At 33.3% G+C, this 144,179-nt stretch overlaps 2 protein-coding genes and 2 pseudogenes across 2 annotated transcripts; 2 read left to right on the plus strand and 2 right to left on the minus strand.

Moving 5' to 3' along the window:
* Positions 1 to 76, minus strand: part of LOC145286373 (flavin-containing monooxygenase 5 pseudogene) — a 381-nt pseudogene extending 305 nt beyond the window's left edge.
* A 6,750-nt stretch (positions 77 to 6,826) lies between these two features.
* LOC145286375 (flavin-containing monooxygenase 5 pseudogene) lies at positions 6,827 to 7,207 on the minus strand (annotated as a pseudogene).
* A 61,098-nt stretch (positions 7,208 to 68,305) lies between these two features.
* LOC145286376 (flavin-containing monooxygenase 5-like) lies at positions 68,306 to 92,808 on the plus strand. The gene is made up of 4 exons (XM_080135306.1): positions 68,306 to 68,956; positions 88,468 to 88,767; positions 90,922 to 91,473; positions 92,758 to 92,808. Exons 1-4 carry the CDS (start codon positions 68,615 to 68,617, stop codon positions 92,806 to 92,808), a joined length of 1,245 nt encoding a protein of 414 aa, XP_079991432.1. The 5' UTR covers positions 68,306 to 68,614.
* Positions 92,809 to 93,081: 273 nt separating this feature from the next.
* On the plus strand, positions 93,082 to 97,759 carry LOC145286404 (flavin-containing monooxygenase 5-like). Its single transcript, XM_080135328.1, has 2 exons — positions 93,082 to 93,241; positions 97,357 to 97,759. The coding sequence occupies exons 1-2, from the start codon at positions 93,124 to 93,126 to the stop codon at positions 97,605 to 97,607; spliced, it is 369 nt and encodes a 122-aa protein (XP_079991454.1). The 5' UTR covers positions 93,082 to 93,123; the 3' UTR covers positions 97,608 to 97,759.
* Positions 97,760 to 144,179: the final 46,420 nt, after the last annotated feature.

Genomic DNA, 144,179 nt, shown 5'->3' on the forward strand with positions numbered 1-144,179 from the left:
CGAGACAACATTTAATACCAGGGAGGCCACTAGCACCAGCTCCGATCACAGCAATACTTTTAGAGACAGACGACATGATGTTTGCCACTAAGATGGTTAATCTTGTAAAATTTTTCCACCCCTTTATATATAAAGGGGAGATTACTCTAAGAGTAATCTCCCCTTTATATATAAGATTACTCTAAGCTGAAGAAAATACCTTGGCCCTCCACCCTCCACTCCAAAAAAACTTTTCAGCCAGGCTAAGGTGCGGAAATAATCAGAAATAGAATTTATTTATCATATATTATGCAATTCTTAAGTTTTTAATTAAAAAAAAATATTTTCTAAAATATTACAAACTCTTAAAAAAAAAAATAATAATTAGTCATTGAAGAATTTTTTTGCCGATATTTATTGAAAACTCTAAACCCTGTATTTTTTGTAGTTTTTAATATTTTAAATCATTTGATGACACTCTAAAAAGAAAATAGATGAAACAATAAATTAACAAGAAACCAATGTTATCAGAGGCAAGTCTCTATTTACAATACCTTCACACGAGGGCAGAGTTAGACACCAGGGTCGTTTTTTAACGAGGAGAAAAGGAACAAAAATAAAAAAATTGTCTCGGTCGTGAAGGATTTCTCCTCCACTGACAGAGAACAAGAAATCGAAGTGTAGTATCTGAAGAACAGATACTACACTTTGAGGTATTTATTTGCTCCCCCACTGAGCAAATTAGGCACAAGGCCGATTTTTAAAGTGAGGAGTGAAGGGGAAATGGGGACCAACTCCCCGGGGAGTAGGGGAGCTGGATAGTGACAATTAGTATGAAGGGTTGCCCCTACATTGACCAAGGTCTTATATGTGAGGTTGCCCCCACATATGGTCTTTGCTTGCAGTATCTGCCGGAACAGATACTACACTTGATCTTGTCATGAAGACCAGAGGCAAGTTAAGTTACTTTTTTTTTTACCTAACTAGATAAGTTTTTGTGTTTTAATTTATTTATTTACATTTTTCACACTACTTTTATTTTCATTATTAACATATTCATTACAAGTACAGAGTAGTTAAAAATAACACACTTATTAGTTATTGTTCTTATCAGCAGTCGAATTTTTTTTTTTTTTTTTTTTTTTTTTTTGCAAGGCTGTATAGTCGACACGCTAACTCTGTTTTTCTTAAGTTTACGTTCCGTTCCACTTTTTATATCCGTTTGCGGCCACCATCTTCCGTACGACTTTTGGGATGAAGTAAAGAATAGATACCCTTTAGCAGACGACGCCTGGCGACGACCGGCGCACATTTCAAGTGACACCGGTGATTCAATCTTGACATTGGCACAAGAACATGGCGTTGGTTGTTTGTAAACTCGTCAAATAGCAAACATGCTCGAATATTCACAAGCAATTTTTTGTTTTTTTAAATATATTTACAAAACTTTTGAAGATTTAAAAGAAAAAATATATATTTACAAAACATTTAGTACTTGAGTTAGAAATTAATGTGAAAAAAAAAAAAAAAAAAAAAAAACGGGCGACGTTACCCATTAGGCCACAGTGACATACACAGATTTGAATTTATTTAACTATAAAAACAGGCGTGTACAATAAAAGTTAACTCTGCTGCTTCCATTTGACCTAATTAAGAAGGTCAAATAGAAGTCACGCAGTTGTTTACCCAAATTTGACTGTTTTTTTGCCCAACAGATGTTGGGGAGAGGGAAACCAGCTCCCAATTGTCCAGATTGAATAACAATTGTCTGATGTACAACATTGATCAAAGCTGATTGCTTCTGGACATTTCCCAGAGCAATGCCAAGGAATTGTTAACTTTGAATTAGTTTTGCTTTTTATACGAAAAAGCCTCATCAACACGCGAGGAGCCAAAATAGCAATAATTTTGTAAAAGTCGACGTACCCATATAAACAGTTGTAAGCGATCGTAACGATATATATATATATATATATATATATATATGTGAATTTAGGTAAAAATGGCACCGGTAAAAATGGCACAAGTGAATAAATAGGTAAAAATGGCACCGGTAAAAATGGCACAAGTGAATAAATAGGTAAAAATGGCACCGGTAAAAATGGCACAAGTGAATAAATAGGTAAAAATGGCACCGGTAAAAATGGCACGTAATGGATTAATGAGAAAAATGACAAAACGAGAACATGCATGAATATCTCACAGTATATTAAAATGGGAAAACGTGCGAAATTTGTCGAATTAAAAAGGGTGCTAGACGACCGATCTGGTCCCAAATTTTACCCTCGTTTTGAGTTTTCCAAAAGTTAGGTCATGTACTGCGACGTCACCGGTGTTACAGAAAATAATGAGAAGTTTGTCAAATTTAAATAGATCCTAAATGCGAATCTCGTTTTTGAGATTTCCCAAAGTGCTATTACGTCACAGGTGTCAGAAATAACTTTTTTCATCTGTGTGGTAATTCATTCACCTCTTCTCCCCTATTATAAGTTGAACACTGGGCAGAAATAAATTTAAAAAATCTCCCTTATTTACAAACAAGTTCCTTTTATTTTAATTAGTTACTTCTATTTATTTGTTTCTTTATCATATATTCGATTCGATGTCTATACTAATAAATGCCTTAAAAATAAGAATTATCGAACATTTATTACTATAGACAACAAAATGAAAAAGTAAAATATACAACAAATAAATGCTACCAAACGCAAGATATGCTAAAAGTAAAAATAAAATAAAAATAAGCAGTTTATATATTTTTCAAAAATACAAACAAAATAACTTAGGCATAAACAATTATAGCGAGGAACAGTCCATTTGATGACGGCTTCTGATATTGAAATCAGAAATCAACATTATGTTATTCGTTCCTCGTAATTTATGTACACTTAGTGTTGTTTCTTTTTTATGGAACTCCTGCATTGCAACATGTCGGCAATGGAGACGAGTTCCACCCCTTTATGAAACTCAAATATAAAGAAGTTTCTTCATAAATATTTCATGTTTTTTAAATTACTACATTGATGAATTAAAATTATATTTTGATACATTTTATACAACCTTAATGTAAAAAAAAAAAAAAAAAAAATACTAAAAACCATCTATAAATGTTTTTAGCATATTTTTTTTCCAATTATGAATCACTCATTAAAAAGAAATATTAAAACTTTAAAATTATAGTTCGATACATTTTTATACTTTAAAATTAAGTACTCCTTGTGCGTTGAGTCTTATAGCTCACAGCCTAAATATTCAATGACCTCTCCCCTTGGTACGGAAATAAACTTTTTTTATTTTGTAAACAAACGAACGTATTGTACTTATGGATGTTTGATACCGAAAGAAATATGAACTTAAAAAAAATAATGTTACTTTTATTTCATTAAATTGTTAGGTGAAAGTGCAAAATAGTTCACCCCACCTCCATGTTAAGAATGGCTTTCTAAATAGTTATTATTTCAACGTTGTTTGTACTCTCGGGGTGTCAAACATGTATAAGTACCTATTTTAATTCTAATTTATTTAATCATTTAAAAATGTTGAATGGTGCGAAAAAATGTTTGTAATAAACCAGCGTAAATAAATAAGTAAATAAATTAAAAAAATGTTTGTAAAATTGGGAAACAAATTCATTACAAAAACCTTTTATTTCCACACAAAGGGGGCGGTTATTAAATATTTATGCTGGGAGCTATGGAACTCAACACGCTAGGAGTACCGGAAATTATATTTTTTACGTTTTTATACAATACATGTTTTGCTTTTCATCTTTTTGTGTTATTTACTTTGTTATTGTATATTTTTGTGTTATCAGAAAAACTTGAACTGTGAGTCAAAACTGAACTCTGTCATATTTGGTCAGTAAGCTGTTATTTATATTGGAATCAGTTTATAATTCTATGTCAGAAATATACTCAGTGACCGATTGACCCCAGAAATATCCCCAGAATAGTTTCATACTCAACTGTGAGCATGAAACTGTGAGATGAATTGGTCATAAAACCTTTTCGCACGTATACGCGACAACACATGTTATCTTTCACTTTAGTTTATGTGTCTGTTGAATTTGTTAATAAGGCAATAAAACTATTTTTGGTAATTAACAACATTGATACAGTTTGAGAATTTGTGTTACTGTTCCCATTCCAGCTTTGGACTACTATTCTCATCTTGAGTATTCCTATTTACTTGCTTCCCTAAGAGGGCAAAGTTAGACACAATGTTGTTTTTTTTATGTGGGCAATATCCAGCTCTCCTACAAGAGGAACTCTGGATCAGAACAAAAATTAAAATTGTCTCAGTCTGAAAGGATTTATTAATTCTTCATTGAACGGGGAGATAATAGGTGGAGTGTAGCATCAGAAGTGATACTACACTTTGTTAACGTATCAGACGATGCAACCTCCGACAGAAATTCTGTGCAGATTCTCGAGTTCAACAGAAACATTCCAGAGTTCAATATTTATTCAATAATAGCAGTTTTGGATAAATAAGAAAAAATGGCAAAGCCCAACTTATCAACGATAAAATACATTCAATGATAAAATAAATTTAGAGTGCACCAAAATTAGTTTTTTCTTTTATCAAAGATAAAAGCCAGTCGAGGATAAGTGTCAACCAGGGAGCTTTTAATTACACTAAACAAAGTGCACCTTTTCTGGATCATTTTTATTTTGTTTTGTCTTAGGGAAAAAAAACTTATCCCCGTGTGGGTTTTATCCTTGATAACTAGCGATTCATTATGAAAAAAGAACCCAAAAATACAACTACAACTTGTCCAGAAAAGATGCATTTTGTTTAGTGTAATTGAAAACTTCCACATTAACCCTTATCCTCGAGTGTGTTTTATCCTAGATAAGTTGCGATTCATTAGTCCTAAGTACCCCATTTTGGGGAGCTAGATAGTCACCAGATTAAAAACCGACATTGTGTCTAACTTTGCCCTAGCGGGGTGCAATTAAATAAGAACCTTTAGATAAACAATTCTTCTAAACTGAGGTAATTGTAATCTTTTGTTCCAATGAAAACTGCCCCTCTTTTTTTTGGGGGGGGGGCTGGATATTAAAAATCGACCTTGTGTCTTACTCTGCCCTCGTTGACGGCAAGAAAATAGGAACTTTTACAAAACCCAAAATGAGGTTAGAATTTGGGACCCCATAACTTCAGTAGCACCTTTTGGTGCCATTTTTACCTAGTTATTCACTTGTGCTATTTTTACCGGTGCCATTTTTACCGAGCACCATATATATATATATATATATAATTATATATATATATATATATATATATATATATATCGAAGAAAAAGATAATAGATAATATATTTTTTTCATAATTTTTGGTTTCAGTTCAAGCAGATGCACCAAAATCATCTGGATATATTTTTTTTATTTTTGAAATCACAACTTGTGCCTAAATTTGTTTTGTCTTTGGGAAATTTTACTTTTTTAAATGTTTTAATTTTATGTTGGAATTTTTTAAATTGTAATTTTTTCTTTAAACGAAATAAATTAAATATAAAGATCAAAGTGTAGTATCTATTCTTCAGATGCTGCACTTCTATTTCTTGTTCTCTTTCGGTGGAGGAGAAATCCTTCACGACTGAGGCAATTTTTATTTTTGTACCTTTTCTCCACGTTAAAAAACGACCCTGGTGTCTAACTCTGTCCCTTGAGGAGGCATAGTAAATAGGTACAATAATATAACAGAGCATCTCCATTTACACTGAACATCTACAGAATACCAGCATTAATACATTGCATATGAAGGAGTCCCCTGTGGAATTTTCACAGGTCCCACTAGTATAGCATTTATAAAGAAAATTTCTATTTGGCCCTTTTTGTTTCTACAAGTGTGGCTTCAGGTTTCAATTTGGCCTTTTGAATTACATTGGAAACATAAAATAACGATAAATTTAATTAATTTTTTTTTTTTGTGGGAGGGGCGGATTAATTTTTTTTTTGAGACCATTCTGTACTTTCACCTAATAATTTCATAAACAAAACGAACCCCAAAATGACAAATTCAATTTTTGTGGAGCGCAGGGGAAGATTACATTTGAAACATAAAATAACGAAAAATCTCATTAAAATTTTTTTTGTATTAATTTTTGGTAAATGTGGTCTGGTAGACGAACACACAACCTACCTTTAAAAACTTGGTTTCTAGAGTATTCAGATATACTGAAAACGAATATCGCATTTAAAATTAAGGTTGACAGCTAAGTTTCACGATATTGCAGACGGTACCAATAAAACTTGTACAGCATTTAATAGGTGCTTGCTTCTGCAGTTTAATTTGGCGGTGAGTTGGCACAAAATAGTGCGAGGGTTCAGGAGTTAATACCATGCAAACTGAAAATTTGCGACGGGTTTGAATATCAGATTCATTTTCAGCGACCTCGAAAACCTATACAAAAACAAATTTTATTGGTCGGTGTTCTGTTGTAGTTAAAGTAAACATTTACCAAAAAATTTCTAATGTACACTCTTTAACCCTTATCCTTGAGTGGCCTCTTGGCCTTGATAATGTGGTGATGCCTATGTAAAAAAAAAAAAAACCCTAAAAATTTATCGTTATTTTATGTTTCAAATGTAATACCCCCCCCCCCTTGAAAAAAAAGTGGGTGCTCATTTTACGCTACATTTATATAGGAAAGTGATCCCCACCTTTCAAATTATTTATAAAGGCTGTTTAAACGTATTGGGGGTGGGGGAGATAGATCTCTTTTTTTTCTAAGCGTTAAACGATGCTGGGTAGTGGCAGTGGGTCCACTGGGTCAGTGGGGTCATTGGCACGTCGTAAAAAATTACCCAAAATAGATTATTGTCGTATGTTTTAGCTTGAGTTAATTCAAGACACCAGGATAAATATGAATATTTTTGTTTACCTCAGTGGAGAATCGAATGTGCTTCAATAAATCAAATTTTTCCGCATAAAGCTCAAAATATTTCATGACGTGTGTATTGTGCATATAAACAGCGAAATCGCCAGGAGGTGGGAAATCGCTGTAGGCCATCGTCTCTTTGCTGGTGTTGATAATGGTCGAACGCATCACAGTAGATCGTCCCACTTCATTCTCGTCTTCTGAATATCGCCACAAACCACCGACATAACGACTCTTCTCTAGACAGACAACTCTCAAACCTTCATCGAGACAACATTTAATACCAGGGAGGCCACTAGCACCAGCTCCGATCACAGCAATACTTTTAGAGACAGACGACATGATGTTTGCCACTAAGATGGTTAATCTTGTAAAATTTTTCCACCCCTTTATATATAAAGGGGAGATTACTCTAAGAGTAATCTCCCCTTTATATATAAGATTACCCTAAGCTGAAGAAAATACCTTGGCCCTCCACCCTCCACTCCAAAAAAACTTTTCAGCCAGGCTAAGGTGCGGAAATAATCAGAAATAGAATTTATTTATCATATATTATGCAATTTTTAAGTTTTTAATTAAAAAAAATATTTTCTAAAATATTACAAACTCTTAAAAAAAAAAAATAATAATTAGTCATTGAAGAATTTTTTTGCCGATATTTATTGAAAACTCTAAACCCTGTATTTTTTGTAGTTTTTAATATTTTAAATCATTTGATGACACTCTAAAAAGAAAATAGATGAAACAATAAATTAACAAGAAACCAATGTTATCAGAGGCAAGTCTCTATTTACAATACCTTCACACGAGGGCAGAGTTAGACACCAGGGTCGTTTTTTAACGAGGAGAAAAGGAACAAAAATAAAAAAAATTGTCTCGGTCGTGAAGGATTTCTCCTCCACTGACAGAGAACAAGAAATCGAAGTGTAGTATCTGAAGAACAGATACTACACTTTGAGGTATTTATTTGTTCCCCCACTGAGCAAATTAGGCACAAGGCCGATTTTTAAAGTGAGGAGTGAAGGGGAAATGGGGACCAACTCCCCGGGGAGTAGGGGAGCTGGATAGTGACAATTAGTATGAAGGGTTGCCCCTACATTGACCAAGGTCTTATATGTGAGGTTGCCCCCACATATGGTCTTTGCTTGCAGTATCTGTCGGAACAGATACTACACTTGATCTTGTCATGAAGACCAGAGGCAAGTTAAGTTACTTTTTTTTTTTACCTAACTAGATAAGTTTTTGTGTTTTAATTTATTTATTTACATTTTTTACACTACTTTTATTTTCATTATTAACATATTCATAACAAGTACAGAGTAGTTAAAAATAACACACTTATTAGTTATTGTTCTTATCAGCAGTCGAATATTTTTTTTTTTTTTTTTTTTTTTGCAAAGCTGTATAGTCGACACGCTAACTCTGTTTTTCTTAAGTTTACGTTCCGTTCCACTTTTTATATCCGTTTGCGGCCACCATCTTCCGTACGACTTTTGGGATGAAGTAAAGAATAGATACCCTTTAGCAGACGACGCCTGGCGACGACCGGCGCACATTTCAAGTGACACCGGTGATTCGATCTTGACATTGGCACAAGCACATGGCGTTGGTTGTTTGTAAACTCGTCAAATAGCAAACATGCTCGAATATTCACAAGCAATTTTTTGTTTTTTTAAATATATTTACAAAACTTTTGAAGATTTAAAAGAAAATATATATATTTACAAAACATTTAGTACTTGAGTTAGAAATAATTGTGAAAAAAAAAAAAAAAAACGGGCGACGTTACCCATTAGGCCACCGCGACATACACAGATTTGAATTTATTCATTGAACTATAAAAACAGGCGTGTACAATAAAAGTTAACTCTGCTGCTTCCATTTGACCTAATTAAGAAGGTCAAATAGAAGTCACGCAGTTGTTTACCCAAATTTGACTTTTTTTACCCAACAGATGTTGGGGAGAGGGAAACCAGCTCCCAATTGTCCAGATTGAATAACAATTGTCTGATGTACAACATTGATCAAAGCTGATTGCTTCTGGACATTTCCCAGCGCAATGCCAAGGAATTGTTAACTTTGAATTAGTTTTGCTTTTTATACGAAAAAGCCTCATCAACACGCGAGGAGCCAAAATAGCAATAATTTTGTAAAAGTCGACGTACCCATATAAACAGTTGTAAGCGATCGTAACGATATATATATATATATATATATATATATATATATATATATATATGAATTTAGGTAAAAATGGCACCGGTAAAAATGGCACAAGTGAATAAATAGGTAAAAATGGCACCGGTAAAAATGGCACAAGTGAATAAATAGGTAAAAATGGCACCGGTAAAAATGGCACAAGTGAATAAATAGGTAAAAATGGCACCGGTAAAAATGGCACGTAATGGATTAATGAGAAAAATGACAAAACGAGAACATGCATGAATATCTCACAGTATATTAAAATGGGAAAACGTGCGAAATTTGTCGAATTAAAAAGGGTGCTAGACGACCGATCTGGTCCCAAATTTTACCCTCGTTTTGAGTTTTCCAAAAGTTAGGTCATGTACTGCGACGTCACCGGTGTTACAGAAAATAATGAGAAGTTTGTCAAATTTAAATAGATCCTAAATGCGAATCTCGTTTTTGAGATTTCCCAAAGTGCTATTACGTCACAGGTGTCAGAAATAACTTTTTTCATCTGTGTGGTAATTCATTCACCTCTTCTCCCCTATTATAAGTTGAACACTGGGCAGAAATAAATTAAAAAAATCTCCCTTATTTACAAACAAGTTCCTTTTATTTTAATTAGTTACTTCTATTTATTTGTTTCTTTACCATATATTCGATTCGATGTCTATACTAATAAATGCCTTAAAAATAAGAATTATCGAACATTTATTACTATAGACAACAAAATGAAAAAGTAAAATATACAACAAATAAATGCTACCAAACGCAAGATATGCTAAAAGTAAATATAAAATAAAAATAAGCAGTTTATATATTTTTCAAAAATACAAACAAAATAACTTAGGCATAAACAGTTATAGCGAGGAACAGTCCATTTGATGACGGCTTCTGATATTGAAATCAGAAATCACCATTATGTTATTCGTTCCTCGTAATTTATGTACACTTAGTGTTGTTTCTTTTTTATGGAACTCCTGCATTGCAACATGTCGGCAATGGAGACGAGTTATCCACCCCTTTATGAAACTCAAATATAAAGAAGTTTCTTCATAAATATTTCATGTTTTTTAAATTACTACATTGATGAATTAAAATTATATTTTGATACATTTTATACAACCTTAATGTAAAAAAAAAAAAAAAAAAAAATACTAAAAACCATCTATAAATGTTTTTAGCATATTTTTTTTCCAATTATGAATCACTCATTAAAAAGAAATATTAAAACTTTAAAATTATAGTTCGATACATTTTTATACTTTAAAATTAAGTACTCCTTGTGCGTTGAGTCTTATAGCTCACAGCCTAAATATTCAATGACCTCTCCCCTTGGTACGGAAATAAACTTTTTTTATTTTGTAAACAAACGAACGTATTGTACTTATGGATGTTTGATACCGAAAGAAATATGAACTTAAAAAAAATAATGTTACTTTTATTTCATTAAATTGTTAGGTGAAAGTGCAAAATAGTTCACCCCACCTCCATGTTAAGAATGGCTTTCTAAATAGTTATTATTTCAACGTTGTTTGTACTCTCGGGGTGTCAAACATGTATAAGTACCTATTTTAATTCTAATTTATTTAATCATTTAAAAATGTTGAATGGTGCGAAAAAATGTTTGTAATAAACCAGCGTAAATAAATAAGTAAATAAATTTAAAAAATGTTTGTAAAATTGGGAAACAAATTCATTACAAAAACTTTTTATTTCCACACAAAGGGGGCGGTTATTAAATATTTATGCTGGGAGCTATGGAACTCAACACTCTAGGAGTACCGGAAATTATATTTTTTACGTTTTTATACAATACATGTTTTGCTTTTCATCTTTTTGTGTTATTTACTTTGTTATTGTATATTTTTGTGTTATCAGAAAAACTTGAACTGTGAGTCAAAACTGAACTCTGTCATATTTGGTCAGTAAGCTGTTATTTATATTGGAATCAGTTTATAATTCTATGTCAGAAATATACTCAGTGACCGGCTGACCGGTTGACCCCAGAAATATCCCCAAAATGGTTTCATACTCAACTGTGAGCATGAAACTGTGAGATGAATTGGTCATAAAACCTTTTCGCACGTATACGCGACAACACGTGTTATCTTTCATTTTAGTTTATGTGTCTGTTGAATTTGTTAATAAGGCAATAAAACTATTTTTGGTAATTAACAACATTGATACAGTTTGAGAATTTTGTGTTACTGTTCCCATTCCAGCTTTGGACTACTATTCTCATCTTGAGTATTCCTATTTACTTGCTTCCCCAAGAGGGCAAAGTTAGACACAAGGTCGTTTTTTTATGTGGGCAATATCCAGCTCTCCTACAAGAGGAACTCTGGATCAGAACAAAAATTAAAATTGTCTCAGTCTGAAAGGATTTATTAATTCTTCATTGAACGGGGAGATAATAGGTGGAGTGTAGCATCAGAAGTGATACTACACTTTGTTAACGTATCAGTCGATGCAACCTCCGACAGAAATTCTGTGCAGATTCTCGAGTTCAACAGAAACATTCCAGAGTTCAATATTTATTCAATAATAGCAGTTTTGGATAAATAAGAAAAAATGGCAAAGCCCAACTTATCAACGATAAAATACATTCAATGATAAAATAAATTTAGAGTGCACCAAAATTAGTTTTTTCTTTTATCAAAGATAAAAGCCATCGAGGATAAGTGTCAACCAGAGAGCTTTTAATTACACTAAACAAAGTGCATCTTTTCTGGATCATTTTTATTTTGTTTTGTCTTGGGGAAAAAAAAAACTTATCCCCGTGTGGGTTTTATCCTTGATAACTAGCGATTCATTATGAAAAAAGAACCCAAAAATACAACTACAACTTGTCCAGAAAAGATGCATTTTGTTTAGTGTAATTGAAAACTTCCACATTAACCCTTATCCTCGAGTGTGTTTTATCCTTGATAAGTTGCGATTCATTAGTCCTAAGTACCCCATTTTGGGGAGCTAGATAGTCACCAGATTAAAAACCGACATTGTGTCTAACTTTGCCCTCGCGGGGTGCAATTAAATAAGAACCTTTAGATAAACAATGCTTCTAAACTGAGGTAATTGTAATTTTTTGTTCCGATCGAAAATGCCCCTTTTGGGGGAGCTGGATATTCCCCAGATTTAAAACCAACCTTGTGTCTAACTTTGCCCTAGCGGGGTGCAATTAAATAAGAACCTTTAGATAAACAATTCTTCTAAACTGAGGTAATTGTAATCTTTTGTTCCGATGAAAACTGCCCCTCTTTTTTTTTTGGGGGGGGGGGCTGGATATTAAAAATCGACCTTGTGTCTTACTCTGCCCTCGTTGACGGCAAGAAAATAGGAACTTTTACAAAACCCAAAATGAGGTTAGAATTTGGGACCCCATCACTTCAGTAGCACCTTTTGGTGCCATTTTTACCTAGTTATTCACTTGTGCCATTTTTACCGGTGCCATTTTTATCAGTGCTATTTTTACCGGTGATATTTTTACCGAGCACCATATATATATATATATATACTAGCATTTCAGCCCGGCGTTGCCCGGGTGTTTGGAGGTATATGCTGAGCAAAAAAAAAAAAAAAAGAGTACATTTTTTTTTAATTTGACCCCTATTATGACCCCTTAAAATTTATAGTTTCGGGCTCAAATCACTTTATTAAATTAGATCCAGGTTCAAGGAACCTATATCTAAAATTTCAAGTGTCTAGACCCAAAATTGTCGGAGGAGTTTGGTAGAGTTCTTAAAGGTCAAATCGTTGAAATTTGACCCCTTAACAGCCAAATTTCTGTCTGACACCCGTCACATCGATTTTCCCAAATCTCAGTACCCGCTATTTCAAATTTCGAGTCTATAGACTAAAAATTGACAGAGTTATTGCGTAGGGAAATGTACACAGACAGACAGACAGACAGACAGACAGGCAGACACGTTCACTTTTATAGATATATAGACAGATAGATGAAACAAAAATATATACGTATACATAAATATATATGGAAACGATTTTGTGTTCATTGTAAGCTTTTTTACGCAAATATTTCGCAAGTATAAATCATGTAGAATATCTACATGAATATAATTACCCGTAATAGTTAACTAAAGGTGATTACCCTATAAGAAAACTGAAAAAACTAACAGGGAATTAATTAAAATTGAATGTTTAAAAGAATATGCAAATTAGTTAGATCTTTTGCTAATGAATGCAATTCGATAACTCATATATAACAAAATTGTAGTTTCTTTTAAAATAAATAGAAAAATAGGGTTTTTAATATGAATATCACTACACACCAAAGGAATAGAGAATTATAGGTATATACATATTCGAATATTCACAAGCAATTTTTTAAAAAAAATATATTTACAAAACGACTTTTGGGATGAAGTAAAGAATAGATACCCTGTAGCAGACGACGTACTTTTTGGAATGTACAGTTTAGTCAAGACATTAAAAAAATGAAAATATCGAAAAAAGGTTATATTGCACGTATCCATTATGGAACGAAGTTCTCCGAGAAAAAAGAATTTCACTTAATTTCATCAAGTAGGTTTTTTTTTTTTTACAGCGAAAAAAAAATTTGTTATGATACCGAGCAAAGGTTCGATTATTAGGAAGAACAGCTAGAATTAAAGATGGAGAGGGAGTGTCGGCGCTTTAACTGGAGTTATCTCCCGTGGCGTTTATAAATTCAAACAAAAATTTAAACAAGATCCAAGATATCTGCCCTCAACGCGCTCTCATAAAAACGTGTTTTTCCGCTGTAAAAAACAAAACAAAAAAAAAAAAACAACCAAAAAAAAAAAAAAAACCCTACTAGATCAAATTAAATTAAATTTTTTTTCAGAGATCTTCAGTCCATAACGGATACATGCAATATAACCTTTTTTCCATATTTTCATTTTTTAATGTCTTGACTAAACTGTACAAGTATCAAACATTTTTTAAAAGTAAGTAACAAAACGAACGTATTTAAATAAAAGATATTTAAATAAATTGGTGTCTTTCTGTTTCGGATTTTAGCGACCAAGATTGAATGTTTGGAAATGGCAAAATAAAATGTGTCAAAAATATAAAAACAGAATATCTATACGATACAAGTCATTTTTTTTTTTTTTTTGTATCTAAGTTATCCTTACAGACATGGTATGGAGATGCAAATATTTTCATTTATCTGTTTTTATTTTTACTTTATTTTACAAATTTTGCTTCCGGTTTCAGATACATATTTTTATGTATACATTAAAATATCATACTTCAGCGAATTTAAAGACTGCCCTCCTCCCCCCAGCCGCAGTCACAATTTTTTTCACAACCGTCCACTTAAATTCCAGTGAGATACTTTCCAGAAAACTCTCTGTTGAAACGTAATCTCTTGTCATATCGTCCAACTTTGTGATTTACTTACGTATGAATAAAGTACACACTATTCTTCTTTTTTTTTTTTTTACATAGGCATAACCACTTATTAAGCCTCAGAGACCACTCGAGGATAAAGGTTAAGAGTGTACAGTAGTCAGCAAAAAAAAAAAAAAATGCCATGATGATGCAACTGAATATTTCGAAACCAACGGCCAATGACATATATGCTGCATTTCGAGCAATATGTGTGAACTATTTTATTGATAATCCCATATAGTGAGGTGGCTTATGATAATGATTGTTACCTGCTGGCCCAAAACACCAAATTCGGCACACATATACTTTGGTACAAAGTCAAACTTTTTGGAGGGGGGTACCCGATTTTAAAGGTCAAGGTCAGGGCAAGGTCAAAGGTCAAAGGTCAAACATCGCTATTTGTCTTTTTTCAACTTTCTTATTAATTTCCAATACAAAATGTGCTGCCATTACATAAATTACTGTTAATGCTCTTAAGGGAATTATATATGTAATTCAAGCTACATTTCTTTTAAGTGTATATTGAATTGTAGAACAAGATCATAGGTCACCACTTGTAATTTCAATGTATATAACAATGAATTATTGGCATCAGTATTTATATATGAATTCTATTGGACAAGTAGGGCATTATTTATAAAGACATTAGTGCAATAAACAAACAAGTTGCATGCATGTTTCAGATACAATACAATAAGTCAAGCATAACACCATTCACTTCTATAATAATATGTACTGTAGAACTTAACCGGATGCAAATATTGTAGTGGTAATCAGACTACTTCCTATTTAATGCAACATTCTTGCACTATTGTTGCAAGAATTGCTTACATGGACTACCTCTATAAAACTCTGCATGCATATCTTCTTGGAAGGAGTACAAGAATATGGAAGGGTCATCATGTTTCACAATCACCTCGGCACTGACATAGTGTTGTACATGTCGGGCCAGCTTTCTCGCATTTACAGTTCTTAACACACATAGGAACTGCTTTGCAACCACACTTTATGAGTTCTTTGCATGCAGCAGCAGCTGGAATTGTGGTCCAGATGGGATGCCACCCTGTGTCTGATTTGGACCATCCAAAACCAGCTGGGCTCGGGGCAGCAACGACTGGTTTCAGACTCTCTGTCCAGATACTGGCCTGGTACACACATCGGTTGACATGTTGGAGCAGAGCATTTTGTGTTGGTGGTAGCCTTTCCATTAGTTTCACTCTGTTCGGAAAGAGGTCTTGCCGAAGGTAATTAACTTTGCTATGGTGAGTTGTGTTGTCGTACATGGCACAGGTGAACTGCTCAATTAGCCTGAATACTGGAGATGATGTTTCTAGAGGAACAAATGGTGAGGACGATGCTGTAGTAAACCCTTCTGTCGAAATTGGGAGTGATTTCCAGGTCTTCCATGCTGATTTCTTTCCTTTACCGTTAAATTGGGATGTTACATCACATCCAGTGAAAGCATGGAAGAAGGGTAGTGCTTGACATTTATCTTCACCAAGTTCCAGGCAAACAGAGTTGATATGGTAGTATCGAAAGTGCCTTCCTGCACCAAATCCAACCCACAGATCTAAGTCAGGATACCAACTGACAAAACGGTGATAAACTCCTACAAGGACCACAACCACGTCTGTATCAACAGTTCTGACAAGAACTGATGTTGCACCTTTCCTCAGGGCATTGTACACATGCAAAGAAATCCTGCTGTCTGTGTCCTCGTGGTCACACTTGTCCATTGTACATCCAGGCTGATTGGACAGAACTCTTTCTCCGGAGGTAATGTATACCCATTTTTCAGGTGGGTAGACATGGTTGGCTACTTCTCCTGAGAGCAAAGCAAAAAGCTCTTCTTTGTTTCTGTCATTCTGCAGAAACCCAGCAAAGGACGCGGGAAGTTTGGCATTGCGAGACACCTTCCTGCGTACCCCCTTCCCTCGTTTCTCACGTGTAGTTGCCTTCAAGCTGTCTGGATGATATCTGTCCCAAACAATGTCAATTCGAGTGCTGCTTTGCAGTTGCCTCTCTGTCCAAGGAATGAAGATTTTGTCACTGTACTCCCCAAATGTACATTTGTGTTCATGCGGCAGGATGTGTACCATGACAGCCCCATCGAAAATCTTTGCATCGAAGTGTGATGGTGGTCCTGGCTGAATACTTGGGTCAATGCAAGCCAACAGTTCTAATTTATTTCCTGGTAGACGAAGTTTCCCATTCAGTGACAATGCTGGTGGCCATGAGTGATTTTCATGCGAGAAAAACTCCTCGAGGTTTGTGTTACGGACCTGAGTAGCAATGAAGAGTTGGCTGAATAGGTTATAATCGCTCTTTATTTCCTGCAACTGAGTCACGTTTCTGCTGGGAGTACTGGTGTGTGGTCGCTTGAAAAGTGGAAGTTTATTTTTCTTGATTATGCTGTGGATGGATTTCTCTCGTTTCACCAGCACATCACTAACATACCTTGAGTACTGCTCTTTGCCCAGTTGCTCCATTCCGTATAGTGCTTCCACAACCTGTTCATCCATACAGTCATGGGTGTCAAGAACAATGAGTTCCTTTGTTGTGTTCAAGAATGGATTCCCCATTGATTTGATAACATCACACATATTGTTGACTTGTTTGTGGAATGTTTCTTGAATGGCATGTCCTTGCTCATGACTCTGGAAAGAAGGTTCCTCAGACAGGTTATTCATCTCTTCAAATTCATCGAGAATCCTTGCCTGCTCTGGACCGGCAATCATCCATCGTTTCAAGGCAGCAGGATTCGTGGTCAGGCCAATTGCACCACCAGAATGTTTCACTTTTTCATTGTTCTGCTCGTGTGCTTGGTCTAGAGGCATGGCTGAGAATGGTCGCCTACCCTTCAGGAACACCCAGTTTTTCTTGAATTCAGCTCTGATTGATGGCGGAAGAGTCTTCATGTCTTTTATGTGTACTGGCAGCCAGCGAGAGTAGTTCATGCGATCAAGCACAAAGAACCATGGTGCCAATGCTTCCAACACTTCTACATAAAGAGCAAAATTCTTCTCCCTGTGTGACCTCACAAAGATAAGGACTAGCAGCTCCAGCTGAAGAATCCTGTCCCAGAATGCGAAGGTTGGACTGTTTTGTGTCATGTCAGTTCTCCAGTCTTCGAAGTGTATGCTGCGTTCTGGACACATTTCATGAAAGGAATCACGCTGCAACTTTGCAAGAGTCATTGCTGTCACCTGATGTGCATGTCATGTTCTGGTTAAGTGGGCAGCCTTCAGGAAGGAGTCAGCAGTTCCAGCTGTAGCAACACCACTCTCAGTCAGTGCAATACACCAACCAGATTCTTCCAAGAGATCCCCAACCATTCTCCACAATGCCATCTCAGTATGTAAGCCTCCCAGGACAACAACATATTCAGACTCGCCAAGGGTTTCAGACCAATTCCACTGTGCATATTTGGCCAAAGCAAAGAGAGGTTGATCCACTGCAATAACAGGTATTTGCCCAGGGTTTCACAATGTTGTTATTTTTTTCAGTACTTCCATACCATGCTTGACCATAGCCATCGATGCAGCCCTTTCGTAAAAGAGTGGCAGTAGAACACTTGTCCCGGGAATATCAGTAACTTCGCCTTCGCGTGCAGAATGATGCGAGGCCCAGGCCATGATATCACCTTTTTCTAATTTGTTCTTTTGGGCTACAGGTATCCTTTCCTCTAACCACTGATTTTCTTTGTATATTGCTTCACATAGAACAGGTTCAGGATCAGGGTCTTCCATAGCTGCAGCTTCTGTGACATTAACAGTGTCGGTGTTGCAAGCAATAGCTGGAACTATTCGATAACTATCTGGAAGGGATGGATTTCTAATGTGTGCCTGTGGTGGTATTTTGATGGGCTCTCTACTTGTCTCTTGCTTATTCTCTGCAGGAAACTGGAACACACTGATACTTGTGCCATGGAATGATCCTTCAGCTGTTTGTGATGTTGGATTGTGATCCAGATTGTCTAGTGCCCCTGCTGTGAACACACCATCAATAAGTTGCACAGGACACACCACACCTTCCTCTTGATATCGTTCACATACTGCATTTGTCAGCCAGTCTTCGACTTCTAACACTCTTTCATAGCTGACACTGATTCCGAGTTTATGGAGATGTGTCAACATTTTCTTGCTCCGGGTTTGCGTGTGAACACTCAAGCCTACATATAAGGGAAGCGGTGGTTCTTTGAATCTATGGTGGCGTGGGTTCTCTGCTACTTTGGGCTGATCTTTACAATTGAATCTAATCAGCTGGCATATGGTCAGACATTCTTGTGAATTTGTTGCGGTCTGGTCCTTGATGTTTGAACCATATAACAACATGGAGATCAAGACTTTGAGTGAATTTGGCACTGAGTCATCTTGACAGTATGTGGTGAAACTTCCACTGAATGTACAGAATTTTGTCTTTGAAATTTCTTGCCGTATTAACTTTGCTATGTGTACCATTGAGAGAGCGTCCTTCTCAAAATCACGAGACTTCAACTCCTCCTTTATGAGCTTCTGAAGGCCTTCATTAAAGACAAGAACTGTTTGTTTGCCAACTGATTGTTCCTGACACTGATCCTTGTAATGATTCAAAAGTTTGTTTTTCAGCCGTGTCTTGTTCACCTGTTTTTCATATCCCAAGGCTGCAAAGCGAGCTACACACATTTTGTGCAGATCTACTAATGGAAATATGTACTCCCCGTCTTCAACATTCGCTTCAATATAAGATATCATTTCTACAAATACCCTTGAGTCTGTCATTGATTGATCAGTTGTATCCGATAATGTAGCCATGGATCGCTTGTAACTTCTGTATCGAACACGGAATGCATCCATACATTGTTTGTGATATTTTGCTTCAATAGCAACAAGATCCCCATCTGCAATAGTAGCTAACAAGTCAGTATCTTGTAGTTCTGTTGCTTGCTCACGCAGTGTTTTGTCTAGTTCTAAAGTTTCACATTTGTGAAGTATACCATCTGACTTCTTGCAAAATATACACATGTTGCAACCCATTACTTCATCACTTCGAGATACACGTTTGGATTTTCTTTGTCCAGTACTAACATCATCGCCAGAGTGGTCAACAATTCTCTTTCTAGCATTTCTCTCTTGTGCCCTTAACAATTTTGATTTGGCAAATAATAAATGACAGTTTTTATGCCACTTAGCACAATTCACATTGAGGTCATTGGTTGTCACATCATCACCAAAGCAAATTCTTGCAGGTAATGATTTCAGTTCTTTAAAACGATGTACATTTTTCATAAATTCTTCATATGCTTGTGAACCTTTGCCATCCTGCTGTGTTGCAGGACACTTTAATGCCCCATCTCCTGTACCGCATATGATGCACTTTAACCAATCCATGTTGCATTGAAGATTGAAATGCAAGCTCTCCACTACTGACTTGCCTTGCTGACTTCAGTTCTCAACCAGGAAGCACTCTGAAACATAAAAATACATATTATTACAAATCCTGTTACCAACTATACTACTTGAAGCAAGATAAAACTAAAATGACACCTGAAATTACAGTACTACCACATTTTGACCTTTAACCTTCGCCTGGCCTTGACCTTGACCTTTAAAATCGGGTACCCCCTTCAAAAATGTTTGTATTAACCCAAAGTATAGATGTACCAACTTTGGTGCTTTGGGCCAGCATGTAACGATTTGGTCATATTTTGGCCATAAGCCACCCCACTAATAAGAGTTGGTGGGCTTGGAACAATCATCCAGATAGATGAATCGTGTTTTTCCCACAGACCAAAGCATCATCGTGGAAGAGCCACCCACAAGCCATTATAGGTGTTTGGCTTGGTTGATACAATCATTAAGCCTGCAGTAGGATACATGGAGATAGTCGAAAAAAGGAACAAAGAAACTTTATTACCCATAATAAAAAACATTGTTTTACCAGAAACGTCCATTCATAGCGATGAATGAAAAGCATATAACGCGATAGAGACTGATGTGAGATTTCCCCATTACACTATAAACAATTCATAATATTTTGTGAACCCAAACAACCATGTCCATATGCAGACAATAGAAAGCTAATGGAATCACCATAAAAGATTTATTAAATCAATGTTCGGCTGTAGAAGATCTCACTTAGATTCCTATCTGAAGGAATTCCTGTGGCATGAAAAAAATTCAGAAAATATATTTTTCACATTGTCTGACACTATTTCTGCACAACATCAATTTATTTAAATGTATTTTGTTTAAATGTTGTGTTTCGTTACATTAAAAACTTGTATTTAATTTGCCCTTGTGGAGAAGTAAGCAAATAACAATTTATTTTTAATAAAAATAAAAATTATAAAAAAGATTTGCATCTTGTGATATTATATTTCATCTTTATAAAATAAAAGTTATAAAAAGATATGTGAATAAAATTATATATATTTTTTTAAATCTCGATTGTTTATACTTGTGATTTTATTATGCATATACATTTTATAACATGTCATTATTTGAATAAACACACACTGATATGGTGTATATATACCGTTTATAACACGTCACGCTATATAAATGCGTGTTACACCGTATCAATACGTTTTTATTAAAATAATGACATGATATAGACAGTATATATACACTGTATAAATACGTGTTCATTCAATCAATAACACGTTATAAACGGTATGTATAGACTGTATCAATGCGTGTTGGGTCAAATAATTACATGTTATAAACGGTATATATACGCCGTATCAGAGTGCGGGTTTATTAAAACATTGACATGTTATAACGGTATATATACACCGTAGCAATACGTTTTTATCCAAATATTGACATTTTATAAACGGCATATACACTATATAAATACGTGTTCATTCAAATAATGACATGTTATAAACGGTATATATGCACTGTATAAAGGCGTGTTCATTCAAATAATTACATAATATAAACGGTATATATACACCGTGTCAGTGCGTGTTTTTATCAAATAATGACATATTATAAACGGTATATATACACTGTATAAATGGTTGTTCATTCAAATAATGACATGTTCTAAACGGTATATGTACACCGTATAAGTGCGTGTTTATTCAAATAATGACATGTTATAAATAGTATATATACACAGTATGAATGCGTGTGCATTTAAACATTAAACTGTTATAAACTATATATATACACTGTATAAATGCGTGTTCATTCAAATAACGACATGTTATGACCGATATATACATACCGTATAATTGCGTGTTTATTCAAATAATGACATGTTATAAACAGTATATATCAACTGTATCAATGCGGACTCATTCAAATAATGACATGTTATAAACAATATATATAAACTGTATCAGTGAGTGTTTATTCAAATAATGACCTCTTATAAACGGTATATATACACCGTATCAATACGTTTTCTATTAAAATAAGTACATATTATTAACAGTTTATGTACACTGTATTAATTAGTGTTCAATAAAAAGAATTACATGGTATAAACGGTACATACACAACGTATCAGTGCATGTTTATTCAAATAATTACATGTTATAAATGCTATATATAAACCGTATCATTGCATAATTATTGAAATAATGACATGTTATAAACGGTATATATACACCGTATGAATACGTTTTTATTAAAAAAAATGACATGTTATAAACGGTATATATACACCATATCAATGCGGGGTCATTCAATTAATGACATGTTATAAAGAGTATATATCAACAGTATGAATACGTGGTCATTCAATAAGGATATGTTTTAAACAGTATATATATACACTTTATAAATATATATACTTTATAAAATGCATGTTCACTCCAATGATAAAATGTTATAAACGGTATTAATACACTGTATAAATGCGTCTTAATTCAAACAATGACGTGTTATACTGTCTCAATGTGTGTTGGTTCAAATAATGACATGTTATAAACGGTATATACACACCGTATTAGTGCGTGTTTATTACAATAAAATTACATGATATAAATGGTATATATATACTTTAAAAATGCGTGTTAATTAAAATCGCGCATGTTATAACAGGTATATATACACCGTATCACTGCGTGTTTAATCAAATAATTACATGTTATAAACAGTATGTATACACTTTATAAATGCGTCTTCATTCAAATAATGACATGTTATAAACAGTATATACAAACATTATATATGCGTCTTCATTGAGATAATTACATGTTATAAACAGTATATATACACTTTATAAATGTGCCTTCATTCAAATAATGACATGTTATAAACAGTATATATATAGACTGTATAAATGCGTCTTCATTCAAATAATGACATGTTATAAACAGTATATATATAGACTGTATAAATGCGTCTTAATTCAAATAATTACATGTTATAAACAGTTTATATAGACTGTATAAATGCGTCTTAATTCAAATAATGACATATTATAAACAGTATATACAGGCTTTATATATACGTCTTCATTCAAATAATGACATGTTATAAACAGTATATATAGACTGTATAAATGCGTCTTCATTCAAATAATTACATGTTATAAACAGTTTATATAGACTGTATAAATGCGTCTTCATTCAAATAATTACATATTATAAACAGTATATATACGCTGTATAAATGCGTCTTCATTCAAATAATGACATGTTATAATCAGTATATATATAGACTGTATAAATTTGTATTTATTCAAATAATGACATGTTATAAACAGTCTATATATAGACTGTATAAATGCGTCTTCATTCAAATAATGACATATTATTAACAGTATATACAGACTTTATATATACGTCTTCATTCAAAAGATGACATGTTATAAACAGTATATATAGACTGTATAAATGCGTCTTCATTCAAATAATTTCATGTTATAAACATTATATATACACTGTATACATGCGTCTTCATTCAAATAATGACATGTTATAAACAGTATATATACACTTTATAAATGCGTCTTCAGTCAAATAATGGCATGTTATAAACAGTATATGCATACATTATAAACGGTATATATATACCCCTATCAGTGGGTATTTATTAAAATTAGTCCATGTTATAAATTGTATATTTATATATATGTATATATATATATATATATATATATATATATATATATATATATATAGTCATCCACATACAGTACTGTTTCGCTGTTTCACAGCTCATCAGTGCGGCTAGACAGGCAACTACCTCAAGCCAGGATTGAAACCCGACCGTTTATACGGCGGTCAAGGCTTCTAACCCTGTATATATATATATATATATATATATATATATATATATATATATATATATATATATATATATATATATACACTGTATAAATGCGTGTTCATTCAAATAATGACATGATATAAACGGTATATATACACTGTATCAATGCGTGTTGTTTCAAATAATGACATGTTATAAACGGTATATATACACCGTATCAGTACGTGTTTATTACAAAAAATTACATGTTATAAATGGTATGTCTATACTGTATAAATGCGTCTTCATTCAAATATCACATGTAATAAGCAGTATATATACACCATGTCACTGTATGTTTATTCAAATAATGACATGTTATAAACGGTATATACACTGTATAAATGCATTTTCATTCAAATAATCAGGTATAAAAAACGGGATATATACACCGTATCAATGCATATTGATTCAAATAATGACCTGTTATAAACGGTATGTATACACCATATAAATATATGTTCATTGAAATAATGATATTTTATAAACGGTATATATATATATATACACTGTATCAGTTCGTGTTCATTCAAATAATGACATGTTATAAACAGTATATATACACTGAATAAATGCGTGTTCATTCAAGTAATGACATGTTATAAATGGTATATATACACCGTGTCAATGCGTGTTTATTCAAATAATGACATGTTATAAACAGTATATATACAGCGTCATTGCGTGTTTATTCAAATAATGGCATGTTATAAACGATATATATACACCGTATCAATACGTGTTCATTCAAATAATGACATGTTATGAACGATATATATACACCATATCATTGCGCGTTTATTCAAATAATGACATGTTATAAACGATATATATACACCATATCATTACGTGTTCATTCAAATAATGACATGTTATAAACGATATATATACACCGTATCATTGCGTGTTTATTCAAATAATAACATGTTATAAACGATATATATACACCATATCATTGCGTGTTTATTCAAATAATGACATGTTATAAAAGATATATATACACCGTATCATACGTGTGTATTCAAATAATGACATGTTATAAACGATATATATACACCGTATCATTGCGTGTTTATTCAAATAATGACATGTTATAAACGATATATATACACCATATCATTGCGTGTTTATTCAAATAATGACATGTTATAGACGATATATATACACCGTATCATTGCGTGTTCATTCAAATAATGGCATGTTATAAACGATATATATACACCATATCATTGCGTGTTCATTCAAATAAGGACATGTTATAGATGATATATATATACACCATATCATTGCGTGTTTATTCAAATAATGACATGTTATAAACGATATATATACACCATATCATTGTGTGTTTATTCAAATAATAACATGTTATAAACGATATATATACACCATATCATTGCGCGTTTATTCAAATAATAACATGTTATAAACGATATATATACACCATATCATTGCGCGTTTATTCAAATAATAACATGTTATAAACGATATATATACACCATATCATTGCGTGTTTATTCAAATAATAACATATTATAAACGATATATATACACCATATCATTGCGCGTTTATTCAAATAATAACATGTTATAAACGATATATATACACCATATCATTGCGTGTTTATTCAAATAATGACATGTTATAAACGATATATATACACCATATCATTGCGTGTTTATTAAAATAATGACATGTTATAGAGGATATATATACACCATATCATTGCGTGTTCATTCAAATAATGGCATGTTATAAACGATATATATACACCATATCATCGCGTGTTCATTCAAATAATGACATGTTATACACGATATATATACAGCGTATCATTGCGTGTTTATTCAAATAATAACATGTTATAAATGATATATATACACCATATCATTGCGTGTTCATTCAAATAATAACATGTTATAAACGATATATATACACCGTATCATGCGTGTGTATTCAAATAATGACATGTTATAAACGATATATATATACCATATCATTGCGTGTTTATTCAAATAATGACATGTTATAAACGATATATATACACCATATCATTGCGTGTTCATTCAAATAATGACATGTTATAAACGATATATATACACCATATCATTGCGTGTTTATTCAAATAATGACATGTTATAAACGATATATATACACCATATCATTGCGTGTTCATTCAAATAATGGCATGTTATAAACGATATATATACACCATATCATTGTGTGTTTATTCAAATAATGACATGTTATAAACGATATATATACACCATATCATTGCGTGTTTATTCAAATAATGACATGTTATAGACGATATATATACACCATATCATTGCGTGTTCATTCAAATAATGGCATGTTATAAACGATATATATACACCATATCATTGCGTGTTTATTCAAATAAGGACATGTTATAAACGATATATATACACCATATCATTGCGTGTTCATTCAAATAATGACATGTTATAAACGATATATATACACCATATCATTGCGCGTTCATTCAAATAATAACATGTTATAAACGATATATATACACCATATCATCGCGTGTTTATTCAAATAATGACATGTTATAAACGATATATATACACCATATCATTGCGCGTTCATACAAATAATAACATGTTATAAACGATATATATACACCATATCATTGCGTGTTTATTCAAATAATAACATGTTATAAACGATATATATACACCATATCATTGCGTGTTCATTCAAATAATAACATGTTATAAACGATATATATACACCATATCATTGCGTGTTTATTCAAATAATAACATGTTATAAACGATATATATACACCATATCATTGCGTGTTTATTCAAATAATGACATGTTATAAACGATATATATACACCATATCATTGCGTGTTCATTCAAATAATGACATGTTATAGACGATATATATACACCATATCATTGCGTGTTCATTCAAATAATGGCATGTTATAAACGATATATATACACCATATCATTGCGTGTTTATTCAAATAATGACATGTTATAGACGATATATATACACCATATCATTGCGTGTTCATTCAAATAATGGCATGTTATAAACGATATATATACACCATATCATTGCGTGTTTATTCAAATAATGACATGTTATAAACGATATATATACACCATATCATTGCGTGTTCATTCAAATAATGGCATGTTATAAACGATATATATACACCATATCATTGCGTGTTTATTCAAATAATAACATGTTATAAACGATATATATACACCATATCATTGCGTGTTCATTCAAATAATGACATGTTATAGACGATATATATACACCATATCATTGCGTGTTCATTCAAATAATGACATGTTATAAACGATATATATACACCATATCATTGCGTGTTTATTCAAATAATGGCATATTATAAACGATATATATACACCATATCATTGCGCGTTTATTCAAATAATGGCATGTTATAAACGATATATATACACCATGTCACTGTATGTTTATTCAAATAATGACATGTTATAAACGGTATATACACTGTATAAATGCATTTTCATTCAAATAATCAGGTATAAAAAACGGGATATATACACCGTATCAATGCATATTGATTCAAATAATGACCTGTTATAAACGGTATGTATACACCATATCAATATATGTTCATTGAAATAATGATATTTTATAAACGGTATATATATATATACACTGTATCAGTTCGTGTTCATTCAAATAATGACATGTTATAAACAGTATATATACACTGAATAAATGCGTGTTCATTCAAGTAATGACATGTTATAAATGGTATATATACACCGTGTCAATGCGTGTTTATTCAAATAATGACATGTTATAAACAGTATATATACAGCGTCATTGCGTGTTTATTCAAATAATGGCATGTTATAAACGATATATATACACCGTATCAATACGTGTTCATTCAAATAATGACATGTTATGAACGATATATATACACCATATCATTGCGCGTTTATTCAAATAATGACATGTTATAAACGATATATATACACCATATCATTACGTGTTCATTCAAATAATGACATGTTATAAACGATATATATACACCGTATCATTGCGTGTTTATTCAAATAATAACATGTTATAAACGATATATATACGCCATATCATTGCGTGTTTATTCAAATAATGACATGTTATAAAAGATATATATACACCGTATCATACGTGTGTATTCAAATAATGACATGTTATAAACGATATATATACACCGTATCATTGCGTGTTTATTCAAATAATGACATGTTATAAACGATATATATACACCATATCATTGCGTGTTTATTCAAATAATGACATGTTATAGACGATATATATACACCATATCATTGCGTGTTCATTCAAATAATGGCATGTTATAAACGATATATATACACCATATCATTGCGTGTTCATTCAAATAAGGACATGTTATAGATGATATATATATACACCATATCATTGCGTGTTTATTCAAATAATGACATGTTATAAACGATATATATACACCATATCATTGTGTGTTTATTCAAATAATAACATGTTATAAACGATATATATACACCATATCATTGCGCGTTTATTCAAATAATAACATGTTATAAACGATATATATACACCATATCATTGCGCGTTTATTCAAATAATAACATGTTATAAACGATATATATACACCATATCATTGCGTGTTTATTCAAATAATAACATATTATAAACGATATATATACACCATATCATTGCGCGTTTATTCAAATAATAACATGTTATAAACGATATATATACACCATATCATTGCGTGTTTATTCAAATAATGACATGTTATAAACGATATATATACACCATATCATTGCGTGTTTATTAAAATAATGACATGTTATAGAGGATATATATACACCATATCATTGCGTGTTCATTCAAATAATGGCATGTTATAAACGATATATATACACCATATCATCGCGTGTTCATTCAAATAATGACATGTTATACACGATATATATACACCGTATCATTGCGTGTTTATTCAAATAATAACATGTTATAAACGATATATATACACCATATCATTGCGTGTTTATTCAAATAATAACATGTTATAAACGATATATATACACCGTATCATGCGTGTGTATTCAAATAATGACATGTTATAAACGATATATATACACCATATCATTGCGTGTTTATTCAAATAATGACATGTTATAGACGATATATATACACCATATCATTGCGTGTTCATTCAAATAATGGCATGTTATAAACGATATATATACACCATATCATTGCGTGTTTATTCAAATAATGACATGTTATAAACGATATATATACACCATATCATTGCGTGTTCATTCAAATAATGGCATGTTATAAACGATATATATACACCATATCATTGCGTGTTTATTCAAATAATAACATGTTATAAACGATATATATACACCATATCATTGCGTGTTCATTCAAATAATGACATGTTATAGACGATATATATACACCATATCATTGCGTGTTCATTCAAATAATGACATGTTATAAACGATATATATACACCATATCATTGCGTGTTTATTCAAATAATGGCATATTATAAACGATATATATACACCATATCATTGCGCGTTTATTCAAATAATGGCATGTTATAAACGATATATATACACCATGTAACTGTATGTTTATTCAAATAATGACATGTTATAAACGGTATATACACTGTATAAATGCATTGTCATTCAAATAATCAGGTATAAAAAACGGGATATATACACCGTATCAATGCATATTGATTCAAATAATGACCTGTTATAAACGGTATGTATACACCATATCAATATATGTTCATTGAAATAATGATATTTTATAAACGGTATATATATATATATACACTGTATCAGTTCGTGTTCATTCAAATAATGACATGTTATAAACAGTATATATACACTGAATAAATGCGTGTTCATTCAAGTAATGACATGTTATAAATGGTATATATACACCGTGTCAATGCGTGTTTATTCAAATAATGACATGTTATAAACAGTATATATACAGCGTCATTGCGTGTTTATTCAAATAATGGCATGTTATAAACGATATATATACACCGTATCAATACGTGTTCATTCAAATAATGACATGTTATGAACGATATATATACACCATATCATTGCGCGTTTATTCAAATAATGACATGTTATAAACGATATATATACACCATATCATTACGTGTTCATTCAAATAATGACATGTTATAAACGATATATATACACCGTATCATTGCGTGTTTATTCAAATAATAACATGTTATAAACGATATATATACACCATATCATTGCGTGTTTATTCAAATAATGACATGTTATAAAAGATATATATACACCGTATCATACGTGTGTATTCAAATAATGACATGTTATAAACGATATATATACACCGTATCATTGCGTGTTTATTCAAATAATAACATGTTATAAACGATATATATACACCATATCATTGCGTGTTTATTCAAATAATGACATGTTATAGACGATATATATACACCATATTATTGCGTGTTCATTCAAATAATGGCATGTTATAAACGATATATATACACCATATCATTGCGTGTTCATTCAAATAAGGACATGTTATAGATGATATATATATACACCATATCATTGCGTGTTTATTCAAATAATGACATGTTATAAACGATATATATACACCATATCATTGTGTGTTTATTCAAATAATAACATGTTATAAACGATATATATACACCATATCATTGCGCGTTTATTCAAATAATAACATGTTATAAACGATATATATACACCATATCATTGCGCGTTTATTCAAATAATAACATGTTATAAACGATATATATACACCATATCATTGCGTGTTTATTCAAATAATAACATATTATAAACGATATATATACACCATATCATTGCGTGTGTATTCAAATAATGACATGTTATAAACGATATATATACACCATATCATTGCGTGTTTATTCAAATAATGACATGTTATAGACGATATATATACACCATATCATTGCGTGTTCATTCAAATAATGGCATGTTATAAACGATATATATACAGCATATCATTGCGTGTTTATTCAAATAATGACATGTTATAAACGATATATATACACCATATCATTGCGTGTTCATTCAAATAATGGCATGTTATAAACGATATATATACACCATATCATTGCGTGTTTATTCAAATAATAACATGTTATAAACGATATATATACACCATATCATTGCGTGTTCATTCAAATAATGACATGTTATAGACGATATATATACACCATATCATTGCGTGTTCATTCAAATAATGACATGTTATAAACGATATATATACACCATATCATTGCGTGTTTATTCAAATAATGGCATATTATAAACGATATATATACACCATATCATTGCGCGTTTATTCAAATAATGGCATGTTATAAACGATATATATACACCATGTCACTGTATGTTTATTCAAATAATGACATGTTATAAACGGTATATACACTGTATAAATGCATTTTCATTCAAATAATCAGGTATAAAAAACGGGATATATACACCGTATCAATGCATATTGATTCAAATAATGACCTGTTATAAACGGTATGTATACACCATATCAATATATGTTCATTGAAATAATGATATTTTATAAACGGTATATATATATATATACACTGTATCAGTTCGTGTTCATTCAAATAATGACATGTTATAAACAGTATATATACACTGAATAAATGCGTGTTCATTCAAGTAATGACATGTTATAAATGGTATATATACACCGTGTCAATGCGTGTTTATTCAAATAATGACATGTTATAAACAGTATATATACAGCGTCATTGCGTGTTTATTCAAATAATGGCATGTTATAAACGATATATATACACCGTATCAATACGTGTTCATTCAAATAATGACATGTTATGAACGATATATATACACCATATCATTGCGCGTTTATTCAAATAATGACATGTTATAAACGATATATATACACCATATCATTACGTGTTCATTCAAATAATGACATGTTATAAACGATATATATACACCGTATCATTGCGTGTTTATTCAAATAATAACATGTTATAAACGATATATATACACCATATCATTGCGTGTTTATTCAAATAATGACATGTTATAAAAGATATATATACACCGTATCATACGTGTGTATTCAAATAATGACATGTTATAAACGATATATATACACCGTATCATTGCGTGTTTATTCAAATAATGACATGTTATAAACGATATATATACACCATATCATTGCGTGTTTATTCAAATAATGACATGTTATAGACGATATATATACACCATATTATTGCGTGTTCATTCAAATAATGGCATGTTATAAACGATATATATACACCATATCATTGCGTGTTCATTCAAAAAAGGACATGTTATAGATGATATATATATACACCATATCATTGCGTGTTTATTCAAATAATGACATGTTATAAACGATATATATACACCATATCATTGTGTGTTTATTCAAATAATAACATGTTATAAACGATATATATACACCATATCATTGCGCGTTTATTCAAATAATAACATGTTATAAACGATATATATACACCATATCATTGCGCGTTTATTCAAATAATAACATGTTATAAACGATATATATACACCATATCATTGCGTGTTTATTCAAATAATAACATATTATAAACGATATATATACACCATATCATTGCGTGTGTATTCAAATAATGACATGTTATAAACGATATATATACACCATATCATTGCGTGTTTATTCAAATAATGACATGTTATAGACGATATATATACACCATATCATTGCGTGTTCATTCAAATAATGGCATGTTATAAACGATATATATACACCATATCATTGCGTGTTTATTCAAATAATGACATGTTATAAACGATATATATACACCATATCATTGCGTGTTCATTCAAATAATGGCATGTTATAAACGATATATATACACCATATCATTGCGTGTTTATTCAAATAATAACATGTTATAAACGATATATATACACCATATCATTGCGCGTATATTCAAATAATAACATTTTATAAACGATATATATACACCATATCATTGCGCGTTTATTCAAATAATAATATGTTATAAATGATATATATACACCATATCATTGCGGGTTTATTCAAATAATAACATGTTATAAATGATATATATACACCATATCATTGCGGGTTTATTCAAATAATAACATGTTATAAATGATATATATACACCATATCATTGCGTGTTTATTCAAATAATGGCATGTTATAAACGATATATATACACCATATCATTGCGTGTTCATTCAAATAATGACATGTTATAGACGATATATATACACCATATCATTGCGTGTTCATTCAAATAATGACATGTTATAAACGATATATATACACCATATCATTGCGTGTTTATTCAAATAATGGCATATTATAAACGATATATATACACCATATCATTGCGCGTTTATTCAAATAATGGCATGTTATAAACGATATATATACACCATGTCACTGTATGTTTATTCAAATAATGACATGTTATAAACGGTATATACACTGTATAAATGCATTTTCATTCAAATAATCAGGTATAAAAAACGGGATATATACACCGTATCAATGCATATTGATTCAAATAATGACATGTTATAGACGATATATATACACCATATCATTGCGTGTTCATTCAAATAATGGCATGTTATAAACGATATATATACACCATATCATTACGTGTTCATTCAAATAATGACATGTTATAAACGATATATATACACCGTATCATTGCGTGTTTATTCAAATAATAACATGTTATAAACGATATATATACACCATATCATTGCGTGTTTATTCAAATAATGACATGTTATAAAAGATATATATACACCGTATCATACGTGTGTATTCAAATAATGACATGTTATAAACGATATATATACACCGTATCATTGCGTGTTTATTCAAATAATGACATGTTATAAACGATATATATACACCATATCATTGCGTGTTTATTCAAATAATGACATGTTATAGACGATATATATACACCATATTATTGCGTGTTCATTCAAATAATGGCATGTTATAAACGATATATATACACCATATCATTGCGTGTTCATTCAAATAAGGACATGTTATAGATGATATATATATACACCATATCATTGCGTGTTTATTCAAATAATGACATGTTATAAACGATATATATACACCATATCATTGTGTGTTTATTCAAATAATAACATGTTATAAACGATATATATACACCATATCATTGCGCGTTTATTCAAATAATAACATGTTATAAACGATATATATACACCATATCATTGCGCGTTTATTCAAATAATAACATGTTATAAACGATATATATACACCATATCATTGCGTGTTTATTCAAATAATAACATATTATAAACGATATATATACACCATATCATTGCGCGTTTATTCAAATAATAACATGTTATAAACGATATATATACACCATATCATTGCGTGTTTATTCAAATAATGACATGTTATAAACGATATATATACACCATATCATTGCGTGTTTATTAAAATAATGACATGTTATAGAGGATATATATACACCATATCATTGCGTGTTCATTCAAATAATGGCATGTTATAAACGATATATATACACCATATCATTGCGTGTTTATTCAAATAATAACATGTTATAAACGATATATATACACCATATCATTGCGTGTTCATTCAAATAATGACATGTTATAGACGATATATATACACCATATCATTGCGTGTTCATTCAAATAATGACATGTTATAAACGATATATATACACCATATCATTGCGTGTTTATTCAAATAATGGCATATTATAAACGATATATATACACCATATCATTGCGCGTTTATTCAAATAATGGCATGTTATAAACGATATATATACACCATGTCACTGTATGTTTATTCAAATAATGACATGTTATAAACGGTATATACACTGTATAAATGCATTTTCATTCAAATAATCAGGTATAAAAAACGGGATATATACACCGTATCAATGCATATTGATTCAAATAATGACCTGTTATAAACGGTATGTATACACCATATCAATATATGTTCATTGAAATAATGATATTTTATAAACGGTATATATATATATATACACTGTATCAGTTCGTGTTCATTCAAATAATGACATGTTATAAACAGTATATATACACTGAATAAATGCGTGTTCATTCAAGTAATGACATGTTATAAATGGTATATATACACCGTGTCAATGCGTGTTTATTCAAATAATGACATGTTATAAACAGTATATATACAGCGTCATTGCGTGTTTATTCAAATAATGGCATGTTATAAACGATATATATACACCGTATCAATACGTGTTCATTCAAATAATGACATGTTATGAACGATATATATACACCATATCATTGCGCGTTTATTCAAATAATGACATGTTATAAACGATATATATACACCATATCATTACGTGTTCATTCAAATAATGACATGTTATAAACGATATATATACACCGTATCATTGCGTGTTTATTCAAATAATAACATGTTATAAACGATATATATACACCATATCATTGCGTGTTTATTCAAATAATGACATGTTATAAAAGATATATATACACCGTATCATACGTGTGTATTCAAATAATGACATGTTATAAACGATATATATACACCGTATCATTGCGTGTTTATTCAAATAATGACATGTTATAAACGATATATATACACCATATCATTGCGTGTTTATTCAAATAATGACATGTTATAGACGATATATATACACCATATTATTGCGTGTTCATTCAAATAATGGCATGTTATAAACGATATATATACACCATATCATTGCGTGTTCATTCAAATAAGGACATGTTATAGATGATATATATATACACCATATCATTGCGTGTTTATTCAAATAATGACATGTTAGAAACGATATATATACACCATATCATTGTGTGTTTATTCAAATAATAACATGTTATAAACGATATATATACACCATATCATTGCGCGTTTATTCAAATAATAACATGTTATAAACGATATATATACACCATATCATTGCGCGTTTATTCAAATAATAACATGTTATAAACGATATATATACACCATATCATTGCGTGTTTATTCAAATAATAACATATTATAAACGATATATATATACACCATATCATTGCGTGTGTATTCAAATAATGACATGTTATAAACGATATATATACACCATATCATTGCGTGTTTATTCAAATAATGACATGTTATAGACGATATATATACACCATATCATTGCGTGTTCATTCAAATAATAGCATGTTATAAACGATATATATACACCATATCATTGCGTGTTTATTCAAATAATGACATGTTATAAACGATATATATACACCATATCATTGCGTGTTCATTCAAATAATGGCATGTTATAAACGATATATATACACCATATCATTGCGTGTTTATTCAAATAATAACATGTTATAAACGATATATATACACCATATCATTGCGTGTTCATTCAAATAATGACATGTTATAGACGATATATATACACCATATCATTGCGTGTTCATTCAAATAATGACATGTTATAAACGATATATATACACCATATCATTGCGTGTTTATTCAAATAATGGCATATTATAAACGATATATATACACCATATCATTGCGCGTTTATTCAAATAATGGCATGTTATAAACGATATATATACACAATGTCACTGTATGTTTATTCAAATAATGACATGTTATAAACGGTATATACACTGTATAAATGCATTTTCATTCAAATAATCAGGTATAAAAAACGGGATATATACACCGTATCAATGCATATTGATTCAAATAATGACCTGTTATAAACAGTATGTATACACCATATCAATATATGTTCATTGAAATAATGATATTTTATAAACGGTATATATATATATATATACACTGTATCAGTTCGTGTTCATTCAAATAATGACATGTTATAAACAGTATATATACACTGAATAAATGCGTGTTCATTCAAGTAATGACATGTTATAAATGGTATATATACACCGTGTCAATGCGTGTTTATTCAAATAATGACATGTTATAAACAGTATATATACAGCGTCATTGCGTGTTTATTCAAATAATGGCATGTTATAAACGATATATATACACCGTATCAATACGTGTTCATTCAAATAATGACATGTTATGAACGATATATATACACCATATCATTGCGCGTTTATTCAAATAATGACATGTTATAAACGATATATATACACCATATCATTACGTGTTCATTCAAATAATGACATGTTATAAACGATATATATACACCGTATCATTGCGTGTTTATTCAAATAATAACATGTTATAAACGATATATATACACCATATCATTGCGTGTTTATTCAAATAATGACATGTTATAAAAGATATATATACACCGTATCATACGTGTGTATTCAAATAATGACATGTTATAAACGATATATATACACCGTATCATTGCGTGTTTATTCAAATAATGACATGTTATAAACGATATATATACACCATATCATTGCGTGTTTATTCAAATAATGACATGTTATAGACGATATATATACACCATATTATTGCGTGTTCATTCAAATAATGGCATGTTATAAACGATATATATACACCATATCATTGCGTGTTCATTCAAATAAGGACATGTTATAGATGATATATATATACACCATATCATTGCGTGTTTATTCAAATAATGACATGTTATAAACGATATATATACACCATATCATTGTGTGTTTATTCAAATAATAACATGTTATAAACGATATATATACACCATATCATTGCGCGTTTATTCAAATAATAACATGTTATAAACGATATATATACACCATATCATTGCGCGTTTATTCAAATAATAACATGTTATAAACGATATATATACACCATATCATTGCGTGTTTATTCAAATAATAACATATTATAAACGATATATATACACCATATCATTGCGCGTTTATTCAAATAATAACATGTTATAAACGATATATATACACCATATCATTGCGTGTTTATTCAAATAATGACATGTTATAAACAATATATATACACCATATCATTGCGTGTTTATTAAAATAATGACATGTTATAGAGGATATATATACACCATATCATTGCGTGTTCATTCAAATAATGGCATGTTATAAACGATATATATACACCATATCATCGCGTGTTCATTCAAATAATGACATGTTATACACGATATATATACACCGTATCATTGCGTGTTTATTCAAATAATAACATGTTATAAACGATATATATACACCATATCATTGCGTGTTTATTCAAATAATAACATGTTATAAACGATATATATACACCGTATCATGCGTGTGTATTCAAATAATGACATGTTATAAACGATATATATATACCATATCATTGCGTGTTTATTCAAATAATGACATGTTATAAACGATATATATACACCATATCATTGCGTGTTCATTCAAATAATGACATGTTATAAACGATATATATACACCATATCATTGCGTGTTTATTCAAATAATGACATGTTATAAACGATATATATACACCATATCATTGCGTGTTCATTCAAATAATGGCATGTTATAAACGATATATATACACCATATCATTGTGTGTTTATTCAAATAATGACATGTTATAAACGATATATATACACCATATCATTGCGTGTTTATTCAAATAATGACATGTTATAGACGATATATATACACCATATCATTGCGTGTTCATTCAAATAATGGCATGTTATAAACGATATATATACACCATATCATTGCGTGTTTATTCAAATAAGGACATGTTATAGACGATATATATACACCATATCATTGCGTGTTCATTCAAATAATGACATGTTATAAACGATATATATACACCATATCATTGCGCGTTTATTCAAATAATAACATGTTATAAACGATATATATACACCATATCATTGCGTGTTTATTCAAATAATAACATGTTATAAACGATATATATACACCATATCATTGCGTGTTTATTCAAATAATGACATGTTATAAACGATATATATACACCATATCATTGCGCGTTCATTCAAATAATAACATGTTATAAACGATATATATACACCATATCATTGCGTGTTTATTCAAATAATGACATGTTATAAACGATATATATACACCATATCATTGCGCGTTCATACAAATAATAACATGTTATAAACGATATATATACACCATATCATTGCGTGTTTATTCAAATAATAACATGTTATAAACGATATATATACACCATATCATTGCGTGTTCATTCAAATAATAACATGTTATAAACGATATATATACACCATATCATTGCGTGTTTATTCAAATAATAACATGTTATAAACGATTTATATACACCATATCATTGCGCGTTTATTCAAATAATAAAATGTTATAAACGATATATATATACACCATATCATTGCGTGTTTATTCAAATAATAACATTTTATAAACGATATATATACACCATATCATTGCGTGTTTATTCAAATAATAACATGTTATAAACGATATATATACACCATATCATTGCGTGTTTATTCAAATAATGACATGTTATAAACGATATATATACACCATATCATTGCGTGTTTATTCAAATAATGACATGTTATAGACGATATATATACACCATATCATTGCGTGTTCATTCAAATAATGGCATGTTATAAACGATATATATACACCATATCATTGCGTGTTTATTCAAATAATGACATGTTATAGACGATATATATACACCATATCATTGCGTGTTCATTCAAATAATGGCATGTTATAAACGATATATATACACCATATCATTGCGCGTTTATTCAAATAATAACATGTTATAAACGATATATATACACCATATCATTGCGTGTTCATTCAAATAATGGAATGTTATAAACGATATATATACACCATATCATTGCGTGTTTATTCAAATAATAACATGTTATAAACGATATATATACACCATATCATTGCGTGTTTATTCAAATAATGACATGTTATAGACGATATATATACACCATATCATTGCGTGTTCATTCAAATAATGGCATGTTATAAACGATATATATACACCATATCATTGCGCGTTTATTCAAATAATAACATGTTATAAACGATATATATACACCATATCATTGCGTGTTCATTCAAATAATGGAATGTTATAAACGATATATATACACCATATCATTGCGTGTTTATTCAAATAATAACATGTTATAAACGATATATATACACCATATCATTGCGTGTTTATTCAAATAATGACATGTTATAGACGATATATATACACCATATCATTGCGTGTTTATTCAAATAATAACATGTTATAAACGATATATATACACCATATCATTGCGTGTTTATTCAAATAATGACATGTTATAGACGATATATATACACCATATCATTGCGTGTTCATTCAAATAATGGCATGTTATAAACGATATATATACACCATATCATTGCGCGTTTATTCAAATAATGGCATGTTATAAACGATATATATACACCATATCATTGCGTGTTTATTCAAATAATGGCATGTTATAAACGATATATATATACACCATATCATTGCGCGTTTATTCAAATAATAACATGTTATAAACGATATATATACACCATACCAATGCGGGGTCATTCAAATAATGACATGTTATAAAGAGTATATATCAACAGTATGAATACGTGGTCATTCAATAAGGATATGTTTTAAACAGTATATATATACACTTTATAAATATATATACTTTATGAAATGCATGTTCACTCCAATGATAAAATGTTATAAACGGTATTAATACACTGTATAAATGCGTCTTAATTCAAACAATGACGTGTTATAAACGGTATATATAGACTGTCTCAATGCGTGTTGGTTCAAATAATGACATGTTATAAACGGTATATACACACCGTATCAGTGCGTGTTTATTACAATAAAATTACATGATATAAATGGTATATATATACTTTAAAAATGCGTGTTAATTAAAATTGCGCATGTTATAACAGGTATATATACACCGTGCGTATCACTGCGTGTTTAATCAAATAATTACATGTTATAAACAGTATGTATACACTTTATAAATGCGTCATCATTCAAATAATGACATGTTATAAACAGTATATACAAACTTTATATATGCGTCTTCATTGAGATAATTACATGTTATAAACAGTATATATACACTTTATAAATGTGCCTTCATTCAAATAAAGACATGTTATAAATAGTATATATATAGACTGCATAAATGCGTCTTCATTCAAATAATGACATGTTATAAACAGTATATATATAGACTGTATAAATGCGTCTTCATTCAAATAATGACATGTTATAAACAGTATATATATAGACTGTATAAATGCGTCTTCATTGAAATAATTACATGTTATAAACAGTTTATACAGACTGTATAAATGCGTCTTAATTCAAATAATGACATATTATAAACAGTATATACAGGCTTTATATATACGTCTTCATTCAAATAATGACATATTATAAACAGTATATATATAAACAGTCAGTGGCGGCTCGTGCCTGGAGCTGTGGAACTGCAGCAGCAGTGCAGCACCCCCAATCATTTCTACTCAATATTATCGATACATGGTAAAAATAATACGTTTATTTTTTCCTTTCTATGTGATAATATATCATATTAATAATAATAATAATAATAATAATAATAATAATAATAATAATAATATATATATATATATATATATGATGAAAATAATGGAAATAGTATTCCGACAAAATAGAGAAAATAAAAAAGGAACAAACCGTATTATGTGTTCACCAACGTTTCGTCTTTATTTTCACCCAGAGGAAGTCTCAAAATAAAGACGAAACGTTGGTGAACACATAATACGGTTTGTTCCTTTTTTATTTTCTCTCTCTCTCTCTCTCTCTCTCTCTCTCTCTCTCTCTCTCTCTCTCTATATATATATATATATATATATATATATATATATATATATATATATATATATATATATATATATATATATATATATATATATAATCCTGAAGCTTAATGTCGATAACTGTCCCCATATTCATATAAGTATAAAAAGTAAAAATTTGCTTGGAGCTGCCAAATTCACAGTTACACATTCTTAGCGAAGTTCGCTTATACGCATGTCCGCTTCAGACGGCGAATGAAAGCTAAATTGGAACTGTCCTTTTAGCAGTTCCAAACGCTCATGAAACCGGTGTTTGCGTGTTTTCGCTTATATTATTATTTTTTTAAAAGGCTTGTTTACAAATGTTTTGTTTTTATTATTATTAAAAAGTGTAAAGTGTTCTTGTAAATAAATATCCATCTTAAAAAAAAATTCTCACACTTTTAAATGCGATTTAAGCAGACAAAAATATACTATATGCGAAACTTATTTTTTTTAATTAAAAGTGTTCGGGCTTTTTACCCGTAAAGCTACCAACGTAACTAATGTTATTTTTTCACGTACGGCTTATTTTGTTTGTGTTTTTATGTAGTTTGAAATCTATTCATTTTATGGTAGTTAAACTTTACAGAATAAAAAATATTTACATTTTTTTTTCTAAAGAAAAGCGAAGAAAATTTTATTTTTTAAATACATTTTAGTTAAAAAATGTTTTTGGTATTCCGGCATAAAGCTCGAGACAATAGTTTCTAACCCCCTTTCACAACAAAAGGAACTAATTTCCCTATACACCGCTTTTGGTTACTATGGGAACAGTTAATTTTTTTGATGATTCGATTTTTAATAATAAACACATTTTATTATTTTAAACAATATACAGGACATTTTAAAAGTAAAACAATATTTGTTTAATAGTAATTATTAAAGAAAAAGTTAAAATTTGACTTTTTTGGCCTTTTTTTATCTAAAAAATGTGGTTGTGTCTTTGAATTTGGCCTTTTTGCTGAAAGATTTGGCTTCAAACATTTATTGTAGCCCACAATATACAGGATTTTTTTTTAAAAGTATAAACAATATAGTCACATATTTATTAATTTTTGTGATTCGAGGAATAAACCAATAAAATCTATTTTGTTTTTTATTATTGTTGATTTTTTTTTATTATTATTATTGTTGATTTTTTTTTTAAATTATTATTCGATCTGAAAACCCGCACAAATTATTAGTACCTTGCCGCTAATTAATCGAAAAATCGTACACGTTCCGCTGCTGCACTCATGGAGAAAATTGTTGATGATGTCATACCTGCAGCTGACCTGTGTTTTTTGGAGTATTCTCAGTATTCATATTAAGCAATGTAATTCTTTGTTATCTGTGGTGACCATTTCTATACATGCAAGCAAGCGCATTTAAATTTGTCACAAAAAAAGTAGTTTTGGGGATATTAATCAATGTAGTTCTTTATGTTATCAGTGGTGGTGGTGGCGGTGGTGGGCGTCAAAAACATGCTCGTGCTTGCGCGTATAGGAATGCCCACCACTTATAACATAAAGAACTACATTGATTAATATCCCGAAAACTACTTTTTTGTGACAAATTTAAATGTGATATTCGTTTTCAGCATACTCCAAATTATTACTATTAAACAAATATTGTTTTACTTTTAAAATGTCCTGTATATTGTTTAAAATAAAATAAAACAATTATTAAAAATAAATATTAATATTTAAAATAAAATAAAATGTGTTTATTATTAAAAATAAATATTAATATTTAAAATAATAAAATGTGTTTATTATTAAAAATCGAATCATCACAAAAATTAGCTGTTCCCATAGTAACCAAAAGCGGTGTATAGGAATGCCCACCACTTATAACATAAAGAACTACATTGATTAATATCCCGAAAACTACTTTTTTGTGACAAATTTAAATGTGTTATTCGTTTTCAGCATACTCCAAATTATTACTATTAAACAAATATTGTTTTACTTTTAAAATGTCCTGTATATTGTTTAAAATAAAATAAAACAATTATTAAAAATAAATATTAATATTTAAAATAAAATAAAATGTGTTTATTATTAAAAATAAATATTAATATTTAAAATAAAATAAAATGTGTTTATTATTAAAAATCGAATCATCACAAAAATTAGCTGTTCCCATAGTAACCAAAAGCGGTGTATAGGGAAGTTAGTTCCTTTTGTTGTGAAAGGGGGTTAGAGACTATTGTCTCGAGCTTTATGCCGGAATACCATGTTTTTAAATGTTGCTCATAGTACAAACATGTAAACTTTTTTTATTCTATATTTTATTTACAAAGTAAGTTTAGTTATAAACACATTTTTAAATTTTAAATAAAACTGTCATCCAATAAAACCATTTTTAAATGGTAAACTCCTAACTTTACCATCGTGTGCAAGCAAGTAAATTTCAAAGATTTTGTTTTTATTAAAAAATGAATTATTAAAAAATTGTAAATAAAATGTATTTAAAAAAATGTTTTTTATTTGTTTGCCTGCGGAAAAGCCCATAAAATTTATTTAATCTGTAAAGTTTAAAAGAAATATATTTGTATATTTTTTTATTACTCTGTAAAGTGTACACAATTTAAAATAGTATTTTTTTATTAAAATGTTTTTGCGTATTATCCCTTTTTCGACGACTTAAAATGGCAAAGTTAAAAAATATTTGTATTAAAAAAAGACAATTTTAATGGCAAGCTTATTTTGTTATACGCCTATTTTTAATTAACAACAAGCCTTTTTTTTATAAATAAAAACGTTTTTAAATAGTAAAACTATTTTCGTTAATAAAAATCTGTTATCTAAAAGTTATAAAAGTACGATTCAACTCATTTAGCACTTCCGGTTCAGTTGAATCGCAAAAAGAGGATCACGTAAACATTGTATTCCTTCTACCCTAATTAATATTCTACTAATAGACTGCTTAGTACTTACCTTTCCCAACACAATTGCATGAGGTCGCCAAGCTAATAAAAAACCTAGATTCCAGTAAAGCAACTGGCCCTGATGGCATCCCAATTATAGTGTTAAAAAAGCTTCAACCAGAACTTTCTCCGATACTTACGAAACTATTTAAGCGCTGCCTTAAGGAGAAGTGGTTTCCGACCCCCTGGAAGACCTAATCAGTTTGCCTTGTATTTAAGAATTCAGGTGATAAGTCATCTCCCTCCATGTACAGACCTATAAGTCTCCTGTGTGTTATGAGTAAGTTGCTGGAATCCATATTAAATAGAGAAATAGTCAACCACCTCAGCAGGAATAACCTTCTTAGTTACACTCAATATGGTTTCCGCTCTGCAAGATCTACCGCAGATGTGCTGACGGTCATATCCCACAGGATTAGTGAATCTCTTGACAAAGGCTTCCTTTCTAGGGCAATTGCTCTTGACATATCAAAGGCCCTCGACAAGGTATGGCATAAGGGTCTACTTCACAAGATTTCCAGCTACGGTATAACTGGAAATGTTTTCTCAATCATTAAATCATTTCTCTCCGATAGGTTCATAAGAGTAGTGGTAGAGGGACAAAAATCGGAGGCCTGCAATATAAATGCTGGAGTCCCTCAGGGGTCAATCCTGGGCCCAACTCTCTTCCTGATCTACATAAATGACCTCCCTAAACACATATTTAAACCATTCGTTGACATCTATGCTGATGACACTACCATCTACGGCAACACATCAAAGGCTGTAAATGACAAAGTTCTCTCGGATTCTCTCTCCTCTGATCTCAAGCACGTGGTTCAGTGGGGGAAGATGTGGCTGGTTACCTTTAATGTATCTAAAACCAAACTCCTATCCTTACATCATCAACGCTCTGATCCCCAGTTGGCATCAATTGTGATGGATGGCTCTCGTCTGGGTGAGGCCCCGTGTTTTGACAAACTTCTGGGTTTGACCTTTACTCCTGATCTGAAATGGAACACGTACATCAAGTCTGTTGCCAAGGTCACTGGAAAGATGGTAGGATCCTTCTACCGCTCCAGAAGATATCTCACTACTGATGCAATTCTCTATCTATATAAAAGCCAAGTACGTCCAAGGATGGAGTACTGTTGCCATATCTGGGCAGGAGCGGCCAAAAACAGCCTATCATGCCTTGACAGAGTACAAAATAGACGTCGTGGCTTAGTGGGGGATGCTCTTTTCTCTACCCTGCAACCTCTCTCCCACAGAAGAGACGTTGCGAGCCTATCCTTGTTTTATCGTTATTTTCATGGCAGGTGCTCGTCTGAACTCCAATCTCTAGTCCCTCCTCGCCAATCTTTCACGAAAAACACCCGTCTAGCTGAATCCACTGTGAAAAATTTCCCCCACTCTATATCTGTGCTTTAATCAAAACGTGGATTCCATGAACAAAGCTTCTTTCTTAGAACTGCACGCCTGTGGAACTCTGTTCCGTCTGCCTGCTTCCCTCCGGACTACAACTTGGTTGTCTTCAAGTCCAATGTTAACAAATTCCTAATGAACCGCCCCCTTAATTAAACACTTCATCAAATATCCACACTAACGTAATGTACTTGCAATAACCCTTATCCCTGAGTGGCTTCCGGGCCTTGATAAGTGGTGATCAATGTGTAAAAAAAAATTAAAAAAAAAAAGAATTTAACCATGGCCTCCTTGCATCCCCAAGAAATAACTTCTGTGACGGTAAGTGAACTTCAACAGATTGAGTTTTCACAGCTGCCTCTCCATGATAAAGTTGAAATTAAGAAAAGAGGCCGTTCAACGCCTAATATTCAAATATCTCAGTCAGGCATTAGCAACAACAAAGTGTATATTCGTAGCTTTAATTCTGACTGGTACCAACGGAAAAGTTGGCTTTGTGGCTGTGAACTAAAAAAGGCATTGTTCTGCTTTCCTTGTTTGTTGTTTGGGGGTGATGTAACATGGACAAAAGATAGTTTCAGAACTATTAGCAAAATGAAAGATAGAACTGAAAAGCATGAGAAGTCAAAGAAGCACGTTGACAATGTAGTTTCCCTATCAATTTTGGGGACCGTAAATATTAAAGAAAAACTTAGTGAGGCCTACAGACTTTCAATCAATTATCATAACATGAATATTAAGAAGAACCGTGAAATTTTATCTAAAATAATAGATTGCATTTTCTTTTGTGGGAACTTTGAAACTCCCTTACGAGGACATGATGAAAAAGATGATTCAGTAAATCCAGGTGTATTTAGAGGATTAGTAAATTTTGCATATAAATTAGATCCAGATTTAAAGAATCACTTAGAAACCAGTAATGTCTTCAAAAGTGTTTCCAAGACCATTCAGAATGACATACTTAACTGTCTTTTACAAATATACCGTGATGAAATAAGGGCAGAAATTAGCAAAGCTTCCTTTGTAGCTGTCATGGCTGACGATACAACAGATGTGTCTGAACATACACAAATGATCATTGTTTTACGGTACGTCTTGGATGAAAAAATACTTGAATGCTTTTGGGGATTCTTTATTCCAGAAAACCAAACCGCTGATGGAATATCAAAATGTATTCTACAACAATTGGATATAATCCTTCAAGGGAATCGCCAAAAACTGATAGCTCAGACATTTGATGGTGCAAATGTCATGAAAGGCAAAAAAAGCTGGTGTTCAGGCGAAAATAAAAGCAGTTTATAGTAATGCACATTTCACTCACTGTTATGCGCATCAACTTAATTTAATAATGAGGAATGCAGCAAGCATTACACGAAATGCTATAATATTTATCTTTAACATTTTGGCTATTCCAACTTTCTTTTCTAGATCACCACAGCGTCTTTCCATTCTCAAGAAGCATCTGGATGTAAGCATTCCACGTCCATCCGCCACAAGGTGGAACTTTAACATACGGACCATAAATAGAGTTCATGAAAATGTTCAAGCATTAAAAAAATGTCTCACTGAAATTCAGTCAACATCATATGTAGATGAAACCGTTGCAGAAGCGACAGGAAGGAATTCTGAAATATTTAAACGATGAAAATTTCATATTTTGGTTAGAGCTATTTCATACAAATTATGTCTCATGTTGAAATTATTTATAATCAAATGCAATCTCGGGAAATTAGCATATATAAAGTCAATGAATACATAGCAAATTTCAAAACTGCTATTTTAGAGATAAGAAACTCCAAATACTGTGAAAATCCTTCACAAACACTCAAGGCCGAAGCTAAAGAACTGTGTGACAATATATCTGTTGATATAACGGACAGATATTCTTCAACTAAACATTTAATACTTGCTAAATTGTTTAATAAGAAAAGTTTTGCTAGTTTTAAGAAAGAACTACCTACAGACGAGATATCCTTGACAACTGAAGCATATCCCATGATTGACAAACAAAAGCTTGAAACTGAGTTAGAAATATTTTATAGTAGGTCAGATATCCATGAGTATTGTAAAGTAATTGATCTCCTGAAATTTATTTTGGAAAACAATTTAAACGATGTTCTTAGTGAAATCACAAAACTCATAAAAATTATCTTGACAATTCCCATGACTACATCAGAGGTAGAACGTTGTTTTTCAACTCTGAAAAGAATAAACAAATTTCTAAGGAGCACCATGGGTTGTGAAAGACTAAATGCATTTGCAGTGCTTTCAATTGAAAAAAAGTTCTTCAGCAATCATTCAGAAGTTAAGGAGAAAATTATCAATCTTTTCTCACAAATTAAAAAAGAAGAATGGAATTTACTTTCAAATAAATATAAGTAAGCTATTCCAAATATTTACATCTATTTAGAATTCCTTTAAGTTATTGTATTTTTATACGTGTGCATACGTATAAATGATGTATATTTTTTATGTTTGTTTTATTTTTACACAATATTAAAACAATACGCCTTTTTTTAAACAGCACCCCCACTAATCTTAGGCACGAGCCGCCACTGTAAACAGTATATATATGAGACGTTTTCGTGCTAAATTGAAGCTCGTGTGTGATATTTTGGAGTTCATTCGACAGTTGTTGAAAAGGCGTCGTCGAGACAAGTATCGCATGTATTCCCTTAAGGTCTCGGATAAAAAGGGACGTCTGGAAATTACTAAGGCGTTGTACAACTCTGTCTTGACGAGACATTAAAGTCGTTGAAAAAAAAAGAACCAAGAGAAGAAAATTCGCCGCTGAAAGTTTTCTAAGACACTTGAAAACTGAATATAATTATCGAGATAAAGATAATTGAAGTTTGAGAAGAAAATTCGCCGCTGGGAAGTTTCTAAGATACTTGAAAACTCAAAAATATTCTGCCTCCATGGAATTTTAACCTTTGCTAAAAGGACTACGGAAACGAATTTACAGGAAAGGGACTGACAAAAATAACTTTTTAAACAACACAAACTCAGAAAGTAAAAGCCCCCAACAAACGAACTTTCTAATGTTCCATTCGAAAAAGGGCACCCAGAAGCTTCCAGTAAGTGCTCCCCTCCTTTTTTCTTTCTTTCTTCTTCCTTCTCTACCTCTCTTTCCTTCTCTTTCCCTTCACTCTCTCCCCTTTCGGTTACTACTACAAGATTACTTGTAAGCCAGATGGACATTTTTGGCAGCCCATAGAGGTCACGAACTTTTCCTTTTGATATCATATTTAATAAATTCTATTTCTCCTATTTTTCTCTTTTTGTTTGTTTTCTTCCTTAAGTTTCAGAGTTTAGTAGTAACGACTAATTGATTAAGAAGAATTGCCTTCCTCGGGAAGAAGTGGATAATAAAATTTCTTCAATATATACACCGTATCATTGCGTGTTTTTTTTTTTTCAAATAATGACATGTTATAAATGATATATATTTACCGTATCAAATCAATGCGTGTTTTTCAAATAATGACATGTTATAAATGATATATATTTACCGTATCAAATCAATGCGTGTTTTTCAAACAATGACATGTTATAAATGATATATATTTACCGTATCAAATCAATGCGTGTTTTTCAAATAATGACATGTTATAAATGATATATATCCACTCTATATGTGCGTGTTCAAAAAATTGGTCAGTTTGGAACGAGGAGGCGAGTGTGTAGACAGCTCGGGGCAAAAACAGGTTCTTAATGTCGATAAAGCAAGTTACTGTTTTTGGCGAAAACGTAATTGCCTGGGTCGAAGCCGGTATTTTTTTGGTTGGATCAATTCATTAAAAAATGAAAACATTGAAAAAAAATTACTTGTTCATACTTGTTTCGGAATTACAATAAAAATATTTGACTTTGATCATGTAGTTTTTTTATGGATTTTTTATTTTTTTACAGAGAAAAATCAAATTTTAATGAAATCGGTCGTATCCCGGTTATCTTACCTATTTCGCGGACGAGAAGGGTTGCATTTAAACAAAAAAGGATTAACAAAGGCCAAAATGGAAAAAAAAGGATTAAAAAGGACAGAGAAACTCTTTGAAATACGTGAAAAAAATATTTATCTGGGTATTTTTTCTGAATTATCTCTCTTGGCGACTCCTCGTCCGTAAAATAGGCATGATGGCCGGGATACGATCGATCTCATTAAAATTTGATCTTTCCCTAAAAAACAAAAAAAAAAAACAAAAAAAAACTACTTGATCAAATTAAGTGATTTTTATGAGAACTTAATTTCATAACGGGTACGTACAATATAATTTTTCCCCCAATATTTTTTTAATGTCTTGATTAAACTAAACAACTACCTCGAAGCCCTCTAATTAGAAAATCGACATTTCTTTAATAAACTTAACCCCTACATGTGTACACCAGTAACGAAAGTCCCCCCCCCAGTCAGAGACTTTATACGAAGTATGTTCAAACGTTAAGAAAACAACAATACAACAAAGACAGGAAAACGCTTTAACTAACATTTACTCTCCTGTTTGTTTTTTCTTGTCTTTATTCAAAATGATAAAAAATATGAATAAAATCAAAACACCACAAGATTATGAGTTTCGACTGTGAATGACTCAATTAAGTAGCAACACAATTCTGCAGGCACATTTTTTGTTTTATTTATTTATTTAATTATTTTTCCGTTAATAGGTGTGTATTGGTATTCGGTTAAACCTGGTTGGTTCATGTCTTAATTGTCCTTGAACGATTTTCAGAAATATTACTATCCCTTTACTTCGGACAAGGGAAGATTATATTTGTTTAGAAATGAAATTTCTGATCTTTAAATTGATTTTTAAAATATTAATAAAATCAGTGTTTATTAAAACTGTCGCCGTTCGGACTTAAGGTTAGTGGTAGTGTAAAAGGTTTTGTCTTGTATGAAACAAAATCAAATCAAATTGTCTGTTAAAACTGAAGCTGAAATATATTACAAATTCAATATCATAATAATGGTGTTTATTTATTTGCTTCTCCACTGAGAAAATTAGGCACAAGGCCGTTTTTTAGTGTGAAGAGGAAAAACCAGCTCCCCCAAGGGGGTACTCTGGCAGGGTCCAAAATTAGCAATTGTCTGATATGAAGAGTTTCCCCCCCACATTGATCAAACTAATTGACTTAAAAAGTAATTGTCCGATATGAAAGGTTGCCCTCACATTGACCAGAACTGATTACTTCCTTTTCCCCTCCTGGCCTGAAGGCCAAGAACAGCCTCTGCGCCTTCGCGCAAAGCTAAAATAGTGTATCATAGGTGCGGACGATAATGGCGCAAAACAAAATTAGGGGGACATAGTTTTGAAAGCCGGTTTATCATGATTTGTTGTAGGTTTCCGACTACTTTTTGATTGTATTTGAAAAATTAAAGCTTAAAGTTAATTTTCAAAAGGAAAATGAAAAAAATATTTGTACACGTGAAAAACAGTTATAATGAAAAATGTTTTCACGGCAACATTCGGAAACTGACAAGTTCAGCTAAATTTTGAAGTTAAATAAATTTATTCGAAAAATGTCTTGAAAGATAAATATTAGTTTCTGAGTCTATTTCAAAGATAATTTAGTAAAGCCCTAAGATATTGAATTACATTAAAAAAAAACAAACAAACAAAAAAACACCTCGTTTGTGCAAAAAATAGCTTAATTAGCCCCCAAAAGCAAGAGATTTTGGCGCTTTGCACAAGCAAAAAGAAGTCGTCTAAGCATAGATTCTACAAAAGCCCAAAATGTCAGAAAGTCAAAAGGCTGTCTGAAAATGACGTCAGGTAGTTGGAGGGAGCTAGGGAGTGCTGGCAATCTTTTTCCCCCCTAGCTGTGCATTCCTACATTTCTATTGTGAACGTTTGCATAATTTTTACCATTTTTTAAATTTAGTTATTTTTCTGTGCTCCTGCTTTAAAATTAAAAGAATTTTTTTTATTTTTCAAGATTATATAACAATTATGTTCTGCCGAAAGTTTCACATTCATTCAAGCAAGGGAAATATTAGAATCTTATATATAAAAATTACGTTCACAATAGAAATGTACGAATGCACAGCTAGGGGGGGGGGAAAGATTACCAGCACTCCCTAGCTCCCTCCAACTACCTGACGTCATTTTCAGACAGCCTTTTGACTTTCTGACATTTTGGCTTTTGTAGAATCCATGCTTAGACGACTTCTTTTTGCTTGTGCAAATCGCCAGAATCTCTTGCTTTGGGGGGCTAATTAAGCTATTTTTTGTATATATAATCTAAAATGAGAATTAGAAATATTTTTTGCAATTATATTTTTTTTGTGTGTGAAAATATTAAATAAACAATGCTTAATTCAATGATAGTATCGGTAGTCTAAGAAATTAATTTTTCTTTGGATTGTATCGAAGTCAGAAATACGCACTTTAGAGGCTTTGTTCTTTTTTTATTGTTACAATTTACGATGCTTTATTTTCATAAAAAAGCAAAAATAAATTCATTCATTTTTTTTTATTATCGAAAACCATAACTTTAGTAAAGGTGTTTTTTTTATTTAAATAAAATAATAAATTTCCATTAAGATTCAAATAAAAATAATGGGTTCATTATATTCCGTGATCATTATTTGATAAATACTGAAAATTCCATTAAAATTGGTTAATTTCCTGATTTTTGGTGAATTTTAAGTAAAGGGAGGAGTCAAAATGCTTATACATTTGAAGCATTGCCATTCATTTTGCATGTACCTACTTTACACCTGTTGTTGGCACAAGCCTTATTTCCACGAGGACCAAAAGGTAAATGCTGAAGAAATTAAAAGATTATAATCGTGAAAAGTATGCACAGTTTTGTGGGGGGGCACCAAAAGACATATATGTTGCAGAATTTCTGAGATGACGATTTGGTAGTGTTGTGGTGGCACCCACTCATTTACATATGTGGATAATATTACACATAAATAAAAAGATTCGGTTAGTCTGAGTGTGTGTTAACCAGAAGCCACCGAAGGCCGAGCCGAGAGCAGATATGTTCTTCAGCCAAGACTCTCTTACCTGACAACCATTATGTAAATATACTATAAATATACTTTTCCTAATACACTTCTTATTGATCTACCTTTGTTTGTTGAGTCTTCATTTGTATTGCCTTATACGTTATTTGGTTCAACCTGCAAACATAACAGTTGGCGACAAAGATGAACGTCAAACATAACAGTTAGGTAAACGCTGGGCAACGCTAGGTAGAAAGCATTTATTGAGTATCTATCTAGCTATCTATCTAGCTAGCTAGCTAGCTAGCAGAGTAAATAACAGTGATTGGATCGTGGGAAACAATAAGTTGAGTGAGCATACAGGATCAGAAAAGGTCAAAGGGTCATGTTGTGACATGTATCAAACTTGGTTGACTAATCAGTTTGCACCAGAAGTATCCAAATGGTGTGTAACGTGCATCCAGGAGATAAGCGCCCGCGTGTTTGCGTGTTGTGTGGGTACGTGGGAGAGACGGATGAGGGGAAAAAGACTTACCTCGAGACCAGCTCAGCGTTACCGACCAAAAATAGAAAAGAGGGACCAAGATGGCGACCGCCGTCTTTTGTAAAGTATGATGTCTCGCAAAGTCACACGAATTCTCGGAATATGCAAATTTAGCCGGCCTAGAACGACGATAAAAGCGGGTGAGGGGAAAGACGTGGGACAGTGACGATTGAGTTGGCTGGGGAATTGTGTGGCTGTTGCTTCTTGTGCCGTGTTGAGGATATCTTACCGTGTTAAAGAGAGAGTCGGGCGCCATCTTTAATTTTTCCTTACATTTTTTTTCTTACAAGCTATCTCGGCCATTTGGCCTCTAGGACTATGACCGAGTCGAAATTTGACTTAAAGCTCATACCCGAGTTTGACGGGTCCACGTCCATCGTCGACTGGGTTGAAAGGGTCGAGCTGACGTGCGACCTTTGTGAGGTGAAAAGGGTACACACTGTAATTCCCCTGAGATTGGCTGGGGGTGTCTTGAGTGTATATCAGCAACTCAGTGCTGCCGAAAAGGGAGATGTCACCGCAATTAAAGCTGCGCTGTACAAGGCATTTGCCATGGATCCTTGTACGGCCTATGAAAAATTTGCTTCCCGAAAACTTCTACCGGAGGAAAGCGTGGACGTTTTCTTCGCTGAGTTAAAGAAAATCGCAGTTCTGTTCGGTGGAGGGGTGTCGGAGCGGACGCTCGCGTACGCGTTTGTGGCGGGCCTTCCCACTCGGGTGAAGCAGCTACTGAGAGCCTCAACCAGCGTTTCAACAACGACCATGGAACACTTGATGGAACGTGCTCGAGCCATCATCAAAGATGAGGAGGACCTGGGGGAACCAGTTGTGATGGCGACACAGACAGGCCAGATTGGCGCTCGGGAGATTCCGAATCAGAACCCTGCAAGCAATGGGAAATGTTTTCGCTGCGGCCGACGCGGACATTTTGCAAGGAATTGCACCAACAGGGGGCGTGTGCGCTGTTTTAAGTGTGGCGGTTTGGGGCATCTAGCCCAAAACTGTGCGGGAAACGTATCAGGGGAGAGGACGTCAGCGCTGCCCTGCTCCCCGAGCAAAATTTGAACAAGGCGCAACCAGTAATAACCGTCTACGTAAACAGGATACCCTGCTCAGCACTTCTCGACTCAGGCTGTTCGCATACTATAGTGAGCACCAGGCTGTGTCCAAGTTGGACTAAGAGGAAGATCAAAGTCACCACGATAGGAGGCGAGACCCAGACATGCTGTGGAGCTGGAACTGTCAAGATCTACACGGACACCGGTGCAGCCACTAAGATCAATGTGCTCGTGACCCAAGGAAATCTCCTGGGGTTTGACCTGTTGCTCGGATACGATGCCATCAAGGCGCTGGGGGGAGTCGCACTTCATCGGGATGGAAAGGTGCGATTCTTAGAGGCCCCAGTGTGTGCAGCGCTCCATATCGATCGGCCGGATTTTACAGTGGACTACGACTCGCGCAAGAGGGCCTGGATTGCATCTTGGAAGTGGACCGAGGGAATGGCACCGACTAAACTCAAGAATGGGGTTGCAGAGTACCCTATACCCAGTGAGGCCCGAGCAGAATACGAAAGGGAACTAAAGGCGTGGATCCAAGATGGCTGGTTAATCCCCTAACCTGAGGATAAGCTTGGGCCTCCGAAGGGTCTAATACCCTTGATGGCAGTAGTCCAGCATAACAAGTCGAAAGTACGGCCCGTGCTGGACTATAGGGAGCTTAACAAGCATATTGAAGCCTACACTGCCGATGCTGACGTATGCGCCAGTAAGTTGAGGGAATGGCGTCAGAAAGGCACTAATGTCTCAATATTGGATTTACGAAAAGCCTATTTACAGGTGCGAGTTGATGAGACGTTGTGGCCGTTCCAGACAGTTTGGTTCCAGGGGCAGAGGTACTGCCTTACACGCCTTGGCTTCGGCCTAAATGTGGCACCACAGATCATGAAGACTATTGTCAACACAGTATTGTCCCAAGAAAAGCCCATGAGGGACTCAACGTCAGCTTACATTGATGACGTATACGTCAATGAAGATGTACAGTCTGCGTCGTGTGTCAAAGAAAAGTTGGCTCAGTTTGGTCTGGAATGCAAGAATCCCGAACGTTTAAGGGAAGGAGCACGTGTATTGGGATTGGATGTTTATGAAGAGGATGGCACCCTACAATGGAGGCGTGGCAGTGAAATTCCAAGCATCCCCAACCTCGTTACAAGGCGGACCGTTTTTTCTTGGTGTGGAAAACTTGTTGGTCACTTACCGGTCTGTGGCTGGCTCCGCGCAGCTGTTGGTGTGATTAAACGCAGAGCAAATTTAACAACCACGGGTTGGGATGACATATCCGATGATGTCCTACTAACTCTGATGATTAAAGAGACACTGGAGAGAGTGAACAAGAAGGACCCTGCCTGTGGGCGGTGGTGTGTTAACGGAGACAACGTAGGTGTGTGGGTTGATGCCAGTTCTTTGGCGTTGGGAGTATCGTTGGAGCAAGGAGGAAACGTGTTCGAGGATGCGTGTTGGCTGCGGCCCGTAACAGATTCTCAGCATATCAACCTGGCAGAGCTGGACGCTGTTGTAAAGGGGGTAAATCTGGCCCTGCAGTGGCAGTCTAAGAAGTTGACCTTGTACACAGATTCTCTCTGTGTCTACCACTGGGTGTCTGACACACTTTCAGGACGGACACGAATCCGTACCAAGGCAGCAAGCGAAATGTTAATACGGAGAAGGCTAGACACGCTAAAAAACCTGGTATCTGAGTATGGGCTATCACTGAGCGTCACTCTGGTGCCATCACATTGTAATCGTGCTGACCAACTGACCCGTGTACCTCACAAATGGTATGAAGCCGCGAAGATGGGAATGGAGATTACTGCTCGATCTTGTGCAGTTGCAATCGACCCATGTCAAATACAAAAAATTCATGCACAGAGCGGACATCCGGGTATCAAGAGGACCCTTTATTTTGTGAGGCGTGCATACCCAGCAGTGACCAAGATGGATGTCAGACAGATCGTCAGAAATTGTGAGGCTTGCCAGTCTATTGATCCTGCACCAGAGCGATGGCAGAAAGGTCGCTTGGAAGTTGAGAGTGTGTGGCAGCGGCTGGCCATGGATATTACCCATTACAGTGGCAAGCCCTTTCTAACTCTCATTGATTGCGGGCCTACGAGATTTGCGGTGTGGTGGCAGATGACCAGACAGGATTCAGCAAATGTTGTTCGCCACCTATCATCCATTTTTTTTGAGCGAGGTGCGCCGGAAGAGCTCCTGACTGACAATGATGCAGCGTTTTGTAGCCAGCAAGTCCGGCAGTTGTTAGATGAGTGGGGCGTCCGTCTACGGTTGCGATGTGCGCATGTGCCATCAGGAAATGGCATTGCTGAAAGAAGCCATCGCAGCATCAAGAGAATTGCTGCCAGGAAGCGATGTACTATTGCGGAAGCAACATATTGGTACAACATTACGCCAAAGGACGGGACGTCCCCTTCAACCGCACCTGCGAATGCTATTTACACGTACCGAGTCGGAGTGAAGGGAATCAACACTACGCAGCCAACCGACAAGGGAACATATAACAGATATGAAGTGGGAGATCCAGTGTGGGTGCGGCCTCCAGGAAATCGGTGCACCGACAAGTTTAAGCGAGGACACATATCTGGAGTGATTAGCCAGCAGTCTGTTTTGGTCGATGGAACCCCACGACATGTGCGAGATCTTCGCCCAGCTACCGAGGTGCGTCATACAACTACAGAAGAAAGCAGTGAAGCGTCTAGCGATGAGCTGCCGATGCACGGATTCAATGAGCCCCTTCCAGAGACTGATAGCGATACTTCATCTGATGAGGCGGAACCAGATCCAGAGCCCGAATCTGAAACAGTGAATGTACCTCTTCGCAGAAGCACACGCACTAAAAGGCCACCCCCCCAGTGCTCTCTATGTGATCATCAGATCAGGGGGGAGTGTAACGTGCATCCAGGAGATAAGCGCCCGCGTGTTTGCGTGTTGTGTGGGTACGTGGGAGAGACGGATGAGGGGAAAAAGACTTACCTCGAGACCAGCTCAGCGTTACCGACCAAAAATAGAAAAGAGGGACCAAGATGGCGACCGCCGTCTTTTGTAAAGTATGATGTCTCGCAAAGTCACACGAATTCTCGGAATATGCAAATTTAGCCGGCCTAGAACGACGATAAAAGCGGGTGAGGGGAAAGACGTGGGACAGTGACGATTGAGTTGGCTGGGGAATTGTGTGGCTGTTGCTTCTTGTGCCGTGTTGAGGATATCTTACCGTGTTAAAGAGAGAGTCGGGCGCCATCTTTAATTTTTCCTTACATTTTTTTTCTTACATGGTGATCGGGCGTGATGTGTCAGAGGTTCCAGTTTGAATAAACCGGGTTAATTTTAGTGAGTTGGTTTTGAGATGCTGAGAAAGAGAGATAAACTAAAACAGGTCTCCCCATGAGGGAGTGGAGAAGACTCCCACCCCACCAAGCAAAAGATTATCATACACTCCAGTTCTGCTGTGACAAAATGCCTATGAGTGAATAAAGAATATATATATATATATATATATATATATATATATATATATATATATATATATATATATAAAGAAAAACACACATTCGTCTTGGGTCTCTGTCTTGAAGCGTTTCCTTTAAACGGGTTCCAACTCTCCCAAGGATGATTGGTGAATTTCCAGAAGCAACCAGCAGCAGAACAGGTATGTCATCAGGGTTATGTGTATTATACGTTCTGACACGCACACACAAAAACTAGATGAGTCATGAGCCGTTAAGTAAATAGACATTAAGGGACACAAAGACAACTGTCCGTTCTGCTAAGAACAGCATAGAGACATATATATGGCCGGTTAAATACCCAATTAGATAACACGCACATTTAATAACTGATTGACTATACATATTATTTGGATTCTTTGGACTACCGTTCTCATCTTCAGTGTCATTGACCTTCTTCAAGTGTATCTTGTTGAACTCAGGAATCTTTCTTTCAAACGCGGGAATATACTCGAAATTTCGAATGGAACATTTTATTTAATCTTCAGGCGTCATCATAGATCATCAACCATTACATCCAGTGGTGTGTTGGACAGCAACAAATCCCCTCCAGCTCCGCCTATCCTGAGCGAGCCTAGCTAATGAATCCCAAGAATGTGGCCTAGCTTTCCTCTCCCTTTGGCTTATTCATATGGGCTTCACTTCACTGAGAAGCCCCACCCCAACCCCACCCCACCCCGCATGCTGAAGTAGTTCTCTTTGCTGCTGTTTCTATAATCTTCAGGCGTAGCATACTCTTATTATGACTCGGTAGAAATACCAAATAATTTGTAATTGTCTCATTTTGAGGATCGCCCGCACTGAAGATTGAACCTATAACATCTAGAAGAGTATAACTTACAACAGAATTCTGCCAAGTACTCTATCCACTATGCTTCAGGTCCTTTCAAATAATTCAAATAATAGAAATTTTGAATTTCAATCTGAAAAATGTTGAAAATCCAGAAAATAGCTATCGACTGATGAGTGACATAATGGATAGATAAATAGCAATGCATTGTATACTGAGTGGAACGATAAAATGGCGCTCTAGAAAAGACGACATGATTCCATTTCCATTTAATGAATACCTGTTTTCTTTTGTTGTTCCAGACCATCTACTAATTGGCTAACTGTGCAAATTCCAAGAGCAATAAGAGCCTTCTATCATGTCTAAAAGTGACACAATGTACAACGAGTGAAATCGGAGATGCGCCACTGTACAACTCATGCTCTCTATCGATCCAAGTTATGACAACAGGACCATTGCCAGCACCCTCAAAATGCAAATCCGGATGATTTAATGCTTAAGGGAACAGCCCAACATAGTTTCTGGCCACGGTTATGGTTTTTGGTGTGTTTTCAAGTAGAGCCACATCATGCCACGTCACATCTTCAAAGGCGGTTTGAAAGTTCCTGAAGAGTTGATAGTGCAGCAAAGGTTATGTAATCTTTAAACACACTTTTCTTGATTGACATTGCTTAAACCCATTGTGTTTTAAGAAGTGTTGATTTTACAGGGTGGAACAATTAAATTGTCACCATAGAAAATATGACATGATTCCATTTCCGTTTGATGCATTGCTGTACAACTCACACTCTCTAGCGATCCAAGTTATGACAACAGGACCATTGCCAGCACCCTCAAAATGCATTGCTGGATTGCCACGAATAACAAAAATTCTGACCAAAATTATGGTCTTTGGTGTGGGTTTTAAGTGAGGGCTACATCATGCCACCTCACATCTTCAAAGTCGGCTTGAAAATCAACAGCAAAGTGTACCTGGATGTGCTGTTGAGAGGGATCCCCTAGTGCAATCACGTGGCCGCTGGCAGAACCTGGCTGTGGTAGCAGGACTCAACACTGGCCCACAAGTCCAAAGAGACCCAGGCTTGACTTCAGAACGAATGCTATGACTTTGTACCCTTCTCTCGCTGCCCCCCTTCCTCTCCTGATCTGAACCTGCTGGACTACTTCATTTGATCATACGTCGAGAACATCACCAACATGACCTCCCACAACACCAAAATCAGCCTGGTCGCCGCTATCCATTAAAATGATTTTCAATCTATAAAAGAAAGACCACTTGATCAATTTTGTGATTTTTTCAATATGATATTTTTGTGATTTTTTCAATATGATATTTTTGTTATTTTTTCAATATGATATTTTTGTGATTTTTTCAATATGATATTTTTGTGATTTTTTCAATATGATATTTTTGTGATTTTTTCAATATGATATTTTTGTTATTTTTTCAATATGATATTTTTGTTATTTTTTCAATATGATATTTTTGTGATTTTTTCAATACGATATTTTTGTGATTTTTTCAATACGATATTTTTGTGATTTTTTCAATATGATATTTTTGTGATTTTTTCAATATGATATTTTTGTTATTTTTTCAATATGATATTTTTGTGATTTTTTCAATATGATATTTTTGTGATTTTTTCAATATGATATTTTTGTGATTTTTTCAATATGATATTTTTGTGATTTTTTCAATATGATATTTTTGTTCCACGGCAGATACATTACATCATAAAGATTTTTCTGTATTTTTTTTATTAGGTTGAATTCTGGACAAGCACTGAATTTTCTTTAATGGTCATGGGGACGTGTTTTTTTTTTTATATATATAAAGACAAATTATTTTGCATATGAAGGGAGTGTTTGCGTTAAAAAGGACTAACTGGGGAGGACAGTGAATCGAGTGTTTGACCTGCCATTCTGTTGATTAGATTTTTTCGTTCTGTTCGAGATGAACTTTTTGCTTACCAAGCAGTCCTCTTATTTAGGCCACTGTGAGAATGTTTTTTTAAACCTCTTTAGTGACTGTAGCCCATCTCAAGCACTGACTGTTTTTTTTGTTTTCATTTATTTCAGGTGTCCAACCCCAATGCTTGCCTTAAGCAGTTGGCAGGTTTCAGGGTGACTCCAGTACTGATAATTCGATGATGGTCTCTTTAACTCCCAATCGGTCAGTCTTGAGCCGAGTGTTGGATAAGCAATGCAGGGAGGACTAGTCCAGGTTCTGGTGTAGACTTGCATGTGAGGACTACAGCAGATCAAGAAAACTCACACAAAGGCAGAGAGGGAAGGACTAGTCTGAGTTTTGGTGGAGACACAAGGCCTGTCTCAGGCTTTGGATGCCAGTGGAAGCCTCAATCCAATTGGATGGGTTGAGCAATCAGAAGAATGAGCATGGAAGTGTGACCCTCCAGTAGTTCTAGCACCGCTATCCCCAGCAGCGTAGGTAGTTCACACTCTGCTGTTAAAAGTAGCATACATAAAAGGAGGGTTAAGTCAACTAACCCAACCCTTTTATCTATAGTCTTAGAGAACACAGGCAAATATTGGTCCCTGGATTCTCAGATGCAAGATTAGGTAAATCTTAGTCTAGAAAAAAAAAAAAGTTTCTTACTTGATTCCAAAGGAATGAGCAGTTAGTAGCACTAGCTTAGGAGAACCACCATCATCTCTGGTACATTGGCCAGCATTAATGCCAGAATTCCTGAAGTCTGGCAGTTTGACGAGTCGATCCAAGCAGCACAGAAACCAGTGCCAACAACTTTGGAAACTGTTCTAGCTTCACTCAGAATGCAAGTGGGGAAAGGAGCAGCATAAGGACCCCAGTTCCAGTTGTTACCGGAGGTATATCATGAACTTTCTATAGCAAGTATGCTGCATTAACAGATGGCAACGTGACCAAAGCTGACCCTGGAACCATTTTCTATCCTTGATCGGTGGAACAGGGGTCCTTCATGAATGAGACAAATTTTATTTTCGTTCCTTTTCCTTTTTGGGGAGCGGGATTTTCCCCACATTAAAAACAGACCTTGTGTCTAACTCTGCCCTTGTGGAGAGGCAAGTAAATAGGAACAATATTGAAAGATATTTTTAAATTTACAAATAAAATGCAACATTTTTATGTTTCCAAATAATTGTTTTTATCATAAATATTTTTAAATCCACAAATAAAATGCGACATTGAATTGTGTCACTGGTGAAAACAGACGTAAGGAAAAAGGGATAAACTGAAAGAAGTTATGGCAGAACCCTTCAAGGACTTAAAAATTCCAGCCTCATACCTCTCTAGGAGGAGTTTCGCATCCCCTGAGATGATCCCAAACAAAGAAAGTGCAGAAATCCAACTTAAAATGGAAGAACCTAAAAACGAAACCAGAGTACCTAAGCAAGCGAAGAATAATCGTTATTATCCTCAGCATCCCTTAGTAATATAAACTACAAACATCATGATGTCATAATACAGAGACATCAAAGCGATTGTTCTGGTCCATGACCCCAGGAATCTGATGATGTGAGAATATCAATGGAAAATGAACCTGAACCGAACCAGATTTAACAACATTCCGGCACTGCTTAGGTATGAGAACTGAACCTTTTCAATGATCGCCGAGGGCAGAAGATTTCAATGTTGACATTGTCAGCAACAGGGGTATATGGCAAAATATTTAGCAAAGTGCCAATCAGAGAAGACCCCCTGCTGCTGGGATTGCCGGAAAGAAATCTGCCAGCAGTACCAGAACTCTTGTTGCTGAGAACTCCAAGGGTGGGAGCACAACCAATAAAGAGGGCTGGAACACGGTTGTTAAAAACGGGAAACCAAAGCAAACCATTCCTCCTAGCTACAGCTAAAAAAAAGTCCCCCACCCAAGATAAGTGATCCAGAGATAACTTAAGGATGCAGCCCCCAAAACTGCTGTGCTTACAACTTTTCTGTGCTGTGGCAGAGGTGGGAGGGCGAAATGCCTTTGGGAGATGGTTAGAGGCTGCAAAGTGAGCAATCCCAGAGCTGCATCTTGTGGATGGGAAGAATCGTTCATTAAAACAGTTGGGTGTGAAATACAAAGTTAGGCTCCCTATTTACATACACTCTTGTTTCTATAGGATCCTCAAGTTAACACTCCCCCTGGATGTCCATGATAGACGATTTACATCTGAACAGCTTACTATCAGTATCAGCCAATCCTACAACTGACTAGTAGCAATAGGGACGTCATTGAATCTAGGAAATATATTACTTCCGAGAAAAGCTAGTTGAAAATATCCAAAGGGGTTTAGTCGAGGCTACCGAGAGTGTAAAGGCCAATGAACATGACAACATGACCTCATTACCAGATCAACATGTAGGTATATGGTGCCTAAAGTTTCTTGTGTTTAACCACGTGACTATGCTAATAGCCATGAAAAAATATTTTTCGTTGCCCCTTGTGGTAATTTAAACGTACGTGTATTTTTTTTTCCAAAGAGAAAGAACAATTCTTCATTTGGATAATTATATAATTGCACATTCATTTGGATCATCTTAATCTAACAAATTGAACCTGTTTTTGAAATTTTCTTACATGTCTATCAAAGAAAATCGAATATTTCATTTTATTTTATTTTTTAAATTGCAAAACAAACAATTTATATATGGGAATATTTTTCAGTCCGTTCGTTTAATCTATATATATATATATATATATATATATATATATATATATATATATATATATATATATATATATATATATATATAAATTGTAATACAATGAATTTCAAAAAACTCTCATTGAAATGAAATGAAGTGGTTGAGTTTCATATCAAAGAATTTTTATTATTCTAAGCAAGACAAAGAATGCTTTAGAAAATTAATCTCCTTAACCTATAGGGTTTCGATGTCTACCATCTCATCAGAGGAGAGAAAATATTAGCAAATAGTTATAAAGGTATGCACCCTATTTGCTAAAGTCAGTGAGACATGGAAAGTCAAAGTGAAAATAATAAATTTATCAGAAGCTGCAAATCCTCCTACTACAGGACTTCTGATAAATTTATTATGTAATGCTCCGCTTGTCTCAATATTAGCTCACATTGCCGAAAGCTACCCGGTTGATGACAAGCTTCCTTACACGTCCGCTATCACCTCTGCGTCTACTTTGGCGTTGTGTGATGCCCTCCAACTGTCTGAGGAAACAACAGCATCTGTTTTAAAATGAAAAAAAAAAAATAATTCCACCCAGTTTTCTTTCTTTTTCCAGTTTCTAGGTTTTTCCTTCACCCCCCCCCCAAAAAAAATAAAAACCAAAAAAAGCTCCCCAACAAAATTTATTTCGTACAAAAAAAAAAATAAAAATAAACAATCCCACCCAATTTTCTTTATTTTTCTAGTTTCAAGATTTTTCTTCCTAAAAAAAACAAAAAACAAAAAGAAAACACAAAATAAAAAATATTCTTTTTTTTTTTATTACATTTTCACCCCAAACAAGGCACATTACCACTTTGTTGTAGGGGGCTACTATCAGGAATATAGACACCAAGGGTACTGTGTAGGGAGTTGGGCAGCAAGCTGTCGGTTCACATTACACTTGAACTTCTGCATGTCAGTACTTTTTCTTTCTCTCTCTTCCCTTTTCATCAGCTTCGCTGATAGTGGGCTCTCTCGCGCATTGCATTTTCAGAGGGAGGGAGGGGTGTGTGTGTACGCCTCGAACGCTAGTGCGTTCATTTGTTTGTTATTATTATTTATTTATTTTTTTATTTATTTTATTTATTTATTTTTTTTTTGAATTTAAATGCACCGTTCGCCGTAGGCAGGGGGGGGGGCATGCTTTCATATTTATTTGAATTTAAATTCACCGTTCGCCGTAGGAGTTCCCTAAGAGATAAAAAAAATATTTCTTATTCCGTTATGATTATTTCCCAATTTATCAACCAATATCAACTAGCCTCTCTACCAATATAACAGAATATATATTTCTTCATAGACTTTTGTTTTGATTTTGATTCAAGTTTATGCACAAAAGTCATATGGATATATTTTGGTATATTTTTTACAAGAGTATCCAGAGTAGTATAAACACCCTAAACCTCCCCATGTTAAGAACGGTTTTTTGAATAAACACTCCCAACCTCGAAAGCTATTCTTAACATGGTGAGGTTGGAGGTGTTTATTTCCGAAAGCATTTTTCAGTTAACAGAACTTCTATACCTCGGTGGCCGTGGCTTAGTGGGGCAGTAACTAAGAGTAGGTGGTGGGTTAACACCAAATTGAACATTAGGCATTTTTCTGTACAATATAACTAACGCCTTGCCCTAAATAAAGTTAAAGCAAAAAAGTAAGTTGGCTTATGCAGTGGGTGGGTGGGAAGGATATCTAGTGATAGAACTAGCTAAGGAGGACCTGAAACGTTAGGCTAGCAAGCGGTATGAGGGTCAGGTAGATAAGGCTAGGTTAAACAGAGTGTCTAATGAAGCTGTGAATCTTTACACTTCAGAGCACAGAGCTTCCTTCACTCAGTTGGCATTTAAAGCCTGGAAGGACACAAATTTGTGTCAGCTCAGGAGATCTATTATGAGTGTCCCCATTAACACAAATGTAATTAACATTTTATTTGGTCTATTTATTTTTTTACTACTGTTAATTTTTTTTACTGTTAATTACTTTTTTTTTTTAAGGCTTAGTTTTATTTTTTCTACGCCTCATCATCATGAATTGTAAATATTTTGTAAATAAAAATAATTCAAACTATCCACATATGATTTTAATTAGGTTAGCCCATAGAATGAATATGGTATTTTGGTGTCTGGAACTAGTTTAGAGAATAAATCAAGTGGACGACTCCCGACCCCTTCCCACACCCACTTCTACTTTTAGCCTTGTGTCATTTTTTCAAAAGATTTTTGGAAATAAATATTAAATCGAGTATTTAGCAGCTAAATACAACGTATTGAAGTTAAGAGTTAGTGAGAATTACGGCGTCAGGGAAAAGGGGTGCTGTCAATTTTTATTTAGATCATACGGTTCTGTAAAATCTATGTATTAATACGATAGCGTGTGTGTTATTTTGTGTATCATGCTTACATCTTTTTCTTCAGAGTGACTGTCGTTTAATTGTTATGACCTTCCATTTCTTATAATAAATAATTTTACTAAGAATTCTTAATAAGTTTAGGTTTTGGTTTCGATTATAGCTGAAGGAACTATGTAGCCAGACTTTGTGGACACCCTGTAGATTATGCAGCCAGACTTTGTGGGCACCGTGTAGATTATGCAGCCAAACTTTGTGGGCACCGTGTAGATTATGCAGCCAGACTTTGGGGACACCCTGTAGATTATGCAGCCAGACTTTGTGGGCACCATGTAGATTATGCAGCCAGACTTTGTGGGCACCGTGTAGATTATGCAGCCAGACTTTGGGGACACCCTGTAGATTATGTAGCCAGACTTTGTGGGCATCGTGTAGATTATGCAGCCAGACTTTGGGGACACCCTGTAGATTATGCAGCCAGACTTTGTGGGCACCATGTAGATTATGCAGCCAGACTTTGTGGGCACCGTGTAGATTATGCAACCAGACTTTGTGGGCACCGTGTAGATTATGCACCCAGACTTTGTGGACACCCTGTATATATATATATATATATATATATATATATATATATATATATATGCGACTTTTCTTATATTGCTTTTTTGTTATTCTTGAGTAAATGTAGATCAGAAGTACATGCATGGACATGGTTGCTACCAAACCAAGGGCTGTCAAGGTCTTTTTAGAAGCGCAGAGTACGAATGTTGTTGACAATATATATATATATATATATATATATATATATATATTTTCATAGACTTTGGTTTCGATTTTGATTCAAGTCATATGGATATATTTTGTAAGTGCTTGCTGGATGGTATTGTCAACAACATTCGTACTCTGCGCTTCTAAAAAGACCTTGACAGCCCTTGGTTTGGTAGCAACCATGTCCATGCATGTACTTCTGATCTACATTTACTCAAGAATAACAAAAAAGCAATATAAGAAAAGTCGCATATATATATATATATATATATATATATATATATATATATATATATATATATAGCTTTATATATATATATATATATATATATATATATATATATATATATATGTATATATATATATATATATATATATATATACATATATAAAGCTGGCAACAAGTTGTGTGCTGCACCTTTTGTCTCACCGTTTCCTTTGACATCACACAGTATTAATAACTTCCACAAACTGGTTAAACCTCCGTATCAACGGCTTCACTGCATCAGCATGTGCACTCCAGCGAGTTGTGACAACATCTTCGCTGTAAGACCTGCATACTTTACTAACACACCCCAGTGATGGGTCGACAGAGCGAAAAAAAGGTGTGCAATGCCTCAAGACTTCCAAAAAATCTTACACAAGAGGGTTTATTAGAAAACGAATGTTTCCCACAAAGGTTCAAAGAATGATTAAACAAGGTACAAAAACGGTTCTTGGATTAATGTCCTTTGTTTTTAAACGTTTTTGATGAGTGTGGAAGGGTATGACTTCCAAAATTTGGACGATCTTATTTATAACTACACGTTAGGACAATCAACCAATGAGAAGCTTCCAACCTCATTATAAAAATATCGAATTTTGGATTCAAATCAGTTCGCTATCAGTCTCCATCTTAACACGACTGAATCACTGCTAATCTGGTCTACATTGATTCTTTGCCCATTTAATGCCGCCATCTTTGTTCTAGAGTATCACTCAAGATCATAACTGCATTGATTTATTACCTGCTTATTCTGGAATGGCTCGCTCCCTCTTTTGATGATATCAGGCACAGGAGTTTGCCACGATGACACATCGTTGAATGGTGACAAATTACTGGTAGTGCTGGTGGCTGAGGCTTCAAACTCTTCTTCTGATCGAGCTGCAGTTGCTGTATCATAATATTCTTCAATATCAGTGTGTTCTGTGTCGCTGTCTGGCTTTCAAACTGTTTTTCGTGCATCTTTCTTTCAGCTTCAATAAAATCAGAACTTTGGACATTAAAGGCTCTTTCCTGAAGTAGATACAGAAACCAGAAACTGTCCGAAACCCACAGAAGTCGACATTTCAAAGGAAAATGTTCAGGTGGAAACCAAGTAAAAAAAATTATCATTATCAAATTATCATTTAAAATTATAAAACGTTCGGTACTTATGTATTTTTGTTACCGTGCTGAAATAATATTATTTTGAAAGCCATTCTTAAAGTGGGAATAGGAGGATGTTTTGTAACAATTATGTGCTTCCACCTAATGATTTATTTAAAAGAGGGTGCTTACTGTTAAAGATATCGTGAAACGTTCTGTTTAAAATTAAATAGTTTAAAATTAAAAATTGTTGTTTAAAATAAATAAGTAAAAAGTGAGAGAAAAAAGATATCGTGAAAAAAAAAGATCGTGAAACATTTTAAAATAAGTAAAAAGTTTATATAATATTGCCATGGTAACGTACCGGTGATTAGGGAAATTAGTTTTTTATGTGATAAAGGGTTCGAGATTATTTTTCCACCTAAACTACAGAAGGACCATCTTAGTGGCCAACATCATGTCGTCGTCTGCCTCTAAAAGTATTGCTGTGATCGGAGCTGGTGCTAGTGGCCTCCCTGGTATTAAATGTTGTCTCGATGAAGGTTTGAGAGTTGTCTGTCTAGAGAAGAGTCGTTATGTCGGTGGTTTGTGGAGATATTCAGAAGACGAGAATGAAGTTGGACGATCTACTGTGATGCGTTCAACCATCATCAACACCAGCAAAGAGACGATGGCCTACAGTGATTTCCCACCTCCTGGCGATTTCGCTGTTTATATGCACAATACACACGTCGTGAAATATTTTGAGCTTTATGCGGAAAAATTTAATTTATTGAAGCACATTCGATTCTCCACTGAGGTAAACAAAGACGCTTTTTTTATTTTTTTTATAAAAGGTCACTGTTCAGAGGGAGACAACTCCAATTTATTAAGAGATTCGTTCACTTTTTCATCTCATAATTTAGGACGCTACTATAACGATATTTTTTTTAAATCAAAACATAAAAAAAAAAAGCTGCGACAATTTTTTTTTTAATTTAACTAAGTTGATACTATTAGTAATACAAAATGTAGTCTTTATGTTACTTTTAAGAAAATCGTTTTTGTTTTCATGTCAGTTTTTTTTTTATTTCGACTACATTACAAAAATGAAAATGTAACAATAGTTGTAGAGGAATTATTTTTTCATCTCCTAATTTACGATAGTTTTATTACCAACGATATTTTTGTTACCAACAATATTTTTATTACCAACGATATTTTTGTTACCAACAATATTTTTATTACCAACAATATTTTTATTACCAACAATATTTTTATTACCAACGATATTTTTATTACCAACAATATTTTTATTACCAACAATATTTTTATTACCAACAATATTTTTATTACCAACGATATTTTTATTACCAACGATATTTTTATTACCAACAATATTTTTTATTACCAACGATATTTTTATTACCAACAATATTTTTATTACCAACGATATTTTTATTACCAACAATATTTTTATTACCAACAATATTTTTATTACCAACAATATTTTTATTACCAACAATATTTTTATTACCAACAATATTTTTATTAAGTCAAAACATTAAAAAAAAAAAAAAACTGCGGCGTTTTTTTTAATACAACGAAGTTGATAACATTAATAATACAAAAAAAAAAAAACAAAACAAACAAAAAAAACGTAGTCTTTATGCGACTATCAAGAGAATCGTTTCTGTTTTCTTTTCACAATTTACGACGCTAAAACCAGCGATATTTTCATTAGATGAAAATATTTGAAAAAGAAAGTTGCGGCAAGTTTTTCTATTTTTTTTTTTTCAACTATATTTTTATTAAAAAGTAAGTATTATGGCGAGGTTCTATAAAAAAATTAGTCTTTAATCTTAAAACCCAAAGAATGAAAACATTACAAAAGAAATGGAATTTTTACGAATACTTTTTTTTTTTTTTAATTAACACATAAATGTTATGGTAAGATTTTTTTTGCGAAAATGAAGGAAAATGCAACGATAGTTGAGGAGGAAATTGTGATTTTAACAAACAAACTCTTTAATAAAACAAGGGTGAATTTTTTTTTTTTAAGCTGTGGCGACTTTTGTTTTTACTGTAACAAAGCTTATAATATTAACACCAACATCTAATTTTAACATTAAAAAAATCGTACCATAATATATATTTGTTAATTTAAAAAAAAACACAAAAAACAACAACAACAAAAACGTAGTCGTAAAAATTCCATTTTTTTTTTTTGTAATGTTTTCATTATTTGGTGTTTTAAGCTTAAAGACTAATTTTTTTTATAGAACCTCACCATAATATTTACTTTTTAATAAAAATGTACTTAAAAAGAAAAAAAAATAGAAAAAGTTGCCGCAACTTTCTTTTTCAAATGTTTTCATCTAATGCAAATATCGTTGGTTTTAGCGTCGTAAATTGTGATATGAAAACAGAAACGATTCTCTTAATAGTCACATTATTAATGGTATCAACTTTGTTATATTAAAAAAAAAAATTCGTCGCAGCTTTTTTCTTTATGGTTTGATTTAATAAAAATATCGTTATAGTAGCGTCCTAAATTATGAGATGAAAAAAAATGAACGAATCTCTTAATAAATTGAAGTTGTCTCCCTCTGAGCAATGATCTTGTTTAAACAAGCGCCTTTATTTTTTTGTATTTTATTCATTGATATGATTTATTTACTTTCACATAACAATTTCATTTTTTTTTTTTTTTTACATGGTAATCACCACACCACTTATCAAGGTCCGGAAGCCACTCGGGGATAAGGGTTATTGCGCATACAGTAATCAATGGGATAATATCATTAGTAATGGAGATTGTCAAATAAATGTTATGGTAAGATTTTTTAGGAAAATGCAACGATAGTTGAGGAGGAAATTGTGATTTTAACAAACAAACTCTTTAATCACACAAGGATTGATTTTTTTTTTCTTTTCTTTTTTTTTTTTTTTTTTTTTTTTTTTTTTGAAGCTGTGGCGACTTTTTGTTTTACTGTTAGAAAGCTTATAATATTAATGACACCAACATCTAATTTTAACATTACAAAAATCGGCGGACGTTGGGAATCTGAGCCTTAAGCCTTACCTTATAAATTTTACAATTTTCACTTTTTTAAAACTTTTTTCTTGTTAATATCATCCAATAGAGACTTATGTCTCAGATAAAAAAAAATAATTTTTAAAGTCATTTTTTATTTATTTATTTTTTTTTGTTATCTAAAATAACCGGACGTAACTCAGCGTTCACTAACAATTTAATAAAAGAAACACGGGGAGTGCTGAAAACGAATATCAGTTAAATTTGTTTTATGATGTGAAGAAATTACTAGGTGGCCAGAAAGTGGGTGCTCATTTTACGTTAAATTTATATAGGAAAATGATACCCCACTTTTTGAAAAAGTAATTTCTTCATATCATGAAAACTACTTATCTGCCTCAAATTTAAATGTGATATTCGTTTTCAGCACCACCGAAACCTATTAAAGTCGTCATTTTAAAGTTTTATGAGGAGTTTGGAAAGAAACTTGACACTGACCTTTTATATTTTTTATTTTTTTATTTTACTACTTTTTTAAATTAACAAATAAATGTTATGGTAAGATTTTTTTTGCGAAAATGAAGGAAAATGCAACGATAGATGATTCTTTTTTTTTTTTGAAGCTGTGGCGACTTTTGTTTTTACTGTAACAAAGCTTATAATATTCACACCAACATCTAATTTTAACATTGCAAAAATCGTACCATAATATGTATTTGTTAATTTAAAAAAGTAGTAAAATTATTAAAGTGTTTTACTTAAGGAGGCGGTTTATTAGGAATTTGTTTATGTTGGACTTAAAGACTTCCAAGTTCGCCGAGAGCGTTGTTCAAATGTTGAAACTCTAACTCGACTTTTTATTTTATTTTATTTATTTATTTATTGTTAGTAATTTATTTATTGTTAGTAATTTTTTAGGTGATGGGGGGACTTTTTATTTTCTGATTAGTTACTTATTTTTATTTATTTATTTATTTATTTATTATCATTATTATTATTATTATTATTATTATTATTTTTTTTTTTTTTTTTTGTAATTCAATTTCTGGGAGTTTGACTAGCTAATGAAAAAGCGCTATCTAAATGGAAGCAGATGATATTCGAATTGGAAGAAAGCGATTAAACCAACAAAAAAACTGACAAACAAATATATTTTCAAACTCGCCAAACATAAAAATGACAGACAAAAAAATAAATCTATGCATGTTAGAAAAAGAAATGAAAACATCGATGCAGACAATATCATATTGTCAGGAGAAGACATTGCTGTCCCAAAAAATGAGGTGCAACAATTGTAAACACAAATGTTTGCTTAAAAAAAGACCATGTGTGTTGGAGATTCCAACAACAGTAAGAATCATTTATTTATGAGCGTTCGAAATGGCAACCCTAAAAATATCTCCTCTACCCCATCTCCTCCATCTTTGCCGTTGATGACCGTTCAACAGTCGACTGAAGTAAAAGATTCCTAAGGAAATATCCTCATCTCAAGAAAGTTCTTCCGCCGACAATTAACAACTGAAAAATTTTTTAAAAATTTGTATTTTTAATTTCTGTGGACCCCCCATCCCCCCCAAAACTTGAATGAACAAAATGTCTTGAAAATAAAAAAAAAACAAGAAAAAAAATACGGTTACAAAAAAGAAAAGAAAAAAAACCTTGTACTTACACCTAACAATTATACGGTTAAAAAAATTTTTCTTAAAAAAAATAAAAAAACAAACTTTGGTACTAGTGCAGAGAGTGATCCAAACGTAAATAATAACATTATTATTTAAAAAGCCATTCTTAACATGAGGAGGGTAGGGTGTTTTGTACCCATTCTATACTTCAACCTTACAATTGAATAAAAAATATACCATAAAACTTTAATTAAACTTGCTAGAAAACTACTAACACTCGAAAGTATCCTGTACCTCTATAAGGCAACCATTCGCCCATGTATGGAGTATTGCTGTCATATTTGGGCTGGTGCGTCGGCTACTAGTCTCTCGCTCCTTGACAGGGTTCAAAAGAGAGTCGCAAATCTGATAGGCCCTAAACTGGCATCTAAGCTTCAGCCTCTGTCCCATCGACGAAACGTTGCATCCCTCTGCCTGTTCTACAAGTATTTTAATGGTGAATGCTCTGATGAACTGCAAGCACTTGTGCCCCCACGACGTGAACACCCTCGACAGACCCGACAAGCTGCAGAATCCCACCCCCACACTGTAGAGATCCCTAGATGTAAAAGATCTTTCTACTCCAGTAGTTTCTTCCCCAGAACCGCTAGACTTTGGAATTCCATTCCAGGTCACTGCTTCCCCAACTGTACTGACATGCAGAAGTTCAAGTGCAACGTGAACCAACATCTTGCTGCCCAAATCCCTACATAGTACCCCAGTAGTTGTTTCCCCTGATAGTAGCCCCCTACACCAAAGTGGCAATGTGCCTTGTTTAGGGTGAAAATGTAATAAAAAAAAAATTAAAAAATACGATTTAAAAAATAACGCGGATCAGTAAATGCACTAGCACCCAAATTTCTGTTGATAAATATTTTGCAAAAAAAAAAAAAAAAAAAAAAAAATTAAATTAAATACTAAAATAAAATAGATAAACATATTTTCATTTTTCAAAGTAGTTTTTTGTTGTTGTTTTTGATTATTTGCATTTTATTCCTCGGTTTGTTTTGTTTTTCATTAATCTGTGTCTGTTATGACGCTTGGCTGACACCGATGATTGCCGGTCTTGCCCGATTCATGTTTGACGGGAATTCACGAGAATTCGAGTCAAATTATGCAAGAGTACCCGACAAATTGAATTAACTTTTGGTAAATGTGGTCTGGTAGACCAACACACATCCTACCTTTAAAAACTTGAATTCTGGGGATATCGTATTTAAAATTGAGGCCGGTAACAAGTTTTCACGATATTTCAAAAATACTTTTCCGCATGTTATGTCGCTATGTGAATTAGCGGCCGTATTTTTTATACTGTGTGCAGAAACGGGGAGGGGGGTGTTGATGCAATGAAATTACAAGATAGCGTGAAGCTAATCTTTATTATTATTATTATTATTATTATTATTTAAAATAAGTGAAAAAAAGAAAATAATCTCTTCTTTATCTTTCTTCTTTCTTCTTCTTCTCTTCTTCCATCTGTTCTTCTTTTCTTTCTTCTCTTCTCTTCTCTGTATATATAAAATGAAGTCATTTTTCCCCTCCGAGTTTGACCTTAATAGGATTAAAAATCGGGACATTACATCCAAATGTAATATGCACAAACTGCATCACATTATCTGAGGTGTGCTATAGGCATATTATCTCTCCACTACCTCGCTGATCCTAGATTTCTACATTGTATCTGGTGAGAGTTCACTACCAAAATCGATTAGGATAAGTAGTAAACTCTTTTCTCTATTAAATTCCTCCTTCCATCGCCACCTATTTACACCATTCGTGCTCGTTCACAAGAGACAGTTACGAATGCACACCGGCTTCGGTATTTAAATAAACTCGATTGGAATTTGGGTGAAACGCACTAAGCTTACTTTTAAGTTGCTTATTTACCATTTACGTCCCAAAATTTATACACTAAAAACAAACAAAAAAGGTTTCTTTCCATTTTCTTTTTTTTTTTTTTAAATAATCATATAATACATCATTTCCGGTTTTTTTTTTTTTACTTCGTTCCATGTTTTCTTCTCTGAAATGGAAAATCATCCCAAAGTTCAGGGGGTATCAGCCAATAAACACACAAAACAATACTGCTCTCTCAGGTTCTTTCTTAGAAATGCACGCCTGTGGAACCCTGTTCCGTCTGCCTGCTTCCCACCTGACTACAACTTGGATGTCTTCAAGTCCAACGTTAACAAATTCTTAATGAACCGCCCTCTTAAGTAAACACTTCATTAAATCTCCACACTAACGTACTGTACTTGCAATAACCCTTATCCCTGAGTGGCTCCTGGGCCTTGATAAGTGGTGACCACCGTGTAAAAAAAAAAAAAGAAAAAAGGTTATCACCAAGTGGGTCACCCACTTTTTTTTGCGATGGAAACGGTCTGCAGAATCGTTTTAAGCACACCGAAAAATACTTTTGTTTGTTTACATGTTTTACAACCTTTACATACGTAACATATAATAACATACTTATTGAAAATGTGATCATGTGCTTAACAAATTAACAAAATAAACTGCAAGAAAAAGTTGGGAAATGATTACATGTCATTTTTTTATTTAGCATGAAAAACATTGACCAATACAAAATGATATTTTCCGTACTTATGTAGTTTATTATTAGGTTATTATTTGAAAAACCATTCTTAATGAGGAGGTGAGGGTGTTTTCTAACTATTTTGTGCTTCTGCCTTAAAAACATATAAGAAGCCAAAATTTTACTTTTTATGGTGCTGAAATAATCCCTTTTTTTTTTTTAAATTTTTTAACAAATTTAATCTTGACAAATAAGATATCGTGAAATTATACAAAAAAAAAAAAAAAAAAAATTGATGAAAGTATACGTTAGTCGATTGTTGGGGTTTTACATTTTTTACCATAAATTCTTAGGTTAAAGTTTTTTTTTTCTTGGTGATAATGCAGAGAGTGATCTGTGCTATTTTTTTATATCGTATTTCCAAGTTTAATTAAAGTTTTATCATATGGTTTTTATTCAATTGTAAGGTTAAAGCAGTTCTTAACATCGGGAGAATTGTGGTATTCATTCCAAAAGCCATTCTTAATATGGGGAGGTTAGAGGCGTTCTTAATATGGGGATTTTTCCATTACACCAAATCCAGCCACAGCAACGCGTGGCAGGTACAGCGAGTAAATAAATAAACTAAAACATTGCTTTTAAAGAGACACGTAATACAATTTGATTAGGGAGATATAGATAGAGATACATTTATACATTTTACTATCGGTGGTTCTTATAACATATATCTTAGCACATATATTTTAGAGATGAGAATTTTCAGTTCTTTTATCACAGGACGAACAGTCATTATATCTTGATAGAAAGTGAGACACATTTCTTAGATGGCGGAGAAACACATTGCTTAAAGGATGGGGTTTATGCACAAGTTCATTATTACGATGAGTGGACACAATACCTTTGTTTGTAGAATGACACAACACAAGATGGCAGTTACAAAATGATGATGCTTCTTTTATTTCCTGACCGGTCAATGATTTCACATCAAGGAATTAAAAGTCCTACATGATTTCAACTTCTAACCTTTCACCTCCAAAGGTGGATTCCTTCTGACCAATGTCAGCTCTGTCTGTCCGACTCTGTCCAACCCTCTCCCTTTCTCCCTCGACTCCCTCTCTCCGATTCACTAACCAACTATATTGAGAACTCATCTCTTAGCCATGACGTCATTGCATGCCCAACAACGTGTCCTGAACTCACGTGCTTGTTCACACATATCTCCAACAAGAATTCTCTAACCTATTTTTGGTCTAACCTATTTTTCAATATGTTTAACATTTGCTATTGTTCGTTTTCAAATTCCTTATTTTAATTTTATTTTCATAAGCAGAATTGAATCATCAAATTCCTTTTTCACAATAACATTTCTAAACAACGAATTCCTTTTCAACAAACATATCTGTTATTTACTTTAAAACTAATAATTGGAATACTCCCGAATCTTAATTCCAAACCTAGCTTCCCAGGTTCGAATTCCTGGACTATCCTATCTCATTTTTACTTACGTACAAGAACAGGAGACCTGTTCTCGTAACACGAAAATCGCATTGAAATTTTGCAGAAATAAGTAGTTATCGAGATATAAAAAGTTGTATTATGCACTGTATTCTTTGGCGGCCATCTTTGTTACTCGCGTGCGCGCGCCATAAACCAATCTACTCACCTATGACTGACGCTGCCACCTAGCAGAAACAGTAAACACTTTTCTTTCTGGGATTTGCGCCCCCCCGCCACCTAGCAGAAAAAATCCACTTTTCTGAAACCGAGAATGTCCCCCCCCCCAAATAAAATGATGCCTGCAAAACTAAAAAAAACAAACTAAAAAAGTTTTTGAAAACAAATTTAATGACTTTTAAGGGGGTTCTTTTTCTCATTATGAAGTTCTACTTCATTGCTGTCTGACTTACGGTCCATTTCTTTCCCAACGTGTCACGTAATTAGAACCCCCTCTTATTAGTCATTAAATGTATTTTTGTTTAACATTTTTTTTCTCTTAAGATGATACTTAAGTCTGTAATCTATGATAATCGTCGAAAAAAAAAAAAAAACTTAGAAAAAGAGGTGAAAAACGCGGATTTTTAAGGGGTGGGCAATATAGTACAGGTCCGCCAAAAATCCACTTTTCTGAGACTGACACTGCCCCCCCCCCAAGAATTGATCATTTTTTTTGTCTTTATATCTCGATGACGACTTGTGTCTGCAAAATTTCAGTGTGATTTTTGTCTTCAGCATAGTTGAAAACCTAGAAAAGCCGTCATTTAAAAAAAATTGTGGTAAATAAAATAAAAGAACATTCAAATTCAACACTCAGCTTTAAAATTACTTTTATTGGTTTCGGGTATGCTGAAAACGAATATCACATGTAGATGATCGTTTCTCCGTTTGTTGGGGCCTGTCAGAGCGATCACGAAATTCCGTTTGGAAATGCCCTCCAAAAGACTAAATTTGACTAGCAAGTCTTTCTCAGTTACTTTTTTTGTCGAACGATTAAAGTTTCATCGATTTCGACCTCAATACTTTGGCAGAAAGATCACCAGTCAACAGTGGAACGGGTGGAAATGCCTAAATTTCCATTAACGTTTTGTGATCCGCACACTTGGTTCCAAAAATAAACACGCTTTGGCGCCACTGGTACTGAGCGCACTATTAACAAATGTATTTCTCCGCGACCAACAATCCACAAATTTCTATAAAATTGTGACTTAATTGGGTTTTCGACTATGCTGAAGACGAAAATCTCATTTAAATTTTACAGAAAAAGTAGTTTGCGATGTATAAAAACCTGTATTATAAAATTTGCACACAAGCCTGCGTAAACCAAATTCACAACGATTTTTCCGCCCGAACAGTTACATCGCTTCATACAGAATACCACTAACACTTTTTCACATTTTTTTTATAAGAATTTCATTTTTATTTTTCTTCACTTCAAAATATCGCAGGACATTTTTTCCACATAATTTATCATAAAAAGTTAATTTCTTGCACATATTTTATAAGAATTTTTTGCACATATTTTATAAGAATTTCTTGCACATATTTCATCATAAGAATTTCAGAAAAAAATTCTGTTCTATAAAAATCTATAATAATTCCAAAAGTGTTTTATTAAAATTATATTTTCTTCAATATTTCATTTAAATTATTTATTTGTTCGAAAAAAAAAAAAAAAAAAACCCCAAAAAACAAAAAAAAAACCCAGTTCTATTGTATAAAAATTCAATGTTGCTTTAATTCTAAAATTGTTTTATTAAAATTGAATTTTCTTACGAATTTTTTTGTTCAGAAAAAAAAAATCTTGTTTGTTACTTATTTGCCGTTTTTTTTTACCAAGATATCTTAATACCCGGAGTCCGCGGAAAGTTTAAATGTGATGTTCGTTTTCAGCACACCCGAAAACCAATAAAAGTAGTAATTTTTTTTTTTTACATGGAGGTCACCACTTATCAAGGCCTGGAGGCCACTCAGGGATAAGGGTTATTGCATGTACAGTAATCAATGAGATAGTATTGTAGTAATCATTAGTATTGGAGATTTGATAGAGTGTCTTACTTAAGGGGGCGGTTTGTCAGGAATTTGTTTATATTGGACTTGAAGACATCCACGTTGACGTCAAGTGGGAAACAGGCAAACGAAAGAGAGTTCCACAGTCGTGCACTTCTGAGAAAGAATCTCTGCTCATGGAATCTACGTTTGGATTTAGGCACAGATAAAGAGTGGGGAAAATTTTTAATTTAAAAGATGAGTGTTGAGTTAGAATGTTCTCTCCTTATAATTTATTCACCTTTTATTTTTATTTTCTTGCGAACCTGAAATATTATTTAGTAGCACATATTTAACATGGAGAGGGGATGATGTTTGGAAAATTTAGAAAATTGTCCTGTTGGACCGAATGTATAAAAATGACCAATTTTTTGGAATTTAGGAAAACTCGTACCCATTTGCTAGATAGGAAAACTGGTCTCTTATCGAATAAATAAGCGACCAGTTTTCCTACTTAGCAAGAAGGGACAAGTTTTCCGTGTACGAGTTTTCCAGAGACGAGTTTTGCGGGCACCATTTTTTTTTTTTTTTGAGGGGGGGGGTTCTCAGTTTCAGAAAAGTGGATATTTCTGCTAAATGGAAGGGGGGGGGAGCAATGGAGAAGGAGATGAATTCCTTAAAGGAAAACAATATTTTCACTCTGACAACCCTCCCCGAAAACAAAAATTTAGTTGGGTGAAAATGGGTGTATAATATAAAAAAAGATGACAAAAATAATGAAGAATACAAAGCTAGATATGTTGCCAAGGGGTACAGTCAGATAAAAGACATAGAATACCATGAAACATATGCACCCACCACAAAAATGACCACCATCCGAATTCTAATGCAATTTGCTGTGCAGTATGATTTGATAATTCACCAGATGGATGTCGAATCATCATACTTAAATGCCAAAATAGACTGTAATATTTTCACCCAACAACCCGAACGATTCATTACTCCAGGCAATGACGGGCTTGTTTGGAAATTAAACCACTCTATAGTCTAAAACAGATCGGTAAAAATTGGAACGATCTACTGAGTAAAGAACTTCTACAAGAAAAATTTAATAAAAGCACTATCGACCCATGCATGTTTGAAAAAGTTGATAAAAATAAAAGAATTATTATTCTCGTATGGGTTGATGATATCTTGATTGCCACAAATAACTTAGACACAGTAACGGAAGTCAAGACCCTACTCAAACAAAAGTTTGACATGGAAGATTTAGGTCAAATCTCAAGATTTCTTGGTGTGAAATTCATAGTCAAACCAAATGAAATAGAAATGAATCAACGGACATATACTGAGAAAGTATTAGAAAATTTTAATATGCTAGACTGCAAACCTAGACTAACACCCTGTGAACAGAAATTAACTTTCTCTAAAGAAGCAAAGTCCTTTGATTCCACAAGGTACAGAGAGGCTATAAAGTCTGGTTTACTTATCTACTTGCATCAGACCCGATATTTCATGGGTCGTAAATAAATTATCACAGTACAACCAAACTCCTACAACTGAACACTGGAATGCAGTGAAGCATGTATTCAGGTATCTGAAAGGGACTTTAAATTTTTGTTTATCTTTCAGGAAATATGAAGGCGGCTTGAAGTTAACAGGATTTACCAATGCTGATTGGGGAAGCTCTGAAGACAGAAAAAATACATCGGGTATTGTTTTTCCCTAAATGAGGAAGGACCTGTTATTGCCTGGAAAAGTAAAAACTAGTCTACTGTAGCTCTATCTACACGTGAAGCTGAATATACGGCAATGGCAACACCAGCCATACAGGAAGCACAATATCTACTGCAATTAATAAACGATATGAACAATACAAAAGAATGGAAGCAACAATATATTCTGACAACCAGAGCGCAAACTGCATTGCAAAAAACTCTATCATAAATCAGCGGGTAAAACACATAGATATAAAATATCACTACATACGGGACAAAATAAACAATGGTACAATCGAACTGAACTATGTGCCTACTGACAAAAATACGGCAGACTGCTTCAAAAAACCCCTGGCGAGGACCCGCATGGACTGTGTAAAATTAAAATTATCAGGATGTAAAGTTTAAGCAGGGGTGTTAAGAGAGTAAACTTAGCATCCTGAGTTATGCCCCTTTGGTTTGAGAACTCTCCCCTTAAGGAGTCATGTTTCTTCCTTTTCCGGTGTTAACCTTCTTAAAATAAAGATGCTGATAACCTATCTCCACCTGTGGACCTTCCTTCTTTTACTGACCACCACATATATTTAACATGTCTACTTTAACAATTTTTTAAGGATTAAGCGACGCTGGGTCATGTCGTAAAAATTTGCGCTATTTTTTAATGTTATAGAATTAATTCAAGCGGATTTTTTTTTTTAATTTGTCCTTTTATGCAAAAAGAATATTACTGAATTATCATCTCGAAAATAGCTATATATCCAAAAATTACGAAATTTTATCAAGTAGAACCATCTACTATTAGTTTTTTTTTTTTTGTTGCTTTTTTTTAATCATAGATATTACACAGCAAGAATCGGTGGGTGACATTAACATTGCAAACAGGGTCGCCAGACTATAATAAATGTTTGAAGCCAAATTTTTTAGGGAAAAAGCCAAAACAAAAATGGCCAAATTGAAACCTGAAACAACGCTTTTAGAAACAAAAAATCCAAAAAGGGCCAAATGGAAATTTTTCTGTATTAATGCTATACTAGTTGGGACCTGTGAAAATTCCACAGGGGACTCATATGTGATATATTGATGTTGGCATTCTGTAGATGTTCAGCGTAAATGGAGACGCTCTGATATTATTGTAGCGCTTTTGTTAAAACTGCAAAAATATTTATCTAAGCTAGCAGAGACGCCAAGCGTAGCCCGGTCATAAAGTATGCTTAAATATGATATTTTAATTCATGCAGATTTCATATATATTATTATAGAGTTAATGTTCTATCGATGTTTATATATTATAAAGTTGCGATTTCAAAAATAAGAAAAATATATCCAGATGATTTGAGTGCATCAGCTTGAATCAAAACCAAAACTTATGAAAAAAAAAAATTATATATATAACTTGAGTTCTTTCAGCTATAATAGAAACCGAAATCAAAACTTATAAAAAATTCTTGGTAAAATTATTTATTACAAGAAATGGAAGTCCATAACAATTAAATGACAGTAACTCGGATGTAAGCGTGATGAACAAAATAAATAACACACTTGCTATCCTATTAATATATAGATAAATAGATGAAGAAACAATGCTTATATTGAAGATGTTACCTGGGCTATATTGAAGATGTTAGCTTTCAAATTTTAAAATTTATTTTCTATAGTTTTTATACCTGGGAATTTAAGACGTTCCCTATGAAATTGAAATCATGGGCTTTCTATATATGATTTTGGGGAAATTAATTTTGTTTTTAGATAAATATATTTGTGCTAAGGAACTGTAAGAATACATTTTACAGTTTACTTATTTTTTTAAAGCGCTCTAGAGAACTTTAAAAAATATTTGAAAGTGTTATATATAATGAATTATTGATAAATTTGTAGATGAGTACCCTAATTTAAATCATACTCCTTCAAAATATGATTCTTCTTTTTTAGGCAATTACATGTCGGAAAAAAAAAGACATTATTTCAGAATTTAGAGTTGGAATTAGTTTTGCATGTAAAACTAATGCACATTTATAACCCAATTCGAACCAATCGTTTATCCAAATAACATTTTAAGAGTATATAAACCGATTTCTTTTAGCTAAGTGAGATAAATTGTGGGTGTGTTTTGGGGGCGAGGGATTGAAAAAAAACTTCATTAGCTCTACCACAAACCCTAAGGCTATGTGGCAACAGTTCCCCCGAATTCCTCTCTTAATTTTATCATTAACCTTAAGTTCAGTTGCCCTCCTAAAAAAAATAAAAAAAAAAAAAATGAAGAATTTACATCTAAGAACTAAAATTATTAGATGCAATTAAAACGCCATCTGGTCAAAAAGTGAGCAATCATGTTGCATTAAACTTGTATGGAAAACTGATCACTTAATCTAAGTTTTTCAGAGTGTTCATACTAGTGCTGGCTGGGATGATTAATCAGAATTGGAAATCAGAAAAATCGGAACTTTTTGGGGTTTCAGAACTAGAACAAGTATAGCCTTTTTCCGATTCTAAAAACGATTCTTCAAAATTTTTTTTTTTTTTGACAATAAAATAAAATGCAACAAACATGATGATTTATTTATTAGAAGGTTGTTTATTCTTATAGCATAAGACCAAGGGCCACAAGATAACAGATTAGGAATCCCAATATCAAATTTACCATTAGACTCTCAAGTTTAATGAAATTTTTTGTTAAATAGTAACTTATGGTAAACAAAGTAAATATTCTAGAGTTCAATTCCTACTCCACTATCAAATCTTTTAAAATGTTCAATCATTTTTTATATTATGAGATTTATAATGCTAGAACAAGTTTCGCTTTTTATTTTGCTGGAACCACTCTCACTTTTGTCGTTGTCTGGTCTCTGAAATGTTTTATCGTATTTTTTCAGTTTTGGCAGAAGTTAAAAATACAGATGAAAATTTCACTGAGTTTTATCAAATTTTTGGATACAATAAATAAAAGGAAACAATTTAGAACTTTGTCAAATTAAAAAAGCAATTTACATTTAAAAGTACCAAAATTCACCCCCAAAAATGATATACTACATTTTTTAAGAGATTATGCACGAACACATTAAAAACACAAAAAATTATTTTAGAATTTAGTGTGTGTGTGTGGGGGGGTGATTAGTTGCATGTATTAATTGAATGTAAAATGATCCCTATTTCTGGCTAATCTTAATTTTTAGGGAGGTTAAGTTCGACTAGCAAATTTTTCATATTACCACCCAAACTTAAGGGTATAAGTAGGAAAGTGACAAGCTACTAAGTCTCATCCCTTTACAGTAGAGATCCCTAGGTACAAGAAAGCTTTTTACTCTAATAGTTTCTTCCCCAGAACTGCGGGTCTTTGGAACTCCCTTCCGGGATTCTGCTTTCCCAACTGCAATGATATGCAGAAGTTCAAGTGTAATGTTAACAAACATCTTTCTACTCATCTCCCTTCATAATGACCCCGCTAATTAAGTCCCTAATAGTAGCTCCCTGCTTCAAAGTGGCACTGTGCCTTGTTTGGGGTGAAAATTGAATAAAAAAAAAATAAAAAAACATGAACATTCTTTGATAAAGGGAAAGCACAGAATAGTTTTAAAAAATCCTCCCTTCCCATGTTAAGAATGGTTTTCTGAATAGTAATGATTTAGAAACTCATTCTTAACATGGGAGAGAGCGTTGTTAACTATTATGTTCCTACACAATACTTGTATTTTGCGATTTTCAATAAATTGTGAAGAAAATATTTAAAAAAAAATAGAATAATATATGCTTGTAATATACACGACCCCCTAAGTGCATTTTGTACGTTTACAAAAATATATGGATTTATTTATGGATTTATTTAACAACTGGCAGATTAAATCGTAATGTAGGAACTGTTAGATGTGTTATTATTAGGGCTATGACAACAGCATATTCTTTTCATTGTTTGGACTCTCTAGTATATATCCAACACAGTTATACACAGTTAATCAACCGAAAACCAAATCCCTCTATATAAAAGCATATAAGATATTAAGGGATACACACTCGAGAGTCAAAACAATGAAAAGAATATGCTGTTGTCATAGCCCTAGTTATGATTAAAGTCTAATGTAAGGAACTTGTTTATCTCCCAAACTGTCATGACTGATTTTTTCCCCCTTCAGTGAAACGAAAAACTCGGTATTTTTATTTTAGACTTTGCCCAACACAACTACACACAAGTCTAGATGAGTAATGAGTTCAGAACATTCACACCAGTTGAGTATCCAAACTGGATTGTATATAAATATAAAGTATTTTATTAAAACAAAGCAACTTTATTTTGGAGATCAGAATTGTTGCTCATTTTCTATCCCTATATTTCTTTTATCACCCACTAGTCCCCACTCCCACTTAGAGATTGATTTGCTTGTTTTCAGATTTTACAATCCTGAAAATAGTGAACAGGTTACACTTAGAATGGCTTTGATAACTGCAAATCTCAGCCAAATTCGGAATTTGTCTTGGGAATCACGTTAAATTCTTGATGTCTCCACTCTGCAAAAGTACGAAAATATAATATTAAAATTTGTAGCAAAAACAAAAAAAAAAAAAAAATGTAGTTGGTAAAAAAAACATTTACCTTTTGCTTCCACGTTGTCAACGGGAAAAATAAAAATATTTTTTTGTTTTTTAAATTAAACATCATCACATTGGAAATAACTAGAAAAAAAATTTAAATAAATTATAGATTTTTTGGTGGGTTAGATATATGTAACATAAAATGATCACCTAATTCTTCACAAAATAGTATAAAACATAAGTAGAATTTCTTTTTTGTGTTTATTTTAGCAAACTCCCCCCACAATGCTTTATTTTTCTAGCAAAAAAAAAAGCAAGAATGTTAAAAAAAATACTCTTTCTTAACCTCACATTGACCATAAGTCCATATAAGCAATCTATATATCTATAAATGTGAAATTGTCTGTATGTGTGTGTACATTTCCCTACCAAACTACTCTGTCAATTTTCAGACTACAGACTCGAGATTTGACAAAAGAGGTATTGAGATTTGGGCAAATCTTTTTAATTGGTTTTCAGCCAGAAATTTGGTTGTCAAAGGGTCAACATACAACAATTTGACTTTCGAAAACTCTACCAAACTCCTCCGCCCATTTTGAGTCTAAACCTTTGAAATTTTAGATGTAGGTTACTTGGACATGGATTAAACATTTTAATTTGATTTAAGCCCAAAACAAATGTTAAGGGGTTAAAGTTTTTAAAAGGTGAGGTTGTTTGCATAATCCCCAGTGTACTGCCCTTACCACTTAGTCGTGTCTGTTCTTGTATTTCTTTTGGGCCAGTTTGCTGCATTCATTTACTATATGGTTTATTGTTTTGTCTCTTAGTCCACAGAGTCTGCATTTACTGTTTTCTTGTGTTTTATTGATCTTTGCTTTGATGTGGTTAGTTCTTATTAGGTTATCTTGTGCTGCGATTATCAGGGATTCAGTTCCTCGGTTTATGTGTCCTTTTTAAATCCATATCCAAGTGTCTTTGTTATTCTCATTTTTTGTTATCCTTATGTATCTTCCATGTAGTTGTTTTTCTTTCCATTTTTCTTTTCTCGTCTTATCCTTTGTCTCTCTGTTTTCTGTTTTGTTGATTTTCTCAGTGTTTCTCGCTGTCATGATTATCCTTTCTGTGGTTTGCGTTATGTATTTTTCAAATTCTTTTTTTTTTCATTCACACAATCTTCTCTACAAACTATTCCTCTCCCTCCTTTTCTGTTCACGTAGAGTCGGTCAACATCGTCCTTTGGGTGTAGTGCATTGAGCATGGTCATGAATTTCCTGGTCTTCTGATCGAGGTGTCTCAGTTCTTCTTTGGTCCATCTTATGAACGGTCTTGAGTATCTTATTAGTGATACTGCCCATGTATTTATACCTTTTATTAGGTTTTTGCTATATAATTTAGTTTCTAGAAGTTTTCTTGTTCTCCTGAGGTATTCCTTTCCAATTCTCACTTTAATTTCTGTGACTTTGATGATATCTGCTTCCAGAACTCTCAGGTATTTATAGGCGTCTTGTTCCTCTAGTGCCCTCATCTCCGTTTGCTTGGGTAGTTCCATGCCTTCTGTTCTCTCCATACCAAACTTCATTTGTATATCCTGGCTGAAGATTCTGGTAGTGTTTATTAGTGTCTCTAGTTCTTTTTCGGTCTTTGCAAAAAGTTTCAGGTCGTCCATGTACATTAGGTGGTTCATTTTTTTCCTCTGTATTTGAAAATTGTATCCAGCTTGGTACTTTCTCAGTAATCTATCTTTATTTATTGCTTAGAAATTTTGCTTTCAGTTTCCATTCTGGCTGATGGCATGCAAGTCACAATTTTTTTCTTTTTATAATTTTTTTTTTTTAATGAATTAAAATATAAATTTTACGACCAGCTAGCTGTCTGTTGCATCACTTATTTCGTACATTAGTCAATGCCAATCTATGCACAACTTGGGGAACTTACTTCTGAATTAGACGTAAACGGTGATCATGAAACAGTGACTATGAAAAGAAGTTACAATGCAAAGAAATAAAAGATCATAAAATTCCTACATGCATGTATTAGGCTGAGAAGAAAGTTCTTGCGGAATTTAAAATTTTAATTTCAAAAGATGTAGTTTCAAATAAGTTTTCGTTATAATACCTTTACTTTAGATATAATTTTGAAGAACGTTTTTGTTTTACCTAATCGTTTAAATTATGATCGTTTTAAAACAAGTATGTCTTCTTTTGAAAAAGTTGAATACAACATGGAATAAAGCAAATTTTCATAATTTTCTTATTTCAATTCAAGCTAGGCCGTAAAGCTGCTGAAACAGTTCACGATATCAATGAAGCATTTGGCCCAGAAACCACTATTTACGACATAGAACAATGGTGGTTTAAGAAATTTTATGACGGCGACAAAAGTCAATCAGGAGCCAATCCATGCATAACTGTTAGAAAACTTGCTTCTGAATTAGACATAACGCATACAATGATTTTCAATCACTTAAGAGAGATTGGAAAGACAAAAAAAACCCTGATAAATGGGTGGCTCACAACTTGAACGACAACCAAAAGAAACGCCGTTATGAAATGTCATCTTCTCTTCTTTTAAGCAAGAACAACGCATTTCTCAACCATATTGTGACTTGCAATGAAAACTGGGTTCTTTACAACAACCAATGACTCTCAGCTCAGTGGTTAGATGCTGACAAAACTCCAAGACATTTCCCAAAGCCCGAGTTGCACCAAAAGAAGGTCATGCTGACTGTTTGGTGATTTGCAACCGGTTTCATCCAGTACCGTTTTTTGAATGGAGGCGAAACTATTATGGCAGGGAAGTACTGTCAACAAATGGATGAAATGCATCAGAAACTTCGACAACAACACCCAGCATTAGTCAACAGCAAAGGCCCAATTCTCTTCCACGACAATGTCCGATCACACGTTGCTAAACTGATCCTGCAGAAGTTGAACGAATCAGGCTCTAAAACTGTCTTATCCGCCATATTCTCAAGACCTCTCACCCACCGACTATCACTTTTTCAAGAATCTCAACAATTTTCTGTGTGAGAAATGCTTCAAAAAACCTAAGCAATATCAAATATGCCTTGAGTGATTTCACTGTCACCAAAATACAAGATTTTTACATTATTGGCATAAATACACTTGTTTTGTGTTGATTCTGATGGTGCTTAGTTCGATCAATACCTTTTTGTTTGAACTGAGATATGTTCATCTAAATTTAAGTTAAAACCACAAGAACTTTCTTATCAAACTGATATAAACACTTTTATTTTATTTGTTGATCGCTCATTAATCAAAACATAACATCTTGAAAGATTACTATTATTTTTTTAAGATATTTTTTTTACTTAAAAAACAAACAATTCCTTAACTATCATATTTTCTTTCTTGTCAGGTCTTAAAAATTGAAGAAAATGATGATTTTGAAAGTAGCGGTCAGTGGAAGGTGTACACAAAAGATTTGACCAGTGGTCAAACCCACATTGAAATATTTGATGGCGTTTTGGTTTGTACAGGCCACCATGTTTTCCCGAATATTCCACATATTTTGGGACAAGAAAAGTTCAAAGGTCAAATTTTGCATTCGCAGCAGTATAAACATCCCAAGAATTTTGAAGACAAACGAGTTGTGGTCGTTGGAATTGGAAACTCTGGGGGAGACATCGCTGTTGAACTTGGTGCTGTTAGTCCGCAGGTTTGTAATTATTTTTGTTTTCTTTTGATTTGGCTTATTTCAAATTTTTTAAAATATTTTTTAATTTTATGAACTAAAGTAGCCGTTTAGTGAGAGTGGTTATAAAAAAGAATGATATTCCATTATAGTTTCATCATTATAAAAAGAATATTTCAATTTTTCATAGTTTCATAAAAAAAAAGATATTTCAGTTTTTTATGGTTTCATTATCATAAAAAGAATATTTCTTCAATTTTTTATTTAAAATTTTTATAATTTCATTATTATAATAAATATTTCCGGTTTTCATAGTTTCATTATAAAAAAATATTTCAATTCTTTATAATTTCATTATTATAAAAAAATATTTCAATTCTTTATAATTTCATTATTATAAAAAAATATTTCAATTTTTTATAATTTCATTATTATAAAAAATATTTCAATTTTTTATAATTTCATTATTATAAAAAATATTTCAAATTTTTATATTTTCATTGTTATAAAAAATATTTCAATTTTTTATAATTTCATTATTATAAAAAAATGTTCCAATTTTTTATAATTTCATTATTATAAAAATATTTCAATTTTTTATAATTTCATTATTATAAAAAAATATTTCAATTTTTTATAATTTCATTATTATAAAAAATATTTCAATTTTTTATAATTTCATTATTATAAAAAATATTTCAATTTTTTATAATTTCATTATTATAAAAAAATGTTCCAATTTTTTATAATTTCATTATTATAAAAAATATTTCAATTTTTTATAATTTCATTATTATAAAAAATATTTCAATTTTTTATAATTTCATTATTATAAAAAGATGAATGATAAATTTCCTTTATTGACATTACATATTTTGTCATAAAGAGGAGGGAAGAATTTATTAGAACAATTTGTTTCACTCGGTATTGTCTGGGATAAAAAAAATTATATGATGACAGCCTTAATTTTGGTAACTGATATATTAACTCTCTTTGAACTATTACCTTTATCAGCATTACGTATCTTCTTGATATGTTGAAGAGAGGAAAGAAAATTATCGCATTCATAGAAACTATTTGTTCCACTTTGTGTTGTTCAGGATTAATAATCATTATCCTCATTACTTCTAGAGGTACTTTGATTTTAGCATGTTTCTGGTAGTGCTGATAGGGTTTCCTTACTAAAAGTCCAGCAACATATTTAATAAGATGACATAAACTTTTGTAATGTTGCCATTGTCCAAAAGCAATATAATTGTCATTATCAACATCATTTCTCTTCATACTTTGATTTTAACCATACTTTTGGTATGGATGTGAAGGTTTCCTAACAAAGGTTACATTACTATATTTATTAAATGAAACTTTGGTTCTATTCGGAGTTGTCTAGAACCAAATAAAATGTCATTATCAACATCATTTCTCATCATACTTTAATTTTAATGTACATTCAGCAATATGGTGCAGGCCTCTTTACTAATATTACAGAATCATATTTCTGAAATGAGGCAGGAGAAGAGAAATAACAGAGACTTTTGTCAAGGAGCAATAAAATTGTCATTATATTTGGTAACAGAATCGTTTCTTCTTGGAGTTTTCCAGGAGCAATAAATATAAATGATGACATTTTCTTTGAACTAATTTCATTGTCAACAGTCTTTATTTGCATTACATCTTAGACAGGGCCACTGCATCGATTCAGATTTTTTTCCTTTTTTTCGTTTTTTCATCTTGAATCAAGATTGAATCAAGAACTGTCTGCGATTCCTCAATTTCTCTAGACTCTAAACTGTGGAACTCTTGAACTGACTAGAAAACGCATGTGTGTCCTTATTTTTTATATTTGGGGATGGGGTGTGTGTGACTGATCTCCGACTGAATGCACCTGCAAGCCAACGCATCCACAACACATCAGAGTGTTGTTGGGTTTGATGATTCTTAACTTTTTGAACCCCATCGCACTCAACGCCATCCCACACTAATAGCGCTATTCATTTCCTTGACTCTATAACAAGAGGAGATAAAGAGAAGGTTGAGGAGAGAGAATAAAGGATGTAGGAGGAGGAAAGAGAGAAAGAGAGAATTTTCAATAAAAGATGTTGCACATACTATTCAACTTCTATTTTGTCTATGTAGCCCAGTTATTTATATTAATCTTGTAAATATATTTCTCTTCAGGTTTACCTTAGCACTCGGAGAGGTGCTTGGATTGTGAACCGTATTATTGAAAAGGGATTTCCGTTTGACATGTCTTTGACAAAAAGATCCGTGAAAACATTTGGACGTCTGCTGCCTTCATCGTTTCTCGCATGGTATATGCAGCATCGATTGAATCAACGTTTTGATCATGATCTTTATGGGGTCAAGCCAGAGCATTATTTCAATAACCAGCAACCGACAATCAATGATGATCTGCCAAACAGGATTATCTCAGGACGTGTTCGGATCAAACCAGACATCAAAGAGATCAGTGAAAAGGGTGTCTACTTTGTTGATGGAAGTTATGTGGATGCAGATGTGATTGTCTTAGCCACGGGCTATCAAATCAAGTTTCCATTCATCCCCAAATCTGTGTTTGATATCCAAAATAACAAAGTTCAATTTTATAAATATATGTTTCCACCTGACAGAAAAAAGAACACACTAGCCGTCATCGGTCTTATCCAACCATTGGGATCTGTCATACCAGTTTCAGAACTTCAATGTCGAGTCGCAGCACGTGTTTTCAAGGTAAGATGTATTTTTTTAAAATTGTTTATTTATTATGTTGGATATTGGATGTGTATGCAAAATAATTGAGAATGATATGAAATAAAAGGTCAGCAAGGATCAAATTAATGAACATGAGGTGTGGATTGCTTGATTGCAAAAAGTAATAGACAGATGTGATGTCACATGGTTTAAAGAGAGATTGTGAGAGAGTGAGGAATTGATCCATTTGAGGGCATACAGTGTGTAGACATATAAAGTGAAAGAGGCTGACAAATATATTAATTAGTGATTTTGATCACTCTTTCTCTCCCTTTGCTACTGTCCCATATCAGTGATTCAAAAGAAAGATCAAGTTGAATAAATATCCACTGTCTTCCATCAGTCCTTGTCAATTGAATGCCTACTAGATACCCTCCTCAAGTGTTTAATGTCTTTCTCAACAAAGTTTTTTTTTTTCAGAACACTCTTGCACGAGGATACTTACAAGTAAACCCTTCAAAATAACCGTATTTGCAGCACAAAATGAGATTTCCTTTGTATAGCTATCCCGCATCAGCTGATACAAGGAATGGTACACCATTCTCCAGATGATGCCATTTATAATTACAACACTAAACTGGATACTCCCCAGGCTAAGGATTTTTATCTTGGGGCCCTAAAATCAAGAGATTAGACTATTCCTGTAATGATCCGGTCCCTGTTGATTTTGACATGGGAGTTTAGTTCGGTGCAGTTCTACGAAATCCACCCTCCTAGCTTGAGAAGGGGTTAGTTTATTGCTAATCGCCTGAGGCGCCCTCACTGGTTAATGCTGACGGGGCTTCTCCAGACACTTTTTGCAAGTCAGAGTGACCCTCTTCGGGGGCGTTAACTTCTCAATCCCACTTTCTGACCCTAGTGTCTAAGTTTTTGCAGTGGGAGATAACTAAACAGCCTCCACCAGACTAGATGAATTCGTTATCCTAGAATCCTGTAAGTACAAGAACTGGTCAATGGAGGAGAGGAAGATTAATGGTATTATCATTTTACTTAATGTTTGAGAGGTAAACCAGACGTTTAATGGAGTATTCAAATATTTATGTATGTCATATAAAGATCCAGTGTTAGAGGTTCTTTTGATTTCTGAGAACTTCGATTGAAGTAAAATGAAATAAAAAATCGAAAACATTTAGTAACCTATACAATTTACATAAAACAATTGTTTCATTGTATTTTTATTTTCTCTAAAAAATAAAAAAAATTCCCATAGTGTGACTTTGTTCTTGCTTTAAATGTTTTATTATTCTTTTTTCTGTTTGATAGTGTCGCTCCAGTTTCATTTATCTGTTTACAGAACCTCAATTCACTGTATGATCAATCAAATTACTAGCTGAAAATGCGTCACCATAAGCCCTTTTTCAAATCATAAGCTTTATTTACAAAAATGTTTTTTTTTATTTGTTTAAATATTGAAAATTTTGCTTAAAATAAAAATTAATTGAATATAAAATCAGCAAGTTGATTACATATTTTAAATATAAAATCTCTAACATCTCAATTTACAAATTAATTGAAATATAAAATTTGCAAGTTGAGTAACATTAAGTTCATTATATTTAAAAGTGAAATTGTTAATTTCAGGGGGACATAACTCTGCCGTCTGCTGATAAAATCTGGCAGGAAATTAAAATGAAGGAAGAAATATTAGCAAAATCATATGTGAAAAGTCCACGGTACACTATCCAAGTTGATTTCATCAAATTCATGGATGAATTGGCAGAATTGTGTGGCTGTAAACCAAACCTTTGTATGTGGATTTCTTGAGTTTTCTTTGGATTTTTGATTCCTTGTTTCATGTCTGTTTTTTCTTTATGACAAAAAAACTTTATTACTTGATCTTCAGTTCATTAGCATTTTCACAATTGTGTCCTAAATTTTGTATTAATTATCTAAGTGTCTTAAATATCATTGCCAATCCATATATAAATGATGAAAATCTTTTTTCTGTCAATATACTTTTTGTTTTTCCATCCAATGCAAACCTAAAACACAAACTAATTATGTAAACTAGGTATTGTTTGTAGTAAAAAACAAAAACACTGGACTAACATTTTCTCTGACTTAGTCTTGGCCGATTTTCTACTTAAACACTGGATCCTAACTTAAGAAGTATTCAAGACTAAAAGAGATGATTTTTTAAATACCACACAAAAATTTTTTTTTTAGTTTCATCTTAAAATTTGTATATTTATTTTGTGGTTCCATTTAATAGTCAAATCTCTACAATTATATAAAAGGAACTTTGTGTGTGAGTTCATTCCCTATAGATGCTAATACGGCTGAGTCAATTTTTTAATGAAATTTCACACAAAGGTACTTTATGCGCCTGGCAGTGTTTTTAGATAGGTTTTATATTGGAATGTCTTCGGTAAGTATTGATAATCAAAATAATCCGATGAAAGAAGGAACAGGCGTTTTTGACCAAAGTTAACACCTTTACACAGCCTAACATCACAAGTGCATTTGAGAAGTTTTATTACCAAACAAGCCGAAATGCCCGGCATATAAAATCAACAGTAGGTTCTTTGATATGACAGGGCTGCGTTTAAAATAAATGTTTCTGTTTAAAGCACAATTGCACCATGATACTTGACTTTTCATTTTAAACTTAAATCCAAGCCATTATCACTGCACAACCAGTAATGCTAAGCATATAAAATCAAAAGCAGATTCTTTGATGCGGCATGTTCGAAATAAATGTTTCTGTTTAGAACACAATTGAAGCATGATATTTGACGTTTACATTTTAAATTTTAATGCAAGCCATTGTATATAAAAAATAATTTTATAATATCAACAGTACATTCTCTACAGTGCAATGTAGACTACAATATATCGAACTAAATCACTGCGAGAGGCATGTGATTGTTAGAGTAGGAAATCAATCGATTTGATTGAAAAATGAATGATTTCACTGATTTTGATGACAATATGGGCATGTGAAACATTCGTTATTATTCAATCCCGGGCAACGTCAGATCACCTTGCTAATCTATATATTAATACGATAACGTGTGTGTTTCTTTGTGTGTCATGCTTACATCTTTTTTCTTTCGAGTGGTTGTTGTTTAATAATTGTTGTGTCCTTCCATTTCTTGTAATAAATAATTTTGCCAAGAATTCTTCATAAGTTTTGGTTTCGTTTTCGATTATAGATGATGATACTCAACTCATCTATTTTTTATTTTTGAAATCACTACTTTATATCGTTTTTTAACGGTCATGATTACATTATTAAATAGGGGAAAATAAATAACTCGCCTCTTTTTTATTGTTCTACATTCTATTGTATTAATATATAGACTTGCTTAGATAAATATTTTTAGAGTTTTAACAAAAGGGCTAAAATAATATCATGGTGTCTTCACTCATGCTGAACGTCCACTGAATACCCAGCAGCAATATATTACATATGAAATATGCCGCTGTGGAATTTCCACAGGTCCTGCTAGTAAACTTATAAATATGTTAATATCATAAAACTGTCATTTCATAAGTTTTTTTTGTAAGAACCACCCTCTATTTCTTTTAAAAGTAATTAGCCGTCTTTATGAGGAATTTCGTTATGAACTTTGGAAACCAATCAAGAAAGTCATAGCTTTAAAGCTTCATTTGTTTTCCCCTCTTTTTTGCCAATCAAAAAAATAAATAAGATTTCACATTTTTAGGTGAATATGTGAATACTTTAAAAATCTTGGCAGAAAAAAAAAAAAAAATAAATTTATAGTGGGGGGGGGGCTGCTTAATTACCTAAAAAAAGGTAGGATCTCATATTTTTGAGAGGTAATGGGAGGCAATTTAGCAGAAAGTGATAATCTACCAAAGAAATCTTGCAAGGTATCCTTTTTTAAACAGTTCTAGTATTCATTGAATTTCGGTTTCTTGTACATAAAAATGCATTACAATTCAACTGAGTTCTGTATTTTTTTTTTTTTTAATAAATGCATGGCGTTTTTAAAGCATTACAATAAATTTATGTGCAATTCTTGCAGATATGGAAACCATTAACTTTTGGAGATTTTCAGTTGCATATTCTGATTCCTTGCACAAAAATACACTTATAAAGCAAATTTCATTGCTTTATCATGTTTTTTAACAAAGATATAACATTTTTACTGAAAAAGTAGTGTAAAAATGTGACAAAACTCACATGGTCTAAAAGAGAAAAAAATATCCAAACATCAAATAGTCATAATTTCCTTATTTTTAGTCAGTTAAAAAATTTAAAAACGTTCTTTTTTTGATCATTAAGCTATGTGTGCCATTATCGAGATACAATAAGTAAGGAGGCGTACACGTTCACAAGTATCAAAAAAATAATAATAAAATAAACAAAATAAGAGAAAAAGACAGAAAGCAAAAACTCTGACACATTCTGTAGATATCAGTTGAGCTTGGGGTGTATGTGTGACACCATTGTGGGAAATAGCCCTCTGAACATTTGCTGAGGCAGTGTTCATTGATCGACATCAGTTCATCTCGATCTGCTCCAAGCCACAACCTGCCTTCTATTGTTCCAAACTGGAAAATGTCTTCCACTGCCACAAACTCAAAACCATCCATAAACTATCTCGAAATTTTTTCAACTGTACCAGAATTCACTACCACTCTTAAAACTGCCCATAAAATAACTCTAAATATATTGACCTTTCTGTCTGATCTTTTGTCCACTGTACCTTGATTAGTCATCCTATTTCAAATGGCTTTTGTGTACCTTAGTGAATCACTTCCGGTTATAATCAGCTAACGTACTTCCTAACTTTCGGTGTAGCACTACTGGAAGCAGTGACAAGACCAATCAGTTCCTTCTCTTTTATTGTTCTTCCGTATTTCTGTTGTGAAGCGATTTATTGAAATAAAATATAAAAAAATGAAATTATTGAAAAATATACAATAAAAATTAACAAAATTATACAAATAGCACAAATAGTCTTTATTTGCACTTTTAATAACAAAATTAACAAAATAAAATTTTTTGTTTTATTTGAAATTTTATAAAAAATATATGTTTATGAATGTATAAAAATATATTTTTTTTAATTTTAAAAATAAGTTTTTTTTATTTGAATTTAAATATGTTTATGAAAGTATAAAAATAAAATTATTGAAATCAAAATAACAAAATTTCAAGCATACTAATAAAAAAGAACCTATCCAAGACATAATATTCCGAAAATAGTTGGTTTTGATTATTCACCAGGAATTCTTGTAGATGACTATCGAAAAAATCTGATTTGTTCTGCTGATAAAGATTTTCTTTATTTTATTGCAAAATCAATCTATATCACATTTTAGTTGAACATTTTGATGCGTGTTTGTATTGGCAATCTTTTAAACTACCACATTTCAGGTGAAAACATTATTAAGTATTTGTGTATTTATAAATTTCTAAAATCATGCAAAATAATCTAGTAAAAAAATAATTACAAGTAAAAATAGAATTTATCAAATTATCAAGTGTTTATTGTCTATTTTAATGTGAAAAAGTTGTGTAACCAATTCAGTATGATAAAAAAGGGAGATAACCCTTTACTTAAATCGAGTTGAAAGTCCGCCATATTTCAGCACACTGCCAGATAAGCACACTATCTGGTAACGTAATTGTGGCTGTTTTTTTTTTGTTTTTTTTTAAATACTTCTAAAGCATCATCTACTGGATCATTTTTTATAATTTTTAAAATTTATACTAATTTTGCCATGACACTCAAGTACCTAATGTTTTCACCTGAAATGCGTTGGTTTAAAAGATTACTAATGTAAACAAATGCAAACATTTCCTTTTCCTCTTTTTCCCCCCACTATCAAATTTTCTTTCATCATCTTCTTTTCTCTGAATTTTTATCTTCTTTTTTTTTTGAACAGGGAAAATGTTGCTGGTTGATCCCTGTCTGGCTTTGTTTTGCTTCTTTGATTCTTGCACACCATACCAATACAGATTGGTCGGCCATGGCAAGTGGAGTGGAGCCAAGGATGCATTGTATAACCAATGGAATCGAACAGTATCTGGTCTGAATTCATCTTTTAAACCAACTCCAAATACTGCAGCTTCAAATTTTCTTGTGGTGGCCATATTGTTTATTGTGGCAGCTTTTCTGCTGAAATTGATGCTTTAATTCAAACATTGAAGATTTTTTTTTGTTTTTCATTATAATTTGTTCTTTATATTTTCTATGATTTTGAAATATTTCTTTCAGTTTTCCATTGATTAGCAGAATCCTGCAATTCTTTTTATCTAAAAAAAAGTGGATTTTCATTTTAATTTCGTTAAAACTTCTGCTGTTTTGTCAAAATCTGTTTTTTTTTTCATTGTTTATTTTGATAAGAAAAATCTTATTTTTTTTACTTTTCATTTATTTTTAATAATACAAATAAGATTTTTTTTCATTATTTTTTAATGAGAAAATTCATTTTCTTTTCATTGATTCTTCTTTAAAAGAAATTTTTCCTTTTCATTGTTTTTTTTTTAATAAGAAAAATTTGATATTTTTTCTTTTCATTATTTTTTTTAATAAGAAAAAATTGATTTCTGCCAAATCACTAGATCTTAACCTTATTTTTTGCTGTTTAACTAGATTGTATTTTTCTTTCTCCTCTCTTCCTTTACTTTTATTTTTCTCTCTCGATTTTTACTTTCTTAGTTGGAACTGGTTGCAGTTGGTTATACTTTTGTATGAAATTATGACATTGAATTGAAGATAAACAATTTGTACCCATTAATCTGCATGACACTGGTTATAATATTGAGACAGCTGCATAAAAAAAAATTAAATATTAAACTCAAAATTGTAACAATAACAAATAAATCAAATGTTATTATAATAGTTAAACGTGAGGTTTCCATGCTTATTTTCCTTGTAGACCATTTGAGAGCTACATTATCACCTATGCACCCCATATAAGGATTAAAACCAATAAAAATATATTTGTCTACATGAGCTCGGAAATAGTGAAGATTAGTGTTGGGACGATTAATTGGGATCGGGAATCAGAAAAATTTAGAAGATTTCGGGGTATCGGAATCGGAAAAGTTTATGCCTATTTTCCGATGCCAAAACGATTCTTTTAATTGTCTTTTTTTATTTGATTTTGTTTAAACCAAAATCTTCCATTACTGGTAATAATCATAGAATAATAAATATTTATTGATTTTAAAATACCAGTAAATCTAAAATCGATAGATCATCCTCCACAAGTGTAATTTGACGTTTAGGAAAATATCTTCACATTTAACATGTGTTTTTATAAAAATCGGGGAAAATAACAATCTTATAGTTAAATAATTAGAGATTTATAAAGAATCGGAATTGGGAATTTAGCATGAAATCAGTAATTGTATCGGAATCGGTAAAAATATTGGTATCATCTCATTACTACTACATATACTGTTCCATGGCAAGTGCTCGTCTGAGCTCCAATCTCTGCCCCCCCTCGCCAATCTTTTACAATAAACACCCGACTAGCTGAAACCACTGTCAATAATTTTCCCCACTCTTTATCTGTGCCTAAATCAAAACGTAGATTCCATGAACAAAGCTTCTTTCTTAGAACTGCACGCCTGTGGAATTCACTGTTTCCCACCTGACTACAACTTGGATGTCTTCAAGTCCAACATAAACAAATTCCTGATGACCCGCCCCCTTGAGTAAGACACTTTATCATCCCCAATACTTACGATTAATACGATACTACCCCATTGATTACTGTACACGCAATAATCCTTATCCCCGAGTGGCTTCCGGGCCTTGATAAGCGGTGACCACTATGTAAAAAAAAAAACGAAAAAACATACATCTCACAGCCTAGCTCGGCAATACATACAAACCTTTTACTTTTTTCAAAAATCTCTATTATATAAAAGGAAATTAGTCTGTGTGTGTATGTGAGTTCATTCCCTATGAACTCGAAAACGGTTAGGCCGATTTTTTTATGTACCTGGCAGTGTTCTAAGACAGGTTTTGTGTTGGAATGTCTTTAATAAGTATCGGTAATTGATAATCGAATAATACGATGAAAGAGCGAACAGGCGATTTTAACCAAAATTAACACCTTAAACAGTCCAACATCACAAGTGCATTCCTGAAGTTTTATCATCACACAAGCTAAAAGCCCGACACACAAAATCAACAGTAAGTTCTTTGATATGACAGGAGCACGTTCAAAATGAATGCTTATGTTCAAAGCACAATTGCACCATGATTCTTAACTTTTTCATTTTAAACTTAAATTCAAGTCATTATCACTGCACAAGCAGTAAGGTCAGGCATATAAAATCAACAGTAGATTCTTTGATTTACAAGGACGCATTCAAAATAAGTGTTTCTGTTTAAAGCACAATTGAAGCATGATACTTGATTTTTTCATTTTAAACTTTGATTCTAGCCATTATATATAAAAATTATTTTATAAAATCAACAGTAGGTTCTCTACAGTGCAATGCAGGCTATAATGTATTGTACACTAAGACTGCCGGGAGGCATGTGAAGCTTCCTCGCAGTGCACTGCGATCGGTCACCAACTAGAGCAGGCAATTGATTTGATTTAAAAAATGGGTGATTTTGATGGCAATAAAAATATGAGAGTGTGAAACATTCGTTAATTAACATTCAATCCCAGGCAACGTCGGGTCTGTCTGCTAGTATATATACATATATATTTTTGGGGGTGTTTATATGTGCGGGTTTTTTTTCTGCTTTCTGCTTTAACACAAGAGAGAGATACTAATGCTCCCTTATCAAATTATTTACTTCTAAATGAAATGAGTGACGCACAGACAGAATAGATAACATTCTGTTTAGAATATCAAGTTGTCTACATCATTGATGATGTCTCATTCACACGGCTTGAAAAACATGTAATTCGTATCGTTTGACTCCTGTTTTGTCTATCGTTTGACCTATTGACCCCTGTCTTACTTTCACGTCATCCATCTTTCATCAAACCTTGGGAAAAATTCTGCTTTACAGATCTCCTTTATCATGAACTCTGTGTGACCCTTGCCAATAGTCATACAAGCTAACTTAATCGCCATCATGTTTAGGGTCCTTAATATATAAGAGTATGTCTTGCAGCATGGCTCAACAATGCATACGAACCAAAGAAAGCATCATTTATCCATATTACATATTCTTTTTATATTTATTATTTACAATATAATTATTTATTATATTGAATAGATTTCCATATGGACCCCTTACTTCTTATGATAGACTCCCAAAGCACAGTTTTTTTATTTATTTTTTTTTCAAAGAAGTCAACATTCATCAAGGCCCAGAGGCCATTCGAGGATAAGTGTTAAAGATTGTACAGTAGTCAATGGGACAATATAGTAATCGTTAGTAGTGTAAGTTTGGTAAGTAGGGTTACTTAAGGGGAACAGCTCATCAAGAGTCTCTGCTTCTGTGGATACCTGACGATCCAAGTGGACTCTGGTTGGGAATCTTTGGGTTAAACCAACTTATTTAGAATATATGAAAAGAGTCTGTTCGAGGTTTCTTAAAAAATTCAGTGGATACCAATAATGATATGAAACTGCAGCACTAACCTGCTTCCTTTCTTTACCTCCTCCTTCCCGTCTCTTCCTCCTCCTTCTATTCTTTACTTCTTCCTTCCCTTTTCTACCTCCTCCTCTTTTCTACCTCCTTCTCTTTTCTACCTCCTCCTTCCCTTCCTTTACTCCTCCTTCCCTTCCTTTATTCCTCCTTCCCTTCCTTTATCTCCTCCTTCTCTTTCTCTACCTCCTCCTCCTCTTTCTCTACCTCCTTGTTCTCTTTCTCTACCCCTCCTTCCCTTCTCTACCTCCTCCTCTTCTCTACCTCCTCCTCCTCTTCTCTACGTCATCCTTCCCTTCTCTACCCCCTCCTTCCCTTCTCTACATCCTCCTTCCATTCTTTACTTCCTCCTTCCCTACTACTAATACTTAATGATCCAAGTGGACTTTGGTTGGGAATCTTTGGGTTAAACCGACTTCCTTAGAATACATGAAAAGAGTCTGTTCGAGGTTTCATAAAGAATTCAGTGGATACCAAATTTTTTTCCAAATTAAGTTATGAGGTAATATCAGTATGAAATGAAAAATGAAATGAAACTGCGGTACTAACCCTAATGCGGGTTTAACTTGCTTCCCTTCTTTACCTCCCCCTTCCCTTTTTACCTCCCTCTTCCCTTTTTTACCTCCTCCTTCTCTTCTTTACCTCCTCCTTCCCTTCTCTTCCTCTGCCTTCCCTTCTCTTCCTCCTCCTTCCCTTCTGTACCTCCTCCTTTCATTTTTTTTTCCTCCTTCCCTTTTCCACCTCCTCCTCTTTACTTCTTCCTTCCCTTTTCTACCTCCTCCTTCTCTTCTCTACTTCCTCCCCTTTTTTAACTCTTCCTTCTCTTTATCTCCTTTTTCTCTTCTCAACCTCCTCCTTCTCTACCCCTTCCTCCTCTTCTCTACCTCCTCCTTCTCTTTCTCTACCCCCTCTTGTTTCTCTTATCACTCTCATTCTCTATCTCCACTTGCATTCATCATTCTTCACACATGTACATATCTTTTTCCATTTCATTTAAGCTTAAAACATTGGTTTATTCAATTATTTTTCATTTATCTTTCTAACGGTTTATGTGAGCAAGAAATAATGTCACAATTAACAGATAAATTTTCAATGTTAAACCTACAACATATGTGCCAATGTTTGTTTGACTTCAACGCTGACTTAAGTTTATATTAAACGCTGACTTAATTTTATATACAATCAATCTGATGAAACTTTAGATTATCATCATTCACACACATCTAAGATCATTCAACATTTATGCAGATGACATCGTTAATGATTAAGACCACTCTGTTTCTCTCTCTCTTCCAACCTGAAGCACAACATAATGCAATGGGGAAAACAATCAGTGCTATGATTAAATGTATTCCTTTTCCGATGCTGCTGATTTGGGGTGCCTTAAATGTATTTGATCTGAAAAAAAAAAAAAAAAAGTATTATTTTTGAATCAAAATGCTTTAAAACCAGAGTTGTTTTTGAACTTTTCTTTGAATTTTATATCTTACAAATAATGATTGAAAACCATTTTTATATAAATTCTTGCTAATATAAGTTTATATTAAACGCTGACTTAATTTTATATACAATCAATCTGATGAAATGCTAAGGCATTTCAGGTTCATACAGTATCATCTTTCACACACATCTAAGATCATTCGACATTTATACATGACCCTCTATGGCAACATTTTGAAGAGCATTGATGACCAAGACCACCCTGTTTCTCTCTCTTCCAACCTGAAGCACAACATAGTGCAATGGGGAAAACAATTAATGCTATGATAAAATGTATTCCTTTTCTGACGCTGCTGATTTGGGGTGCCTTAAATGTATTTGATCCAAAGTTTTATCTTTTGAATCAAGATGCTTTAAACCCAAATTTGTTTGTGAACTGTTTTTTGTATTTTATATCTTACAAATAATGATTGAAAACCATTTTTATATAAATTCTGTTAATTAATAAATTATATTTTTATGATATTTTTTTTACATTTTTGGAAATAAAATAATTCTGAGTACATTTTTGTTTGTCTTTTTTTTTTATCTTTTATTAACTTGAATATTTGATATAAAATTTATTGTTGCACAAATTTTGAGAATATCTTGTTATCAAACATGTTACAATAATGTGTGTGTTTTATTACATCTATATATATAAAAGCGAAAATGTATGTATGTATGTTTGTGTGTCTGCTAAAAACTTTCGACAGACACAACGAAAATTCACAAACTCGGTATCATATCGAAGCCCCATCCTTCGCTTGAAAAATATCGAAAAGTTGGCCAAAAACGTTAACTTTTTCACCCCGAAATCGACTATTTTCGACAGGTTTTTCGTAACGATGACTATTTTCGACGGGTTTCTCGTAACGATGACTATTTTCGACGGGTTTCTCGTAACGATGACCGATTCTACGCATGCATCAGATGACGTCATGACCTGATTTACTTTAAATAGTTGAAAAATGTTTTTTTTTTCCCGATTTTTTAAATTTAAATATTGAACCCTGTGTTATTTAAGCCATTTTTCACGTAACGTTTGTTTTCCTGTTTTTTTTTTTTTTTTTTTTTATTTCGCTTATTCTTAGCGACACCCCAAAACACCCGGGTATCCGCCGATTTTTTAAATTTTAATATCGAATCAGGCTTATTTAAGCCATTTTTCACGTGTTCGTATTTCTGTTTTCATCGTTCGTTTGCCTTACGTTAGATTTTTTTGTGTTTTTTTTTATGTTTTGATTACCCCCCCCCGCTTAATTAAAACGTTGAATGCTTACATCGTCATCGTCGTCGTCATCGTCGTCGTCATCGTCGTCGTAACGCTTGACGACTTTCAAACATCTTTCACTAACTCATTCTGGCTGGCCGATTTTATTTTCAAACTTCGCCTCAGGGCTTTGGGTTCGATCCTACCTCCCCCCCCGGTTTCTTTTTTATTTAACACCACACACACCTACAAACACTCGGGCAACGCCGGGTACCCCTGCTAGTCAATAATACAACACATGTGATCAGACAAAATAATACTAGTCATTATTACTAGTTAACAGTGTTAAATTTGTAACACTGACGTGACATAAAAGTCATTTTTTTTTCTTACATTTTCACCCCAAACAAGCCACATTGCCATTTTGATGTAGGGAGTTTAGCAGCAAGATGTTTGTTCACATTACACTTGAACTTCTGCATGTCAGTACAGTTGGGGAAGCAGGAAACTGGAAGAGAATTCCAAAGTCCTGCAGTTCTGGGGAAGAAGCTATTAGAGTAAAAGGCTTTCTTACATCTAGGGACCTCAACTGTATAGGGGTGGGACTTTGCTGCTTATCTAGGGGTATTTTTTTCAGAGCACCCACCATTAAAAATACTTGTAATGACATATTAATGACAACATGAGTTTATAAACAAAGGATGTATATATAATATACAGGCACAGGCTCCTTCAGTCTTTGATAGACTATGGATACACGCAGGATATGTGCAGGAAATTTTTGTGGCAGGAGGTGCGCAATCTCTAACCACACTTCTCCTGAGTCGACATTGTTAAATACCAGTGACAAGTGAAGTGTATGTACAGGACGACTGGAAACAAATGCCAAGATAAGCGGAGAGCACATTACAGTGCCTAGAATTCTCAAATGATTACCCATCAGGTACTAACCAGACTCAATGTTGCTTAACTTGATCTGATGAGAATCGGTGAGTCAAGGCGATTATGCTGTGTATATATATAATACTAGCCCGGGTGTTTGGGTGTGTGCGTTAAGCAAAAAAAAAAATGGTAGTAGGAAGGCAGGCTTGAGCCTGTACCACGAAAGGGGAAAAAAACGGGGGGAAAAAACTGACATCTTTGCTGTTACGACCACCACCAAATCGGAAGTGACGTAGGTTTTAATACAGGTTTGACAATCGAAAGGAGAGGATGACTTTAAAAAATATCGGCGAAAAAGCGACTCTCCCTTGTAGAAAAGTGTCCAGTTGAAGATGAAGATATTAATGTTTTTAGCCAATTTTTCGATATTAGTCGTCTGAAAGGTCGAACTTCAAAACGATACTGATCTTGGTAAAATCCGTCGCCTCTGTCGAAAGTGTTAGACAGACATGCAAGCATACATACATACATACATTTATATATTGGTAACTGAAAATTTTCGACCCAAACCGATTGAAAAGCTTGCCCTATCTCTGAATACCCTTTATGTCAAATTTCAAATGTTTAGACCAGAAATTGTCTGAGTAATTTGCTAGCAACTGCAGAGGACAAACTTTTTAAAACTTTGACCCCTATTATGACCCCTTTACATTTATTGTGCAGTATAGGTCTGATTTGACAATTTTGATGGTGCTTGTGCAGTATAGATCCCATTTGAAAAAATGTAACGCGCTTGTGCAGTATAGGTCTGATTTAAAAAATTTTAACATGCTTGTGCAGTATAGGTCTAATTTGAAAAATTTGAAAGTGTTTGTGCGGTATGAGTCGGATTTGCAAAATTGTAAGGTGCTTGTGCAGTATAGGCCATATTTGACACTTTTGAAGGTGCTTGTGCAGTATAGGTCCAATTTGACATTTTGAAGGTCATTGTGCAGTATAGGTCCGATTTGACAATTTTAAGGTGCTAGTGCAGTACAGGTCCGACTGGAACAATTTTAAGTTGCTTGTGCAGTATAGGTCCGATTTGAAGGTGCTTGTGCAGTATAGGTCCGATTGTAAAAAAATTGGGCAAGTGCTTGTGCAGTATAGGCCGAATTTGACAATTTTAAAGGTGCTTGTGACGTATAGGTCGGATTTGCAAAGTTTTGAAGGTACTTGTGCAGTATAGGTCTGATTAGAAAAATTTGAAAGTGCTTCTGCGGTATAATTCGGATTTGCAAAATGGTGATGGTGGTTGTTCAGTATAGGTTAGATTTGACACTTTTGAAGGTCATTATATGCAGTATACGTCCGATTCGACAATTTTGAAGATTCTTGTGCAGTATAGGTCCGATTAGACAATTTTTCTGGCACTTGTGCAGTATAGGTCTGATTTGACAATTTTGATGGTGCTTGTGCAGTATAGGTCCGATTTGAAAAATATTAAGGTGCTTGTGCAATATAGGTCCGATTTGAAAATTTTTGAAGGTGCTTGTGCAGTATAGGTCCGATTTGACAATTTTGAATGTCATTGTGCAGTATAGGTCCTGTTATTATTATTGAAGGCACTTGTGCAGTATAGGTCCGATTTGCCAATTTTGAAGGTGCTTGTGCAGTATAGGTCCGAGTTGACAATTTTGAATGTCATTGTGCAGTATAGGTCCTGTTATTATTATTGAAGGCGCTTGTGCAGTATAGGTCCGATTTGCCAATTTTGAAGGTGCTTGTGCAGTATAGGTCCGATTTGACAAATTTAAAAGTACTTGTGCAGTATGAGTCGGATTTGCGTAATTTTGAAGATGCTTGTGCCGTATATGTCCGATTTGAAAATTTTTATGGCGCTTTGAAGGTCATTAAAAATTGGGAAGGTGCTTGTGCAGTATAGGTCTGATTTGCCAAAATTTTGAAGGTGCTTGTGCAGTATAGGTCCGATTTGACAATTTTTAATGTTATTGTGCAGTATGGGTCCTATTTGATAATTTTGAAGGTGCAGTATAGGTCTGATTTGACAATTTTTATGGCGCTTGTGCAGTATAGGTCTGATTTGACAACTTTGATGGTGCTTCTGCAGTATAGATCCCAATTGAAACAATTTAACGTGCTTGTGCAGTATAGGTCTGATTTGAAAAATTTTAACGTGCTTGTGCAGCATAGGTGTAATTTGAAAAATTTGAAAGTGCTTGTGCGGTATAAGTCGGATTTGCAAAATTTTAAGGTGCTTGTGCAATAAAGGTCCTATTTGACATTTTTTAAGGTGTTTGCGCGGTATAGGTCCTATTGACACTTTTTAAGGTAATTGTGCAGTATAGGTCCGATTTGGCAATTTTTAGGGTGCTTGTGCAGTACGGGTCCGATTTGAAAAATTTTAAGGTGCTGCGCAGTATAGGTCTGATTTGACAAATTTTGAATGTGCTGGTGCAGTAGAGGTCGGATTTGACAATTTTAAAGGTGCTTGTGCAGTATAGGTCGGATATGCAAAGTCTTGAAGGTGTTTGTGCAGTATAGGTCCTATTTGACACTTTTGAAGGTCATTAAAAAAATTGGGAAGGTGCTTGTGCAGTATAGGTCGGATTTGACAATTTTAAAGGTGCTTGTGCGGTATAATTCGAGTTGTCAATTTTAAAGGTGTTTGTGCGGTATAATTCGAATTGTCAAAATGTTGATGGTGCTTGTGCAGTATTGAAAAATTTGAAAGTGCTTGTGCGTTATAAGTCGGATTTGCAAAATTTTGAAGGTGCTTGTCCAATTTAGGTCTTACTTGAGACTTTTGAAGGTGCTTATGCAGTATAGGTCCTATTTTACACTTTTGAAATTCATTAAAAAAATTGGGAAGGTGCTTGTGCAGTATAGGTCCGATTTGACAATTTTTATGGCGCTTGTGCAGTATAGGTCTGATTTGACAATTTTAATTGAAAAATTTTAAAAGTGCTTGTGCAGTATAAGTCATATTTGCAAAATTTTGAAGGTGCTTGTGCAATATAGGTCCTATTTGACAATTTTGCAGTTTATTGTGCAGTATGCGTCGTATTTGATAATTTTGAGGGTGCGTGTGCAGTACAGGTCTGATTTGAAAAATTTTAAGGCGCTTGTGCAGTATAAGTCCGATTTTTAAAAAAATTGGGAAAGTGCTTGTGCAGTATAGGTCAGATTTCACAATTTTAAAGGTGCTTGTGCAGTATAGGTCGAATTTGCAAAGTTTTGAAGGTGCTTGTGCAGTATAGGTCTGATTTGCCACAATTTTGAAGGTGCTTTAGCAGTTTAGGTCTGATTTGACAATTTTGTAGGTTATTGTACAGTATGGGTCCTATTTGATAATTTTTAAGGTGTGTGTGCAGTATAGTTCCGATTTGAAAAATTGTAAGTGACTTGTGCAGTACAGGTCAATTTGCGAAATCCTGAAGGCACTTGTGCAGTATAGGTCCGATTTGAAAATTTTTTTCATGCTTGTGCAGTATAGTTCCGATTTGAAAAATTGGAAAGTGCTTGTGCGGTATAAGTCAGAAGGTGGTTGTGCAGTATAGGTCCGATTTAACAATTTTGAAGGTGCTTGTGCAGTATAGGTCCGATTTGTAAAATTTTGAAGGTGCTTGTGCAGTATAGGTCCGATTTTAAAAATTGGGAAGGTGCTTGTGCAGTACAGGTCCGATTTGACAATTTTAAAGGTGCTTGTGCAGTATCGGTCGGATTTGCAGTATCGGTCGGATTTTTAAGGTGTGTGTGCAGTATAGTTCCGATTTGAAAAATTGTAAGTGACTTGTGCAGTACAGGTCAATTTGCGAAATCCTGAAGGCACTTGTGCAGTATAGGTCCGATTTGAAAATTTTTTTCATGCTTGTGCAGTATAGTTCCGATTTGAAAAATTGGAAAGTGCTTGTGCAGTATAAGTCAGAAGGTGGTTGTGCAGTATAGGTCCGATTTAACAATTTTGAAGGTGCTTGTGCAGTATAGGTCCGATTTGTAAAATTTTGAAGGTGCTTGTGCAGTATAGGTCCGATTTTAAAAATTGGGAAGGTGCTTGTGCAGTACAGGTCCGATTTGACAATTTTAAAGGTGCTTGTGCAGTATCGGTCGGATTTGCTAAATTTTGTAGGTGCTGGTGCAGTATAGGTCCGATTTGCAAAATTCTGAAGGTGCTTGTGCAGTATAGATCCGATTTGACAATTTTGAAGGTCATCTTGCAGTATAGGTCTTATTATTCTTTTTGAAAGCGCTTGTGCAGTATAGGTCCGATTTGACAATTTTGAAGGTGCTTGGGCAGTATAGGTCCGATTTGCAAAATTTTAAATGTTGATGGTGCTTGTGCAGTATAGGTCAGATTTGATACTTCTGAAGATCTTGTGCAGTATAGGTCGGATTTGTCACTTTTAAAGGTCATTGTACAGTATAGGTCTGATTCAATAATTTTGAAGATGCTTGTGCAGTATATGTCCGATGTGACAATTTTTATGGCACTTGTGCAGTATGAGTCTGATTTGACAATTTTGATGGTTCTTGTGCAGTATAGATCGCATTTGAAAAAATTTAACGTGCTTGTGCAGTATAGTTATGATTTGAAAAATGTTAACGTGCTTGTGCAGTATATGTCTAATTTGAAAAATTTTAAAGGTATAAGTGCAGTATAAGTCGGATTTGCAAAATTTTGAAGGTGCTTGTGCAATATAGGTCCTATTTGATAATTTTTAAGTTTATTGTGCAGTATAGGTCCTATTTGATAATTTTTAAGGAGCGTGTGCAGTACAGGTCCGATTTGAAAAAATTTAAGATGCTCTGTGCAGTATAGATCCGATATTTAAAAAATTGGGAATGTGCTTCTGCAGTCTAAGTCTGATTTGACAATTTTAAAGGAGCTTGTGCAGTATAGGTCGGATTTTCAAAGTTTTGAAGGTGCTTGTGCAGTATAGGTCTGATTTGCCAAAATTTTGAAGGTCATTGTGCAGTATGGCTCTTATTTGATAATTTCGATGGTGCGTGTGCAGTATAGTTCCGATTAGAAAATTTTTGAAGGCACTTGTGCAGTATTGGTGTAGAAAATGTGTAAGGAAAGTCCTTTAAAATTACTGCGCCCTCTGTAGATGTATAATGTTGCAGCAACGTAAAGCAATTCAATAACCAGTAAACACCGGTTCTGCATGGAATCCAACTAGCAAGGTACCTAGACGGACGCGAACAGTTACTCAGAACGGACCCAACAACGGTAAGATATGCTCACACGGCCCGAGAAGCAACAGCAACACGATTCCCGACCAAGTCAATCATCGCACCCCCAACGTCTTTCAATCACCCGCTTTTATGGCCGTTGTAGGCCGGCTAAATTTGCATATTGCGAGAATTCATGTGACTTTGTGAGATATCATCCTTTACAAAAGACGGCGGCCGCCATCTTGATCTTTCTTTATCTATTTTTGGTCGGCGATGTCGAGCCGGTCCCGAGGTAAGTCTTTCCTTTTCGTCTGTCTCTCTTACGCACCCACACAACACACAAACACGCGGCGCTTGTCTCCTGGATGCACATTACAATTGGTCCGATTTGAAAATTTTTTAGTGCTCGTGCAGTATAGTTCCGATTTGATAAATTTGAAAGTGCTGGTGTGGTATAAGTCAGATTTGCAAAATGTTGATGGTGCTTGTGCAGTATAGGTTAGATTTGATACTTTTGAAGGTGCTTGTGCAGTATAGGTCTGATTTGTCAACTTTGAAAGTGCTTGTGCGGTATAATTCGAATTTTCAAAATGTTATGGTGGTTTTTCAGTATAGGTCAGATTTGACACTGTTGAAGGTCATTGTGCAGTAGAGGTCCAATTCGACAATTTTAAAGATGCTTGTGCAGTATATGTCCGATTTGACAATTTTTCTGGCACTTGTGCAGTATAGGTCTGATTTGACAATTTTGATGGTGCTTGTGCAGGATAGGTCCGATTTGAAAAATTTGAAAGTGCCTGTGCGGTATAAGTCGGATTTGCAAAATGTTGATGGTGCTTGTGGAGTATAGGTCAGATTTGATACTTCTGAATGTGCTTGTGCAGTATACGTCCGATTTGCAAATTTTTGAAGGTGCTTGTGCAGTATAGGTCGGATTTGACAATTTTGAATGTCATTGTGCAGTATAGGTCCTATTATTAAAAATTGAAGGCGCTTGTGCAGTATAGATCTGATTTGGAAAATTTTTATGTGCTTGTGCAGTATAGGTCTAATTTGAAAAATTTTAAAGGTGCTTGTGCAGTATAAGTAGGATTTGCAAAATTTTGAAGGTGCTTGTGCAGTATAGGTCCTATTTGACAATTTTTAAGTGTATTGTGCAATATAGGTCCTATTTGTTAATTTTAAAGATGCGTGTGCAGTACAGGTCCGATTTGAAAAATTTTAAGGTACTTGTGCAGTATAATTTCGATTTTTAAAAAATTGGGAATGTGCTTGTGCAGTTTAGGTCGGATTTGACAATTTTTAAAGGTGCTTGTGCAGTATAGGTCGGATTTTCAAAGTTTTGAGGGCGCTTGTGCATTATAGGTCTGATTTGCCAAAATTTTGAAGGTACTTAAGCAGTTTCGGTCCGATTTGACAATTTTGAAAGTTATTGTGCCGTATGGGTCCTACGTCCACATATATACTTACAGATTACCCGGAATCCTCTGGGATTGAATGAGATACATGCAAATATATGCAAGCAGAATACACGGGCGCCTGGGATTCAATGAGATAGATGCAAATATATATTAGCAGAATACCTGGCGTTGCTTTGGATTGAATTAGATTGATTGAAATATATACTAATAGAATACCTTGCGTCGCCCAGGATTTCATTGGATTGATTGAGAAATATACTAGCAGAACATCTGGCGTTGCCCGGGATCGAATGAAATAGGTTAGAATATATATTAGCAAAATACCTGGCGTTGCTTGGGACTGGATGAGATAGGTGGAAATATACATTAGCAGAATACCCTGCATCGCCCCGTATTGAATGAGATTGGTGGAAATATACAGGATTTAATAATGCAGGTGAAGATAAATACTAACAGAATACCTGGCATCGCCTGGGATTAAATGGTATAGGTACAAATACAGAATAGACGAATACTTGGCGTCACCCGGGATTGTAATAGATAGCTGCACTTATACAAAAGCAGAATATCCGGCATTACTCAAACTTGCATGAGATACGTGAGATAATTTATTTGCAATATCCCCAGCGTCGCCCGGGATTGAAGGAGATTGATGGAAATATATATTAGCAAAATTCCTGGCGTTGCCGGGGATTGAATGAGATAAGGGAAAATATATATTAGCAGAATAATCAGCGTCGGCCTGGATTAAATAAGGGTGGTGAAATATAAAGTTTGTACCGGAAATAGCTTAAACAATTTTCTATCTCAAAATTACTTGATTTGTGAAGTCGATTCCAGATATGGCTTAAACAATGATTTCACAATTAGATTAATACATATGTATTGTTGGTTTCTATGAAAGTTTCCTAGGCCAGTTTCTATAGGGGATGATCTATATTTGTTAAAATGTTTTATGTATTCATACGGAAATGATGTGATGGTTGTAGTAGTGGGTAGAAAGAAGCATGATTATGTCAATTTTAAACGTGCTCTTGAGTTTTCTTTTGGGGGTTAAAAGTTGGAGAAAGTAATGTCCGTTTTGGGGTAAAAAAAAGTTTGTGAAATTGTTTAACATATCTATTTAAATTACCCGTCTTAGTGTAGGTAAAATTATTTAAATATATGTTGTATATTCACCGTCCTTGCAAAGGTAAAATTATTTCATATACATGCTGTAATTATCTACCCTAGGTAAGATAACATTATATCATACGTCTGATACCCGTCCTAGCTAGGTAAAATATTCTTTTGCTCGAAATAGCAAATGATACATAGACATTAAAAATTTCATACTCCTAAGAATTGCAAATATATTCAAAATCAAATTCAATTTTCTCATTGTTTATACGGTCCCGAGTTACTTTCTAAAAATTGTTTCAGTTTTCTTAAAATTATGGAAAGAGAAATTATTGAACACGTTGTACAATACCTGTCGATAGTATGTGAAATTGTTTCATGTATGTATTTTAATTACCCGTCCGAGGGTAGGTAAAATTATATTAAATATGTGTTGTATATTACCAATCCCCGCAAAGGAAACATTATTTCATATATATGGTATAAATTACTTATCCAATTATTTGATACGTGTAATACCCGTCCTAGGGTAGGTAAAATATTCATTTGCTCGAAAAAGCTAATGATACATAGACATTAAAAATTCCTCTATCCCAAGAATAACAAATATGTTCAAAATCAACTTCAATTTTCTCATTGTTTATACGGTCCCGGGCAACGCCGGGTAGCCCCGCTATCTATATATATATAAGCGAAAATGTATGTATGTATGTATGTATGTTTGTATGTTTGTATGTGTGTTTGTGTGTCCGCTAAAAACTTTCGACAGACACAACGAAAATTCACAAACTCTATATCATATTGAAGCTCCATCCTTCGCCCGAATAATATCGAAAAATTGACCAAAAACGTTGATTTTTCACCCCCAAATCGACAATTTTCGACAGGGGATTCAACAAAAACCGTCCCCTCGTGACGACGACGTGTTCTACGCCTCCGTCAGATGACGTCATGACCTGATTTATTTTTAATAGTTGAAGAACTGACTAAATTTCACGTACGCCGCATTAGCTCAGTTGGTTAGCGCGTTGATTCATTATCTAAACGCTTTGGGTTCGAATCGTGGTGTGAGATGTCTTTTTTGTTTTTCGATTTTTTAAATGTAAATATTGAACCAGTGTTATTTAAGCCATTTTTCACGTAACGTTTGTTTTTCTGTTTTTTTTTTTTTACTTCACTTATCCACCCCCGACCACACACCCCAAAACACCCGGGTACCCACCGATTTTTTAAAATTTTAATATCGAAACAGGCTTATTTAAGCCTTTTTTCACGTGTTTTTTTTTTTGTTTTAACGTTCGTTTTTCTGTTTTCTTTTTTGTTTTTTCGATTTTTACATTTAACATCGTTAGTTTGCTTTACGTTAGGTTTTTTGTGTTTTTCAGATCCATTAGTTAGATCCATGTCCAAGGAACCTACATCTAAAATTTCAAGTGTTTAGACCCAAAATTGTCGGAGGAGTTTGGCAGAGTTCTAAAAGATCAGATTGTTGAATTTTGACCCCTTAACAGCCAAATTTCTGCCCCAAAACGAATCACATAGATTTTCCCAAATCTCAGTACCCTGTACACCAAATTTCGAGTCTGTAGACTAAAAATTGACAAAGTTATTGCGTAGGGAAATGTACACAGACATACACACAGACAGACACACAGACACGTTCACTTTTATAGATATATAGATTACAAACGCTTAAAAAAATTAATTAATAATTGAAGTATCTTTTTTGCCGATTTTTATTGAAAACTTGTTATTTTGAAGTTTTTAATAGTACATTTGAAATCATTTGATGACAGTTCATTTTTTTAACCGTGAAAAAAAATTAAAAAGAAAGGTTAAAGTGGTCATATACATAGAAAAATGCGAGCATGAAAAGTAATATGGTTAAGATTGAACATGGAAAAGTAAAAGGAATAATTGTTAAAACTATATCTATATTAAACTTTGTGACAGATTCCCATCCTATCGAGGCTAGGCGCGGATGCAAGCCCCATAATTTTATTATACTATCTGTCTTTAAACTGAAACATACTTATCAAAATATACTTATGTGGATAAGTATCAAAAGTCCTTGTTAAACTTTTGAGATATTTTCATTTTACAGAGATCAGGCGCAACCGCAGACCCCACGATTTTATTTTACTATCCTTGTTACAACTAAAACATACACATCAAATTATTATACCCTCCCAACTAGGTTGACAGAAAGTGGATGCTCATGTGACGTTGACCACAAAAAAAAAACTTTATAGGCAGTCCCTCTAAAAAAAACTTTCAGGCTTAAAAAAAAAAAAAAATTATCCTCACCCACTAGGTGGTCAGAAAGTGGGGGTTCATTTTACTTAAATTTATATAAAAAAAAAAAAATGATCCCACAATTTTTCATAAATACTTTTGCAAATCATGAAAAATATTTATCTGCGACAGTTTTAAATGTTATATTCGTTTTCAGCACCCCCGAAAACCTATATAGTCTGAATTATAACATTTTTTTGAGCTGGAAAGATTCTTGACATTGACATAAATTAATAATTATTTTGGGGGCGCATGGGTTTTCCCCTCTTTTCATTTCAGTATTATAGTAGTTGCAGATTAAATGAGCTTGCTTTTAGATATCTTAAAAATTTGAAATATGAGTGTTTAATTAAAAAAAAAGTAAACGTCATAATTCAATTATTTGTAAATTGTCTAAATTTACCGAGCATTTATTATAATGCAAAATCTGAATGCCCTATTTTTTAGTTAATATTGTTGTAACTTCAAAAACGAATATCAAATACTGTCGAGTTTTCTAGGTACACTGCAGTGCTAAGTTTTCAAAATAAGTATGCATCTCATTTATTTTCAGAACCGAAACCTGGATAACCATGAAACGACTGAACCGTCCCAACGGCTATCAGCAACGGCAAGCTAAAAAGACAAAAGCGGCAGCGCTAAGCGACATTAAAGGCTCTTTCCTGAAGTGGATACAGAAACCAGAAACCGTCAAAAGTTCTGATTTTATTGAAGCTGAAAGAAAGTTGCATGGAAAACAGTTCGAAAGCCATTTATCAATCGAGAGACAGCGACACAGAACAAACTGATATTGAAGAACATCATGATATAGCAATTGCAACTCGATCAGAAAAAGAGTTTGAAGCCTTGGCCGCCAGCACTGTCAGTAATTTGTCACGATTCAACGATGTGTCATCGTGGCAAATTTATGTACCTGATAGTGTCAGAATTGATATCATCAAAAGGGGGAGTAAGCCATTCCAGAATAAGCAGCTGCCTTTCAAGTCGGTTAAAATGCCAGGTGCAAAGGTTAAAAGTGAATTGTTACAACTTGGTTTAATTCCTCATTGTCAAATGGCAACAGGATGCTACGATCGTGGCTGGCTTACTCGTTGCATGACAGAAAGTTATACTGCTTTTGATGTCGGTTGTTTACCAAAGATAACAACTGGAACGTCTACTTTGGTCGTTGTTTTTGAAGCCTGGTGGAACCTAAAATCAAGAATTGTTGATCTTGAACAATCAAAGGATCGTCTGTCATGCGAGAAGTGGAAAACGCTTGTTTCATGACTCTAGATGCAAAGAAAGAAAGAAACAAAGAAAGAAAGAAAGAAAGAAACAAACAAACAAAACTATCGATGCAGTGCACATTTCCCTGATGGAGAAGAGGGAAAGGGAAGTTCAGAGACATTCAGCACAGAGTTTTAGACGTGATACTTTTTTGCATGACAGAACCTGTCATTGAGAAGACATCGCGAGAATACGTCCTCATTAAACAAAGGTAACTTCTTGGGGATTGTTGAATTGTTATCTAAATACGATGCAATGTTAAAGGAACATCTTTTCAGCCTCCAGCAAAGCGCGGGCAGTTAGGCAATATGGTCATACATGTCGCCTGGAACACAGAACGAGTTTATTTCTCTTTTGGCAAAACATGAGATTAGAAAACTCGTTGCTGACATCAAGAATGCAAAATACTTTTGTATACTTTTTGATAGCACACCAGACGTTTCAGATGCAGATCAAATGTCAACAGTAATCAGATATGTACATATCAGCGATGGTGCAGGTGAAGTGCAGGAGTCATTCCTGTGATTTTTACATTTCAAAGGTAAAAGAGTTACTGCATTAACTTTTGGTATCCTCGAGAAATTAGAAAACGAAGGACTAGATATAAAGTTCTACCGCGGTCAAGAGTACGATAATGCTGCAAGTACTTAGTGACACTCGATATGGTTTCCGTTCTGCTAGATCTACAGCAGATGTGCTTACAGTTATATCTCATAGGATTAGCAAATCTCTCGACGGAGGCAACCTTTCTAGGGCAATTGCTCTTGACATATCTAAGGCCTTTGATAGGGTATGGCATAAAAGTTTACTTCACAAGATCTCTAGCTATGGTATAGCTGGAAATGTCTTCTCAATTATTAAATCGTTTCTTTCTGATAGGTTCATAAGAGTAGTAGTTGAGGGGCAAAAATCAGAAGCTCACAGTATTAATGCTGGAGTCCCTCAGGGGTCCATCCTGGGCCCAACTCTTTTCCTGATCTACATTAATGATCTTCCAAATCACATCCTTACATCATTTATACTGATGACACTACCATTTATGGTAGCACATCTAAGACAGTAAACGACCAAGTTCTCTCTGATTCTCTCTCCTCTGATCTTGAGCACGTTGTACAATGGGGAAAGGAGTGGTTGGTTACTTTTAATGCATCTAAAACCAAGCGTCTCTCTTTACATCATCAACGCTCTGATCCACATCTGTCATCAATTGAAATGAATAGCTCTCGTCTTGAAGAGGCCACAAGTTTTGACAAGCTTCTGGGCTTGACCGTTACTCCTGATCTTAAATGGAACACGTACATCAAATCTGTTGCCAAGGCCGCTGGAAAAATGGTGGGATCTTTCCATCGATCCAGTAGATATCTCACTGCTGATGCAATTCTCTATCTATGTACGTCCAAGAATGGAATACTGTTGCCACATCTGGGCAGGAGCTGCTAGAAAAGACTTGTCTTGCCTTGATAGAGTTCAAAATAGACTCTGTAGCCTTGTAGGAGATGTCCTTTTCTCTTCCTTGCAACCTCTATCTCACAGAAGCGATGTTGCGAGTTTGTCTCTGATGTATCGTTATTTTCATGGAAAGTGTTTGACTGAGCTTCAATCTATGGTCCCCCCTCACCAAACTTTCACAGGAAAGACTCGTCTAACTGAAAACACTATCAATAATTCCCCTACTCTTTATCTGTGCCTAAACCTAAACGTAAATTCCATGAACAAAGCTTCTTTCTTAGAACTACACGCCTGTGGAATTGTCTTCCGTTTTCCTGCTTTCCGGCTGACTACAATATGGTTGTCTTCAAGTCTAACGTAAACAAGTTCTTGATGAGCCGTTCCACACAAGTTAACAAATTTACCGAATTGGTTACTATATTGTCCAATTTCTACTGTACACTCTTTAACCCTTATCCTTGAGTGGCCTCTTGGCCTTGATAATGTGGTGATGCCTATGTAAAAAAAAAAAGGCCGGAATTTACGGTGGTGTGCAAAAAAAGATCAAGGAAATTAATCCAAGAGCCATTTTTGTACATTGTTTTAATCATTCTTTGAACCTTTGTTGGAAACATTCGTTTTCTAACAACCCCTCTTGCGTAACATTTTTGGAAGTTTTGAGGCGTTGTACACTTTTTTTGCTCTGTCAACCCATCGCTGGGATATGTTAGTAAAGTACACAGGTCTTACAGTGAAAAGATTGTCCATAACTCGCTGGAGTGCACATGCTGATGCAGTAGTTTAACCAGTTTGTGAAAGCTATTGAAGCTCTGTGTGACGTCGAAGAAAGTGACAAGACAAGAGGTGCTGCGCACAATCTGTTGCCAGCTATATGCGTCTTTTCTTTTATTGTTTTCTTGTTATTCTGGAGTGACGTTTTACAAGAAGTAAACGTTGCTCAGAAGTACATGAAAACACCAGGTATTACCCTGGACATGGTTGCAACCAAACTAAGGGCTCTCAAGGTCCTTTTGGAAGTGTTGTTGACAATGCCGTCCAGAAAGCATTTGCAAAATGTGAAGAACTTGATATCTCTACAGAGAGAAGAATCAGAAGAAAAAACAAAATGCCAGAAGAGGAGGCAAAAGATGCCGGATTGTCGTTGCAGCAGGAGACTAAGAAAGCAATGTTAAAATATCGACTACTAGATTACAGGTAGTGACTGACATTTTAACTTTTTCTACCATTCAGCTAGATCATATTATTTGTGACGGCGAGAAAGAAACACAATTGTCTGTTACCAAGCTCACATCTGTATACGATGAGCTATCTGCAGAAGACCTTTGTCTAGAAGTTCCACGTTTAAGGCGACACCTACATGCAAGCGAAATAAACTTGTAAAAAGCCAAGCAGTGGACTGGACTGCAATTCCTACAGTTTATTTTCAAGTGGGATTTTGTTGAGTTATTGCCATATTTTATGCTGGCTGTAATATTCCTTCTGACAATATGTGTTTCTGTGGCATCGTGTGAAAGAAGTTTCTCCAAAATGAAACTTCTAAAAAATACCTTCGAGTCAAGGCTATCGAATCTGGGTGTTCTGTCCATTGAAAACGAACTTACAAGACAAATAGATTTTGACAATATCATTGACCAGTTTGCCTGAAGGAAAAACAAGAAAACCTTCATTCTGGGACTATAGTATCGAAGGTACATTCTTTTGTGAATTGCCGTGTTTTGCATTTAAATGTTCTGAAAGTGAACATTTGCTTTTAAAGATCAAAGTACGATGGTGTGTAGCGTTTAATGTAATGTTTTGATATTTAATAAAAATATTGGGATTTGTTTTGTCCCCGCCTTGTAACACTCTGTTCTATTTTTTTGTGTTTGTTTTATATAAATACAACTACAAACCAGATTGAAAAATGGAAGAAACTAAAAATGTTTTTTTTCTTTTACACATGTCTATTTCAAATTTTATATAATGAAACAAAACTGTAGAAATATCATAAATTCTTTTTGCCACTTATGCAGTTTTGTTACCGTAATTTTTCCGAACTTTCACGAGCGTTTCCTGGCAGATATCGGGAAAAATCGGGATACACCGATGCAGAAACCCGATGAAGACCAACAACCAAAATAACGCAAAATAGTTGCTAAGAGGAAACTAATTAAAACATCACTGGTAATGTTAAACTTTTATTTTAACAAGAAAATGGAAACGAAGTAAAAAAATCTAAACAAGATATAAAAAAAAATGTAGATATCTTTTTATGAAACCTTTTAATTTTTTTTATTATTATTTATTGTTGTTTGAGGACCATTGTTTCTTTTCTGGCGGGGGTGGGCATTGTTATTGCTATGGGGTTAACTGGTAATAAAACGAAAGGAACACAGGACTTTTAGAAACAAACATGTATTCACATATATTACAGGCAAGGCGCGTTGAGCAATACCATTCCTCAACTGTTGGGCGTTTGCACACGACCTCCTTGGCTGCGTAACAATCTCTGACTGCCGGACACAGGTACTCGTTACCGGAATTGACGTCACCAGAGGAAGTGACGTCATGAGATAGTCCATTAATCCCATGGAGGGGCGTCTCCAACAGTTATAAATTTTTCTGGTTAGTTATTAATTATTTCTGTCGATGATTAGTGATCATATTTATTTTTTTTTTTGCTTTGGTTTTATATTTTAATAATTTTTTAATGTAGAGGGTAGAGTGGTTAACAAATTTTCTTTTGTTGTAAGAGCAGACGATAACTGCGAAGGTAGAGAAGAGGATGTAAAGAAAGTGAAAGGAAGCTGGCGATAATATTGAGCCATCTGGTTTATTATCCTGACGAAAGGATCTTTGAATTTCTATCTCCACATGAACTCTGTCAGATAGCTTTCTAATAGTTCCCTATTTCGATTTTTAATTCATTATTGCATACGAAAATTTGGGACGCTAAAATTAATGCAAAAAAAACCCATTAATAACAAAAAAGAAGCTGACGAATTGCAGAGTGAAATGTTTCGACGACTTTTTAATGAAACTAAGTTTAAGCTAATACCTTTTAGGTATTCGGGTCTGTTTTGAACAAATCAGTGGCGACCCACTCAAATGTCACCCCACTAGCCCCCACTTTACGCTATGCTGAATGGTTAGCTTTTTTTTTTTACATAGGCATCACCACATTATCAAGGCCAAGAGGCCACTCAAGGATAAGGGTTAAAGGGTGTACAGTAGAAATTGGACAATATAGTAATCATTAGTAATGAAAATTTGGTAAATTTGATAACTTATATGGAACGGCTCATCAAGAACTTATTTACGTTAGACTTGAAGACAACCATATTGTAGTCAGCCGGAAAGCAGGAAAACGGAAGACAATTCCACAGGCGTGCAGTTCTAAGAAAGAAGCTTTGTTCATGGAATCTACGTTTAGGTTTAGGCACAGATAAAGAGTGGGGGGAATTATTGATAGTGTTTTCTGCTAGATGAGTGTTTCTCGTGAAAGTTTGGCGAGGGGGGACCATAGATTGAAGCTCAGTCGAACACTTTCCATGAAAATAACGATACATCAGAGACAAACTCGCAACATCTCTTCTGTGAGATAAAGGTTGCAAGGAGGAGAAAAGGACATCTCCTACGAGGATACAAAGTCTATTTTGAACTATTATCAAGGCAGGACGTCCTTTCTAGCAGCTCCTGCCCAGATGTGGCAACAGTATTCCATCCTTGGACGTACCTGGCTCTTATATAGATAGAGAATTGCATCAGCAGTGAGATATTTACCGGATCGATAGAAAGATCCCACCATTTTTCCAGCGGCCTTGGCAACAGATTTGATGTACGTTAAGTTTTCATAGATGCTCTACTTGCTTCGTGACCGGTACGTTACTGCTTACACGTATAATCAAAGACAAAATCATACACAGAAAAAAAAATCAGTTCAAATCCAAAGATTTTTAAAATGCAACTGTTCATAATGTTTGGAAACGCTCGAGAAAGTTTGGAAAAATGACGGTAACAAAACTGCATAAATGCCGAAAAAACATTTAAGTTATTTTTATAGCTTTCAAATTTCAAATAGATGTAGCAGAAACAAATAGAACTCTGTTTCCTGTGCGTCAGTGTCTCCCCTGGCTGTGCGATATGGCACATACTGACCAATCAGAGGCATAGCGCAGGGACCTTCCTTACCCTCTAAGGAACTCCAACTGCTTCCGTGCCGGACGAGAAAAACTCCTTCCTTTTCCAGCCAGACGCCAAAGAGAGCGGACCTGTTTCCTCACTCTCCCTCTCTGCCTACACCGGTATCGACGATTCCCACTGCGGAATAACTACCGGGCAAAGGCAGACAAGTTTTATCCGAGTTATATCTTTTTGGCATCTTACCCTGACTCGCTTCAATGAACCTTTTCCTTGTTAAGTTTTACGAAGTTGTTTGTTCGTTTATTCAGTAGCTTGTGTCGAATTATTTATTTTATTAGGGAGTGTCCGAAAAGCACTAACTCAACTCCCTAAATAGACATGTGTAAAAGAAAAAAAAAACATTTTTCGTTTCTTCCATTTTTCAATCTGGTTTGTAGTTGTATTTCGATTTCGTTTCTTTGCTTTGCTTCCCTTCATATTCTCTGGACGTGGTTCGTTGTTGTGTGTGCAATAGGGCCAACAAAGGTTATAGATTCATTATCTTAATTATCTTAACTATCTTAATTATCTTAATTATCTTAATTATCTGGAAACTTTGGCAAAAAAGAACTTTATTAAAGTGTGAACTTTGACAAAAAAAATTAAATAAATAAAATAATTGAATAAAAAAAAATTAAATGAATTTTTTTTTAGCATCTGTTAACTTGAATTCGATTGGCTAAGCGGCTTGGCATATCTTGGTTCTTCTCAACATCTGGCCGGAAACGCTCGTGAAATTTTCGGAAAAATCGCGGTAACAAAACTGCATAAGTACCGTTTTTTTTTTCTTTCTAGTGTACCTATTTACAATGCCTCCCCACGGGACAGAGTTAGACACCAGAGTCGTTTTTTAACGCGGAGAAAAAGTACAAAAATAAAAATGGTCTCAGTCGTGAAGGATGTCTCCTCCACTGAAACTTTCTAGTGTATATTTAAATATAAAACAAAAAAAATTGTTAACTCACTTTCTTTTTTTCTATTCGTTTTTTAAGTGTCTTCTTTCTTTTTTCTTTGTAATTTTGTATTCCATTCATTTATTATTATCATTACGTGATTTGTCTTCTTTTTTAATTTTTTTAATTTTATTTTATTTTATTCGCTTCGTTTCATCAGTTGATAAGGCAGGTCGAGTTTCTATTCAACTGCGTTTCTGACTCACCCTTTTCTTCTTCTTCTTCTTCTTCTTCTTCTTCTTCTTCTTCTTCTTCTTCTTCTTCTTCTTCTTCTTCTTCTTCTTCCATAACAACACTTAATTTGTTTATTTAAATATTTACAAAGCAACTCATAGTATAGTCATACACTTATGTTTTTCTTCCTAAAAAGGTTTTCATACCCGGGTTTCATAAGTTTATTATTATTGTGATATTATGAACAGCTGCATCTGAACTGATTGCTTTTTCGTATATGATTTTGTCTTTGATTATACGTGTAAGCAGTAACGTACCGACCGGTCAGGAAGTAAGTAGAGAATCTGTGAAAACTTAAACATTCAGCATAGGGTGAAGTGGGGGTTAGTGGAGGTGAAATTTGAGTGGGTCACCTCGGGTGACGTTTACTCTAGCTGCGCCACTGATTCATTCAAAACAGACCCGAATACCTAAAAGGTATTAGCTTAAACTTAGTTTCATTAAAAAGTCGTCGAAACATTTCACTCTGCAATTCGTCAGCTTCTTTTTTGTTATTAACGTTTTTTTTGTTTTTTTTTTCGTTAATTTTAGCGTCCCAAATTATCGTATGCAATAATGCATTAAAAAAGTTTTTAACTGTTAAAAAAAATAACAACCAAAGAAAGTTTTCTTTCTGTTTGTTTTAATTAAAGAATCGTAATTAGATATGAATTTTTGTAAAAATTTAACTCTCTGTTTATTTGACCGCTGATAAAAAATTGAAATAAGGAAATTATTTTTTGTTTTAATATAATTTGCCGCCAGTAAAAAAAAAAAATCTTGTAAATAGTGCAACTGTGTTTAAAAAAAAAAAAAAAAAAAAAAACGTCCACCGGTAAGCATGTGAGAACCTAAAAACTAATAATTGTGAGACAATCGTCTGATCCATTCGATCACGGCTCTGATTACAAAATCTCAATGAAAATTCTTATATTTATACTATCTCAGTGAGCAATGGTTGACGCATGCTCAGATGTTGAAATCCTTTAGAAAGAGACGATTTTAGGTGACACCCTTGAAATAAAACGCAATTTCTACACGAAATAATTAACCATTTTTTTTTCTAATTTTTTAATATTATTTGTCCGAGAGATCACTCTTTCTAAGGATGTTGAGTTGGTGCGTGTACGATACGAATGAGAAAATTTTTTAGCGGACATACAAGCACACACACAAATACACAGACATCTCTCCTTTATATACTAGAAGGTGGGACGAGAGATAAACGTGACAAGGGCATACCCCCGATAAGTATTGCATATTGATAATCGAAGAAATCCAATGAAAGAAATTCAATTTTGACTAAAGTTAACACTTTTATGCAGCCTAACATTACAAATGCATTTGATGAGTTTTATTACCGCATAAGCAGAAGGACCTGCCGTATAAAATCAACAGTAGGTTCGTTGATATGACAGGGGCGCGTTTAAAATGAATGTTTCTATTTAGAGCACAACTAAATCGTTGTACTTGACTTTTGTATTTTAAACTTTAATTCAAGTCATTATATAAAATAATTTCATAAAATCAGCATTAGATTCTCTACAGTGCAATGTAGACTACGATGAATTATGGACTAAGTGACTAGGGGAGGCATGTGAGTTCCTGACTAGAGCAGACAATCGATTTATTTGATTAATGAATGGATGATTTCACTGATTTTTTTTAAAATTCAATTTTCACCCCAAACAAGGCACAGTGCCACTTTGAAGTAGGGGTGGGGGCTACTATCGGGGACATAAGTTGCAGGGATATTATAAAGGGAGATGAGTAGCAAGATGTCTGTTCACATTACACTTGAACTTCTGCATGTCAGTACAGTTGGGAAAGCAGAATCCCGGAAGGGAGTTCTAAAGTCTAGCAGTTCAATCCCACGCAACGTCGGGTCTCCCTGCTAGTTCAGAGCTAATTTGATGTTTCCGCCCGAATAGCAGTTTTAAAGTTCTTTCATATAATTCTGTTAAGTTGCACGAGTATGAAAATATAATTGGAGGTGGACATGTATATGATGATAAATCTATCTGACCTTCTCACACGTCATAAACAACTTGGACCGATTCAACCTCCAAACTTCATCAGATGCGTCCTAGGCATCTTTATATCGAACTCGGGAATCTGTACGAAATTTCGAACTGAACATTTGGGGCAACATATAAAGTACTGAGTTAATCAGTTCTACATGAAAGTCTTAAGGAATCAAATGTTCAATTATCACTACCGACACTCAGAATATAATTAAGAATTACTTCTGTGGGTGACAGAGCAAGAACTATCTACCTTAGTGTATTGAAAGAAAGGGTTGAGTTCGAAATGCCACACAGATCCCTGAATTTTGCGTAGACATACTCAAAATTCGGTAAGTCGTATCTGAAGAAAGTTGGAAGTTTTATCGGCTGAATATAGTCTTTTTTACTCATTTAAATGAAAATAGCGACTTTATTCCAAGTTAATGTTTTACAATTTAAGCGTAAAACTTTCCAAACAAAATTATACGTTTTTATTTGTAGCTGTGTGATATTCTTTTATTGATTAGATTATTCCGTGAGAAAGCATAAAACATTTGAAAATTGCGTAGTTTAACGACGCACTCAAACTGAGCTTTTATCTGCTTTTTTCATGTTTCTATTTGGTTTATTGTTACATGATAAAGGGCTGTCCCCTTTTCATGTAAGTAAAACAATAGGGAATTAGTTAAATGTAAATATGAAATAGGATATTCAAGGATTCGAACTTGCGAAGCTAGACTTGGAATTTAGAATTCTAATCATAAGTTAAAAAAAACACATAATGTTATTATAAATGGAATGTCCAGTTAAATTGTTTATTCTGTTAAAACATCTAATAAATACAAATTTGGCTGGAAACTATTCACATTGATAGAACGAATGCATAATAAAATATGGGTTACAGAATTAGAGAAGGAGGTTAAATTCCTTTGTACCTATTTACAATGCCTCCCCACGGGACAGAATTAGACACCAGGGTCGTTTTTTAACGTTGAGAAAAGATACAAGAGGCGCTGCGCACAATCTGTTGCCAGCTATATGCGTCTTTTCTTTTATTGTTTTCTTGTTATTCTGGAGTGACGTTTTACAAGAAGTAAACGTTGCTCAGAAGTACATGAAAACACCAGGTATTACCCTGGACATGGTTGCTACCAAACTAAGGGCTCTCAAGGTCCTTTTGGAAGTGTTGTTGACAATGCCGTCCAGAAAGCATTTGCAAAATGTGAAGAACTTGATATCTCTACAGAGAGAAGAATCAGAAGAAAAAACAAAATGCCAGAAGAGGAGGCAAAAGATGCCGGATTGTCGTTGCAGCAGGAGACTAAGAAAGCAATGTTAAAATATCGACTACTAGATTACAGGTAGTGACTGACATTTTAACTTTTTCTACCATTCAGCTAGATCATATTATTTGTGACGGCGAGAAAGAAACACAATTGTCTGTTACCAAGCTCACATCTGTATACGATGAGCTATCTGCAGAAGACCTTTGTCTAGAAGTTCCACGTTTAAGGCGACACCTACATGCAAGCGAAATAAACTTGTAAAAAGCCAAGCAGTGGACTGGACTGCAATTCCTACAGTTTATTTTCAAGTGGGATTTTGTTGAGTTATTGCCATATTTTATGCTGGCTGTAATATTCCTTCTGACAATATGTGTTTCTGTGGCATCGTGTGAAAGAAGTTTCTCGAAAATGAAACTTCTAAAAAATACCTTCGAGTCAAGGCTATCGAATCTGGGTGTTTTGTCCATTGAAAACGAACTTACAAGACAAATAGATTTTGACAATATCATTGACCAGTTTGCCTGAAGGAAAACAAGAAAACCTTCATTCTCGGACTATAATATCGAAGGTACATTCTTTTGTGAATTGCCGCGTTTTGCATTTAAATGTTCTGAAAGTGAACATTTGCTTTTAAAGATCAAAGTACGATGGTGTGTAGCGTTTCATGTAATGTTTTGATATTTAATAAAAACATTTATTGGGATTTGTTTTGTCCCTGCCTTGTAACACTCTGTTCTATTTTTTTGTTTTTGTTTTATATAAATACAACTACAAACCAGATTGAAAAATGGAAGAAACTAATCATGTTTTTTTTCTTTTACACATGTCTATTTCAAATTTTATATAATGAAACAAAACTGTAGACATATCATAAAATTTTTTCGCCACTTATGCAGTTTTGTTACCGTAATTTTTCCGAACTTACACGAGCGTTTCCTGGCAGATATCGGGAAAAATCGGGATACACCGATGCAGAAACGCGATGAAGACCAACAACCCAAATAACGCAAAATAGTTGCTAAGAGGAAACTAATTAAAACATCACTGGTAATGTTAAACTTTTATTTTAACAACAAAATGGAAACGAAGTAAAAGAATCTAAACAAGATATAAAAAAAATGTAGATATCTTTTTATGAAACCTTTTAATTATTTTTTATTATTATTTATTGTTGTTTGAGGACCATTGTTTCTTTTCTGGCGGGGGTGGGCATTGTTATTGCTATGGGGTTAACTGGTAATAAAACGAAAGGAACACAGGACTTTTAGAAACAAACATGTATTCACATATATTACAGGCAAGGCGCGTTGAGCAATACCATTCCTCAACTGTTGGGCGTTTGCACACGACCTCCTTGGCTGCGTACCAATCTCTGACTGCCGGACACAGGTACTCGTTATCGGAATTGACGTCACCAGAGGAAGTGTCGTCATGAGATAGTCCATTAATCCCATGGAGGGGCGTCTCCAACAGTTATAAAATTTTCTGGTTAGTTATTAATTATTTTTGTAGATGGTTAGTGATCATATTTATGTTTTTTTGTTTGTTTGCTTTGGTTTTATATTTTAATAATTTTTTTTAATGTAGAGGGTAGAGTGGTTAACAAATTTTCTTTTGTTGTAAGAGCAGACGATAACTGCGAAGGTAGAGAAGAGGATGTAAAGAAAGTGGAAGGAAGCTGACGGTAATATTGAGCCATCTGGTTTATTATCCTGACGAAAGGATCTTTGAATTTCTATCTCCACATGAACTCTGTCAGATAGCTTTCTAATAGTTCCCTATTTCGATTTTTAATTCATTATTGCATACGAAAATTTGGGACGCTAAAATTTATGCAAAAAAAACAAAAACATTAATAACAAAAAAGAAGCTGACGAATTGCAGAGTGAAATGTTTCGACGACTTTTTAATGAAACTAAGTTTAAGCTAATACCTTTTAGGTATTCGGGTCTGTTTTGAATAAATCAGTGGCGACCCACTCAAATGTCACCCCACTAGCCCCCACTTTACGCTATGCTGAATGGTTAGCTTTTTTCTTTTTTTTTTTTACATAGGCATCACCACATTATCAAGGCCAAGAGGCCACTCAAGGATAAGTGTTAAAGAGTGTACAGTAGAAATTGGACAATATAGTAATCATTAGTAATGAAAATTTGGTAAATTTGATAACTCATATGGAACGGCTCATCAAGAACTTATTTACGTTAGACTTGAAGACAACCATATTGTAGTCAGCCGGAAAGCAGGAAAACGGAAGACAATTCCACAGGCGTGCAGTTCTAAGAAAGAAGCTTTGTTCATGGAATCTACGTTTAGGTTTAGGCACAGATAAAGAGTGGGGGGATTATTGATAGTGTTTACAGCTAGATGAGTGTTTCTTGTGAAAGTTTGGCGAGGGGGGACCATAGATTGAAGCTCAGTCGAACACTTTCCATAAAAATAACGATACATCAGAGACAAACTCGCAACATCGCTTCTGTGAGATAGAGGTTGCAAGGAGGAAAAAAGGACATCTCCTACGAGGATACAAAGTCTATTTTGAATTCTATCAAGGCAGGACAAGTCCTTTATAGCAGCTCCTTCCCAGATGTGGCAACAGTATTCCATCCTTGGGCGTACCTGGCTCTTATATAGATAGAGAATAGCATCAGCAGTGAGATATTTACCGGATCGATAGAAAGATCCCACCATTTTTCCAGCGGCCTTGGCAACAGATTTGATGTACGTTAAGTTTTTATAGATGCTCTACTTGCTTCATGACCGGTACGTTACTGCTTACACGTATAATCAAAGACAAAATCATACACGGAAAAAAAAATCAGTTCAAATCCAAAGATTTTTAAAATCCAACTGTTCATAATGTTCGGAAACGCTCGAGAAAGTTTGGAAAAATGACGGTAACAAAACTGCATAAATGCCGAAAAAACATTTATGTTATTTTTACAGTTTTCAAATTTCAAATAGATGTAGCAAAAACAAATAGAACTCTTTTTCCTGTGCGTCAGTGCCTCCCCTGGCTGTGCGATATGGCACATACTGACCAATCAGAGGCATAGCGCAGGGACCTTCCTTATCCTCTAAGGAACTCCAACTGCTTCCGTGCCGGACGAGAAAAACTCCTTCCTTTTCCAGCCAGACGCCAAAGAGAGCGGACCTGTTTCCTCACTCTCCCTCTCTGCCTACACCGGTATCGACGATTCCCACTTGGGAATAATTATCGAGCAAAGGCAGACAAGTTTTATCCGAGTTATACCTTTTTCGCATCTTACCCTGTCTCGCTTCAATAAACCTTTTCCTTGTTAAGTTTTACGAAGTTGTTTGTTCATTTATTCAGTAGCTTGTGTCGAATTATTTATTTTATTAGGGAGTGTCCGAAAAGCACTAACTCAACTCCCTAAATAGACATGTGTGAAAGAAAAAAAAAATTTCGTTTCTTCCATTTTTCAATCTGGTTTGTAGTTGTATTTCGATTTCGTTTCTTTGCTTTGCTTCCCTTCATATTCTCTGGACGTGGTTCGTTGTTGCGTGTGTAATAAGGTCAACAAAGGTTATAGATTCATTATCTTAATTATCTGGAAACTTTGGCAAAAAAAGAACTTTATTAAAGTGTGAACTTTGACAAAAAATAAATAAATAAATAAATGAATAAAATAATTGAATAAAAAACATTTAATTAATTTTTTTAGCATCTGTTAACTTGAATTCGATTGGCTAAGCGGCTTGACATATTTTGGTTCTTCTCAACATCTGCCCGGTAACGCTCGTGAAATTTTCGGAAAAATCGCGGTAACAAAACTGCATAAGTACCGTTTTTTTTTCTTTCTAGTGTAGATTTAAATATAATACAAAAAAAAAAAAATTGTTAACTCACTTTTTTTTTTCTATTCGTTTTTAAGCGTCTTATTTATTTTTTCTTTGTAATTTTGTATTCCATTCATTTATTATAATCATTACTGCTTGTTTTCTGCTTTATTTTTTTAAAATTTTATTCGCTTCGTTTCATCAGTTGATAAGGCAGGTCGAGTTTCTATTCAACTGCGTTTCTTAAGCATCTTTTTCTTCTTCTTCTTCTTCTTCTTCTTCTTCTTCTTCTTCATCATCATCATCATCATCATCATAACAACACTTAATTTGTTTATTCAAATATTTACAAAGTGACTCATAGTATAGTCATAGTCATACACTTATGTTTTTCTTCTTAAAAAGGTTTTCATACCCGGGTTTCATAAGTTTATTAATATTGTTATATTATGAACAGCTGCATCTGAACTGATTGCTTTTTCGTATATGATTTTGTCTTTGATTATACGTGTAAGCAGTAACGTACCGGTCAGGAAGCAAGTAGAGAATCTATGAAAACTTAACCATTCAGCATAGGGTTAAGTGGGGGTTAGTGGAGGTGAAATTTGAGTGGGTCACCTCGGGTGACGTTTACTCTAGCTACGCCACTGATTCATTCAAAACAGACCCGAATACCTAAAAGGTATTAGCTTAAACTTAGTTTCATTAAAAAGTCGTCGAAACATTTCACTCTGCAATTCGTCAGCTTCTTTTGTGTTATTAATGTTTTTTTTTTTTTTTTTTCGTTAATTTTAGCGTCCCAAATTATCGTATGCAATAATGCATTAAAAAAGTTTTTAAACTGTTAAAAAAAATAACAACCAAAGAAAGTTTTCTTTCTGTTTGTTTTAATTAAAGAATCGTAATTAGATATGAATTTTTGTAAAGATTTAACTCTCTGTTTATTTGACCGCTGATAAAAAATTGAAATAAGGAAATTATTTTTTGTTTTAATATAATTAGATGCCAGTAAAAAAAATCTAGTAAATAGTGCAACTGTGTTTAAATAAAAAAAAAAAAAAAAAAAAAAAAAAAAACGTCCACCGGTAAGCATGTGCGAACCTAAAAACTAATAATTGTGAGACAATCGTCTGATCCATTCGATCACGGCTTTGATTACAAAATCTCAATGAAAATTCTTATATTTATACTATCTCTGATTGAGATTGTCGGACTGACTTTCTCATCTTGGTTAAACAACCAAGATGAGGAAGTCAGTCCGACAATCTCAATCAATGAAAACAACTCATCTAAAAAATACAGACAATTATTATACTATCTCAGTGAGCAATGGTTGATTGGTTGACGCATGCTCAGATGTTGAAATCCTTTAGAAAGAGACGATTTTAGGTGACACCCTTGAAATAAAACGCAATTTCTACACGAAATAATTAACCATTTTTTTTCCTAATTTTTGGATATTATTTGTCCGAGAGATCACTCTTTCTAAAGATGGTGAGTTGGTGCGTGTACGATACGAATGAGAAAATTTTTTAGCGGACATACAAGCACACACACAAATACGCAGACATCTCTCCTTTATATACTAGAAGGTGGGACGAGAGATAACCGTGACAAGGGCATACCCCCGATAAGTATTGCATATTGATAATCGAAGAAATCCAATGAACGAAATTCAATTTTGACTAAAGTTAACACTTTTATGCAGCCTAACATTACAAATGCATTTGATGAGTTTTATTACCGCATAAGCAGAAGGACCTGCCGTATAAAATCAACAGTGGGTTCTTTGATATGACAGGGGCGCGTTTAAAATGAATGTTTCTATTTAGAGCACAACTGAATCATTGTACTTGACTTTTGTATTTTAAACTTTAATTCAAGTCATTATATAAAATAATTTCATAAAATCAGCATTAGATTCTCTACAGTGCAATGTAGACTACGATGAATTATGAACTAAGTGACTAGGGGAGGCATGTGAGTTCCTGACTAGAGCAGGCAATCGATTTATTTGATTAATGAATGGATGATTTCACTGATTTTTTTTTAAATTCAATTTTCACCCCAAACAAGGCACAGTGCCACTTTGAAGTAGGGGTGGGGGCTACTATCGGGACATAAGTTGCAGGGTTATTATGAAGGGAGATCATTAGCAAGATGTCTGTTCACATTACACTTGAATTTCTGCATGTCAGTACAGTTGGGAAAGCAGAATCCCGGAAGGGAGTTCTAAAGTCTAGCAGTTCAATCCCACGCAACGTCGGGTCTCCCTGCTAGTTCAGAGCTAATTTGATGTCTCCGCCCAAATAGCAGTTTTAAAGTTCTTTCATATAATTCTGTTAAGTTGCACGAGTATGAAAATATATTTGGAGGTGGACATGTATATGATGATAAATCTATCTGACCTTCTCACACGTCATAAACAACTTGGACCGATTCAACCTCCAAACTTCATCAGATGTGTCTTAGGCATCTTTATATCGAACTCGGGAATCTGTACGAAATTTCGAACTGAACATTTGGGGCAACATATAAAGTACTGAGTTAATCAGTTCTATATGAAAGTCTTCAGGAAGTCAAATGTTCAATTATCACTACCGACACTCAGAATATAATTAAGAATTACTTCTGTGGGTGACAGAGCAAGAACAATCTACCTTAGCGTTGCAGTTTTGGCTTCTAATGTATTTAATATGTATTATATATATATATATATATATATATATATATATATATATATAACTGAACGTGTCTGTGTGTCTGTCTGTGTACATTTCCCTACGCAATAACTCTGTCAATTTTCTTTTTTTTGCTCAGCATACATCTCCAAACACCCGGGCAATGCCGGGCACCCATGCTAGTATATATATATAACTTGAGTTCCTTCAGGTATAATTGAAACCTGAAGTCCTACCTAACTAATATTCCTGGTGAAACAAGTGCAAAAGACATCCAGACAATTGCACTTAAGGGAACAATGAGGATACTAAAAAGAGCTAAAGACCGATTCAACCTCCAAACTTCATCAGATGCGTCTTAGGCATCTTTATTTCGAACTCGGGAATCTGTATGAAGTCTTCAGGAAGTAAAATGTTCAATTATCACCACCGACACTCAAAATATAATTAAGAATTACCTCTGTGAGTGACAGAGCAAGAACAATCTACCTTAGTGTATTGAAAGGAAGGGTTGAGTTCGAAATGCCACACAGATCCCTGAGTTTGGCATAGGCATACTCAAAATTTGGTAAGTCGTATCTGAAGAAAGTTGGAAGTTTTATCGGCTGAATATAGTCTTTTTTACTCATTTAAATGAAAATAGCGACTTTATTCCAAGTTAATGTTTTACAATTTAAGCGTAAAACTTTTCAAACAAAATTATACGTTTTTATTTGTAGCTTCGTGATATTCTATCTTTTATTGATTAGATTATTCCGTGAGAAAGCATAAAACATTTGAAAATTGCGTAGTTTAACGACGCACTCAAACTGAGTTTTATCTTCTTTTTTCATGTTTCTATTTGGTTTATTGTTACATGATAAAGGGCTGTCCCCTTTTCATGTAAGTAAAAAAAAATAGGGAATTAGTTAAATGTAAATATGAAATAGGATAGTCAAGGATTCGAACTTGCGAAGCTAGACTTGGAATTTAGAATTCCAATCATAAGTTAATCATAAACACAGAATGTTATTATAAATGGAATGTCCAGTTAAATTGTTGATTCTGTTAAAATATTTAATAAATATAAATTTGGCTGGAAACTATTCACATTGATAGAAAGAATGCATAATAAAATATGGGTTACAGAATTAGAGAAGTAGGTTAAATTCTTTTGTACCTATTTACAATGCCTCCCCACGGGACAGAAATAGACACCAGGGTCGTTTTTTAACGTTGAGAAAAGATACAAAAATAAAAATTGTCTCAGTCATGAAGGACTTCTCCTCCACCGAAAGAGAACGAGAAATGGAAGTGCCGAATCCTAACAGATACTACACTTTGATCTTAACCAAAAGGCCAAATTCCTTTGTAAAACAACAAAGAGAATGGAAAATTTTCTGGTCGTCAGAAATGGTTTAAAAAACGTGGAAATCGCGCATGTTGATAACACGTGAGTTGTAGTCACATCGACCAGACATACATGTGATTTCTCAATATAGGAAAGAGTTCGAAGGAGTAAGATGAGTGAGTTAGAAGAAGCGAGAGGAGTCAGATCCGAGGAGATCAGACCGATTCTTCGTTAGTCAAGGCACTCTCTGGAAGCGAGAGGGGTTTAGAGATAACCATGTAACAACTTTGAATCTTTAAAATACAAAATCATGTCCGACCGGTCGAAGAAGAAATAAACGTATCATCATGTGTTTTTATAACTGCCGTCTTGTGTTGTGTTATTCTACCAAAAACAAAGGTAAAGTGAAATTGTATTAATAAGAACTTTGTGTTTATAAAAATGCACAACTGTCAAAACGTAAATGTCAAACTATCTCTCAGTCTATCTATCTATATATCAAATCTCCTCTCATTGTGTATTACGTGTCTCTATTAAAATATCCCCCGTCTCTACAATATATCTCTCTTTACAATAAGAACACTACAATATGAACTCTTACTACAAACATGAACAACAACAATTAAATACATACGTCATCCCTTCTAAAAGATAACCAGTACGTAACATTATGTCGCATCGACCGTTTGGGTAACATTGTCGGTTATGAGTTATGAGGTTATTCGACATCACAGCTCTGCATTAAATATATGGGAAATAAAGTCGATAGATCGTAAACAAAATAAAAACAACAAAGAACTTATACTAACCACAGCAGAATTTAAGTATCTACCTACCTATATATTTTTAACTTGCTGAAACTGTAGTTAATTATTTATTTTTTTCATATAACAATTTTATTTCGTTCATAGTTTTTAAAAGGTACGAAATAAAATATCCGATTGTCGTTTAACTGCTGGGGAGGGGGGTTCATTCCTGAAGAAATAGTTACAAAAATTGACTTGTTGAGTTTCCCTATTGTAATGTGCCCGTTACATTTTAACTGTCATTACATTTCAACTACTCAGACCCGCATATTGTCTGGTACAGTTGCAGGAACAAACAAACAAGGAAGGAAATAGAAAATACGACTCAGCATATTTTTTAAAGTACAAAATGAAAAGGATTTATTTGTGGTTCTTCCGATAATAATGCATTTCTTTATGTTTCTGTCTCACACTCATGTGTTTTACAATACTCTGTCATATAGCATGCTTTTTAAAAGTCTCTGTCCCCGTCACCTGACATAACCAGCACTTTTACACCATCATTTTTACATGTTCATCTTCCCCGGATGGCAATTTGCTTCTCTTTTTAGTCGACCACATACTGTCCTTTTTTTCTCTTTTTTCCCCTCCTTTCCGTGATGTCAGTGCGATGCACACTTGCTTAATTTGCATAAGTGCTCAGACAACTGCTGCTGCTAAAAGTTTTGCTAGTCAGCTATCTTACGACTGCTGCTGACTTTCTCAGGTGTGCACCATGCGTGTTATGTTACACTACCACTAACCCTAAGCTTGAAGGAAGGGGGAAGGTTGCTTGCATATAAAGTCAATTCACCTTTTTTGTTTCGGTGAGGCAAGTCTTTAATGACTTAAACGGAAATACAATTCAAATGAACAGCAAAATATGACTGGCTTGAATAGCTACCCATTTTCTTTCTCTTCTTCATTGTGACATACTCTTCTCTTCACTTTCAATAGAAAGTTAGTTTTCACAGGTAAGTGTTAACTCAATATTTTTCAACCAAAGAAAATCATTTTCAACTAAAAATCTAACAAGATGGTGCAAACTTATTTTAGTCACTATCGCAAGTGAATCGACTTCTATACTTATTCTAAAAAGAAGAATCAAAAACGAAATATATTAAAATTTAATTGCTAGCAAAAAAAAAAAGAAAAGTTTTTTTAAATCGTAAGTTAGAATGCTTAAATCGCCACTGGTCTTTTAGATTATTCTAAATAGAGAACTGAGAAATGGAAAGAACAACGAAATTAACACACAAATCAATACATTTTAATAAAAATTTTGTTGCTGACTTATTCTTCGACTTGTGGGCCAGCGAGTCCTGCTGCCACACCCAGGGTGTGCCAGCGGCCACCTGATTGCACCAGGGGATCACTACACTCTTCAGCACATCCAGGTATACTTTGGTGTTTATTTTCAAGCCAATTTCAAAGATATGAGGTGGCAAGGTGTGGCCCTTGAAACCACACCAAATGTCATAACTCTGGCCGGAAACTTTGTATTTATCAACCTGGGTATGTCTCTGTTATCCATGCCAATCCAATGATGCATTTTGAGGGTGCTATCAATGGTCCTGTTGTCATAACTTGGATCAGTGGAGAGCATGAGTTGTACAGCAATCCATCTTCGATCTCGTTCATTGAACATTGTGTCACTTTCAGGCATGATAGTAGGCTCCAATTTCTCTTGGGATTTGTACACAACTGGCCTACTAGTAGATGGTCTGCAACAACAAAAAAGAAAACTGGTTTTTATCAAACAGAAATGGAATCATGTCGTCTTTTCTAGGGCGACAATTTTATCATTCCACCCTGTAATTTCAGGAATCTGTCAAATTTCGCAAATGTGTAGTGAACGTCATTGAATGTTGTCTATCACATCGAAACAGTAACATTTATAAAGGAACAACAAATAAAGAAACAGTGCTCACTAACTGCGTAACTTATACACCGTGTACACTGTACAATGAGTACAAGACATGTTACAAGAAAGTCAGGAGGGTTTTTAACATGTCTGTTCAGCTTGATGTCCCAGACGTAAGATGAGAGAGAGAGAGAGAGAGAGAGAGAGAGAGAGAGAGAGAGAGAGAGAGAGAGAGAAGCTGATATCGCCATCTATAGGTTGAAACATGCAACTCCTGGAAATAAGGGGCGATAATTGTATACGTCTCAAACTAAAGTTGTTGTGCATTGTGTCCATGTATGCGCGCCACTGCATTAGCAGTGTTAGAAATTTCGTGAAAACTATTGAATAATTCCACATGCTATCTTTTGAAGCTTATAACTCCTCGAAAAATGTAATTCAAACCCTAATTTTTTTTTCAATTAAAGGAGCAAGAAACAAGGTTTCATTAAAAAACAAACAAAAAAACAAACAATGTGGTTTTTTTTAAAAAAAGGTTTTAAACTTCGGACTTTACAGGTAAATTTCTAAAAACACTACTTTTTTTGTTTTAAATTTGAATATATTATTTATTGATCTTTTATCTTCAATTTGTGATATATAAAACTTTGGTACATAAATTAATTATTTACTTTTTAATAGACATTTGAAAATGGGGGGGGGCGTGAATAAAAAAAACGTTTGTCTAAAATATTATATTCGATTTATTGGAAAGAGCATAAAATTTCACATTGACCCTGAAAATATCGTAAAAATAGAATCAATAGAAAAATTTTGATAGACTTTTAAAGTTTAAAAATTGAAAAATACTGAACTCGTAACATTCAATTAATTTCATTACTATTTCTTAAAAAATATTTCTATTACTTTTTATACAACTTTAATAGTTTATTTTGGAAGTATAATCCATAAAGAAAATAAACAACCCACCTTTAAAAGAGAAATTACGAATTTTTTATATTTTATTTGTAGTTTCGTGTTAGGGGTGTCAAAAATTCCTACAAAAATTCTGATACACCTAGCGCTGCATACAAACTAGGCTGGATAGCAGTTTGGCAATGCGTTTTTATAAATACCCATGGCTAATATTCATACTAAAATCCAGTGGCGGCTCGTGCCTGGAGCTGTGGAACTGTAACACCCACAAGTCATTTTTACTAAATATTATCGATACACGTTAAAAAGAATACGTTTATTTTTTCTTTCTATGTCATGATATATCCTATTAATATATATATATATATATATATATATATATATATATATATATATATATATAAAATCCTGAAACTTAATGTCGATAACTGTCCCCATACTCATATAAGCATAAAAGTAAAACTTTGCTTGGAGCTGCGAAATTCACAGTTACACATTCTTAGTGAAGTTCGCTTATGCGCATGCCCGATCAAGACGGCCAATATGAGCCAATTTGGAGCTGTAGTTTTTGCAGTTCCAAACGCTTGTGAAATGCGGTGAAGAGACGTTGCGAGCCTATCCTTGTTTTATCGTTATTTCCTTGGCAGGTGCTCGTCTGAACACCAATCTCTGCCCCCCCTCTCCAATCTTTCACGAAAAACATCCGTCTAGATGTCGCTTGTCAGCCAAAGAACCGGGGTCGATAACTATTGTTGTAATGAAAAAAAAAAAAAGTTTCATTCAGCACACAAAACTAAAAACACATAGAAATGAAAAAAGTTGGGAAATTATTTTAATATTCATTTTAAGAAAATGCTATTAAAAAAGAAAAGAAAAAGTCGATAAAAGTGACACATAAACAGTAAAACAAAAGTCGATAAAAGTGATTAAAAGTGAGATATTATTAATAAATGTGTAGTAATGTCTTTTATTTTAATATTCATAAACAGTAAAACAAAGTCGATAAAAATTCATGATCGTTTAGTTACTATGGCAACTAAAACATGTCCTTTGCTCATGCGTGGGGAGAAGTCAGTGTTTTTTTAGGGTGTTCGGCAGGGAACTCAACTCGCGACCAGTACCAAAAATGTTTTTAATTTATGTATATATAAATATACATATACATATATATACACACATATATATATATATACATATATGTACACACACATGTATATACACACACACATATATATATACACATATATACACATACACATATATATACACACATATATACACACACATATATACACACATATATACACACACACATATATACACACATATATATATACACACATGATGCATATATATACATACACATATATACACACATATATATACACATATATATACACACACATATATATATACACACATATATATATACACACATATGTATATACACGCACAATATATATATACACACATATATACACACACACATATATATACATACATATATACACACACACACATATACACATACACACATATATATACACCCCCCACATTACATCCCACGAGGACAATGTTTTACACCTCGAACAAAGTTTTTTAAATTAAAATGAGTATGTAAAACTGTTTTTATAATAAGCCCAGTAAATAGCAAAGTTTGTTTTTTATTTTTATATTTATTATAAATTTTTTATTTTTATTTTATGAAATTATGTATCTTTAAATTTTTTTTCTTTGCTCATAGTACGAACATGTAAACTTTTTTATTCTATATTTTATTTACAATTTTTGTTATGAACACACATTTTTAAATTTTGAATAAAACTGTTATCCAATAAAATCATTTTTAAATGGTAAACTCCTAACTTTACCATTGTTTGCAGGCAAGTAAATTTCAAAGATTTTGTTTTTATGAAAAAATAAATTATTAAAAAATTGTAAATAAAATGTATTTAAAAAAATGTTCTTTGTTTGTTTGCCTGCGTAAAAAGCCCGTAAAATTTTATTTAATCTGTAAAGTTTAAAAGAAATATATTTGTATATTTTTTTTATTACTCTGTAAAGTGTACACAATTTAAAATAGTATTTTCTAATTCAAATGTTTTGGCGTATTACCCCTTTTTCGACGGCTTATAATGGCAAAGTTAAAATATTTGTATTAAAAAAAGCAATTTTAAGCTTATTTTGTTATACGCCTATTTTTAATTAACAACAAGCTTTTTATAAATAAAACCGTTTTTAAATAGTAAAACTTTTTTCGTTAATAAAAATCTGTGACCTAAAAGTTATAAAAGTATGATTCAACTCAGTTAGAACTTCCGGTTCAGTTGAATCGCAAAAAGAGGATCACGTAAACATTGTATTCCTTCTGCCTTAATTGATATTCTACTAATAGACTACCTAGTACTTACCTTTTCCAACACAATTGATATAAAAAGAATTTAACCATAGTCTCCTTACATCCCCAAGAAATAACTTCTGCGACGGTAAATGAACTTCAACAGATTGAGTTTTCATAGCTGTCTCTCCATGATAAAGTTGAAATTAAGAAAATGATGCAAATGTCATGAAAGGCAAAAAAGCTGGTGTTCAGGCGAAAATAAAAAGCAGTTTATAATAATGCACATTTCACTCACTGTTATGCGCATCAACTTAATTTTATAATGAGGAAAGTAGCAAACATTACACGAAATGCTAGAATGCTAAATCTCTAACATTTTGGCTATTTCGACTTTCTTTTCTAGATCACCACAGCGTCTGTCCATTTTTCAAGAAGCATCTGGATGTAAGCATTCTACATCCATCCGCCACAAGGCGGAACTTTAACATACATAAATAGAGTTCATGAAAATGTTCAAGCATTAAAAAACTGTCACTGAAATTCAGTCAACATCATATGTAGATGAGACCGTTGCAGAAGCAACAGGAATTCTGAAATATTTGAACGATGAAAATTTCATATTTTGGTTTGAGCTATTTCATAAAATTATGTCTCATGTTAAAATTATTTCTCGGGAAATTATCATATATAAAGTCAATGAATACATAACAAATTTCAAAACTGCTATTTTAGAGATAAGAAACACCAAATACTGTGGAACCCTTCACAAACACTCAAGGGCGAAGCTAAAGAACTGTGTGACTATATATCTGTTGATATAACGGACAGATATTCTTCAACTAAACATTTAATACTTGCTAAATTGTTTTACAAGATAAGCTTTGCTAGTTTTAAGAAAAAACTACCTACAGAAGAGATATCTTGACAACTGAAGCATATCTCATGATTGACAAAGAAAAGTTTGAAACTGAGCTAGAAATATTTTATAGTAGGTCAGGTATCAATTAGTATTGCAAAGTAATTGATCTCCTGAAATTTATTTTAGAAAGCAATTTAAACAATGTTCTTAGTGGAATCACAAAACTCATAAAAATTATCTTGACAATTCCCATGACTACATCAGAGGCAGGACGTTGTTTTTCAACTCTGAAAAGAATAAAAACTTTTCTAAGGAACACCATGGGTTGCGAAAGACTAAATGCACGTGCAGTGCTTTCAATTGAAAAAAAGTTCTTCAGTAGTCATTCAGAAGTTAAGGAGAAAATTATCAATCTTTTCTCACAAATTAAAACAATAAGAATGGAGTTTACTTTCAAATGAATGTAATAAGTAAAATATTTAAAATATTTACATCTATTTAGGATTCCTTTATTATTGTATTTTTATACGTGTGCATACGTATAAATTATATTTTTTATGTTTGTTTTATTTTTACACAATATTAAAACAATAGGTATTTTTTTTAAAACAGCACCCCCACTAATCTTAGGCACGAGCCGCCACTGCTAAAATCATGTTTTAGTAATAAAAACATTTAATGATTTTAATTCACATTTCGCTTACGTTTTTCAACAGCTATAACATTTAATGAAAACACTTATTTAATTGTATGTTACTTTCGTTTTTTGTTGCATTACTAGGAGTGTCAGAAACCACCATTAAAAAAGGAGTGATTAATTAGAATAGCTATCTTTCAAAGCTTATAACAATATGAATAATGTAATTTAAACCCTATTTTTTCAATAAAAGGACCAAAGACCAAACTATAAAATAATAATAGGTTTTATCGAAAAATATACAATATTTTTTTTAAATCGGTTTTCTTTAAAAAAGATTTTATGAAAAAAGATTTCATGAAATTCAACGAATTTTAACTTAATCTAAATATAATAAACATATATAAATGTTAAAAAATCAGTTACCTATATAAAATACTAATCAATGGATGCTTCCATTCTTCATTTATGAGAACTTGTCCATATTTATATTTTATATTCTATGTATTTTTTAAATAAAAGAATTTTTTAAACAACCATTTGAAAAGATCGCCATTATGCAAGCATTAACCGGTGTTAACAAGCCGGTGTTTCTTGCGGCTTTCTTCCTGTTTTGAAGTATGGATGGATAAAATGGCTATAAAACGTAAAAGCAACACATACCCGTGAGCCGTCCAACCTTGTTCGTGAAATATGGGTCATCGTAGGTGAAAAATGATCACATTTTACTTATCAGTTTTTGCCTAAAAAAACACTCGACGAATTTTCAATTGTTTTTCTTCCCTTAAAGAAATACATGAGTTTTTGATTTAATATATTTTATTTATTCTTTATGGAGTGAATTTTTTTAAATATCTAAAATAAAAACATTGAATGAAATAGAAAAAAATGTCGTGATTGTGCGAAAATTTCTGGACAATATAACAAGATTATAAGGTTTTACTTAAAAACAAAAAACAAAAAAAATTCAACGTGGTTTAAAAAAAATGTTTTAAACTTTGGACTTTACAGTTAAATTTGCAAATAACTATTCTTTTTTGTTTTAAATTAGCTTATTTTATTTATTGATCTTTTATCTCCAGTTTGCGATATATAAATTTGAGGTGAGAAAACTAATTATTTTCATTTGAATAGACATTTCAAAATGGTGGGGGGAGGAGGTGAATAAAAAAAAACGCTTGTCTAGAGTATTATATTCGGTTCATTGGAAAGAGCATAAAATTTCACATCGAACCTGAAAATATCGTAAAAATTGAACCATTAAAAAATTGTGATAGATTTTTAAGGTTTAAAAATTGAAAACATTTAACTCATAAAATTCAATTGATTTCATTACGTAAAAAAATGGCTGCATGAACGCGTGTAGGCACTTTGTAAACACTGTTTTTTTTTATAAAATAAAATAATATTTCTATTATTTTTTAAACAACTTCAATACTTATTTTGGAAGTATATTCCATAAAGAAAATAAACAACCCACTTTAAAAAGAGGAATTACGAGTTTTTTTAAAATAGTTTATTTGCAGTTTTGTCTTAAGGGTGTCAAAAATTCCCCAAAACTTCTAACACACCTATTGTATTACCCGTTCTTTTTTTTAGAATAAATCTAGAAGTCGACTCTTATGCATTTTCACTAACATAATTCCATGGCAATTTACTTTAATATGTTTCGTTTTTCGTCCTGTTCCCCATTTCTCTTTTTAGAATAAGTCAAAAAGTGACCAAAACAGTATAACTTATTCATTTTCACTAACATAATTCCATAGCAATTTGCGTTAATGTTTCGTTTTGTGTTCCGTTTCTGATTCTACTTTTTAATGGCGGCCCAAACAATATAACTTATGTATTTCTCGTCTGCTTTTTTGCCACAGCAACTATATTTTAACAACAATGCATTGATTTGTTTGTTCATATCGTTTTTCTTTCTGTTTCCCATTTCTCTTTTTGCATAATCTAGAAAATTTATCTTCTCTAGCTTCAGTGAGGTATGTCTGCCATGACTTTAACAGAAATGTGATTTGGACGAACGCTAGAAATCAAATGGCTCGAATAGCTACCCTCTTTCTTTCTCCACTTCGTTGGAATTCGCTTTTCTCTCCACTTCCACTTAGAAAAGGACATATTTCGAGTGACACCGGTTTAACCTTCACCTTGATACATTCGAGCAGATTTCGCGACCAAGAGTCTTTGATTAATCTTTGGACTGATATTTTTATTTAAAAAATAAATAAAACTAGCTAGCTAAATAAATAAATAAATAAATAAATAAATAATAATAATAATAATAATAATAATAATAATAATAATAATAATAACAACAACAATAACGAGTTCTATTATCTATTCGTGATTTATTATTATCATTTTTAATAAAAATATCAATTTACGAAAATTCGCCCGAAAATTAAAATGATGCGTAAAGCTATAAACACACCGTGTGTCATAAAAATTCACTCGGAAATTTAAAAGTTTTGTAAAGATATAAATGCAAAAGAAAAAAAAAAAAAAAAAAAAAAAGAAAAGAAAAATGGCAAAAATTAAAAAATAACTATTATTTATTTATTTATTCATTCATTTATTTATTTATTCATTTTTATTTAATTTTGGTCGCGAATAAATACTAAAACTCACCTCTGTCATATCAAAGAACCTACTGGTGATTTTATATGCCTGGCCTTACTGCTTGTGCAGTGATAGTGGCTTGAAATATTTAAAATGAAAAAGTCAAGTATCATGATGCAATTGTGATTTAAACAGAACCGTTAATTTCAAACATGCCCTGTCATATCAAAAAAACCTACTGTTGATTTTATGTCAATCCTTTCGGCTTATGTGGCAATAAAACTTTTCAAATGCACTTGTGATGTTAGGCTGTGTAAGGTGTTAACTTTGGTCAAAATCGCCTGTTGTTCATTTTTTAGGTACGGACAAAAATGGTGGATGGGGGGGGGTACAATTTTGAAAACCGATTTAACAATTTTTTGTAGATTTCCGACTACT

Source organism: Euprymna scolopes, chromosome 10 (assembly GCF_053919585.1).
Source record: "Euprymna scolopes isolate OS-2025 chromosome 10, ASM5391958v1, whole genome shotgun sequence".
Lineage (NCBI taxonomy): Eukaryota > Metazoa > Mollusca > Cephalopoda > Sepiida > Sepiolidae > Euprymna > Euprymna scolopes.

Coding starts and splice junctions, on each gene's coding strand:
- LOC145286376 (XM_080135306.1), top strand. CDS start 68,615: ATGTCGTCGTCTGCCTCTAAAAGTATTGCTGTGATCGGAGCTGGTGCT. Junction 68,957..88,467: donor ACATTCGATTCTCCACTGAG/GTAAACAAAGAC, acceptor CTTTCTTGTCAG/GTCTTAAAAATTGAAGAAAA. Junction 88,768..90,921: donor TTGGTGCTGTTAGTCCGCAG/GTTTGTAATTAT, acceptor ATTTCTCTTCAG/GTTTACCTTAGCACTCGGAG.
- LOC145286404 (XM_080135328.1), top strand. CDS start 93,124: ATGAAGGAAGAAATATTAGCAAAATCATATGTGAAAAGTCCACGGTAC. Junction 93,242..97,356: donor TGGCTGTAAACCAAACCTTT/GTATGTGGATTT, acceptor TTTTTTGAACAG/GGAAAATGTTGCTGGTTGAT.